The sequence below is a fragment of the Hyperolius riggenbachi genome, chromosome 5 (genome assembly GCF_040937935.1).
Source record: "Hyperolius riggenbachi isolate aHypRig1 chromosome 5, aHypRig1.pri, whole genome shotgun sequence".
Lineage (NCBI taxonomy): Eukaryota > Metazoa > Chordata > Amphibia > Anura > Hyperoliidae > Hyperolius > Hyperolius riggenbachi.
The window spans coordinates 254,263,620-254,407,798 of NC_090650.1; the positions used below are offsets into that span (position 1 = coordinate 254,263,620).

General features: G+C 45.0%; 1 long non-coding RNA gene across 1 annotated transcript; it reads right to left on the minus strand.

The window, feature by feature from the left end:
* Positions 1–7,379: 7,379 nt before the first annotated feature.
* On the minus strand, positions 7,380–111,364 carry LOC137517616 (uncharacterized). Its single transcript, XR_011020597.1, has 3 exons — positions 111,213–111,364; positions 10,016–10,113; positions 7,380–8,619 (listed from the first exon to the last, which is right to left on the minus strand). It is a non-coding gene; the product is annotated as an uncharacterized lncRNA (long non-coding RNA).
* Between the last annotated feature and the right edge of the window lie 32,815 nt (positions 111,365–144,179).

The window sequence follows — 144,179 nt, forward strand, 5'->3', positions numbered from 1 at the left end:
AGGCCCCAAAAGTAGATTGTTTATTACTTTCATTACGTCCGTTTTGGCACTTGTCCATCCATAAAAGAACAACCATTATCTTCCAACATTTGTACATATGCAATACTAGGAATGATAATTGCCAGTTGAGTTGTCAAGACTGATCTCTTGTTTTGGAAGACACTGATCTTTGGTCATAGTTTACTCATCATTGATGCCTTTTTTGATGACAGATGATTGGATGATCCATCGTTCCATGGCTGTTTCCAAAGATTTTTATCCTGTGTGTATGTGTGTGTGTGTGTACACAGCTTTACAGATTGCAGCATTACCATTAATGTTGGAGGGATTTGTTCTGGTTATCACCAAGCAGGGCTACCACAAAATGGAAGAGTTTATTTGCTTAGAAGCTTTAGTATAGCAGTTCAGTATTTCATCCCTGAAGGTAGAAGCTGGAAAATGGAGTAGGCAGGGAGAGGGGTCAGTGATAATCTTGTTGCCTGTCTCTTTTTATTTACCGTTGTAGAGGTCCTGCAAGAAAGGAAAGTTCCAGGGGTTGATCCTTAAGGCTCGTACACAAGTCAGATTTTTCCAAACGACCGGTCGTTTGGACATTTGAAGTTCTGGTCGTTTGGACGTCAAATCGGGCGTGTGTATGGTCGGCCATTCAGCCGATAAGACTGGATTTGAATGATCTGCCAAGCGGATCCCTCAACATCAGTCTTATCAGCTGAACGACTGACCGTACACATGCCCGATTTGACGTCCAGATGACTGGACGTTCAAACGTCCAAACGACCGGTCATTTGGAAAAATACGACGTGTGTACGACCCTTAACTGACAGCATGATGTGCTGCAGTCTCACCCTCTGTGATTCTGTACATGAGCCAAACCAGTTATTGAAAAAGTGATGACTGATTTGATGATGGCAGAATACATTGTACCTCTACTGTGGTATATTCTTTGCTAGGCTTCCTTGATGATATGAGCAGTGTTGCTTTTCCATTTTAGAATTTGAGAGATTAAGAACCCAAGAAATTTGAATGACTATACTTGCATAACAGCAGATACATTTATGACTAACAGGAGTGGCTGAAGGGTGTTCTAAAGTCTAATCCAATCCCTACAATATTGAGAGCATCAAGTTCAAAACTGCTGCTGCTGTACTGATAACAGAGCCGTACCACTTACTGCCTGTAAGCAGACTCATCACCACTCCCTGTATCCAACTGTTGTGTCATCTGCAAATGTCACATGGATCTGTGGATGTGCAGCCACTAGTGTAGTGTGGATAAAGCAGTAGGTAAGCACACAGCCTTGAGGAAATTCAGTGCTGAGTATCTGAGGATATGAGATGTTCTTCCCCAGCTTAACATGTTATCTCCTATTGGTCAGAAAATCCACTTATCCACATGCAGATGGCATAAGGTACAGCCAGCTGGAAGAGGTTGCAGTGTAAGTATGGAGGATGCAATAGAAAACAGTGGCTGCATATGAATGTATTGTAAGCAGAAAAGCACACAACATGTTATGGTGTACATCAAAAAAGGGTACCCGGAAATTTGGACACCCTGAAAAGCCAAAAGTAGAATATAAGTAAATTTACTGATATTCTACTATTAAAGTAATATAAACTATATTATTATTATTATAGATGTACAGTATATAGTGCCAACATCTTCCATGGTGCTGTACAACGGCATACAGTGTATAACAATACAAAATAAACAATACAACAGTTAACAAAATTCAAGACAATGGATGATGCAGTGAACAAATCACTTACATATTTTTCCACAGAGATGGAAAATATGCACACACATTACACAGCATTGTGAGACAAAAGGGAAGAGAGCCCTGCCCAAAAGGCTTATAGTCTAAAGTATATGAGATGTTACAAATGCTGCAAACAAAATGGGCAGTCCCACTGGTCACACTGCAAATTAGCTTTCCCCAGGGAGCCAACCAGTCCACACCAAAGGTGCAAGAACACACAATTGTAGAGCAAAGATGACCGGGTCTCTATCTGGATTTATGCAACAATGGCTAATTTATTAAAGCATCACAGCAAAAATACACGTTTTGGCCAACGGACTTTATCAAGTGCTGATTGACAAAGGCTATGACATTGTGGGAATTACAGAGACATGAATGGATGAAAGCCATGATTGGATAGCGAATTTAGAGGGATACAATGTGTTTAGGAAGGACAAATCAGGTAGAAAAGGTGGAGGGGGTTGTCTCTTTGTTAAGAACTCTTTTACAGCTGCCATGAACGATGAGATGGATGAAGATTGTGAAGATGTGGAGTCCGTTTGGGCAAATATTCATGGTGGAAATAACTGTTGCCATTTGCTTATTGGGGTGTGCTACAGGCTACCACATATTCAAGAAGCTGCAGAACTGCAATTACTACAGCAGATTGGAAAAGATGCAAATAAAAGTGAGGTCATAATTATGGGTGACTTCAACTTTCCAGACATTGACTGGAGTATTAAGGCTACCCATTCTGGTAAAAGCGGCAGATTTCTGGCAACACTACAGGACGGTTACCTGACTCAAATGGTAACTGAACCAACTAGGGGGAATGCGTTACTGGATTTGATCATTTCAAATAGACCAGATAATGTATCAAATGTGGAGGTTCAAGAACATTTGGGAAATATTGATCACAACATGATAACAGTTGATCTGGTGACTGATAAGTCACGGAGCATCGGGACTTCTGTATTTTTTCAATCCAAATAACTATGTAACTATGGTATGTCACCCATACACAATCAAATAATGTGAACTATTTGATGTAATGGATCACATTATTTATTGGACCAAAAATATGTAATACAACACTCACTAGGTGATTTCAAAGACAGACTTGTGATGAAACCCTCAAATGTCCAGTTAGCATAAAACAGGTCATCTTAAAGGGGCACGCTAATCGGCTACCTCTCACATCTGTTGATCATAATCATAGGGTACTTAACATAGTGTTCAATGGTTAATACCTGTATAAAAGATAAAAAGGTTCAAAATTCTCAATCTCATATGTGGAACCATAAATACATTTGAAGTAAAAATTCATAGGGATATAATCATTCATGTCTTTGGATGTTCCTTTCTATGTAGTCAAATTTATTATTCAATCATTTTTCAAATGAAAGCTTTTCTTTTGTGTAGCAAACCTTTTTGTGGCGGATACAGTGGTTGTACTTGTTATATGATAACGGTACTTTTTATGTGGCAGACATAATAGCTGTACTTGTAACAGAGCCGGATTGACGCTATAGAGTGCTCCAGGCAGAGCAATAAATTTTGCCCCTCAGCCTTCTTATTTACTATTGAAAGGGGGCTCAAGGAAGTTGGATGTTCTAAGTCCAACAGGCAATGGGAGACCGCAATTCATTATACAATAGGAGCAGCCCAGCTTCTGTCTGCAGGCCGCACTATTGTTATAGACAGATGTGTGGTTCCCAGATACAAAAAAATTAAGTAGTTGGGTTCCCAAGATACCAAAATTTAATAGCTACCACGCCCCTCAGATACAGAAATTAAGTAGCCATGTCTTCCCTAGAACAATAATTAAAGTGGACCTGAACTCTTGCACAGGACAGAAGGAAAACATAGAAAATGCACCCTGTATGTATTTAGAGAGTTTAGCGTATCTAATTCACCCTCATTTGTGTCTAATCACAAGTTTTAATTTGATCTCTCCCTGTGTCACATGACAGATAAGCCCATTTGAAAGCACTGGATGTTAACAATATCTCTGCTTCCATGAATCAGGAAGTAGAAACAGTGCAAATTTATTTTAGGATTTGTATCAGCTGTAACAAAGAAATGTTTTTTATTTGAAGGTGGTTATGCTGTTGCATATCTTTTGGAGCAGAGAGAACGTTCTGAGTTCAGGTCCGCTTTAAGTAGACAACTAGCCATCTGTCTAATGCTGGGAATACACAGTTCATTTTTTAGCTGATTAGATGGTTCGATAGATAATTTCCGACATGTCCGATCTCCCTTTTCGAATCTTTGGCCGCTCGTTTTCTGATAGAAGTGAATGGAAAAAGATAAGAAAAACGAGCGGAAGATAAGAGAATCGACCGCAGAATTGAGCGGCAAAAACGATCGAGAGCAGAAACGCACGGCAGAAACGAACCGTGTGCTCCTAGCATTAAGATTAAGATTCCCAGCATTAAGATTAAAGAATTAAGTAATTACATGCTTTCAGATAAAATAATCAAGTAGTCACAGGCCTCCAGATAAAATATTCAAGTAATCACATGCCTCCAGATGAAGAAATAAAGTAGTTGCATGCCTCTAGCTAAAATAATCAGGAAATTACACAGCTCCAGATACACTAAACAAGTAGTCACAAGCCTCCAGGTAAAAGAATCAAGTAGTCATATGACCCCAGACCAAATTATTAAGTAGGTACATGTCTCAAGATAAAAACATTGGGTAGGCCCATGCATCCAGATAAAATAATTGCCTCCAGGTAAAATGATAAAGTAACCAGGTGCCTCAAGATAAAATAATTAAGTAGCCAAGTGTCCAATACATACAGGTTTCCTAAGATAAAATAAATTAAACTGAACCTGTGACAATGTAAAAAAAGAAAAAAGAAGTACCTAACCTATGTAGAGGGAAGGCTTTGAATACCGTAAAGCCTTCCCGGTCCTTTCTCAGGTCCTTCATTCCACCTCTGTCCCCAAGCCCCCCCCCCCGTGGAAGTTAAGCCCCCCCCTCCAGTATAGTCAGATCTCCTCCCCCCAGTTTTTTCAGATGAGTCAGTGCAGGCCCGGTTTTGTTAGCCAGATGTTCCCTGCACTGTCATATCTAGTCAAATTCCTCTGCCTATGTATGTAGCCAGATGTCTCTCAGTATAGTCAATTCACCCACACCAGTATTGGTAGCCAGATGTCCCCTTCCTCCAGTATTTGAAGCCAGATTGACCTCCCCAGCCCAGCATAGGTAGCAAGATTATTATTGTTAGTATTTAGTATTTATATAGCGCCAACATCTTCCACAGCACTGTACAGAGTATATTGTCTTGTCACTTAAGTATCCCTCAAAGAGGCTCACAACCTATTCCCTACCATAGTAATGTGTCTATGGAAGTGTCATGTAGTTTATGTAGTCTAGGGCCACCATATTTTTTTAGGGGGAAGCCAATTAACTTATCTGTATGTTTTTGGGATGTGGGAGGAAACCAGAGTGCCCGGAAGAAACTGATGCAGACATGGGAGAATATACAAATGCGGAGGGACTGGCTGGGCGCAGGCACTCCCTGTCTAGCTGCATGGTGTATTCAGAGACCGGCCTTTGGGATGATGTAAATGCATCTGGTTGGGTCAGATGCTACAACTTTTGGAACATCCTTCACAAAAAAAAAAAAAAAAAAAAATCTGGTTTCGCTCTTGACTTTGCATGTAACAATTTTATATACAAATGCCTGATCACGTTCACATCACGCCTGAAACAATCTTGTGTTGTCGCCTAAACTATATTTGTTCTGGTTTGATTATTACATCAAGCCAGACTACATGCTTTATCAGTCTCACGAAGGATTGTCGTGTCCTGAATGTAGCCTTTCATGCTTTATGGTGATACTCATAAAGATAAAACATTTTTTGGTGAAGCATATTATGAAAGAGATCATTTTTGTATTTGAGTCAATGAGTTAATAAAAGTGAATTAAACTTTTTGTTCTCATAACATATTCAGTGTCGATATTGGGTGTAGAGGACTACCATTTGAAGGTCTAAACATGCTCAGCCCTTCCATTTGCAAGGTTCACTCCCAATTTTATATACTTGCATCAGGCACAGAGATTACAAGAGCAGCATGTTTGCAGAGAAGTGAGAGGAGAGCGAGCGAGGTGAAGAGGTCATCATTGGGGAAAAGCAGCTTGTTGTGCTGTGTGAGGAGTCTGACAGTGAGTGAGGCGGTGGGGGAGGCAGGAGAGCAGCAGTGTTTCATATGACTTACACAGCAGAAGGGAGGAGGTGGAACTGTTGTCCTGAATGAGGAGGAATGGAGGACGGCCGACTGGCTGAGGGTGAGCAGTTTGTTTATGACATACTCGCTGCCAGCCAGCCAGTGTGTTATTGTGTTGAGCTGCAGCGTGTCATGTCTCAAGTTGTTGCATATGCTCCCTTGCTGACTGAAGCAGAGTAAATTGTTGGGTGCTTTGCGATCATTTCAATTGAGGGGGGGGGGGGGGTGGCTTCCTCACAAGTTTGCCTCAGCAAAAAGTCTAGCTATATAAACAGTACCAAGAAAAGTATGTGAAATCTTTGGAATTATAATGATTTCTGCACAATTTCGTCATAAAATGTGATCTGATCTTCATTCAAAGTGAAACTAAACTGAAAGTGAGAAGGATATATATTTTTCCTTTTGAATAATACTAGTTGCCTGACTCTCCTGGTGATCCTATGTCTCTAATACTTTTAGCCACAGCCCCTGAAAAAGCATGGAGGACTGAAGTCAGAATGGATTAGCTGCATACTTGTTTTATGTGTGTGATTTAGCCACTACTGCAGTCAAAGAGATCAGTATGACTGCCAGGCAACTGGTAGTGTTTAAAAGGAAACATCCATATCCCTCTCAGTTTAGGTGCACTTTAAGTCACAACAATAAACAATCACAGTCTGCTTAAAGTGGTCTGAAAGCCAGCATTTCTACTTTGCTCTTAAAGATTCCTCACAGCTTTAAAGCTACTGTCCCAGAATTTTTTTAGAAGATCACTGAAATGGTTAAACAAAGCACTTTGTCCTGCTATTCAGCTTCAAATCTGCATCCAAACTGTAGATAACAGTATCTTTGTTTACATTCCAATGTTGTTACACAATGCTGTCCAATGTTGTGTAAACAGTGTAACAGGTGAAAAGAAGCTCTCTGTGAATCTCTCTGTGCTACACACACACACACACACACACACACACACACACACACACACACACACACACACACACACACACACACACACACACACACACACACTTCAGAATAGCTCATTAGAAGATGTTAATATATAATAAAATGCAGTTGGAATAAAATGCAATGACAGCTTTTAGGGCTTGATAATATTATCAGCTGGCCCGATCAAGCCGCTCGACCCCCGCCCGCTCGATCCCCGCCGGCGGACAATGGCAGAGAATCGAGCGCTGATAAGGAAGCGCCTGGCGGGGACGAGCGGTAATTGATTCGAGCGGGGAAGCGGCTGGGGTCGATCCGGCGGCTAATCGGCCGCCGGATCGACCCGTGTATTCCCAGCATTATATTACATAGAAATGGTAACATTGGATGGAAAAGATTGTATTGTTAGTGGCCAGCTTAATACTACACAAATAATTAAAGGTTTCCATGTTTTTATTGAACACGTCATGTAAACATTCACAGTGCAGGTGGAAAAAGTATGTGAACCCTTGGATTTAATAACTGGTTGAACCTCCTTTGGCAGCAATAACTTCAACCAAACGTTTCCTGTAGTTGCAGATCAGACGTGCACAATGGTCAGGAGTAATTTTTGACCATTCCGCTTTACAGAACAATTTCAGTCCCATTCTTAGGATATCTGGTGCAAGTCGCTTTCTTGAGGTCATGCCATAGCATCTCAATCGGGTTGAGGTCAGGACTCTGACTGGGCCACTCCAGAAAGCATATTTTCTTCTGTGTAAGCCATTCTATTGATTTACTTCTATGCTTTGGGTGGTTGTGCTGTTGCAACACCCATCTTCTGCCGAGCTTCAGCTGGTGGACAGATGGCCTTACGTTCCCCTGCAAAATGTCTTGAATCTTGATAAAGATTTTTTTCCACAGCCCCACACCATGATGCCCCCGACATCATACTTCATAGTTGGGATGAGGTTTTGATGTTGGTGTGCTGTGCCTCTTTTTCTCCACACATAGGCCTCAATTCACTAAGATCATGCTGGAGATAATAAGGCAAGAGAAAACTTACCTTCACACAGTGAGAGAGTTATCGTATCTCTTCATTCCTTAAGTTACCTCCTATGTAGTTAATTTACCTCCTCTGTAGTTAATTTACCGCCTCTGTAGTTAATTTACCTCCTCTGTAGTTAATTTACCTCCTCTGTAGTTATTTTCACATGCAGTTAATTAACAGCCTGTCTTTAACTCTGGAGTTATTTTAAGGATTGGAGAGTTAACTTAAAGACAGAAGAGTTAACTTTAGGTTTGCCTGAGGTAAAATGTTTCCTGAATACTACATGCCTTATCACCATGGTAACAACTCTAGAAGAGTTATTAAAGACAGGAGATAAGCTTAGTGAATTGAGGCCATAGTGTTGTGTGTTTCTTCCAAACAACTCAACTTTGGTTTCATCGGTCCATAGAATATTTTGCCAGTACTGCTGTGGAACATCCAGGTGCTCTTTTGCAAACTTTAAACATGCACCAATTTTTTTTAGGACAGCAGGGTCTTCCTCTGTGGTATCCTCCCATGAACGCCCCTCTTGTTTAGTGTTGTACGTATCGTAGAATTGGTAACATGGATAATGGCATATGCCAGAGACTTTTGTAAATCTTTAGCTGACAGTGACACTCTAGGATTCTTCTTCACCTCAGTGAGCATTCTGCACTGTGCTCTTGCAGTCATCTTTACAGGATGAGCACTCCTAGGGAGAGTAAAAGCAGTGCTGAACTTTCTCCATTTATAGACAATTTTCAGACCGCACACATGACAGGTACTTGTTATGTGGCAGACTTGATAGCTGTACTTGTTATGTGACAGACATGATGGCTGTAACTGTCATGTGGCAGACTTGTTGGCTGTATTTTCTATGTGACAGACATGATGGTTGTGCTTATGTGGCAGACATGATGGCTGTACCGGTCATGTGGCAGACATGATGGCTGTACCGGTCATGTGGCAGACATGATGGCTGTACCGGTCATGTGGCAGACATGATGGCTGTACCGGTCATGTGGCAGACATGATGGCTGTACCGGTCATGTGGCAGACATGATGGCTGTACCGGTCATGTGGCAGACATGATGGCTGTACCGGTCATGTGGCAGACATGATGGCTGTACCGGTCATGTGGCAGACATGATGGCTGTACCGGTCATGTGGCAGACATGATGGCTGTACCGGTCATGTGGCAGGCATGATGGCTGTACCGGTCATGTGGCAGACATGATGGCTGTACCGGTCATGTGGCAGACATGATGGCTGTACCTGTCATGTGGCATAGATAATGGCTGTACTTGTTATGTGGGAGACATGATGGTTGTATTTGTTATGTAGCAGACGTGATGGTTGAATTTGTTATGTAGCAGATGTGATAGCTGTACCTTTTATGTGGTGGATGTAATTACTATAGTGGTTGTGTGGCAGACTTGATAATTCTACTTGATATGTGGTAGGCATGATGGTCAACTGGCTGTACTTAGGGTGCAGTGTACAGTATGATTTAACAATAGATATCATGCATATAATGGTTGTTCAGATAAATCTAAAACTCTGAAGAATTTATGACTAGCTTTCCATGTACTGTATACATTGTGTTTCTTACAAACTAGCATGTCGATGGACACTTCTTAAAAAAAAGATAAAGAAACAAAAACAAACAAACAAAAAAAACAGAACAAAAACACACCTAGCAGGAGAGATGCATAATCATCAACTTCAAGAAAGACGAATGACTAATGAGAACTAATGCAACATCCACATATCCCTTTACGGCTTTCATTTTTTTTTTTACTGTGTTATCTGCTAAGTAGACAACATGCTGTGAAATGAAAGGCAGGATCCTCTATCTACTAATTCCTCCAGGAATGCCTTCCCACTGGGCGATGACTAAGAATCTGATAACAACCCTGCAAACATAGTGCAGTATGGCCTAGGCCCTAGAGAATGCATCCCTATAACACTCCACAGATGTATAGAAAGTACACAAATGTGACAGGATGCCCTCTGTTTACACAAATTACGGGGCCAGAACGAGAGTAACTTCTGAAAATGAAAGAATAACCATACCACAAATGATGTGCTATTAAAAGATAAAATACCTTTGTTGGATCAAGTACGATGGTTTTAGAATGTATGCAGCTCTCTTCCTCTGCAGCATTTGGCCTGTGTCAAAAGCGAGTCAACTGCCCTGCACTCCCTGTAGCAGAAAACACATAGCATTGTAAAATCAATTGTAGTTTTTAAAGAGACTCTGTAACAAAATGTTCAGCCTTATTTCTTTTATCCTATAAGTTCCTATACCTGTTCTAATGTGGTCTGTTTACTGCAGCCTTTCCTAGTTGCACAGTGGCTGTATTATCTCTGTTATATAATCTAATCTTTTTTCCTCTGACGGCTTTGTCGGGCTCAGGCACTCAGGCAGGAATGTGCTGCTCTGCTTGTGATAGGATAGAAGCTATACACACCCTCTCCACGCCCCCTGCAGGCTCTGTGTGAGTCACAGACTCAGCTCCTCTCAGCCCATCACAAGCTGGTTAGCAGCCATGTCTTTTGTTTGTAAACATTGCCTAAAACTGGCAATTATAAGCCAGGATCGCAGCAGGGAGTGGCAGAAACAGCACAGAGAGGCCCAGGAGAACATAATGAATAGAATGGTATGCTTTTTAGTGTAAGAATTTTAGAGTACAGATTCTCTTTAAGCTAAAAAAACCTTCTGTAATGTCAGGCAATATTATTAGCTTTAAGTTTATAGCAATGGATAGACTTAAATACGGTAATCTACAATACTAATCAAAGGATGCAAGTATGCACAGTGCACCTGCACGAGCACACCACAACCACCACCTACCCTGCTTGCATAGTGGGCAAGTTTTAGTTTGCATGCACACAGGCTTTGGGTTGGCGGTGGCTCGGCGGTGGTTATGGTGTGCAATGCTTTTGAGAATCGCAGGCTTACTAGTAGTACTAGCTGCTAATTGTCACTTCTAAACCGGTTAACATAATTACCATACTTCCTCAACAGAGGAAGCTCTTTATAATAGGGCAATGTCTAGCATATCTCCGATCTCTACCCCAGGATATTGTGTAAATTGCCCTGATGGTTGCTGTGGTGCTGTTGGAGGGTAAAGCCAGAGCTGGTTCTCCCATGAAGCGAGGTGAAATACGTGCTTCAGGCACAGAGATTACAGGGGCAGCATGTTTGTACTGTGTGTTTACACTTACAGCATGCAGTCAGGAGGAGAAGCGAGAGGAAAACGAGCAAGGTGAAGAGGTCATAATTGGGGGAAAGCAGTTTGCTGTGCTGTGTCGGAGTCTGATAGTGATTGAGGAGGGGGGGGGGAGGCAGGAGAGCAGCAGTGTTTAATTTGACTTGCACAGCAGAAGGGAGGAGGTGGCACTGCTGTCCTGACTGAGGAGGAATGGAGGACAGCCGACTGGCTGAGGGAGAGAAGTTTGTTTGTCACAGACTCGCAGCCAGCCAGCCAGCCAGCCAGTGTGTTATTGTGATGAGCTGCAGCATGTCATGTCTCAGGACACAACTTTCATCGGCCTTATCGACAATAATGGTGAGCACACTTACCGAAGCGAGATTGGGAGGATCAGCAGTTGGTGCAAGGAAAGCAAGCTCGTTCTCAACGCGACAAAAACAGTTGCGCTCACTGCAGACTTGAGGAAGCACCCCACATGCTCTCCCCAGTCCTCATGATTGGAATCGAGGTCTCCAGGGTGTCCAGCATTCAGTTCCTTGGCACGACCATAACTAAGGACCTTAGGTGGGAGCAGAACACCTCCAAAATACAGAAGAAGGCTCAGCAGAGGCTATTCTTCCCGTGTCATCTGAAGAAATTTGGTATGCCACGTGAGTTGCTGACCAGCTTCTACACCGCTACCAAGGAATCCATCCTCTGCTCCTCAGTCATCATCTTGTATGCGGGGGCATCCGTCAAGTACAAGTACAAGCTTCAAAGAATAATTAACATGGCAGAAAAGATCATAGGATTGCCTTTGCCTCCCCTAGACCACCTCGACATGGCAAGACTGGGGTCGAGGGCCTCCAAGATCTCCCATGACTCCTCCCACCCAAGCAGCCACTTCTTCTAGCTCCTGCCAACAGGCCGACGTCACAGGACCATATCCTCCAAAACTACCAGGCGCAGGACCACATTCTTTCCTCAAGCACCTGAACTCCAACTACTCCAACCTTGCTCACCCGTGACATTATGGCCCATAGCCAATGCTCTGAACTCTGATCACTCTTGGTAGCACTGCCCTAGACTCGAGCTGCCAGTGCTCTCAATGGGCGACCCTCACTCCCCCCAAAGTATGCTGCTATTGAAATCTTAATGTATATTTCTTAATGTATAAATGCCTATGCAATGTGTGCCACAACCAATTCCGGGTACGACAACTGTTGTACTTGGCGAATAAATGTAATTCTCATTCTGATTGTTGCATAGGCTTCCTTGCTGACTGAAAACATTAAATGAAGCAGAAGTATCCCATGGCATAATAGCATTACGTAACACAACTCACACCGCAGCTACTGTATAACTTGCCATGCAAATATTCAGGTGCCGTGAGGTCATTCCAAATTAGAAAAGAAGGGGGGGGGGGGTGTTGGGGGTCACAAGTTTGCCTCAGGCAGCAAAAACTCTAGCTAGTGAATAAATTGTTGGTGATCCCCAATTTATGGCAGTTTCCACTTCTGTAGCCAAGTATCATTTCCATTATTACATGTCTGTAACTTTATGCATGAGCAGCTTATTTCTGTAACAACAGAATCTGTAATCCCAATTCCTGCAATCAATTACACATAATATAACATAAGTGTAATTCTGTGTTTTTTAAAGCATGAAAATTCAAAATGTTTTTGTCCTTCCCTCAGAACTTCCTTTCATTTTCCTTGGGTTGTGATCCCATGATTACTCTAAGCCTACAGAAAACTGCCATTTCAAATACATGATAATAGAGAACTTTACCATCTGTTAATACTGGATATGTCTCCTAGAATGTCCAAAAGTCTGTTCCCCTGGGTAACCTCTTCCACAGGTCTAGCTGAGCCCTGGTTGCCGGTGCTCAATTCTCCCGTGGGTCACCACTCCACACACAGCGCAATTTTCATCAATAAGGCGAAGGCACTCAACTGGCTTTCAAAACTTGCGTTTATAGAATCATTTAGCAGTTACACGACATGTTTCGGGGACATCCCCTTCATCAGGTGTACATGCTTATAATGGTTCACAGTGTTTAAATAGATACCCAATAACCACACCCTTCATTGCCCCACCTCGCCAGAAGCGTATGGGAAATTGATTGGAGAACAACAGCGAGTACTGGAAGAAACCCGCAAAGTGATTGTGCAGCGTAAACAGGGGAAGATTGCAAGGGACGCCGAGGATTACAGGCTCCAACAGGTCTACAGCTGGAGGAAGCCGCGTCAGCAACGACGACAGCAGAGCCCGCCTCCCGGAAGTGAGCTGGGGAAACAGAGTGAACAGTGACCCGGAGAGTCAGGGAGAGAGAGGCCACGAGAGTCCCGCAGGAGAAAGCCGCGGCGAGGTAACCCGCGAACCCCGCAGTTGGGGAGCTCAGGAGGATACTCTAGCTCGGGATCCAAGCCCCAACAGTATCAGCAGGGTTTTCGGGAAACTCGTCCACCGCTAGACCCAGGCGGAGGAGCAAGCGGCAAAGGAGAGGCAGGCAGAGGACAAACAAACAGGCGAAATCCGAGGTTTTCAGAGGTTTTCCTGTTTAGCACTTTGTGCAGCTGATTACTTATGCTGTCTGTACTGAAACACAGAGTACAGATTCCAAGCAATAAAATAAAAGCAGTTTGTGCTTAATGTCTGCTTTGAAAATTCATAGCTGGCTGACTATCCATGTCTGTGTTAATAACTACTACTTATTTTATGTGTGGCACTCACCTGTCCATTATGTGATGGGCCTTGATCTATAACATATTTCCCTTACTGAAGATATTGGCACTACTGCAACTGGATTACTGAATCATAACTTGGTGGTACCACCTAGATGATTGGTCTACTCTAATGTGTCTAATATTAGCTTGAAACATTGGGCTTGATTCACAAAGGGGTGATAACTCAGTTATCACGCCTAAAAGACTTTAGGCGTGATAAGCTTTGCACTAGCAAAGTTATCACCGCTTTGTGCTCTAACTCGCGCGAAGCCACCGCGCGTATGCAAAGTCCCATAGGGCTTAATAGGAGCTTCGCGCGAAGCGCTGGGTGCTGCGCTTGCGCGCGCAAAATTTTGCGCGCGGAAAATTCGCGCGAGTTTCTTCTCATCATGCCTAAACTGAGTTTAGGCGTGATAAAGGGGTTTTCACTCGCGTGCAAACACTTTGCACCGCTTTGTGAATCACTCAAGTACGCTCATGCTTCCCAGAGCTTCTGAGGATTCCTGATTGGTCAAATACGTGCAATGGGGGAAAGAGTGCTAGAACGAGGGGACCATGTGAAGACAGAGAAGGCTCTATAGGATCCAGAGCCTTCCTTCTCTATAGGTGAGTATGTGACTTTTTATCTTGGCTTCAGTATCACTTTAAGTTTGTATTGTTTTAACTTATGTATATGTAAAGGTTTACACCAGAGATGTTTTAATAAGTGGCGCACACAGAGATTCTTTATGTCTCTATCAGCAATGCAAGGCCTTGTGTGCAGTTGGTTATTTATGCAAATTGCATGTTTGATAACTCCCAGTCGGCTATGAGCACTGAATATTCCGCAAAGAAAGTATAATCAATGTTTATTTGGGTCTCCTATGCATTATATCATTAATAGTAACCTATCATTTTTGTTATTCAAAGGTGTAACTACTAGTAGTGCAGCTCCTGTGACTTACGTCCAATCCAATTTGAGATGAATTCTAAGAGGTATTTCAAATAATTTATAGGATAGGTACTTTTTAGGCTGCAATGCATTTGTTTGCAAATCTGACTTACAGTTTTGACTGGATTGTATATTTTAAAAGATAAAGGTTCAATTTCCTCTGAGGGTAATGTTTTCACGTTTTCATTATCACTGAGACTTTCTGTGTGTGTTCTGTAGGAGCTGACATTCAGTGACTTGTGTATCCCACAAATAACACATCGGTCTGCTAGTCAGTTTAGGTTGTGCCTGTGCTAGAATAAACAGTATTTATTGTGAGATTCTGGATCCAGATACTGCCCATTTACCTCCCTGCTGCAAACAAGAGGATAGCATGTAGAAATTATCATGTGAACACTAGAGATGGCCTGAACGGTTTACGGCGAACTTCCGTGGTTTGCGATTTCGGTGAACCGAGAACTTTTCCGGAAGTTCGGTTCGCCCCATAGTGCATCATGAGGGTCAACTTTGACCCTCTACATCACAGTCAGCAGGCACATTGTAGCAAATCAGGCTACACTCCCTCCTGGAGCCACTCCCCTCCTTATAAAAGGCAGGCAGCGTCAGGCTTTTCACTCACTCGTGTGCCTGAAGTAATTAGTGAAGGGATCGCTGCAGACTCTCATAGAGAAAGCTTAGTTAGGCTCTTGTAGGCTTGTTAGCTTGCTCCTTGCTGATTTTTATTGCTAGAAAAGCACTCCATAACAGCTCTTTTGAGAGCTAATCTTGTACTTGTAATTTATTTTTTTTTCTGTGTGTCCCACTGACACTTGTGTTGCATAGTCAGCTTTGCTAATTCCTATTGTGTGTGCCACTGCCATGCCCAGCACATTCAGTGACTACTACCGGTGTGTGTGACAGATGCACATTGTAATACCCACTGCATATACCTACCTGTTGTTCACTGTGCACCCACCCACCTACGTGAGTGCACGCAGTGTCACTGTGTCTGTCCAGTACCGGTCTGTGTGTGACTGGTGTACATTGTAATACCCACTGCATATACCTATGTGTTGTTCACTGTGCACCCACCCACCTGTGTGAGCGCACGCAGTGTCACTGTGCCTGCCCGGTACCTGTCTGTGTGTGACAGGTGCACATTGTAATACCCACTGCATATACCTACCTGTTGTTCACTGTGCACCCACCCACCCACCTACGTGACCGCACGCAGTGTCACTGTGCCTGTCCGGTACCTGTCTGTGTGTGACAGGTGCACATTGTAATACCCACTGCATATACCTACCTTTTGTTCACTGTGCACCCACCCACCTACGTGAGTGCATGCAGTGTCACTGTGCCTGTTTGGTACCTGTCTGTGTGTGACAGGTGCACATTGTAATACCCACCACTGCATATACCTACCTGTTGTTCACTTACCTGTTGTAGTTACCTGTTGTTCACTTCAGTGCACCCACCCACCTACATGAGTGCACGCAGTGTGATATACCACTTCGTGCATACCTGTTAACTGCACCTGTGTGACTGCACATTGTATTACCCAAGTCAGTGCATACCTTTCACTTCATCCCCCCCCCCCCCCCGATATGGACAAACCGGATAAAAAAGATAGAGGCAGAGGTAGAGGCAGACCCAGAGGAAGGCCATCCAGGAGGTCTGTGCAAGGTCATGGTGATGTGATGTCGTGCGGCCCTGGACTAAAGTACAGTGCTCAGAAGAAGGCACGTCCCATCAACTCCCAAGATTGTCAGGACGTGGTTGACTATTTAACACAGAACACCTTATCTTCCGCAGCCACCAGCGCTACTCCAAGTACCACATCGCTACATTTGACAGTTCGCAGGAGTTATTTGGTGGGGAAATCACTGATGCACAGCCATTATTGTTACAACCAGATGAAGGCGCTAAGCAAGTTACACCACCTCATATGTCTGAGTCAGGCGACACTATGGACGTAACGTGTGGGGAGGTGGATAATGAAGTACCTGCTGCTGGTGCAGTTTTGGAGGTGTCTGAGGCAAGCGAAGCTGGGCTGGATGATTATGATGATGACGATGATACAGATCCCACGTATGTTCCCAATAGAGGAGATGAACAGGGGGACAGTTCAGAGGGGGAGTCAGAGAGGAGTAGGAGGAGATGAGTTCCTGAAAGAAGCAGGGGGAGCTCGTCATCAGAAACAGCTGGTGGCAGTGTCTGGTGCCATGTATCGCCACCTATGTACAGCCAGCCAACATGCCCTTCAACGTCAGAGGCTGATGCCACCATAGTGCCATCACCCCAGGGGGGCTCAGCGGTTTGGAAATTTTTTAATGTGTCTGCCTCAGATCGGAGCAATGCCATCTGTTCTCTCTGCCTCCAAAAATTGAGCCGTGGAAAGGCCAACACCAACGTAGGGACAAGTGCCTTACGAAGGCACATGGAGAAAAGGCACAAACTGCAATGGGAATAGCACCTGAGCAAAAGCAGCACACAAATGAAAAGCCACCCTCCCTTCTACTCTTCCTCCTTCAGGTGCATCATCTTCAGCCACTTTCTCCCTTGCACCTTCACAGCCACCCTCCTCCACTCCGCCTCTGACCTTGAGCGGTTCCTGCTCCTCTGCCCACAGCAGCCAGGTGTCTGTGAAGGAAATCTTTGAGTGGAAGAAGCCAATTTCTGCCAGCCACCCACTTGCCCGGCGTCTGACAGCTGGCTTGGCGGAACTGTTAGCTTGCCAGCTGTTACCATACCAGCTGGTGGATTCTGAGGCCTTCCGTAAATTTGTGGCCATTGGGACACCGCAGTGGAAGATGCCAGGCCGCAATTATTTCACTAAAAAGGCGATACCCAAACTGTACAGTGAAGTTGAGAGGCAAGTGGTGTCATCTCTGGCACACAGCGTTGGGTCAAGGGTCCACCTGACCACGGATGCCTGGTCTGCCAAGCACGGTCAGGGCAGGTACATTACTTACACAGCTCATTGGGTATACCTTGTGACCGATGGCAAGCAGGGAGTACGTGGTTGTGCAGCGGACCAACTTGTGGCACCTCCATGGCTTGCAGGCAGGCCTCCTGCCACCCCACCTCCTCTCCTCCTGCTACATCCTCTTCGCTGTCGTCATCCTCCTCCTCCTTGGCTGAGTGGCAGTTCAACTCTACTGGTGCTGCGATCTCCTCTCCAGCTACACAGCCCCAGCTCCCCAGGGCCTATGCTGCATGCCAGGTAGAATGGTGTCACGCCATCTTAGGCATGTCTTGCCTGAAAGCGGAGAGTCACACTGGACTAACTCTCCTGGCTGCTCTTAACAAACAGGTGGATCAGTGGCTGACCCCGCACCAGCTGGAGATCGGCAACGTGGTGTGTGACAACGGCAGAAATCTCATTTCCGCTTTGAATTTGGGAAAGCTGACACATGTACCCTGCATGGCACATGTGCTGAATCTAGTCATTCAAAGATTTGTGTCAAAGTACCCAGGCTTAGAGGACGTCCTGAAGCAGGCCAGGAAGTTGTGTGGGCATTTCAGGCGGTCTTACACGGCCATGGCATACTTTGCCGAGATTCAGCGGAGAAACAAGTTGCCAGTGAGACGCCTCATTTGTGATAGCCCGACTCACTGGAATTCGACCCTCCTTATGTTCTCTCGCCTGCTAGAACAGGAGAAAGCCCTCACCCAGTACCTCTACAATTTCAGTAGAAGGACACAATCTGGGGAGATGGGGATGTTCTGGCCCAACAACTGGACACTGATGCGAAATGCATGCAGGCTCATGCGGCCGTTTGAGGAGGTGACCAACCTGGTGAGTCGCAGACTCGCAGTGAAGGCACCATCAGCGACTTGATCCCGTACGCTTACTTCCTGGAGCGTGCCTTGCATAGAGTGGTGGATCAAGCTGTGGAGGAGCGTGAAGAGGAACAGTTACGGGAGGAACAGTTGTGGGAGAAATTTTCAGCAGAACCAGATGTTTCCTCAACACCTGCGGCAGCACAGAGGGGGGGGGGGGGGGAGGAGGAAGAGTCGTGTGGGGAAGAGGAGTTAGACTCGGATGATGAGGAAAGTGTTTCTTTGGAGGAGAAGGAGGTGGTGGCGGCAGAAGAACAACCGCAGCAGGCATCGCAGGGGGCTTGTGTTGCTCAAAGTTCCCGTGGTATTGTTCATGGCTGGGGGGAGGAGTAGGACTTACCTGAGGAAGAGCAAGAGGAGATGGATAGTACGTCTGCATCCAACTTTGTGCAGATGGCGTCTTTCATGCTGTCCAGCCTGTTGAGGGACCCCCGTATAAAAAAACTCAAGGGGAATGAGCTGTACTGGGTGGCCACGCTACTAGACCCTCGGTATAGGCACAAAGTGGCGGACATGTCACCAACTCACCAGAAGGCAGAAAGGATGCAGCACTTGCAGAACAAGCTGGCAACTATGGTTTACAGTGCGTTTAAAGCGGAATATAACCCTGCATTTCAACTTTGCTCTAAAATATTATTTACAGCATATTATACGCAAAAAGCATTTTTTTTTACTAGACCAGCATTGGAAGGGTTAAACACAGAGGTTTAAAGGTCCGTGGAGAGATATGCAGAAGTTCAGATAGATACATTCTATTTAGTTACATGTATCTATTGATAAATGTTACACACTCTTTGGCTGTCCTCCAACCTCCTTCTCAGTCAGAGAGATGAGTCACATTCAACACTTAGATACATTTATGTAAACAAAATGTATCTATTTCAGCTTCGGATGCGTCTGCAAAAATCTCCAGGAACTTTAAAGCCCTGTGTAACCCTTCCAATGCTGGTCTAGTAAAAAAAAAAATGCTGGTTGCATATAATATACTGTAAATAATGTTTTAGAGCAAAGTTGAAATGCGGGGTTATATTCCGCTTTAAGGATGATGTCACAGCACAACGGAATAAAGGTACCACTGCCAGTAGTCCTTCTCCCATGTCCACGCAGGATGCTCCAGCGATCTCATTGTGATTTCGGACATGCGGACATTCTTTAGTCCAACGCCTCGCCTTAGTGCTTCCGGATCCACCCTCCACCAATGCCTAGAGCGGCAGGTAGCCGACTACCTGGCCTTAAGTGTGGATGTAGATACTGTGAGCAGCGATTAACCCTTGGACTACTGGGTGCGCAGGCGTGACCTGTGGCCAGAGCTATCCCAATTTGCCATCCAACTTTTGTCTTGCCCTGCCTCAAGCGTCCTGTCAGAAAGGACCTTCAGCACAGCTGGAGGCATTGTCACTGAGAAGAGAAGTTGTCTAAGTCACAAAAGTGTTCAGTACCTGACCTTTATCAAAATGAATGAGGCATGGATCCCGGAGGCCTACTGCCCGCCCTAAAACTAAGCCATCTGCGCCTGCACGCTGTGTGACAGCTTGCCCCTAGACTAAGTCACTCCCCACACAGCACCTCTGCACCCAGGCCGCTTGACTGCCTTCTCCGCCACCACCAACAGGGTCCAGGACTCCAGGTGGATTCCTGAATTTTTAAGGCCGCTGCTAGCAGCGGCCGCTATACAAATTTTTCTGGTGCGTGTACATGCCTGCCTAATTTTTCTGGCTGCACTGCAGCTGCAGCAACAAAACAAAAGGCATGTCATGTACATGTGCCAATTCCCCTGCATGATCATTACCTTGCCGCAGTGAAGGGGCTTGCGTATCACAATGAAGCAATGACCGCCGGCTATATGAGTGTCTCGGGGGGTGGGAGGCTGCACACCCAAGATAATAAGGTCGTTGCTTCATTGTGGACAGACCAAATTTTATCAGCTGGATGGTCACTGTTCTGTCATTCAGCTACCTCAGCCCGGTGACCATATGGGCTTGAAAACCGCCTTGGCCTGCACTCTCGCCATGGTGCGCACCAGTCCAGCATGGCCGTCACTACACAAACAGCTGTTTGCGGTGCGTTACACAGTGAGTTTTGTGTGTCAGTGTGAAGCAGTACTTTAATAACACTCCCTGAGTGATGTATACACATGCAAGATGTTTTAAAGCACTTTAGGCCTGCAATTTAGCATTCAATGTGATTTCTGCCTTTAAAACGCTGCTTTGCGTCAAATCCAGTTTTTTCCCCGGGACTTTTGGCATCTATGCCACTCTGCCATGTCCCCCTCCAGGTGTTAGACCCCTTGAAACATCTTTTCCATCACTTTTGTGGCCAGCGTAAGTGTTTTTAGTTTTCAAAGTTCGCCTCCTCATTGAAGTCTATTGCGGTTCGTGAAAGTTTGCGCAAACTGAACTTTCGCAGAAGTTCGCAAACCGAAAATCGGAGGTTCGGACCATCTCTAGTGAACACAACGCTGAGGACCATAAGACTGGCCATAGACCTAAAACTGCTTTTAGGTCTATGTGACACAGGTGAAATGTTGCAGTGATTTAGCATTTTAGGTGCTGAAGTGATAAAGTCTATTTTAATGCAATGCATGAAAAACTTGCTATCACCTCTCTGCTAAGCTGTTTACTGTACTGAGGACATGCAGTAATGGCGGGACACAGAGGCTGGTAGTGGTTTCTTATTGTTTTTAAGTAAAAGTTGCTTCCTGAGATTGAATTGTAGTTACGTGGACTTGTACTTTACCTAATTACAGCAAGTGCCAAATTGTAGTTCTGTCACCCATCAGGTAATAAGAGAGTAAGTTTCAGTAACCAATTCCTGTTAGTCTAACTTGGAAAATATGGAAAAAATGATTTTGTCATGAACTTTTGCTAGACTATAAAATAAATAACAGATAAACAAAGGAACAATACTACATCTTGCCCATATACAGTATATTTTACAGTTTGCCCTGAGCGCCTCTAAAGCCTCGTACATGCATCGCAGCTGACAAACTAGAGCATGTGCTGGTGTACCCCAAGGTCTACTAAGGTTGCTTAAGGCCCTGGCGTGATGGATCTTTAAAGGACAACTGAAGCTAAAGGGATATGGAGGCTGCCATACTTATTTTATTTTAAGCAATACTAGTTGTCTGGCTATCGTGCTGATCCTATGCCTCTAATACTTCTAGCCATAGACCCTGAACAAGCATACAGCAGATTTGGTGTTTCTAACACTATTGTCAGATCTAACAAGTTTAACTACATACTTGTTTCTGGTGTTATTCAGATAATACTGCAGTCAGAGCAGCAGTAAGCCAGACAACTATTGTTTAAAAGAAAATAAATATGGCAGCCTCCTCTCCTTATTTCACTTCTCCTTTAACCTCCCTGGCGGTGCATTTCTGTCTGGAATTAGGAGTAAAAAGCTGTACATTTTTTTTCATGAAATTTAGGCCTCCAATTCTTAAAGAGACTCTGTAACATTAAAAAGATCCCCTGGGGGGTTCTCACCTCGGGTGGGGGAAGCCTCCGGATCCTAATGAGGCTTCCCACGCCGTCCTCTGTCCCACAGGGGTCTCGCCGCAGCCCTCCGAACAGCCGGCGACTGTGCCGACTGTCAGTTCAATATTTACCTTTGCTGGCTCCAGCGGGGGCGCTGTGGCGGCTTTCCGTTCCGAACTACACGGAAATACCCGATCTCATTCGGGTCCGCTCTACTGCGCAGGCGCAGGACACTTGCACCTGCGCAGTAGAGCAGATCCGACGGCGATCGGGTATTTCCGTGTAGTTCGGAGCCGACAGCCGTCAGAGCGCCTGCGCAGGAGCCAGGAAGGTAAATATTGACTTCACCGCTGCACGGACTCCACGGAGGGCTGCAGCGAGACCCCTGACGGATGGAGGACGGCGTGGGAAGCCTCATTAGGATCCGGAGGCTTCCCCCACCCGAGGTGAGTACCCCCCAGGGAATCTTTTCATGTTACAGTTCCTCTTTAAAGGAATTATCAGGGAAAAAAACTACAAATGAGCTTTACTCACCTGGGGCTTTCTCCAGCCCCTTGCAGCCGACTGTCCCACGCTGTCACCTCCGCTCCCCACCGCTGTCCCGCTCTCGCCGCTCGGTATTCAGGCCGACCGCGGGGTCAGCCTTTCTGCGGCTGTGCGAAGCGCCGCTGTCAATCATGGCCACGTGGGCCCCGACGAACTGTGCAGGCGCAGAACTACTGCGAATGCGCAGTTCGCCGCAGCCCAAGTGGCCATGATTGACAGTGGCGCTTCACGCAGCCGCAGTAAGGCCGACTCGGTGGTCGGCCTGAATACAGAGTGGCGAGAGCGGGACAGCGGCGGGGAGCGGAGGTGATATCGTGGGACAGTCGGCTGCAAGGGGCTGGAGAAAGCCTCAGGTGAATAAATTTGTAGTTTTTTCCCTGACACCTCCTTTAAGTCTTAACTCACCAAAATATATCAAAATAAAGGCCTGGTAGACATTCTGCATATAAATAAAAAGACTGGAACACAACATTTTTGAAGTAATTAAATCTATCAATAATCTGAAAGCATAGCAAAACTGTACAAATAAGGCAGCAGATTATGCAGTATGTACATATATATACTCCTAATACACCTCCTGTGTGTGGTATATTTTAACCTCCCTGGCATTCTGGGTAATGCGTACATCCTCCCTGTATATGTGCATAGCGGCTAAATTGCACGCGACGCAATGTACGCGTCACTACCGGTATACACGTAACGTCACTTCCGGTATATACGCGATGTCACTTCCGGTATCCTCCGGCATTGGTATGACACGCCGGAGTATTGGCACACATATAACCATATATAGTCGTGATGGCAACGGTGGCTATCTTGAGTTATAAAAGGTAAGCAAGTTAAAAAAGTATATGGCGATACAAATATATGTCAGTCCGCATTCAAGGATCAGATATTAGCATCTACATGCGTAAACATAGGCAAACAATCTGCATAAGCATGCGTTCATTTAGGCGCATTCAAAAGGTATTCTAGCAGGAAAGGGACACCTATAAGGTAGGACAACCTATTATTTAATAGTTGGACACTGCCATATAGAATATTATATTGTATATCCTTGCCCGGGCGCCTCCTACCCGTACCCATTCTAGCAAGATAACACATTCATATTAAATACATAACTCTCCATATATATATGTATATGTCACAGCAGGGGTCTGTTTAGTCGTATCGTAAGCCACATCATTAAAACAGATCCTATTGGCCATTATTCAAATAGCAATCTGTGGCACCAATGATACTGGAATTACATACAAATCATTGAATGATCGTACAGAAAGCATGCCAAATTGAAATCTTCATTCAGACCATTGGGAGCAATAGTGTCTAGACGAAAGATCCACTGCGATTCAATTTGTGTTAATTTTTTATCAAGATTCCCCCCTCTCAGATGTTTTTTCCACTCCTGGATGCCCCAAAAATATATATCAAATCTCGATTGAGGGTGTATCTGATTCATATGCCTAGAGATAGCAGTGTCATTTTTATGCTTAATATCTCCAATGTGTTCCAGGAGACGTTCTTTTAATGGTCTCGTAGTTTTGCCCACATACCACAGATTACACTTGCATGCTTACGATACGACTAAACAGACCCCTGCTGTGATATATACATATATATATGGAGGGTTATGTATTTAATATGAACGTGTTATCTTGCTAGAATACCTTTTGAATGCGCCTAAATGAACACATGCTTAAGCGGATTGTTCGCCTATGATTACGCATGTGGATGCTAATATCTGATCCTTGAATGCGGACTGACATATATTTGTATCGCCATATACTTTTTAACTTGTTTACCTTTTATAAATCAAGATGGCCACCGTTGCCATCATGACTATATATGTTTATATGTGTGCCAATTCGCCAGTGTGTGGTTGTCATACCAATGCCGGAGGATACTGGAAGTGACGTCGCGTATATACCGGAAGTGACGTTACGTGTATACCGGTAGTGACGCGTACATTGCGTCATGTGCAAGTTAGCCGCTATGCGCACATACAGGGAAGATGGCCGGGATCTCCTCCCTTGCGATTTAATGAGGTTTATGCGGACCCTGTAACAAGCATGAGAATATGGAATGCACACGCCCTGATGGGCGTCTTCTCCCTTGACCCTCCAGTATTTAAGCATGCGCCTGATATGGTGATTCAGCTCTGACTTGAGCTTTTGCAGGGGAAATTACTGTTGGTGGGGGTTTGCACTTTGTAAATAATTACTGTATATATGTATAGCACTCTTTGAAAAAGCCGTAGGGTGAAACATGTTAGAGTACCATATTGCAGCACTTTTGTAAATAGCACTTCTCATCTCCTTTGCATTTGTATTTTTTGTGTTACATACTGCGCAGGATGTACTACATATTTAGGTGGCTCCAAACCTAGGCTATTGTAGCCATCGTAGAAGTGTGAGGAAACGCGGAAAAGCCGCCGCAAGGGCTCAGAGTGAGGCGGCTGTTTCCGCGTCTAACATGGCGGCACAACGCGAAGAATCCGCCGCATGCCGCATGGGCAGAGCGTTGGAGTCCGCGTTGGATGCGGCGGATTGTACGCATGGCAAAGCAGCTGGCATTGCGGCTAGACGCGGGGAAACCGCCGCTCGCTTAGAGAGCGGGGCGGCGGTCCCCGCGCCTGAATCAGTGGTCACATTGCAAGACATGTCTGGTGTGGCTGGGACTGCTAGTCCACACAGGTTCAGAAGGATGCGCGCGCTGAGAGGCGGAGCTTATATGACAGCCAGAAAAGGGTCAGCTGACCAAGCGGGTCAGCTGACATTTTCACCACCTGCCATTGGTCCAGCACTTAGGGGAGGCGCTGGAGAGCGCTTTGCTATATATACTGGGTGCTGATCATTCTCTGGTTGTCTGCCGTTGCGATCACTACGTGGTAGCACTCAGACCTTGTCTGTATCTGTGTTCTAGCATAGTTTCCAAAGGTGTTGACGATCAAGGAACTCACACCTTAGCATTAGGAATATTGAACTGTATTATTTGTTATGACCTTCTGCCTGTCTGACCATTCCTCTGAACTCTGATTCTGTACCTCACTATTTCTGTTACCCTGTTGCCAATCTCTGCTCGTTCCTGGACTCTGTATTGGCCAACATATCATACAAAATTACGGGTTATCAGCCACCTTAATGTGCCAAGTATCAAAAATGTATTAATTGGGGAAAGGGAACATGGTGGATCTTCAATGATATACACATATAAAAAGCACACTCATGATTCAATAATTAAAATTGCATATGCAAAAGCTAGTATAGCCATCAAACCAGCAATAGACAATACATATTCCAGTTCAGTATAGCATATATATGGAGAATATCTCACACATGCATACTCCAAGCATCCCGCGCTAGCATACTGGTGCCCTGTGAATATTATATTTGATGGGGGCCCCCCTTAAATATTCCACACTCCAGTGGGAACTCCAGGCATTAGCCACAGTTAATGGAATAGAATAATTGCCCCACTATGTGTCCATATAGTCGGGGCCAACATGGCATATATCCTGGGAGTGATGACAGTTCACATATCCACATAGGGGAAATAAAGGATGGGCCTCACCAATCACAGATACTGGCGTTTCTTTAGCATTGCTTTGGCATTTCCGGTACACAGGATGCGGTTTCTGTCACTGCTCATAAGGCTGCTTGAACAAGTACAGAGCTGTCCTTATCATCTATTCTCCACAGCAATCAAGCTACCCCACTCTGGGTGCGATGCAGTCAGCTGTCTCCCTCCAGCGAGACCATCAGCAGGAGGATCAACCGGACACGAGACGCCAAGCACTCATCAGCGCGGAAGCGTGGCTGGAAGCTCAGGCTGCGTGGCTCCGCCCACCGACGTTTCGCGTCATGTGTGACGCTTCATCAGGGTGTGGCTTCAGCATACGGCTATGTGATTAAGAACAGTCTGAAGGCCCGCCCTATCTCCGCACTCGCAGCATGACCTCATGATCTACGGGCAGCTAAATAGGCTGACAGCCATACAAAAATGTGTCAATCTTGAATCGGCATTTGCACAGGACAGGCGTGCCAGTTCTTAAAGAAGCCAACAGGGGCGTCGCTGATTCATATCACAGAAGAGGGAAGGACACTTAATGCTCTACAAACGACACATAAACGGCAGGCACTTGAACAAATAGGGCTCCACCTCATGCAATAAAATGATGTAGCTATTGACAGATCCACACAGTTCATAAATCCACAATCCATCCATTATAGGGTAAATCACAATGGGGGGAGATCCATGCAGTTCATAAATCCACGATCCATCTACTGTAGACCATATTCTGGGTAAATCACAACGGGAGTACAAAGATGGATACACCCCCCCCCCCACACTGTTCTTTATTATTTTTAATTATTTGTTTTTTAGGGCACCTATTTCACATGGCACCCATCTTTCATTGCGGGTTCATACATATCCCAACTGCTCAATCATACCGTCGCATCCGCAGAAATGGGGTTAAATCCAGTTCTGCATTTAGACCAAGTGGTGCCACAGTCTTTAATTTAAAGATCCAAGATGCTTCCTTGCAGTATAATAGTTCATCAAAATCTCCCCTCCTGGTGGACACCTTTAGCCTATATATGCCCTTAACTAGAGTACCTGTCAATTCATTGCTGTGACATTCTCTGTAATGATCATATATACCTCCTATTGCTTTACCTCCCTTAATTTTGCAGAAATGTTCCAACAACCGTTCTTTCATGGCCCTTTTTGTCTTGCCAATGTATTTGAGCCTGCACGGGCACTGTATCATATAAACGACACGTGTCGTATTGCAATTGATGAACAATCGTATATCGTATTCTACAGTACCCGCACTATTCTCAAACACACCGGTTCGCTCAATAAACGGGCAGAGTTTGCACTTACTACATTTATATGACCCATTGGGTACACCTCTCTGTAGCCACGTGTCGTTATTGACACTTAATTCACTTCGGACTAATTTGTCCTTGAGGTTGGGTGCTCTTTTTACGGTAAGGAGTGGGCGAGGGCCCACCAACCTAGCTATCTCATCCGAAGCTGTCAAAATTGGCCAAAAAGTGGACAATAATTCCCGCAGGCCCTCCCAATGGGTACCATAACCGGTCACGAGCCGCATATGTCCCCCTCCCTCCACACCGGACCTCCCACCACGAGCGGCCAAGAGATCCTTTCTGTCCAGGTTCCATGCCCGTTTTAACGCCTTCCGCAAAACTGAATGTGTGTATCCACGTTCGCGAAATCGCTCATACATGTCCCTGGACTCACATCGGAAGTCATTCTCATTGGTACAGTTTCTCCGTAACCGGAGAAACTGACCATAAGGGATACCTCTTTTTAATGAGGGTGGGTGATGACTGGTGGCATGGAGAAGCGTGTTCCCAGCCGTGGGCTTCCGAAAAGATGTGGAGACCACTTTATTTCCATCAACTCTAAGGCGCAGGTCCAAAAACGATATCTCACTACCATATGAGTATGTGAGTTTAATGTTACGTCTATTAGAGTTGAGGGTAGAAACAAATAATTCTAATTCGCCTACACTGCCACTCCACGCCACCAAGACGTCATCTATGTATCGAATCCATAGGGCGACGTGCGCCCCAAAATCCGGATTAGGGAACACATCTCTCCGTTCCCACAATCCTAGGTGTAAACACGCATATACCGGGGCGCACGCCGCCCCCATCGATGTTCCGCGTACTTGGCGGAAATATTTACCACGGAAGCTAAAGCAATTCTGGGTAAGAATCAATTGCATACAATCGACGAGAAACTCATTGTGGGCCCCCGCGGTAGGATATCTCTCGTGGAGGAAGAAGGACATTGCCCGGAGCCCATCCTCATGCGGGATCGAGGTGTACAACGATTCAACGTCGATCCCCACAAGGATGGACCCCGGGGGCAGCTCGAGACCGGCAAGGACACCCAAAACATCACGGGTGTCTTGAACATATGATGGTAGAGACCGCACCAATGGGCTCAATTTCTTGTCTATAAATTGACCTATTCTCTGGGTAGGACTACCAACAGATGAAACAATAGGTGTTCCTGGGGGATTGGAAGGAGACTTATGCAGCTTGGGCAGGACATATATGGTGGGAACATTATATGTATCAACCTTAAGGTACTCCCATTCTGTTTTGGAGATGTGATTATGAAAAAGGCCATCATCAAGCAGATCATTGATTCTATCTTTTATGTAAGGAAAAGGATTCTCACGTAGAGGTAAGTATGTGTTTTTATCACACATGCGCTATTTTTTGGTCCGGCTCCTCCGGCAGCCGTATCCGGAGCGGAGCCGGACTGCACCATCCGGCCAATACAAACCAATGAGAACCGGAGAGCGCACAACACACTGGCTAAAAATCCGGATGTTCTACCCCACTTCCTATGCGTATTGTAGCGGCGATTTTGGATGGGGACACATGGGCAAGCATTTTGGAGTGGAGCAGCAGTGACTTTAAACGTGCTGGAGATGTTGGCAGTATGTCGGAGGTGGAGGTGAGTGCTAAACAGCGGAGGGCCTGATTCCACAGGTCCACCTTCTGCCACCCTCCCAGACCCCAACATTTTTATTCTATTTCTACTATCTTTTGCCAAACGGATCCGGATCGCATCCTGATGAACACCTGATGCAACCTGACCGGATCCGGATCGGATCGGGATCAGAACCGTACGGTTCCGATCCGGATCCGGATCCGGTCAGGTCATCCGGTCCGTTTGGCAGAGAACCGCAAGTGTGAACCGGGCCTAAGTTGTCTCTCTATTTCATTGATATACATATCTTCATTGAGTACTACAATGTTTCCCCCTTTATCACTCGGTTTTATAACTATCTTAGGTGCTGATGTTAGTTCTTTCAAAGCATCCACCTCATCTTTACTCAGGTTCCAATCTTCAGCAATTGGGGACAAACGTAGTTAACACAACTCTTTTTCTATAGTGTCTAAAAATACTTTAATATACTTATTCTGAGAGAGGGGAGGCATATAACTAGATTTCACATGCAATCCTGAGGGTGGGGGTCTCATCAAACATTGTTCCTCCAAATCTAATGCTGAGGGGGGCACCCCTTCATCTATAACCGACCCCTCCAGCGCATTTTCATCAAATAGGGCCTCTAACGCAGATAAGGTTTCCCTCTCATTCACTGAGAGGCTTACATAATTCTCTGATACCTGATGGTCTAGAGGGTTAGAATTACCATAAGTTACTCTAAGGAGCACTTTTCTCAGGAACAAATAAATGTCCTTGTAAATTTCAAATATGTCCCCTGAGGTTGCTGGTGAGAAGGACAGTCCCTTATTGAGGAGGGAAATATGTTTATCTTGTAACACAAAGGTAGATAAATTGACCACATTTTGACTCCCAGAGGGACTTAAACTGTCCCCTTCTTGGCTGTCTCGCTCCTTGTTAGGCGCCTGTCCATTTCTTTTCCTAATTCTATCTGGACCTGCTCCATTTCCTCCATCTCTCTCTGTCGCTCCCTCCTCATCCTGTAACTTTCTCGGGGTCCGTTAAAAATGGCGCCAATTATCGTAGTTAAAAAATGGCGCCCCATAGAGAACCATTATCACTAGTTATTTTTCGTTTTTGACAGCTAAAAAATGGCGCCGGCTTTAAAAACGATATTTATCGTTTATATTTATATTTGTATTGCTCCCAAACGATATTTATCGTTTTAACCCCTGCTTTGCTGCCGTTTGGAAAATATCTGCCCGCCGGCTTTAATGTTTAATAGCAAAGCCCCCTTAAAAGCTAAAAACACCAAATTTGCAGGGAATGTTAAGAAGAATATTGTGAACAAGAGGAAAAAAAAAATATTTCAAAAAGACCTTATAGTTTTTGAGAAAATCGATTTTGAATATTCTTCTTCTGACCGTGGGAAAATTAAACGCCCGCCGACTTTAGCGGTTAATAGCAAAGCCCCTTTAAATGCCAGAAACACCAAATGTGTAGGGAATGTTAAGAAAAATAGTGGGAACACGAAGAAAAAAAAATTGTTCAAAAAGACCTTATAGTTTTTGAAAAAATCGATTTTAAATCTTCAAAGGAAATGTATCCATTTAAATCGCGTAGTGACATCTCGAGGAAACTTTTTCCGCCGACTTTAGCAGTTAATAGCAAAGTCCCCTTAAATCCTAGCAACACCAAATTTGCAGGATATGTTAAAAAGATACTGGGAAACAATATTTAAAAAAAAAATTAAAAAATGTTATTTATTTTTTTTTCAAATTAAATTTTTTGGGTTATGTTCAGAGTGTGGGAAAAGTTTTGAAAAAAATGACGTGGGGTCCCCCCTCCCGAGCCTCTGTAACCCCTTGTCTCCCATGCAGGCTGGGATAGCCAGAATGCGGAGCCCCGGCCGACTGGGGCTTCGCACCCTGAGCTATACCAGCCCGCATGGTCCATGGTATGGGGGGGCTTCGGGGGGGGAGGGGCGGCCAAGCCTTCCCCTCCCCCCGGAGCCCTTGTCCAATCCATGGACAAGGGGCTCTTCCCCACCTCCGGTGCCCCAGGAGGAGGTGGGGGCGACGACTCCCTGGGGGGGGGGGGGTTCATGGTGGCATCTGGGAGTCCCCTTTAAGATGGGGAACCCAGATGCCTGCCCCCCCTCCCAGGAGAAATGAGTATAGGGGTGCAGGAGTACCCCTTACCCATTTCCATAAAGGGTTAAATGAAATAAAAACACAACCACGAGAAAAGTCCTTTAATGTTCTAAATTAACCAGAAATACTTACCTGTACCTTTAAGAAAAAAATCCCACGTCAATTAGGTCCCACGACAGTATCCTCTATCTTGCGACATTCTGTTACATGTTGATTGAAGATCTCCGCCGCCCCGACGCCACACACGCCGCCTCCGCCACCGCACTGCTCTTAGCTATACTTATTATAGCTAAGAGCAAAAAGCATCTTTAAATTTTAGCTCCAATGGTCCCCATTGGTTCCTTAACAGACCAATGGGGATCAGGAGGATCCCCATTGGTCGATAAGGAACCAATGGGGAGCCTTGGAGCCAAAATTTAAAGATGCTTTTTGTTCTCAGCTATACTTAGTATAGCTGAGAGTTGCGTCTATGCATCTATACAGACGCATTAGCGCTAGCTGCCGCTGCCCTCCCTGCCTCCCCCCACCTGTCACCCTCACCCATGCTGGCACCCATGGGTGCATTGGGTGCCAGCATGGGTGAGGGTGACAGGTGGGGGGAGGCAGGGAGGGCAGCGGCAGCTAGCGCTAATGCGTCTGTATAGACGCATAGACGCAACTCTCAGCTATACTTAGTATAGCTGAGAGCAGTGCGGCGGAGGCGGCGTGTGTGGCGTCGGGGCGGCGGAGATCTTCAATCAACATGTATCAGAAGATCGCAAGATAGAGGATACTGTCGTGGGACCTGATTGGCGTGGGATTTTTTTCTTAAAGGTACAGGTAAGTATTTCTGGTTAATTTAGAACTTTAAAGGACTTTTCTCGTGGTTGTGTTTTTATTTCATTTAACCCTTTATGGAAATGGGTAAGGGGTACTCCTGCACCCCTATACTCATTTCTCCTGGGAGGGGGGGTGGGCATCTGGGGGACCCCTTTTTAAAGGGGACTCCCACATGCCACCATGAACCCCCCCCACAGGAAATCGCGGCCTCCACCTCCACCGCCCATCGGAGGTGGAGAAGAGCCCCTTGTCCATGGATTGGACAAGGGGCTCCGGGGGGGAGGGGGAGGCTTGGCCGCCCCTCCCCCCCGGAGCCCCCCCATACCATGGACCATGCGGGCTGGTATAGCTCAGGGTGCGAAGCCCCAGTCCGCCGGGGCTCCGCATTCTGGCTATCCCAGCCTGCATGGGGGACAAGGGGTTACAGAGGCTCGGGAGGGGGGACCCCACGTCGTTTTTTTTTTGAATTTGCTATCAATTTTTTTTTTAATGTTCAGAGTGGGGGAAATAAATTTAAAAAAAAAAACGACATGGTTCATGGTATGGGGGGGCTCCGGGGGGGAGGGGCGGCCAAGCCTCCCCCTCCCCCCCTTGTCCAATCTATGGACAAGGGGCTCTTCTCCACCTCCGATGGGCGGTGGAGGTGGAGGCCGCGATTTCCTGGGGGGGGGGGGTTTCATGGTGGCATCTGGGAGTCCCCTTTAAAAAGGGGTCCCCCAGATGCCCACCCCCCCTCCCAGGAGAAATGAGTATAGGGGTGCAGGAGTACCCCTTACCCATTTCCATAAAGGGTTAAATGAAATAAAAACACAACCAAGAGAAAAGTCCTTTAATGTTCTAAATTAACCAGAAATACTTACCTGTACCTTTAACAAAAAAATCCCACGCCAATCAGGTCCCACGACAGTATCCTCTATCTTGCGATCTTCTGATACATGTTGATTGAAGATCTCCGCCGCCCCGACGCCACACGCCGCCTCCGCCGCACTGCTCTCAGCTATACTAAGTGTAGCTGAGAGTTGCGTCTATGCGTCTATACAGACGCATTAGCGCTAGCTGCCGCTGCCCTCCCTGCCTCCCCCCACCTGTCACCCTCACCCATGCTGGCACCCAATGCACCCATGGGTGCCAGCATGGGTGAGGGTGACAGGTGGGGAGAGGCAGGGAGGGCAGCGGCAGCTAGCGCTAATGCGTCTATATAGATGCATAGACGCAACTCTCAGCTATACTAAGTATAGCTGAGAACAAAAAGCATCTTTAAATTTTGGCTCCAAGGCTCCCCATTGGTTCCTTATCGACCAATGGGGATCCTCCTGATCCCCATTGGTCTGTTAAGGAACCAACGGGGACCATCGGAGCTAAAATTTAAAGATGCTTTTTGCTCTTAGCTATACTAAGTATAGCTAAGAGCAGTGCGGTGGCGGAGGCGGCGTGTGTGGCGTCGGGGCGGCGGAGATCTTCAATCAACATGTAACAGAAGGTCGCAAGATAGAGGATACTGTCGTGGGACCTAATTGACGTGGGATTTTTTTCTTAAAGGTACAGGTAAGTATTTCTGGTTAATTTAGAACATTAAAGGACTTTTCTCATGGTTGTGTTTTTATTTCATTTAACCCTTTATGGAAATGGGTAAGGGGTACTCCTGCACCCCTATACTCATTTCTCCTGGGAGGGGGGGGGGGCAGGCATCTGGGTTCCCCTTCTTAAAGGGGACTCCCAGATGCCACCATGAACCCCCCCCAGGAAGTCGTCGCCCCCACCTCCTCCTGGGGCACCGGAGGTGGGGAAGAGCCCCTTGTCCATGGATTGGACAAGGGCTCCGGGGGGGAGGGGAAGGCTTGGCCGCCCCTCCCCCCCGAAGCCCCCCCATACCATGGACCATGCAGGCTGGTATAGCTCAGGGTGCGAAGCCCCAGTCGGCCGGGGCTCCGCATTCTGGCTATCCCAGCCTGCATGGGAGACAAGGGGTTACAGAGGCTCCGGAGGGGGGACCCTACGTCATTTTTTTCAAAACTTTTCCCACACTCTGAACATAACCCAAAAAATTTAATTAAAAAAAAATAAATAAATAACATTTTTCAATTTTTTTTTTAAATATTGTTTCCCAGTATCTTTTTAACATATCCTGCAAATTTGGTGTTGCTAGGATTTAAGGGGACTTTGCTATTAACTGCTAAAGTCGGCGGAAAAAGTTTCCACGAAATGTCAGTACGCGATTTAAATGGATACATTTCCTTTGAAGATTTAAAATCGATTTTCTCAAAAACTATAAGGTCTTTTTGAACAATTTTTTTTTCTTCGTGTTCCCACTATTTTTCTTAACATTCCCTACACATTTGGTGTTTCTGGCATTTAAAGGGCTTTGCTATTAACCGCTAAAGTCGGCGGGCGTTTAATTTTCCCACGGTCAGAAGAAGAATATTCAAAATCGATTTTCTCAAAAACTATAAGGTCTTTTTGAAAGATTTTTTTTCCTCTTGTTCACAATTTTCTTCTTAACATTCCCTGCAAATTTGGTGTTTTTAGCTTTTAAGGGGGCTTTGCTATTAAACATTAAAGCCGGCGGGCAGATATTTTCCAAACAGCAGCAAAGCAGGGGTTAAAACGATAAATATCGTTCAGGCAGGAGAAAAAAAAAGTTTTAAAACGATAATTTTCGTTTTTAAAGGTCTGCACTATTTTAACCTTTAAAACGATAAATATCGTTTTAAACATATATCGGGCAGAAGGGGGCGCCATTATTTTGCCGGCGCCATTTTTCACTGGACGCAACTTTCTCTGCTGCTTTCTCCTCTCCCTCCTCCTCTTCCCCCTCGTCTTCCTCTGTTCCTCCGTCTGCCTACTCTGTCCTGATCTAAAAAAGTAACTGATTTTTTACAACTGGCTCCTGATCCTTCTGATGCATCTGTATCAAAACTTGAGGCCTCTGTACTAATCTGTCCCTCCTTCGTCGTCTATTTCTTTTCTTATCTAGTCTTTTAATGGGATTAAGGGCCTCATCTAAGTCCCATCGTGCAAGATCTTTTTGAAATTTTTGCTGTTTTTGTTTTTTAATGACAGCCTGCATATTTTCAATTTGTTTCTTCAAACTGTCATTGAAAGAGGAAAACTGACTGTGTGTGCTCAAACCTTCAAGTGCAGCTGCACTACGCATAACTTCTTCTGTTACTTCCTTCAATTGCTCTCTCTCTTCCTCTGCCATCATTTTTAATATTTCAATTCCTCTCTCTAGCGCACTTTTCTTCCATTTATCAAGAAATCTGGGAGTCAAAAGGTTAGTCGCCGGGATAATACGTTCCAACAGCCCATCTGGGATTACGCCCGCCTTTGCATAGGAGTCCAGAAGAGATGTATTCCATTTACGTTTTAGTTGACGTGTCAACAACAATTTATGATTGAAAAATAATTCTTTTAGTTGTGACACATCTTCTCTCTCCTCTATTGGAAGCGATGCAAAGGTGGCCTCAATCTCACCCTCAATTTCATCAGATATCAGATACGCCATATTGTTATTAATATTAAGTTGACACACTCCAGATTTTATATAAACAGACTTTTACTTAAAAAACCAAGAATCAAAAAATTGTGCCTTTTTTCATGTGTATTGAGATCCTGCCGTACTCAGCATTTGCCACTGGTTTTATAAAAACCTAAATACATAACACAACTATATAGGGAAAAAAAAGGGCAGACCAGATGTCCCTAATTACTTGTCCATCTTACCCACACTGAAGATAGTGGGCGGGGCTAAACCCAAACACAGATAACTACCAACATATCATACAAAATTACGGGTTATCAGCCACCTTAATGTGCCAAGTATCAAAAATGTATTAATTGGGGAAAGAGAACATGGTGAATCTTCAATGATATACACATATAAAAAGAACACTCATGATTCAATAATTAAAATTGCATATGCAAAAGCTAGTATAGCCATCAAACCAGCAATAGACAATACATATTCCAGTTCAGTATAGCATATATATGGAGAATATCTCACACATGCATACTCCAAGCATCCCGCGCTAGCATACTGGTGCCCTGTGAATATTATATTTGATGGGGGCCCCCCTTAAATATTCCACACTCCAGTGGGAACTCCAGGCATTAGCCACAGTTAATGGAATAGAATAATTGCCCCACTATGTGTCCATATAGTCGGGGCCAACATGGCATATATCCTGGGAGTGATGACAGTTCACATATCCACATAGGGGAAATAAAGGATGGGTCTCACCAATCACAGATACTGGCGTTTCTTTAGCATTTCTTTGGCATTTCCGGTACACAGGATGCGGTTTCTGTCACTGCTCATAAGGCTGCTTGAACAAGTACAGAGCTGTCCTTATCCTCTATTCCCCACAGCAATCAAGCTACCCCACTCTGGGTGCGATGCAGTCAGCTGTCTCCCTCCAGCGAGACCATCAGCGGGAGGATCAACCGGACACGAGACGTCAAGCACTCATCAGCGCGGAAGCGTGGCTGGAAGCGTGGCTGGAAGCTCAGGCTGCGTGGCTCCGCCCACCGACGTTTCGCGTCATGTGTGACGCTTCATCAGGGTGTGGCTTCAGCATACGGCTATGTGATTAAGAACAGTCTGAAGGCCCGCCCTATCTCCGCACTCGCAGCATGACCTCATGATCTACGGGCAGCTAGAAAGGCTGACAGCCATACAAAAATGTGTCAATCTTGAATCGGCATTTGCACAGGACAGGCGTGCCAGTTCTTAAAGAAGCCAACAGGGGCGTCGCTGATTCATATCACAGAAGAGGGAAGGACACTTAATGCTCTATAAACGACACATAAACGGCAGGCACTTGAACAAATAGGGCTCCACCTCATGCAATAAAATGATGTAACTATTGACAGATCCACACAGTTCATAAATCCACAATCCATCCATTATAGGGTAAATCACAATGGGGAGAGATCCATGCAGTTCATAAATCCACGATCCATCTACTGTAGACCATATTCTGGGTAAATCACAACGGGAGTACAAAGATGGATACCCCCCCCCCCCCACACTGTTCTTTATTATTTTTAATTATTTACTTGGCACATTAAGGTGGCTGATAACCCGTAATTTTGTATGATATGTTGGTAGTTATCTGTGTTTGGGTTTAGCCCCGCCCACTATCTTCAGTGTGGGTAAGATGGACAAGTAATTAGGGACTCTGTATTGGCCTCCTGATTCTGTACTGTGCTATTCTGATACTCCGTTGCCAAACCCTGTCTGTTTATTGGATTCCGTATCTGCCTCCTGAATTTGTACCTTATCTGTCTGTGTGTTAATGACCTGGCTTGCCGACCCCGAGAACTGGCCTTACTGTTAGAGGCAGTTCCCAGACCTGTTAGTGACACCCTCTCCCTCGGGTGTCACTCTCGCTCTGTCCTTCCTCCCCTCAGCCTAGCTCCTCCCCCCTGGAGAGTCTAGGCCAGAGGAAGGAACATACTTCTGGAGAAGTACTCAAAGTATACTGTGCATCTAAACACTCACTTGTTCTATCAGGTGTCCAGAGGTTAGTAGATATATCTGATTATCGGTGATACTGCAGATCACCAATAATCGGGTATATTCTGTATTCTCGGTGATACTGCAGTTCACCGGTAATCAGACCCTCTCTGTGTTACACCGATCGTTACAAGAAGCCCACCAGTATACACCCTGCTTAGTGTAGCAAGTTTGCATTGACCTCTTTGTGGAATAGCTACACCACATTGGATTGTGGGGGATCAGCAAGGACCTCCACATTATATATAGGTCTTTTATTATTTATTATAGCTAAACTTGCTTAGGAGTGACCTCTTGTATGTACCTCCTATTTTTTTTGAGCATTTATATCCTTTATATACAAGTAACCTGCTTGTCTTTGTCAGTACCTATAGGGCCTGTCCTTTGGACTAAGTGTTTGTTATTATTTCCCGGTACTACCTTTCTCGGTTAGTGTTTGTTCCTCACGGCAGGATAAAAGGTCACCGCTTGGTCAGCTCTGTCCACACCACCCATGGTGTGATTATAGTCCACCACAACCTGCACTTTTGAAATGTATTTTCCTCCTCTCGTTCTGGTGGGGACAGTGGAGATGTCGTGAACTGTAGAGAGGAGACAGATGTCTTTTTTGTCCCGCCACCGGAGCGCTAACATCTTCCCCTTTTGCCAAGCAGTTATGTCCCCAGTCTTCAGCTTCTGCTTGGCAAAGGCCGATGTCCTCTCCCTCCTGTTAGCCCTAACGGTGCCATAGGTGTTAGTCTTAAGCTTTATAAGAAACTCACACAGTTCAGGGGAGGTATAGAAATTGTCTGTGGTGACACTGTAGCCTTTGTCCAGTAAAGTCTCCAGAAGGGACAGTACAGACGATGTCGCCACTCCACACTTGCTAAAACTGGGGCAAAATTTGGTGCCTTTTCCTGTATACACAATAGTGTTCCAGATGTATCCAGTACCTGACTCACATAGCGTGCATGACTTGATCTCAAAGCGGGCCTGCTTGGAAGCTATGTATTGGAGCCAGCTCAGCCTCCCCTTATAGGCCATTAGGCTCTCGTCCACGCTGATGTCCCTCTGTAGCACATAAGTGGTCATAAAATTTTCCACCACCATCTGGTAGACTTCCCAGATCTTTTTTATTTTTGGAACAGGGTGGGTCGACTCCTCAAAGGTGTCATTGTTGGCAAAGTGGAGGATTTGGATTATGAGGGAAAACCGGTACTCTGACATCACTGTTCAAAAGAAGGGGGTCGCAATTATTTTATTCGTGCTCCAGAACCATTTCTGCAGGGGCTTCCCCACCACTCCCTGCAGAATGATCAGGCCCAAGAACAACCAGATATCCGCTGTTGTGACCGGCTTCCATATCCTGTTCCTGGAAAAGCATCCTTGTGGAGCAGTCAGTTGTTGGGTGGCATAACGATTAGTCTCTTCTCAATAACCGGCTCCGAGAAGAAAAGCTGCAGGTACGCCAGGGGGTTGCACTCGCACTCTTTCTTCAGGCAAGGCTCCCCAGTAAAAAGGAAACGTGGGGCCCAACGTCTGAATGAGGTTATCACTTCGCTAGTACATTAGGACCAATCCGGGTTCATACCCGGAGAGGGCTGTGACATCAACCTCCGCCGGCTTTTCACTAACTGTCCACTCAGCATGTCAACGCGGGATCTAGAGTAATAGCCTCCTTTGATGCCGAAAAGGAGTTTGACAGTGTCGAGTGGACATACCTTTGGGAGGTCCTGCGGAGGTTTAACTTTGGACCCAAATTTATAACATATATCCAGGCGTTATACCACTCTCCCAGAGCCAAAATCCGAATGGGGAATCATCTCACTCCCTTCTTCTCCCTTAGCCGAGGCACGCGACAGGGATGCACGCTGTCCCTTTTCACGCTGGCAATGGAGCCCTTGGCTGCGTGGTTGAGGGGCTCTAAAGAAGTAGCTGGATTCCAACTTGCAGAGCTGGAGGAGAAGGTGTCGCTATACGCCGACGATCTTCTCCTATATTTGGCAGACCCCCACCTGTCCCTTTCCTCAGCATTATCTTTAATTGCGGACTTTGGCTCCTACTCCGGTCTTAAGATGAACTGGGACAAATCTCTCTTACTTCCACTAGACCCTGAGCCAGTGTGGACTATCAGTCCCAGCCACACCAGACATGTGTTGTAATGTGTCAGCCTGTTCGAGCGCGGGGGCAGCCGCACCGCCAACCAGAGCAGGGACAAGGTCCTCCAGCACCCAAGGCTGAGACACCAAAATGCGCCCCTCCATCCCTCCCACCCCAGCTGTCACACACTGATTTCTATTAGACTAAGAGGGCCACAGGGCCCACAACCTCCCCAACACCTTAATATCTAGTTATCTGGCTTGCAGTCACTGCTATGTATCCCCTTTTCTTATGTCTTTCTGCTTCATACACAATTAGGAATGACAGCTGAATGAATTGTGCACCCCCTCCTACACTGCGCCCTGAGGCTGGAGCCTCTCCAGCCTATGCCTCGGCCCGGCCCTGCCGCCAACCGAGCATGCAGCAGTTTCCCCGCGCTCAGCCACTGTGTCAGTAGTAGGCCTATGCGTACCGACTGCCGCAGCAGACGCAGACTCCGCCGCCCTGACCGCTGGGCATGCGGCGGTTTCCCCGCGTTCCGTCCCGCTAGTGGATGCGTGCCTAAACACTCCAGATGCCATGCTAGACGCGGAATCAGCCGCCTCACTCTGAGTATTTGCGGCGGCTCTTCCGAGTTTTCTCCACTGAGCCCAAGTATATCTCAGTACTGTACCAATGTGTCGCCTTTAGTAGCATGACTCATAGTTTACCCAACATATACAATCTTGGTATCAGTTTTTAAAGGGCACGGAGGTTTTTTTTTCTGTACCAAACATTAAGGAAAGGACAAAAACCCCACAGAAACGTGAGTGCATGTTACGTTATATTTTTGGCAAGACAAACTTTTGTTAACCAATTGTACCTACACTACAGTATATTTACGTCCTCTGTGCCACCAGTTTTGGACATAGATATAAACAAGCACATGCCTGTGATCATAACAATTTTAGCCAGAAAAGTCAAATTCTCCTCACTGCAGAAATCGGCAGTTGGAAGTGACGTCAAGGCAAGTATGATCTCACCGTGCCCGTTCCATACATGATCGCCACTCTTTACCCATTACTACAGCTGGCTGGAGTGCATGTAGGGGAGCGGTGAGCTAACACTTACCCAGCAAGCATCCTACTGATGATCTCTACCAGACTACCAGAGAAAAGTAGGAGGGAGAGGGCCACTAAACTACCCCACAAGTCCATATAAGAGGAAGGGTTTTACAAAAAGGGAATTTCTTTTTACATTTTTTTTCTTAAAGGACACCTGAAGTGAGAGGGATATGCAGGCTGCCATGTTTATTTCATTTTAAACAATGCAAATTGCCTGGCTTTCCTGCTGATCCTCTGCCTCTAATAATTTAACCATAGATTCTGAACAAGCATGCAGATCAGATGTTTTACTGAAGTTTCACTGGATTTGCTGCATGTTTTTTTCAGGTCTGTGATTCAGACATTACTGATGCATGAAAGATCAGCAGGATGCCAGGCAACTGGTATTGTTTAAAAGGAAATAAATATGGCAGCCTTAATATTCTTCTCACTACAGTTGTCCTTTAAGAGAGTGTCATCACCCCAATCCTACTCTATGGAAGCGAAGTATGGGGCCCCATCTCCTACCCAGATCAATAAAAATTGGAATCTAGCCCCTCAGAAATATTGCACCTGGAATTCTGCAAACACCTCCCCCAGGTCCATCGAAGTACCTCAAACAATGCCAGCCGAGCTGAGCTGGGTAGATTCCCACTACTGCTTGAGATACAGAAGAGAGTGCTGTTATACTACACCTACAGAGCAGTAGGCCCGACTCGCCCCACTACAAAGCCATGCTGCACAATGAAGACCAAGAAAAGCCATGTGCCCTGAAAGAAGTGGTCAACTCTCTGCTCCACCCAAACCCAGATCCAAAGGTCCTATCAAGAGCCCAGATAAAGCAAAGCACAGCCAAGAGCAAAGAGGACTATGTAGAAAAACGGAATAGTGAAATGAATGCTAACCATATACCAGTCCCTACAAAGAGAATATAAAATGCCCCCATACCTGGAAAAATCTCCAAAAAGTCAAGAGAGGAAAATCCTGAGCAGTGCAGTTTCTAGGCTAAAATGCACCCAGGGCGAGGGTGTAAAAATTGCGCCCCCCCCCTGAAGCAAGGTATGGGTGCCCGCAGTGTAGGTTAGCCAGGTCTAGTTGCACTCAGTATAGATTCCCCCAGAATAGGTCCCCCCAGTATAGGTAGCCAGGCATAGGTAGCCAGGCATAGGTGAGCCAGTATAGTTGCCTCCGGTATAGGTTAGCCAGGTAGGTGCCTCCAGCATAGGTAGCCAGTATAGTTGCCCACAGTATAAGTTAGATAGGCAGGCGTCCCCGGTATAAGTTAGATAGGTAGGTGCCCCCAGTACAGGTTAGCTAGGTGGGTGCCTCTAATATAGGTAGCCAGAATAGTTGCCCCCAGCATAGGTTAGATAGGTAGATGCCCCCAGTATAGGTTAGTTAGGTAGGTTCCTCCAATATAGGTAGCCAGTATAGTTGTCACCTGTATAGACTAGCTAGGTAGGTAGGTGCCCCCAATACAGGTTAGATAAGTTAATGCTCCCACTATAGGTTAGATAGGTAGCTTCCCCCCAGTATAGGTTAGGTAGGTGCCCCCAGTATAGGTTAGATAGGTAGATGCCCCCCAGTTTAGGTTAGATAGGTAGGTGCCCCCCAGTATAGGTTAGATAGGTAGCTGCCCCCCAGTATAGGTTAGATAGGTAGGTGCCCCCCAGTATAGGTTAGATTAGGTAGCTGCCCCCTCAGTATAGGTTAGATTAGGTAGCTGCCCCCCAGGTTAGATAGGTAGCTGCCCCCCAGTATAGGTTAGGTAGGTGCCCCCAGTATAGGTTAGATAGGTAGGTGCCCCCCAGTATAGGTTAGATAGGTAGCTGCCCCCCAGTATAGGTTAGATAGGTAGCTGCCCCCCAGTATAGGTTAGATAGGTAGCTGCTCCCCAGTATAAGTTAGATTAGGTAGGTGCCCCCCAGTATAGGTTAGATTAGGTAGCTGCCCCCTCAGTATAGGTTAGATTAAGTAGCTGCCCCCTCAGTATAGGTTAGATTAGGTAGCTGCCCCCCAGGTTAGATAGGTAGGTGACCCCCAGTATAGGTTAGATAGGTAGCTGCCCCAGTATAGATTAGGTAGCTGCCCCCCAGTATAGGTTAGATTAGGTAGGTGCCCCCCAGTATAGGTTAGATTAGGTAGGTGCCCCCCCAGTATAATGACAGACTAAAGTCCGATGTAGCAAAAGAACATGATCGAATTAGAGATATAAAAGATAAGAAATTTGCACGTGATGTGGATGACTTTAAAAAGGGTGACATCTTTAATTTAAATGGACGTAATTATGGGAGCAGACGGGGATCAGGCAGGAGGGTTGGCTGGGGCAGTGGCTCGGACGAGACTGGAACTGATGCCTCTGGAACTGATAGTGAAATGAGACGTAACCCAGGCATTTTGAGAAATAAGAGACGTAATCCTAGACAGAACAGGAGAAGACGTAATGAAAGACAGGACAAAAAACGGGGAGACTCCGATTTTTTAGGAAGCGGACCAGAAGGAGAAGGAGGAGGGGGAGACGTGGAAAAAAGAACAGGTGTCCAGACGAGACAGAATGCGATGAGGAATTCCTCAAGACAGACAGCGACACCATCCAGATCAGTAGTGACTTAGATGTTATTAATTTAACTGAAGAAATTTTGACCACTGAACAGACAGATGTATTAAGACGGGGACTTAGTTTTTGCCTAAAGCAGAGTGGCAATGAATTTGAGACCTATAAGGATGTCCAACTTTTTCTGCGAAGGGTTCTCTTGCGACGGATGCATTCCTCTGATGTCCCCAGCACGTCACCAGTAAGGGACGGTCCAGATTCCCCCATAGACATTGATGATTTTGAGTTAGAACAACTTTTTGAGCAGGTCAATTCCTCACTAGACCCGGCCACCCTGCATCCAAAACTCTTCCCTAGATCCACCTATATGCCCCCCCTTACTTCAAACAGACATGCAGCCATGTTCATGGATCTAGTGGCTGAAAATCTGAGAAAAATTGAATGGGGAAAAAAGGTAGGGACAATTTATCGAAAAGGGAGAGGGAAGCTTTAAAATCCCTCCAATCAAATCCAAACCTGATAATCAAGAACACTGATAAAGGTGGGAATGTAGTTTTGATGACCAAACAATATTATGAAAAGGAGGCTAGGAGACTCCTCAGTGACAGAGATACTTATGAGAGGGTGGGCAGTAGTCCATTCAAGGAACTGGTTGAGAAAATCAACTTAAAAATTCAGTGGGGCTTCTTGGAGGGTGTCCTCATGGAAAGGGAGATGAAATACCTAAACGTGACGGAGTATACTATTCCAACGTTTTACTTTTTGCCAAAAACACACAAAAATTTACTGAATCCTCCGGGTCGCCCGATTGTTTCGGGCAACAATGGACCCTTGGAGAAACTTTCAAAATATGTTGATCTCAAAATAAAGGACATGGTTAGGAGTCTACCCTCATTTGTCATGGATACTGGTGACGTGCTGGCAGGCATTGAGGATGTGTTCGTTGGGGAGGACTGGCTGCTATTTGGCCTCGACGTAGAAGCCTTATTTACTTCGATCCCTAATTTAATTGGTCTGGAAGCATTAGAATATTACTTGTATGAACATTACCAGGGTCATGAAGGCCATGCGGACTTTGTTTTGGACAGCATGAAGCTGATCCTTGAGAACAATTTTTTTGAATTTGGTGGATCAATTTACAGACAAAAAAGGGGCGTGACCATGGGGGCTGCGTGTTCCTCTGCCTACGCCTGTCTCCACCTAGGTTTTTGGGAGCAGGAGGTGGTGAGGGGCAGGCCGGGGTACCGGGAACACGTAGCCCTTTGGTTAAGATTCGTGGATGATGTCTTTGTACTGTGGAATGGTACCAAACAAGAGCTGGACTTGTTTGTTGCAGATTTGAATGCAAACAATAGAAATATCTTTTTGACTTATACCAGTGACCCAAAAGAAATCTCCTTTCTGGATCTTCTTATTAGAAAGGAGGGGAATTCCCTTGTTACTTGCACTTACAGGAAGCCCACTGCTGGCAATACCCTCTTGTCAGCTTCCAGCTCTCATCTCCCGGCTCAGAAGTGGGCAGTTCCCACCGGCCAATTCCTTCGGCTTCGAAGGAATTGCAATACTCTAATGGATTTTAAAAGAGAAGCTGTGGATTTGAGGGGAAGGTTGCTGACAAGGGGGTATCCTAACCGTGTGATTATCACGGCCTATCACAGGGCTTTAGCCCGTGATAGAAAGGAGTTGTTAAATAAGAGGGTAAATAACAGACAGGGGGCATCCACTAGTAACAATGAAATACCTAACTCACAAACAATTTCTCGTATTGTTACAACCTATGGAGCCCACTTTGGTGAGGTTCGGGGAATTTTACAAAAATACTGGCATCTCTTACAAAGAGACCCAATCATGGCAGAAATTGTGGGTGATTACCCACACATGGCGGCCAAGAGATGTACCAATCTTGGAGACCTACTGGTCTCGAGTGAGTTCGGGTGGAATAAGACCCCCAGGAAGAGTTCCAACAGGGGAATGCATAAGTGCTTGGATTGTGATGTATGTAGATATGTTCAACCTGGTAACCGATTTTACAATCATGATCGGTCTAGATCGTTCACTATCAATGACTATATATCTTGTACATCAACCAGGGTCGTTTACCAGATCAGATGCCCGTGTGACTTAATCTACATTGGCAAAACATATAGACCCTTAAACACACGCATTGGCGCACATATCGCTAACATCAAGAGTTCTAACACTGATAAAAAAAGAATTATTCCACTAGCACAGCACTTTAAATCTGTGCATAGTGGGGATGTATCTGGTTTACGATTTATGGGTATATATAAATTTAATATCAGTCCCCGACGGGGAGATTTTGATAAACAACTCTTGAAAAAGGAGTCAAGTCTTATATACGACTGTGGTAGTTTGTCACCTCAAGGATTAAACAAGGACTTGAATTTGAAAGTATTTCTGTGATTGAACACTATCACCTGAATATACCTCTTTATTCATGATTCAATATCAGCTTCTTTTTTTGATAAGGACGCATGGGTGATTTGCTTTTAAATCTTGCTGATTCCTGGAGGTCTAGCAAGGCAAGCGGATTGGTTGCTATGGTCACTATGGATATATAAGGTTGCAACAGTTCCGCTTGCATCACGTCTGAAGAAGTCACGTGTTAGGTGATGAAACGTGTCACGTGAGCAGGCTCTACCCGGAAGCGCACGCCAGCGCCAGCGTCCCCCGTGCCTCCGCCTCTCTTCCTCCTCCTGCCTCGTACATCAACGTATCCAGCACTTCCAACGGACTTAAGCCGGCTTTCTGCATTGTGTGCGCCGCAGGAATAGAGGTGCCTCTCCTGTGCGGGCGCTTGCCGGCTATCTGGGACACGTGAGTTTGGCGGAATCCGTTACCTGGGGAGCCATGAGTGCTGGGAGTTGAGGTTAGACACCGTATTACGGGTCTGTAATGAGGGCGTATGTGCTTTGATGCACAGAGGCGTGCTTATTGATATGCACACGGGTGGTAAAATTGAATAGCATTTCTATTGCTTTGGATGCAGAGGCAGCTTCTGGTTTATGCCTATTACCTGGCTGTACTATCAATTGGGCCCGAAGATACATTTTTATGACATGTCAGTTCTATTTTTGTACCTAGGAGTGCACTCCTGTTGGAACTGTTAGGGTCCTTTACATCTTAGTAGTTCTTTGGCCAGGATTACTTGCTTTTTTTTACGGGGGTTTGTATGAGTGTCATTACATGTTAGACCTTTTCAATAAATTTGTACCATTTTTGTAACTAATCTTGAGCTCCCTGTACCCTCCTTTTTTCTTGAGAAAGCCCCCCCAGTATAGGTTAGATTAGGTAGGTGCCCCCAGTATAGGTTAGATAGGTAGCTGCCACCCAGTATAGGTTAGATAGGTAGGTGCCCCCAGTATAGGTTAGATTAGGTAGGTGCCCCCCAGTATAGGTTAGATTAGGTAGGTGCCCCCCAGTATAGGTTAGATTAGGTAGGTGCCCCCCAGGATAGGTTAGATAGGTAGCTGCCCCAGTATAGGTTAGGTAGGTGCCCCCCATGATGGAGGGGGGAGCCGCAGCCGCGGGGAGGGCAGCCCGACCTCTCCCTCCCTTCCTCTCCCCGGGCCGCCCTCCGTGCGATCCCCCCTCGGAGTGCAGAGTAATGCAGCAGGGAAGCGCTATGCAAAACTACTCACCTCGCTGGCTCCAAGCGCTGCTCTCTCGCCGCCAGTCTCCTCTCTGCCTACACGCTGATACACACACACGCTGCTAAACAGGAAGCAGCGTGTGTGTGTATCAGCGTGTAGGCAGAGAGGAGACTGGCGGCGAGAGAGCAGCGCTTGGAGCCAGCGAGGTGAGTAGTTTTGCATAGCGCTTCCCTGCTGCATTACTCTGCACTCCGAGGGGGGATCGCACGGAGGGCGGCCCGGGGAGAGGAAGGGAGGGAGAAGTCGGGCTGCCCTCCCCGCGGCTGCAGCTCCCCCTCCATCACAGCGCCCCCCTCCCAGCAGCGCCCCGGGCGGCGGCACGCCCCGCACGGCCGTAGAAACAGCCATGATCCTGAGCATCTACAGACTGAGTGCTCACAACCTCCAAATCGAGTCTGGGAGACAAAGGCAGACATACAAACCCAGGGAGGAGAGACTATGCCAACACTGTGAGCAGAAGACCCTTGAGGATGAGAATCACTTCCTGCTGCACTGCCCCAAATATACCACAACCAGGGAAACCGTCTTCAAGAAATTGATGGAACTATTTCCAGACTTTAACACAAAGGATGAGAGAAAACTTTACATTCTACTAGGAGAAGAAGAATCCACAGTGACAATTGCTGCACACTACGTCACAGCATGCCAGACTGAGAGGAGCATAAATCAACTATAAACCTAAAAATGCCCATGAACTGCTAACCCACTGTACCCCTACACTACCCTGTTCCATGTCCCCCATTCCCCCCTGCTTTGGCAATACGGGTATGAATCTTGGTCATGCCAATAAAGCTATATTTGATTTGATTTGATAGGCATGGAAATTGTGGCCAGCAGTCTGCTCTACCCTCATACTACACTGTACTTAGGAGAGAATTTTCTTGTGTTTTTAAGAGAAAGTATGCTTTTAAAAAATGTGTATTTAAAAAAAAAATCTTAACAAAAAATACGTAAATGTCTTGAATTACAGTATTAAATCCTTAAAATACAGATTATTCTATATGGTTTTCTATGCAGCGATGTCCAAACTATGTAGATAACTTATACATTAGGTACACTGCCGGAGCAATAAATAGATGTACAAATTAAGACTTTCAGACAGCAGATGTGACTGATATAATCATATTGATTATGTGATCAGAAAACATTCACCAATGGCCTCTCATTCCTTCCAGAAGATGTCAGAGTGCTCAAGTCTGCTGTACTAAAATCAACTGTGTGTCAGAGACTAGTGTCCATAAACACAATGTAGATTTTTCTTTGAGAATCTCTAAAGGAAACCTAAACCGAAAGGGAAAAGGAAAAAGGAGTTTCACTTACCTGGGGCTTCTAGCAGCCCCCTGCAGTAGTCATGAGCTCGCGCCGTCACTCAACGATCCTCCGGTCCACCACCGCGGCTAAGATTGGTTTTCCCTCGACTGGCCAGTCGATGGCCACTGCTCCTGAGCGCATCCTCCATCAGGCTCCCAAGCAGGCTCAGTACTCGGAAATCTCATACTACGCCTGCGCAGGACGCTCCCGGCATCAGGAGCATGATTAAGGACGCACAAGGCCAGGGCTGCGCAGGCACAGTGGCCATTGACTGGCCAGTTGGGGGAAAAACAAAACTTAGCCACGGTGGGGGTCCGGAGGATCGTTGAATAATGGAGGGTGCACAAGATGGTTGCAGGGGGCTGCTAGAAGCCCCAGGTAAGTGAAACTCTTTTTCCCTTTCGGTTTAGGTTCATTTTAAGTGTTTAGATAAGGTCAAAGGCTAGGTTTAGGGCCCTTTTACATGGGCAGCTGACAAGCGGTAAAGTCACTGGCTATCAGCTTCTCTCCTGCACTGGCCGGGCGCTCGTTAGTGCCCGGGACCGGCGCTACCGGCGCTGCCGCACTCCACATCGCGTTCCTCGGCGTCCCAGTAATGACACTGCATGTCAACGCTTGTTGACTGTTTTATACTAAGGTATATGAGTAATACCACTGTGATGGTTGTGTCGGGCAACAGTCATCTAACGTCTGTGTAGTAGCCCCTTGTGTGAAGAAAGATGAAGTCCTGGAAATCCTCCCCTTGAGATTGTTTTGCAAGCCCCAACATTTGTTTTGATTTCTGTTTCACCAAACCTGATGGTTGTTAAATGACCCACTATTGAGAAAAATGTTTACATTTATATTACATACATACTGTATAAGATGTACTTTTCTTCCTGAGTACAATGCACTGTATATTAATTGTTCCCATATTGCTGTCACTCACAGTAGGTAGTAGGAGATTCTAAGTACTTCATTTTATACTTTATCTTTTACAAAGATGCTCACTGGAAAGGATTTATACAGATGTACTAGCCAGCCTCCCTACTCATTTGTACAATGTTGTCACAGTTAAGGTGGCCACACACGATACAATAAAATGATCAGATTTTACGGCAATTCGAGAAAAACGATCGGATCTCCTGAAAAAAATCAAAAGCTTTTTTTTCATTTGACTGAAAAATCCGATCAGATTTTCCGTTTTTTTCTATTTTTATCTATCTGGTATGCCAGATATTTTTATTCAATTTCTCTAAAGATTGTATGGTGTGTGTTAGATTGTCAATTTATTAATATACACACCCATGCAATTTTCTCAGAGTTTCCAATCATTTTTATCATAATTGGGGAAACATTGAACATAGGTGTGTGGTACATTGGTCATATTTTTGAAATATTAAAATCAGTCAGAAAAATTGATTGCAATTCTTAAATTAAACAGATATTTAAAAAATTGTATGGTGTGTGGCCACCTTTACACTGAGCAACTGCCATTTAGTAAGTGCTTTTGTAGATAAACACCTGAGAATCCCCCACGAGCAGATGAACTAGTACAAAACCTGTTAGATTTTCACTAACTACAGTAAGTGACAGCAACATAGGTAAAAGGTAAATTATAATGCATTTTACAATGGGAATCTACATTTTACATGTATATACAATTTTGCACAATAATTGTCTTTTAAATTAATTTAACCTGAATAAGGGTTTTATACATAATAAACTATTTAATTCACTGTTTTACATTTTCTGTATAGGCTCAGCTATCCAAATTATGCCAGTGTTTCATATGCATTGTTATTTTCTTCGTATAACATTAATTAATAGAAATATTGAAGTTGTTTCAAGACTTATGTACTGTATACTAAGCATGATCTGTTAGAGCAAGCTCTCTAGGATATCCAGATGGTGACCTAGAACCACTAAGAAAGTATAAGGGGCTAAAAGATTCTAAAAAGCTCAGCTTACTAAAAAGCAATGCAGAATATACCGGTAATATATTCAGCAAGCTCTTTGTAATGCTGGGTATTAACCTGATATTGTATATATGAAATGTAACAGAGCAATAGCCCCATCTGTTGGTCATTGGAAGGTTGTTCTACAAATATACCTATGCAGGCATAAGCTATGCAACCATAATGCAATGATATCATAGTACAAATTACTTTTCAAGCAAACCTATCCCATTCTGCACTATAAAAACCAAGCATATTATGACAATATAAATCATTTATAGTTACCTGGGGCTTCCTCCAGCCCCATGTACACCGTGGGCTCCCTCACCATCCACCCGGGCCACTCTGTTCCTCCACTTGCCGACCCAGAAAATTTGCCAGTTGTTCCCAGTCACGCACCCATGGCCGGATTTCAGGCATACCAACCTTGCAATTTATAGCACACTCTTTATTGTGCCAGTATCCACAAAAGATCCAACAATTGTTTCAGGGGGGCTCAGGGTCCTCCTTTATCAAGGTGTGTGGTTTACAACACGCCTCCGAAACAATTGTTGGATCTTGTGTGAACACTGGCACAATAAAAAGTGTGCTATAAATCGCAAAGTTGGTATGCTGATAACACTTGCTGTTGCTGTTCAACCGGTGGGACTGCCTTTTCCACTTTATCAAGCACCCTTGTAAGCTGATGGTGTTGCAACTCCTCCTTTGGACTCTTTAACTGTAACAAGGAGGATATGGAGGCTGCCATATTTATTTCCTTTTAAGCAATACCAGTTGCCTGGCTATCCTGCTGATCCTCTGCCTCTAATACTTTTAGCCATAGACCCTAAACAAGCATGCAGCAGATCAGGTGTTTCTGACATTGTCAGGTCTGACAAGATTAGCTGCATGCTTGTTTCAGGTGTTATTCAGACACCTGCATCCAAATAGATCAGAGGGGCTGCCAAGCAACTGGTATTGTTTACAAGGAAATAAATATGGCAGCCACCATATCCCTCTCGCTACAGTTGTCCTTTAAGCTATAAACCAGCAAAGTAATCATCAAGAGTTACAAGCCTGTCAGATTTTGGCCATTAGGATGAGCAGATGTAACTGCTGAACATGCTTTTGCTGAACAGTTGCTGTAAGTAACAACATAGGACAAAAGCAATTTACAGTGCATTATACTCTGGAACATGTACATTTTATACATACATATTTTATACATATGCATACACATGCATTTTAAATGTAACTATTTTTTTATTTTTTTGTGATAGTGGCCATTTACGGTAAATGAATAAAATAGCTTTTTTTTTGCCAAATGATAGGTTAAATTAAAATTCTTCCTTTTGCTCATTTATACAGAAATTGATGGTGAAGTAGGAATGTATCACCTCCCATTGCAGAGCCAGAAGAGCTGTGTTTGGGCTTCTTGTTTCATAAGTTAGTGTTTACCTCTCCTTGATAAAGGAATCCTCCTGATTATCACTGAACAACTTTTTTCCCCAGAGTGAGGCTGCATTTCCACTTGTGCGGTGCGAATCGCCGCGGTAAAAATTCGCATGCGGATGCGAATTTCGCATACAGGTCTATGCGAATTTTTCATGCGAATTCGCAAGAAAATTTGCATGGATGACGATGTATGCGAATTTAACCATGACAGTGCTGGTGTGCTTTTCCATTGTTTCTATGCGAATTTTCATGCAAATTCGCATGAAAATTCGCATACCCAGACCTCATGCGAATTTCCTATTAAATACATTGTATGCGATTCGTATAGCGGTATGCGATATGCGAATTCTGATGGCTCTGCCATGCAAATTTTTTCTGCACAGAAAAACGCAAAGGAATCCTGACAAGTGGAAATAGTCCCATTCACTTGTATTGCTATGCGAATTTGCATGCGAAAAACGCATGCAAATTCGCGATACTAGAAATGGGCCCTGACACCTGGGTGAATAATTTGCAAATTACTAATTAGCACATTTGCTGTGAGTGTGCAGGAGTCTACCCTCTCTGAACATTCAAAATTCCTTATTGGTCCTTTACTGTGATTTTGGGGTTTCCTCTACTATTGGGTTGGGGAATGTTATGGTTAGGTGTGGGCGGGTTGTAATGCTTTGTACCGTAATACAGGTGGAATTTTTTTTGTACTACATTACAACAGGGGTATTCTAAGATACCTTAGAAAGGGGATAACTAGGATACAGAGAGGATTCATTATTACATTGAGAAGGGGGTTAAATACATTAGAGGTGATATTGCTAGGACCAGGAGTAGAAATAGTATTTTATGTTAGGTGAGATGAAGAGGGAGCATTGCTACCGTAAGTAAGTGTTGAGCATTGATTGCTAACCTTGGCACTCCAGCTGTGACAAAACTACAAATCCCATCATGCCTCTGCCTCCCTGAGTTATGCTTATTGCTGTCAGAGTGTTGCAATGCCTCATGGGACTTGTCAGAGTACAGCTGGAGTGCCAAGGTTAGCCATCACTGGTGTAGAGGAATAGTATTTTACTGTGGTTGTCAGCTACCATATTTTTTTCTTGCAGGGGTGATTGTTATGCACCTGGCGGCATGGGGGAAGCACTTTTTCAATGATCCCATGCTGAAACTTTCAAACATAATGGGGTCCCCTCAGGCACATGGATTCTTCTGCCTTTCTATGCCGACACCACATCTATGGGAACCCTTTCAAGGTACATTAGGGGACAGATGGGGAAGGATAACTACTATTTAACTTGCCTATGATGCTCCCTTCTATTACTGCTGTTCTGACAGTAACCTAAGCTTTGATAGTTATCTGAGAGCAGGAGACCAAAAGAAAGGCATTACTTTTGTTTTTCATTGTATAACTAGCCAGGGATTCAATTATTACCAATAATTTCACTGTGTAAATTATGATCAACTCTTTATTAACTCTGATTAACTCTTTATAAATGCAAATGAGTTAGGAGTGTTTATTGTAGTAGTTCTCCTTTCTTTTTTCTGAGGTTCATCCTGGCTCAGAGAGCAGCTGCAACACTTCATGAAATGCTTTGAAAGTAATATATGTTGATGATAAGAAACATGTCTATTTAGTGAAAGACTTTCACGTAGACAGAACTACAGAGGGAAGAAGGGGGATATATTACAATAATTACACGGAAGATCTGCCAGCACATTGGCCTTACACCCTGTCATTTTTTGTTCAGTCTTCTGGTATATTCTGGGGCTACAAGAGATTCAGATAGCATTTTATAAAGAGTCACACATCTGGATAATCAAAGTGACAATCACCACTAATGATAAATCTCAGGAAACCCTGTATATTTGCCAGTAAATGTCTAAATTAGAAGATTTCTCTGACATACTTGTGATTACTCTGGTGTGTTTCCTCATCCCCTTTGAACTTCTCCATATGCTTCTCAGAGAGTAATGTTGGAAAGCTGCCTGGTATAGCTATCACCTGTTACCGAGGTAGGAGTGATTACTCCAGCCAGATTAGTACACATTCCAGACTCCACACAAATGTGATACTTATCTATCTTGTGGAATTAATGTCTCATTGAAGTAAATCAGCATTGCTATAGGGATGCGAAGGAGTAATAAACCTTAAAAGAATATGGAGAATCAGATTGCTTTATAACAGGATAGATTGGATGCCTTTAATATGAAGTGGGGAAAATGGAGTGAATTTCAGGATATGGTGGAATATGGGAGCATGGTGGAGGTGTAGGGGAGGAGCCTCTTGAGGAAAATAATGGGTAATTTGTGGGATGAGAATTCTAGTATGAGTTGTAATGTGGGTTAACTTGGTGTGCATTCTGTTTGGGGAGTGGGGAGTGGAGGAGGAGGGTTGTTTAAGGGATCATTTGGGTATTGTATTGCATTGTAGTGATTTTGTAAAAATTTAAGAAACGAGGAAGAGAGTATTGTATTGCTGGATTTTGGTGTTTATAGATGGAATTGTTCTCTTTTCTTCAATAATAAATATATATATATATATATATATATATATATATATATATATATATATATATATATATATATATAATAAACTTTATTCCCTGCTTTGTGGAGTCCTTTGCACCAATGACAAACAGACAGTAAGTATACAACTTATTTTTACACCAAGTTGTATACTTATTGGTAACCATTGCCATGGTTTCTAGCAAAGTCCACCCTAAAGAGTTACAGTAACTGCAGATTGAAGTTGAAGGATAATTATCCATCCCTAAAGCTGGCCATACATTATGCAATATTTGTGCCCAATTCGGCCTTAAATTCAACATGAACATCTCATTTGGCAAAAATTGTAGTTAACCAGGTCACTGCAATTGTCCCCCGATCAACCTGTGAATCACATTACATGATCGGGATAGTTTTTTTCCCCATGATTGACCCATTGGCACCACAGTTGGATGGCGCCTGGGTATCTTAACCTCCCTGGCGTTATGATTATTTCCAGATTTAGGGTCCAAAAGCCGTGAAATTTATTCACAATCTTTTAGACCCTAAAAACAAGCAAAAACTGTAACTTCAAATGGCAGCATTTGACAAACAGTGGCATTACCTGGCAGCAAAAAAAGGTGACATGCCTCATTTAGGCATAGCCGTGGTCACACACAGAGGTGACTCAATAGGGGGTCCAACTCTCCACTGCCCATACCGAGCACTAGCAAGGACCCATATTGTGTGCATTAAAGAGGCAATATATTGACCTCCACTAAGGCATGGTTAGTAGTAAAATAGATTGTAAAATGTAGTAAAGGCTCTGAAATTTTTTTTTACACGCGGGAGATTTTTAAAATCGCCCCCCCCCCCCCCCTCCCGCGTGGACAATGAATCTCTATGAGAAGGTTCATATCAGCGCAGGTCGTGCGCTGTCCGTTCAGTGAAGCGGTGCGTGTACCATTTCTGAGGCGATTCTGCCTCAGCGGAAAGTATAGCAGAAACGCAAAACGCTCACAAAATTGCTTTGCGCAGCGATTGCGTTCGCGTTTTTAAGAATAAATACGTACAGTGTATTTATTCTTTTCTGGGTCAAAGAGTTCACTTCCTGACTTGCGGCAGGGAGTGAATTACAATACCACTCAGAAAAAAACAGCTTAGAAAACTGCTAAGCACAATAACGAATCGCCCACCCAAATGCCGGGAATCGGAAAAAAAAGACGCCTCATAAAAAACCCAACGTGGAGGTAAACGCAATTGGAACACAATGTGAACAAGGCCTTAAAACAGAAAATGCATTTATGATTACTGACTGACACTCCAGGTATGACGTTTGGGGGCTCATTCATACTATGAGCCCAATTTGCTAAGACACCTCCAAAGATCTCTAACCATCTACATTAAGGATATCATAGTGAACCAGCAATCTATACTAGATTTGGTACTTATCCGTTAGCCGGGCGCATCCGGCAGGTGGCGCTAATTCCATTCATACTTACTTCACGTAACAAAAGTGTGAATGTAACCGCCGCAGGTGGCGCTAATTGCATTCATAGTTAACGTAACAAAAGTGTGTTAATGTAAACAATGTAATTGTGTTAGAAGTGGCCGTCTTGTTGCGGCCAAATGTATTGTAAAGTGTGAGTTAATGAAATTAAAATGAAGCCGTCGGCAATGTAACAGATGAAGCCGCCGGCTTCACTCTCGCTCTCCTCCCCCTTTCCTCTCTTTGCCTCTCTCCTATAGAACACCGGCAGCCGGGGAGGGGACACTCGTGTCCCCCTAGAGTCGTTCGTCGCAAGCAAACAACCAGGATTTCCTGCCGCGACGAACAACTCTGGGGGACACGCATGTCCCCGCCGGCTGCCAGTATTGTATAGAAGAGAGAGGAAAGGGGAAGGAGAGCGAGAGCGAAGCCGGCGGCTTCATCTGTTACATTGCCGCCGGCTTCATTTTAATTCCATTATCTCACACTTTGCAACACATTTGGCCGCAGCGAAATGGCCACTTCAAACACAATTACATCGTTTACATTAACACACTTTTGTTACATTAACTATGAATGCAATTTGCGCCACCTGCGGCGGTTACATTCACACTTTTGTTATGTGAAGTAAGTATGAATGGAATTAGCGCCACCTGCCGGATGTGCCCGGCTAACGGATAAGTACCCTAGATTTATTTAAAAGTTGCCTAATGGCTTGCATCAGACTGAATTCCCACAATTGTTAAATTAGTAAACTTTCAGCAAACCTCACTATTAGGGCCAATTTCCGCTGGCTGCATTTCCGTTTCAAAAAAATGCATTCTCATTCATTCAAGTGAATGAGAATGCATTTTTTCAATATACAAACGCAACAGCCTTGCTTTTGGTGTATATGCAGAGCTTCTGTTTGGGTTCAAGGTGCGTTTGCAGTTTCTGGGAGGGCTCAGCGCACCTCTGATTGTAGGCCATTCGGAAGCGGCCTGGTGATGCGCTGATCCACATTTTGCGCAACAGAAATGCAGCCAGTGTTCAACCCTTTAGGGCCCTTTCACACCACATCCCTGCTGGGCAATGAAAGTCTATGGAGCAGTGTTGCCAACCTTTTACGTTATTTTTTACTGACAAATACCTTAGAATTTACTGCCAAAAGACTTTTTTTACTGACAAAACCCCCTGCGCCGCGTGTAACGCGGCGCGCCGAAAAATGGGCGTGGCCACGCAACAGAATGTGGGCGCGCTCATGGGTGGGGCCAAATATACATGATTTTAATATTGCTGTGAAAGGTCTGCCAGGGAAGTTTGAGCTCTGCCATAGCGTTTCCCCCCCTTCCCCCAAAATACATGTAATCTTACAGCATTTCACCAAAAATCCACGTAATCTGTCAGAGGTTCTTCCAAAATACAGATAATATGGCAGTGGTTCCTAAAAAATAGATGTAATCTGGCAGCAGCGAAGCGATTCCCCCAACATACACATAATCTGGCAGCAGTTCCCCAAAATACATTTAATCTGACAGCAGTGGTTCCCCAAAAATAGGTAGCCCCAGGTCTATAGGTGTCCCCAGAATAGGTGGCCAGGGATATAGATGTCCCCAGAACAGGTAGCCAGGGGGAGAGATGTCCCCAGAACAGGTAGCCAGGGGTATATGTGCCCAGTATATGTAGGCAGGGGTACAGGGCTGGTTCTAGACTGGCACATATGAGGGGGCAGTCAAATGGGTAGGGTGCAACATGTTCGAGGAAATTTGCGGTGACTAAAGTGGGCATGGCAAGTAAATGCACATAATGAGAGACAGAGTTTCACCAGTAAATGCACATAAGAGACAGCCTTTCACCAGTAAATGCACGTAATGACAGACAGCTTTTCACCAGTAAATGCACATAAGAGACCGCCTTTCACCAGTAAATGCACATAATAAGAGACAGCTTTTCACCAGTAAATGCACATAATAAGAGACAGCTTTGCACCAGTAAATGCACATAATAAGAGACAGCTTTTCACCAGTAAATGCACATAAGAGACAGCTTTTCACCAGTAAATGCACATAATGGCAAACAGCCAGTGTCCTCAGTATATGTAGCCAGCAGATATATGTGCCCAGTATATGTAGCCAGAGGTATATGTCCCCAGTATATGTAGGCAGGGTTATATGTACCCAGTATATGTAGGCAGGGTTATATGTGCCCATTATATGTAGGCAGGGTTATATGTGCCCAGTATATGTAGTCAGGGTTATATGTGCCCAGTAGATGTAGCCAGGGTTATATGTCCCCAGTAGATGTAGCCAGGGTTATATGTGCCCATGGGTAGCCAGGGTTATATGTGCCCAGTAGATGTAGCCAGGGTTATATGTGCCCAGTAGATGTAGCCAGAGGTATATGTGCCCAGTAGATGTAGCCAGAGGTATATGTGCCCAGTAGATGTAGCTAGATGTATATGTGCCCAGTAGATGTAGCCAGGGTTATATGTGCCCAGTAGATGTAGCCAGGGTTATATGTGCCCAGTAGATGTAGCCAGGGTTATATGTGCCCAGTAGATGTAGCCAGAGGTATATATGTGCCCAGTAGATGTAGCCAGAGGTATATGTGCCCAGTAGATGTAGCCAGGGTTATATGTGCCCAGTAGATGTAGCCAGAGGTATATGTGCCCAGTAGATGTAGCCAGAGGTATATGTGCCCAGTAGATGTAGCCAGATGTATATGTGCCCAGTAGATGTAGCCAGGGTTATATGTGCCCAGTAGATGTAGCCAGAGGTATATATGTGCCCAGTAGATGTAGCCAGAGGTATATATGTGCCCAGTAGATGTAGCCAGAGGTATATATGTGCCCAGTAGATGTAGCCAGAGGTATATATGTGCCCAGTAGATGTAGCCAGAGGTATATATGTGCCCAGTAGATGTAGCTAGATGTATATATGTGCCCAGTAGATGTAGCCAGAGGTATATGTGCCCAGTAGATGTAGCCAGATGTATATGTGCCCAGTAGATGTAGCCAGATGTATATATGTGCCCAGTAGATGTAGCCAGATGTATATATGTGCCCAGTAGATGTAGCCAGAGGTATATGTGCCCAGTAGATGTAGCCAGATGTATATGTGCCCAGTAGATGTAGCCAGAGGTATATATGTGCCCAGTAGATGTAGCCAGAGGTATATATGTGCCCAGTAGATGTAGCCAGATGTATATGTGCCCAGTAGATGTAGCCAGATGTATATGTGCCCAGTAGATGTAGCCAGAGGTATATATGTGCCCAGTAGATGTAGCCAGATGTATATGTGCCCAGTAGATGTAGCCAGAGGTATATATGTGCCCAGTAGATGTAGCCAGAATGTATATGTGCCCAGTAGATGTAGCCAGATGTATATGTGCCCAGTAGATGTAGCCAGAGGTATATATGTGCCCAGTAGATGTAGCCAGATGTATATGTGCCCAGTAGATGTAGCCAGATGTATATGTGCCCAGTAGATGTAGCCAGAGGTATATATGTGCCCAGTAGATGTAGCCAGAATGTATATGTGCCCAGTAGATGTAGCCAGAGGTATATATGTGCCCAGTAGATGTAGCCAGATGTATATGTGCCCAGTAGATGTAGCCAGAGGTATATATGTGCCCAGTAGATGTAGCCAGATGTATATGTGCCCAGTAGATGTAGCCAGGGTTATATGTGTGTGATTGAGTGGCAGTGGCTGGCAGTGGCAGGCGGCAGTGAGCAGAACTTACCTGCGTCTTCTCTCGTCGCCAGCGCGGGATAATCTGCCGACCGCTACTCTGGTCTGGTCCAGACCAGAGCAGCAGAACTTCCGGCGCAGGAGCGAGACGGAAGGTAAGTCCCGCCCGCTGCCAAACGCCACTGCCAGACAGATCAGTAGGGGGACAGTCAGCGAGGGAGGGAGAGCACGAAGGTGAGAGAAGGGGGGGGGGAGATTGCCCCCTTTCTACACCGCTGCTCACAGCTCTCCTTCCACTGCGCTGCTGTCCTCCTGCAACAGAGCGGGCGGCCAATAGGCCGCCCTTTTACGGATGCTGCTGAATTCCTTACGGAATTCACGGGCAGCTCAATTTGTATAAAAAATTACGGGCTGCCCGTAAATTTACGGGCGGTTGGCAACACTGCTATGGAGACTTTAATACTGCCGTGTCCCGGACACTAGGACAAAACTATGTTCACGAGTGTACTTGCGTTGCTCTGCGTTGGGCCAGAAGTCATGTTGTTAGTCTATGGCAACGCAGGTTTTTTTAGCTACCTAACGGCCGCATCACGCCAAGGGGCGTGACCGCAGCGGCAGCCCCAGGACCGCCTGACACCAATTGGCGTCAGATCCTGGAGCCCTGTATTGCGGGTGATCGCGCATCACCCAGCATCCTTTGCGGCCCCCCTCCGTCATCCACCCGCCAATTAGCAGCACCGGTGGGTGGTGATCATCAGTTATTCCGCACCTAATTGTATAATACACGAAATGTGTGTTATACGGGCTGCCCACCGATCACCACCGATTGACTGTTGTTTACATTGTTAGGCATCTGACAGCTGCAGTGATGGACATCTGATCGCCTGTAATCAGCTCTGATTGGCATTTGATTGACATCTGATTGTCTGTGCACTGTTGATTGACATCTGATCACCTGTTTTCACTCTGATTGGCATCTGATCGGCCTCTTGATTGCCCTATGATTGTCTCTGATTGACCTCTGTCTGTTTCTAATTGCATTTGATTGCATGCTATTGCATTTGATTGTTTTCCATTGCTATCTGATTTTGATCAGATTGCCTCCGATTGTATCTGATTGCCCTCTGATCACCGTCCCCCCCCCCACCCCCCCATCACTATCCTAGTGATCTAAAAACAGTAATCAGTGAAAATTGTCACTGTTTTAGTATCACTAGTGTTACCAGTTAGGCCAGTGAGTTAGCTAGGCCCCTTTGTTAGGTAGTTAGCGCCCAGCCCACTACACCGCAGTCACTAATTAGTTGCTAATTAGTGTCATCACTGTCGCTAATCAGCATGGGTACTGTATAGTATCTGTAAGTGATCAGTTAAATTCAGGGCCGCGCCTGGGCGGGTGCTGCGGGTGCTTTGCACCCAGGCGCCTGTCTCCGACAGGTGCCGACTGGCCGACGCTCACCCCCTCTGTCTGCGGCTCCCTCCCTCCCTCTACTCTAGCCGCCGCTCCCTCCCTCCCTCTAGCCGCGTCACTCAGACCTTGATCAGGCGGCGACCAATAGTGCGGGTGCTAGGACCTAGCACACCGCACTGATATGTGGAAGTGACATCACTTCCGCATATAGAGCGGGTGCGTCCGGCGCCTGCTCATACTTGTAGGGTCGCCGCTGATCCTGAGGTCTGATACTGCAAGGTGAGGGGGGAGCAGTGGCGGCTAGAGGGGGGGCTCCCTTTCACTCACTACCTAAATGCGGTCCCTGTCACTCACTAGCTAAAGGGCTCCCTGTCACTCACTAGCTAAAGGGGCTCCCTTTCACTCACTGCCTAAAGGGCTCCCTGTCACTCACTGCCTAAACGGGGTCCCTGTCACTCACTAGCTAAAGGGCTCCCTGTCACTCACTACCTAAAGGGGCTCCCTGTCACTCACTGCCTAAAGGGCTCCCTGTCACTCACTTCCTAAAGGGCTCCCTGTCACTCACTGCCTAAAGGGCTCCCTGTCACTCACTGCCTAAAGGGCTCCCTGTCACTCACTGCCTAAAGGGATCCCTGTCACTCACTGCCTAAAGGGGTCCCTGTCACTCACTACCTAAAGGGCTCCCTGTCACTCACTACCTAAAGGGCTCCATGTCACTCACTACCTAAAGGGCTCCCTGTCACTCACTACCTAAAGGGCTCCCTGTCACTCACTGCCTAAAGGGTTCCCTGTCACTCACTACCTAAAGGGCTCCCTGTCACTCACTACCTAAAGGGCTCCCTGTCACTCACTACCTAAAGGGGTCCCTGTCACTCACTGCCTAAAGGGGTCCCTGTCACTACCTAAAGGGCTCCCTGTCACTCACTACCTAAACAGGGCTCCCTGTCACTCACTACCTAAATGGGGCTCCCTGTCACTCACTACCTAAACGGGGCTTCCTGTCACTCACTACCTAAACGGGGCTCCCTGTCACTCACTACCTAAAGGGGGTCCAGGCTGGCTACATATACTGGGGACACTGGCTGTTTGTCATTATGTGCATTTACTGGTGAAAAGCTGTCTCTTATTATGTGCATTTACTGGTGAAAAGCGGTTTCTTATTATGTGCATTTACTGGTGAAAAGCGTTTTCTTATGTGCATTTACTGGTGAAAAGCGGTCTCTTATTATGTGCATTTACTGGTGAAAAGCTGTCTCTTATTATGTGCATTTACTGGGGAAAAGCTGTCTCTCATTATGTGCATTTACTGATGAAAGGCTGTCTGTCGACTTCCGGATCCGGCGCCTGGATGGTGGAAGGCTGACGGAAGAGCTCCGCGGATAGAGGCTCCCTTGGCTGAATCACAGCCCAACTTAAGTGCCCCTGCTTGGCATACGAAGCCGCAGGAGACCACCCCGACCCTCTCCACGCCAAACACCCGCTTAATGGACCGCTATATTACGTGGTCCGCAACAAAGCAGTTCCCGGCCGTGGAAGAAGCTCCTCCCAAGATGGCTGCCGCCACCCTGTCACCGCAGGCCTCGCAGTCGCTCCCCTCACCCCACGCTGCAGAAGCATCGGAGGACTTCAGAGGGGACTCGGAACAGATAGCACAGGCCACAGCAGGTGAAAAACAACATGGGGACATAGACTATCAAAGGCTGGCAGTAGCGGTAGTCGAAAGACTTGCACCAGAGCTTCACATGATGATACAGGCAGCCATAGACCGCTCCCTGAAAGAGACTCAGCTTAAGCTCCAAGCCCATGATACCAGGTTGGATCAGGCTGAGACACGGATCTCAGCAATAGAAGATGATAAGGCAAGGGAGGCCAAAGAGAACAAACAGATGAAACTGGAGCATAAACAGATGAAGGATAAGCTCCAAGATTTAGAAAATCGCTCCAGGCGCAATAATCTCAGAGTAGTGGGGCTCCCGGAAAACATGACGTCTCAAGCCCTGAAAGACTTTTGTGCGTCTGCACTACCTAAATTACTTGGCTTTAAAAAATGCTTTAAAGTAGAAAGAGCCCACAAAGTAGGCCCCCCTCACCCACCTTCAGACAAACGACCCCCGCGTCTCGTGCTAGCAAGATATCTAGACTTTGCGGATAAAAACGAGATGCTGAGAGCCTATAGAGAGCTTGATCGACCTTTGGAATACCAGGGGATGCAACTCAGAATCTTTAATGATTATTCGGCTGAAGTGTCAAAAAACGCCAAGCCTTTAACCCAGCCTGCGCACTTTGTATACAAAAGCAATGGAAGTTTGCATTACAGTACCCTGCTATATTAAGAGTTACAGATGACTCAGATGAAACGCACGTGTTTCACACAGTTTCAGATGCTCTATCCTTTCTGCGTGCGGACAACACTCCTGCAGATTGAAATCTACAGATAGCCAGATGCTGTTCCCAGAATTGTTGGCAGGGGGCGCTGCCTAACAGAAAAATAAAGCAAATGTTCTGACATAGGAATCAGAACTGTTTTTGTTCAACTGAAAGTTCTATTTTTGATCAATTATTTTTCAGTTTGTAAGTCAACTCAGGGACCCACAATCTGTGGGCTCCCGGTTTCAATGGAACATTTTATGCGGTCATCAGCTAAGATTCGTTTAGTTGAGGGAGACCTACTTCTAAGTTATCATGAGGAGGAAGACATCCAGGGAAGAAGTGGAGTCAAGAAACTATAAGTTTTGTTGGTTTGGTTCTTTTTTTTTCTATGTTCTTTTTATATTCTTGATTGCAGCAAAGGTAGGGTGACCATATTTTGATTTCCAAAAAAGAGGACGATCACAACAGCATGTGGGAGTGGTCATGGGTGGGGCCAAATATACAAGACCTTAGCAGTTTGCTGTCCAACTTCGCGGGCATGGAGAGCAGTTTTTTTTTTTCAGACCACATGGGAGGGCCGACCGACCACAAAATGCAATCAGATTCGCAGAAGATTTCCCCACAAAATGCAATGAGATTGGCAACAGATTCCCCCACAAATGGAATCCGATTGGCAGCATATTTCTCTACAAATGCAATGAGATTGGCAGCAGATTTCCCCACAAATGCAATAAGATTGGCAGCAGATTTCCCCACAAATGCTATCAGATTGGCAGCAGATTTCCTGACTAATGCAATGAGAATTGCTCCCACAGGCACCACAGATCTTATCTGGGGTTTCTTCCTGCTCTTGGCAGCCTATGTGTCCCTCACCTCAGCCCTGCTCGAAGGAGTTATCCTGGGGTCTCCTCCATAGCAGCCGGGGACCTGGTGAGGTTGGCCAGTTCTGCAACTGCACACAGCCATGCCGCCTGCGCATAATGCTCCCGGCCACACCAGGTCGCCAAATGCTACGGAGGGGACCCCAGAATAACGTCTGGGAGTAGAGGGACACATAGGCTGCAAGGGGCAGGAGGAAGCCCCAGATAAGATCTGTTTGTTTTTTATAAAAAGCCTTGAGGTTTCCTTTAAATGCAATGTACCAGTGCTGCAACAAGCTGATTCATTCAGCTAATACCAGCAATGAAAGGGTTACAGGAGACAGATGTGGGCTGTGCTAGCAGGGCTTGCCTGTTCATTGCACAGAAGACAAATGGAGAGGAGAGGTGTCGGCTTACCAATTAGAGTGTCTGTGGTGTCTGCACGGCCAGTGTCCCTGTCCCATCTTCGAGAGCCAGGATGCTGGGACTGAGCTGAGGAGACACTTGGCACTCTAGGAGCACGAGGCAGGACTGGACTCTTCTCCTGGCAGTCTCTGCCATTTCAAATGAGGATAGATGCACCACGCTATCTCCACATCTCCTCACTGGCTGGCTGTGTCTGGACCCGACCCGACCTCCTCTGTCCTCCATCCTTCTCCTCCTCTGGGCCAGCGAATTCTCCAGTCCACCCCTGGGCGGAGCAGAGCAGTGCAGCAGGGATTGATTGCCAAAGAGCCGTTTGGGGAGCCGAACATGAGTCAGAAGAGCCGCTTGCAGAAACAGTGTCTCTGCAAGCGGCTCTTCTGACTCGTGTTCGGCTCTCTGTCTCTGCAGTCGTGTTCGGCTCTCTGTCTCTGGAGTCTTCTGACTCCAGTTCGGCTCTCTTTCTCTGCAAGCGGCTCTTCTGCCGCTGGTGTTCAGCTCCTGTTCGGCTCTCTCACCGGACAATTCAAAATCCCGGCAGGACGGCCCGGACAGGTCTGAAAAAGTGGACCTGTCCGGGCAAAAGAGGACGCCTGGTCAGCCTAAGTAAAGGCACAGTCATTGCATCTGTCCAAGTTACCCAAGGGCAGACTAGCCCTGTTTGTGAAACAATTGCCAGTTACAGGGAAGGATGGGAGGGGAAGCGGAATACTTAGGGGAGGGTTCTGTCATCTCGGGGCAAAGGTTAGGTTAATTAATAGGGTATTAAGTAAATTGGAGGCCAGCTTGATCCATAGTCCACCGCTCTCATGTCGATAAAAATAACATCTTGGAATGTTAAAGGCTTGCGTTCGCCAGGAAAGAGATCAATAGTTTTGAGACACTTGAAAAAAATTAAAACTGACATAGCAATGCTACAGGAGTGTCACCTATCACAGGAAAATTTTAATTACATGCGAAAATCATGGGTGGGACAGGTGTTTGGCTCCCCAGCCCAAGGACGCAAGTCTGGGGTACTGATATTGCTCCACAAATCATTACAAGGGCAAGTAATTTCACATAAACAGGACGCTGAGGGACGTTGGATATGGATCAGGCTACAATTAGCAGGAGAAGAGTTAGTACTATTTAATCTGTATGCGCCAAATGTTGAGGACAAACATTTTTATGATGACCTGGGTAGAGAGATTCAGCTGTTGGGAAATGTTAAAGTAATACAAGGGGGTGACTTTAATGCAGTAATCCATACACAGGAAGATAGATCCAAAAGAACACCGGCTACTAGCCTGACAGTAAATAAGTCACAAATCTTTAATGATTATATACAAACTACAATGCTATGTGATAGCTGGAGGCTTCTGCATCCAGATGGCGAGGAATACACACTCTATTCTATCCCCCATGATATATGGTCACGTCTGGATTATCTGTTGGTCACTCCTTCAGTGATGGCACAGGTGGTCCAGACTGAAATCTTGGATCTAGTCATCTCAGACCATGCCCCAATACGGCTGACTTTCTCTCCTCAGGTCCCTCAGGGACAGATATTATTTGGCGCTTCCCCTCACACCTGTACGAAGATGAAGGATTTGCCCAACTGCTACTTCAATGGTGGTGGGAATATAAAGAAGACAATGCTCTGCACACTAAAGATATATTTCTGTTCTGGAAAGCGGCCAAACCCACACTACGGGGCAAAATTATTAGTTATATATCAGGGAAAAGAAAGAAATCCCACGAAACTTACATGGCCTCTTTGAGAAAAGTTAGAGTAGCACATACAGAGTTCCTAAGTAATCTCTCACCCGAAACGAGACTAAGTTGGCTAGCGACAAAAAAACAAGCAGACACTGATATGAGGATCAGGGAGAGGTACCTAAAATTGTATAGAGATTTATATTACTACAAGTTTGGAAATAAAATGGGAAGCCTTTTGTCCAGAATGTCTAGACCACCGCAAACTGCAACGGTTATTACTAGTTTACGCTCTAGTACGAACCAAATATGTAACGACCCTAAATCTATCAGTACTATATTTAGTAAATTCTATGGGAAACTGTACAAACACCCAACTAACGAGGAGGGAGACTTTGTACTCCCACCATGGTTTGAGCATCTGAACCTACCTTCTCTATCTGATGAGGATCTTGCGTTTCTTAACTCACCTATCACGCAAGAAGAGGTTCTAGGGACAATAAAGTCACTATCTAACAAAAAAGCCCGGGGTCCAGACGGCCTCACTTCAGAGTTTTATAAAATGTTAAAACAAGAACTAGCCCCATATCCAGGGCCGGCGCTACCATTAAGGCAAAGGAGGCAGCTGCCCCAGGGCCCCAGAGCTTGTAGGGGCCCCCAGTGGCTACAAGAGGAAAACATTTTTTTGCAAATCGACCTTATAGTTCCTGAGAAAATCGATTTTAAAGTTTCAAAGGAAAAAAAATACACATTTAAAAACCAGCCGACTTTAATGGTTAATAGCAAATCCACCTTAAATTCTAGAAAACCTAAATTTGCAGGATATGTTAAGGAGATCATTGGGAATAAGAGGAAAAAACAATTTTTCAAAAAGAACTTATAGTTTTTGAGAAAATCGATTTTTAAGTTTCAAAGGAAAAAAGTATACTTTTAAATGCGGTAAATGTCACTTTTAGTACCTAACGGTAGTGTAATTTTACATGTATCAAAAGGAAGAGCAATACATTTCCAGACAGGGTTTCCAGGGGGTCCATACGCAGCCGCAGCAGTTTGGCCAGGGATCGCTATACAGCCACAATATGGCTGTATGAAGATCCCTGGCATTTTTTTCCTATTTTTCCCAATTTTTTTTTATGTTTAGAGTGTGGGAATTAGTTTTTTAAAATATTTGGGGTCCCCCCTCCTGAAAATTTTTAACCCCTTGTCCCCCATGCAGGCTGGGGTAGCCAGAACAGAGCCGGATTAAGGCTAAATGGGGCCCTAAGCAAAGTAACTGATTTGGGCCCCCCCCATCATGTCGTAATAGAATCAGAAGATGCAGCTGCACAGCAATATGCCGCACACACCGGGCAGCCGAGCTACTGGTTGCTATGGGCAACAGCACGCTTTCCTCTGTGGGTGCACAATGCAGGGAATAGCAGCGGCAAAATGCAGAGTGAGAGATGAATGGCTGGGACATTTGCACTCAGGGGCTGGGGCACCCCTGTGAAGAGTGCGCCAGATATCACAGCAGCAGCACTTTCCCCTGCATCTCCAGCCTGGCAATAGCAGAAAGCTCTGGACACCGCCAAACCGGAAGCCGTTCCCCAGACAGAATTACATAACCACTCCCACCACCGAACAACCAATTTCCTCCCAAACTAGACAGTCACCATGCAGCCTCCATCCCAGTGAATACGATAGTCCAGCAGAGAAGGCAGCCGCAGTGGGGGAGAATGACAGCACCAGATGAATCACATTCACCTATTGCGATCAAAGCAATAGAGGTCCCGTCATCCGGAGCCCATCTGTCTCCTCTAGAGTGCTGCCGCTCTGTTACTACTACTATTACTACTTCCTACTTCCTGTCTGATCTGAGAATCCCGAAGTTCAGAGCGAGCGGCTGCACTGTAGAAGAGACAGATGGGTTTCAGATGACGGGATCTCTATCGCTTGCATCATGGATAGGTGAGTGAGCGTTTGCCATCTGCTGCTATCATTTTTGCTGCAGCTGTGGTTCTCTGTGGGAAGGGAGGGTGGAGTGGGCAGCGGCAGAGCGCACAGTAGCAGGAGGGGGACCTAGGAGGAGAGCCTGGCTCTGAAGACAATCAGCAGCGCACGGCATCATTTGACAAGACAAGACAAATAACATTTATATAGCGCTTTTCTCCTTGTGGACTCAAAGTGCCAGAGCTGCAGCCACTAGGACGCGCCCTATAGGCAGTAGCAGTGTTAGAGAGACTTGCCTACGGTCTCCTACTGAATAGGTGCTGGCTTACTGAACAGGCAGAGCTGAGATTCGAACCCTGGTCTCCTGTGTCAGCGGCAGAGCCCTTAAAGGGACTCCAAGCAGTGCCTGTGGATATGCCTTTAAGCATACCCACAACTAATTCATTACATCCTCACACCTACCAGCATGATGTTTGTAATTATATCCCCCTGGGTTCCTTATATTTCATTGCATTGTGCTGAATCGAGCTGCCAACTTTGGAGAAAAGTCGTCCTGTGGCCGTGATTTCGATCGCGAAAATATCAAAAACTAAAAGGCATAGAGCAGCCGTTTATATATCATTGGAAAGAGGAGAAAGAGAGCTTTAAAATGATATGCATCTTTCCATAGTTACTGCACTGCTCAGAGTCCCTTTAACCATTATACCTTCCAGCCACCGCTGACTTTGGAGAAAAGTCGTCCTGTGGCCGCGATTTCAATCGCGAGAATATCAAAAACTAAAAGGCATAGAGCAGCCGTTTATATATCATTGGAAAGAGGAGAAAGAGAGCTTTAAAATGATATGCATCTTTCCATAGTTACTGCACTGCTCAGAGTCCCTTTAACCATTATACCATCCAGCCACCGCTGACTTTGGAGAAAAGTCGTCCTGTGGCCGAGATTTTGATCGCGAAAATATCGAAAACTAAAAGGCATAGAGCAGCTGTTTATATATCATTGGAAAGAGGAGAAAGAGAGCTTTAAAATGATATGAATCTTTCCATAGTTACTGCACTGCTCAGAGTCCCTTTAACCATTATACCGTCCAGCCACCGCTGACTTTGGAGAAAAGTCGTCCTGTGGCCGCGATTTCGATCGCGAAAATATCGAAATATACCATCCAGCCACAGCTGACAGGATAGCAAGGGCTGGTTTATGTGCTGATGGGGCCCCTTTGACTCTGAATGGGGCCCCAAGCGACTGCTTTTGTTGCCTGGTCGGTAATCCGGCCCTGAGCCAGAATGTGGAGCTCCGACCGATTGGGGCTTCAAACCCTGACTATACCAGCTGCAAAAAGGTCCCTTAATACCAATTTTTGCTCCGGGGTATCTGTTGGGGGGGCCCCCCAGGTTTATTTTGCCCTGGGGCCCCATTGTTGCTTAAACCGGCCCTGCCCATATCTAGCTACTCTATTTAATAAAATATTAAAAGAGGGTAAGTACCCCTCATCGGCGAACATGGCTTACATCAAATTAATACCCAAACAGGGCAAGGACCCCCTTGACCCAGGGTCATATAGACCCATTTCACTGATAAACCAAGACCTCAAACTTTTATCTAAAATAACAGCGGATAGGCTGGCGGAACTACTTCCAAAATTAGTCAGCCCACACCAGGTAGGCTTTGTGAGACAAAGGTCGGCCATAGCAAATATACGTAAAGTCCTGATTACCCAAGATCACGTTAGAGCATACCCAAAATCGTGTAAGAATTATGCCTTACTATTAATCGATGCTGAAAAGGTGTTCGATAATGTTGATTGGAGATGGATGAATAGGGTCTTAGATAAGATGAACATACAAGGAGAAGTCAGGAATCTGATCAAAGCAATGCATACAAATCCAAAAGCACGTATATATACTCCTGGCTTCCATTCAGAAGAGATTGCACTAGAGAAAGGAACCAGACAGGGCTGCCCCTTGTCTCCTTTGCTGTTTAATCTAGCGCTAGAACCCCTGACCCATATGTTAGAGGAAAAATTGCCAGGCATGGACATTGGAAACGCTATAGTGTCGCAGGCCATGTTCGCCGATGACATTCTTTTATTCCTAAAAAACCCAGAAACTCAGTTGGAAGAAGCACTAAACATAATTCAACAAGTTGGCAGCTATAGTGGCTTTAAGGTAAATGTCTCCAAATGCGAATTGTTATATCTCTCTCCCCTGGCACCTAAACATCAACTAGCCCATCTCCCAGTAAAAGTGAGCACGGTAGTCACTTATTTAGGCATAAAAATTCATAAAGACCCCAATATGCTATATAATTTGAACTACTCCCATCTGATAAAAGATCTTAAGAACCAGCTACTGCGGTGGGAGAGCTTACCAATAAACCTAGCAGGAAGAGCCGCTTTGATTACATCAGTCACAATTGGAAGACTACTGTATCCCTTACAAACCATCCCCCTGCTGATGAAACACTTAGATATATTAGAAATAAATAGAGCAATAACGAGATTTTTATGGAAAAACAAAAAGGCAAGAATTGCTCTTGTTAAGCTAAAATTACCAAGGGAATGGGGGGGACTGGCGATTCCCGATATACGAAGGTATAACCTTGCTTGTGTAGCAAGGCATGTGAGAGATTGGATAAATAAAAACAAAAGTTTGCTTTCCTAAAACAGAAAGAATTTGCGATAATTCAGGTTGGAGTGAGCTTGAAATGTCTCCCAGAGCAACACTGTTGAATATATGCAAATTAACCATTGTACCCTTAGAAGCTAAGCACACCTCCAGAACCGCTGGAATGCAATGATGTGTCAGCTTGTTAATTTGTACAGAGCTATAATAATCCAACATGCATACAGACTGTTTCGGATTGTTTGATCCTCATCAGTGCATGGCATGGATTAATTTGGATAAATAAAACTAATGTTTACTCAAACTATGACCTTGAGGCAGCATTCTCAGAGCCATGGTCATTAGCAGGACTCTTACACACCCCACAAAGCAAAATGCCTCCGAAGCTTAAAAATAGCAGAGTTATCAAGGATACGGTGATTGCTTGGAGAGAGTTAAGAAAAATATTTCGGGTACCCCAACAGATTTCAATATACATGCCATTTTGGGGGCTCCCTGGCTTCCCTGCCAGCATCATACATAGAGGATTTCTAAGTTGGAATGATAAAGGGCTCGAGCACTTGGGGCAGATTTGCGACCTGCGTAGGGGGAGATTCATGACTTTTCAGGAGATAAGAGCTAAATTCGGGATTCCCAGAAGCCATTTTCTTTATTATAGTCAAATAAGATACGGAGCAAAATAAGGGATATATCATCAGTTGTAAACCTAAATTCTTTCGACAAATTTATCTCGCCACATACCCATCAATTATCATTATCGGAAATGCACTCAAGGCTCCAGGGGATAAACCTAGAAACGAAAGCTAGAAATAATTTAACTAAGTGGCAAAAAGAAATCCCAGCTGAAAACCTCGAGGAAAAAATAATAGAGGGTTACAGATTGGTACATAAAATTATCCCAGGGGAAATATGGAGAGAGTCACATCTCAAATTAATACACAGAGCGAAATACGCATTTAACATAAAATACCGCGCTCCCCCTGCGCACTACTCTCCGAGATGCCCTAAGTGCTCATTACAAAATGCTGATCTATTTCATTGTCTTTGGCTATGTCTGGCAATTATTAACTTTTGGCAAGATGTGTTGACATATATAGGGCCTGAATCACAAAGCGGTGATAACTCAGTTATCACGCCTAAAAGACTTTAGGCGTGATAACCTTTGCACTAGCAAAGTTATCACCGCTTTGTGCTCTAACTTGCGTGAAGCTCCCGCGCGCAAAGTTTTGCGCGCGTACAGTCCCATAGGGCTTAATGGGCACTTCGCGCGAAGCATGGTGCGCTACGCGCGCAAAACTTTGCGCGCGGGAGTTCGCGCGAATTGCTTCAGATCACGCCTAAACTAAGTTTAGGCGTGATAAAGGGCTTTTCACAGGCGTGCAAAGTGTTTGCACCGCTTTGTGAATCAGGCCCATAGAATCTGTTTGTAAACTTCGACTAGATTACTGCCCAATAGCGTGTCTTTTCAATTATATCATGCCACCAAACTCAGAAACTGATATACGCAACCATCAAGCCCCAAGTAAATTCACACATCTGATACTGATTGCAGCACGCAAAGCCATATTTAACAAATGGATCTTTCCCAGTAATCCAACACTATGGGATGTGAAAGAAGAACTATTCCATCTTTTCAACCAAGATAGACTAGAAGCTACTGTGCACAAGGACCGAAAGACAGCGAGTTTCTTTAAAAAATGGAAAACTTTCATACTGGCATCATACTCAGACTTGGAAATTAAAGATATCATGGAGCCCTTCACCTATAGAAAAGTGGTATCTGACAAATCATATCCAGGGAACTCTGGGTCGTCTGAACATTTCGGTATCCAATTAGCCTATAGTACATAAGAAATTGCCCTAGAGATGACAGAAGGGGAGGGAGGCTGGGGTGGGATAGGGGGGAAGCAGGAATGTACACAAAAGTTGTTATAACACATTATGAGCAAATGTATGTTTATTATGATGAGGCTTAATGCACTTCAGGTCTTAGCAGTGTACCTGTTTGTTCACTATGTGACTTCTATTCCTGACTTACTGCTATGTGGGATAAAATCAATAAAATGTGTTTAAAAAAAAAACAAAAAAAGAAAGGCTGTCTGTCATTCCGTGCATTTACTGGTGAAACGCTGTCTCTTATGTGCATTTAGTGGGGACATTTTGTCAGTAAAAATAAGCTTTTGTCAGTAAATTTTTAGGTATTTGTCAGTAAAAAATAAAGTGAAAGGTTGGCAACACTGGCAGGCTCCGCGGCGCAACGGGAAAGATACAGGCAGACCACCTCACGCTTGGGCTTGGCGGGGGGGGGGGGGAGGAGACGACGACAGCGAGCGAGAGTAGGGTGGCCGCAGGCAGCCATAAATACGGAGTGTGTGACTGCGTCGCACTCGCAGAGCATCTCAACCTGAGTCAGTCCCGAGACTAGCAGACACGCAGGCAGCCAAAGCCAACCAGGAGCAAGCTCATGGAAGAGGGGTAGGAATGGGGTATCACATGCATGCGTAAAGAGGTGGAAGGTGTGGGTGTCATTAGGCAGGACATGGGTGTGGTTATGTGGTTGGACGCGGTTAATTTAACCACTCCCATAGGCGCCAGAGAAAATCTTGCACCCAGGTGCCAGGCACCCCAGGCTCACCCCTGGTTATAGTCCACAAACAAAGCCGCAATCACGATCCACAGATCCTCTTTGTCCTCTATAGGAAGATGTGGATTCTACCCTGCAAAGATAGCTTTACATAGCGCAATATTGTTTGTATTAAAACACCCCGTGATCACTCCAGAGGTGGTGAAATCCTCTTTTCACCACCTCTGGAGAGATCATGGGGTGTTTTAATACAAACAATATAGTGTTGCTGGTGGAGGTCCTCTCCTCCACCAGGAACACTAGATGCTTGAGGGATATTTCACCCCCTTATTGGGTTACACTCACCGTGTCCCTTCTTGTATCTATAGCATATCAGCCCTCCAAGGCACCTGGGCAGTAGTCCTTAAAAGTAAACCTTAAAAACAGAGAGCGGACCTCGCATAGTATAAAATCTTTTACATTTATTCTAAAAGCTGCATATATGCTGCGTACCAAATAAAAATTGAACATGCGCTTATCGGATTGCGTGAGCACCGCCGCGGCCGGATCCCGCTGCACGCCTCAGTCCCCGCTAGTTCCTCCAACTTCCTGGTGCGTCCACGTGACTCCAAACTCCGCCCTACGCGTTTCGTCCAATGACTCATCAGGGGCTGTGTGCAGCTTCCTCTAGTGCCTGCTTCTAATGACGCGTAATTGATGACGCACCATTAGAAGCCAGCACTAGAGGAAGCAGCACACAGAAGCCAGATGTCTTCAATCACCGCAGGCAAGATGGAGGAGGTGAGCTTCTGCCGCTTCTCACATGGGTGGGACCCAGCGACACAAAGAGGTGGTAGAGACTCAGCTACAGCGGGACACATAGAGTGGAGAAGGCACTTGGAGGGGAGAGAGGAGGACGCATAGGACTGACACAAGGACACTTGGAGGAGACGGGGACACTTTGGGGAGACAGGAGGACACATGGGGGGGACAGGAGGACACATGGGCGTGACAGAAGGACACATGGGGGAGAAAGCAAGACACATAGGAAGAAAGCAAGACACATGGGGGTGACAGCAGGACACATGGGGGTGACAGCAGGACACATGAGGGTGATAGCAGGACACATGGGGGTGACAGCAGGACACCTGGGAGTGACAGGAGGACACCTGGGAGTGACAGGAGGACACCTGGGAGTGACAGGAGGACACCTGGGAGTGACAGGAGGACACCTGGGGGTGAGAAGAATGACACATGGGGTGACATGGAGGACACATGGGGGTGACAGAAAGGACACATGGGGTGACAGAAAGTACACATGGGGGTGACAGGAAGGACACATGGGGGTGACAGGAAGGACACATGAGGGTGACAGGAAGGACACCTGGAGTGACAGGAGAACACTTGGGGGTGACAGGACAACACTTGGGGTGACAGGAGGACATATGGGGGAGACATGGGGACACAGGAGGGCACCATTTGGGGGAGGTCATGTACAAGATGCTCCTGACACACCAGGTTTATTTTATTTTTTTTCCCCTGGTTTTTGCCCTTTAAACCTGGGTGCGTCTTATATTCCAGAGCGTCTTATACGGCGAAAAATACGGTAAGTACATTGATCAGCATTCACCTATCAGTGCAATTACTCCTGAATATTAGCTAAGAATGGCTATGGGAAAATCTCACTGTATACAGTATACGGCAGCCTTATGGTACAATTATTAAGCAAGACAAGTATATTTAGTTTGCAAATTAAACTTTGTACAATTTGTACAAAAAACAAGTAGTTTTAAACAATAACAATCACTGATGAGATATTTAACGCAACGTGGAGCTCTAATCTAAAACAAATTAAAAGGTCTGAGGGCCCATTCACACTAGAAGCGCTTTTCTGAGTGTTTTGCGATTGATTAGCAGCCAAGCAGATTTTAATGAAAGTGAATGGGAGTGATTTTATAAAATGCTAATCAATCGCAAAACGCTCAGAAAAGCGTTTCTAGTGTGAATGGGCCCTGAAGGTCTATTTTAAAGCCCCAACCTGGGCACAAATGTTTGCCTATATCTATCCAGACACTCAGTTGCAGGACTTTGCTTAACTAGAGGTTCCTGGATTAGGTGATGTTCAGTAAATATTTTTGAAGTACTTGGTCAAGAGCCCAAGCAATAGCAATCTCCAGTACAACAGATACTACAGCTGCTCCAGTCTTCACACAAAAAAATCAGTCTATGTCTCCATCCTTGCAGTTTTAATAGGAGGCTAATGGTAGATACACACATGGGTTACAACTGTTGCTGCAACCGCGTGGCACGCGCATGTTGTAGCGACAGATTCCCCGTGTGTATGCCGTGCGCGCCACGAACCGTCGCTAGTCTGAGCTGTCGCCGGGCGATTGACTTGGTCAATCGCCGGCAACAGCTGTCACCGCAACTTCGACGCAACTGTCGCTAGTCCGCCGTGTGTATGCGGACTAGCGACAGCAACTCCATACACAATGTATGGAGCTTCCGGCAGGGGGGAGGAACCTTCGGTGACAGCTGCTTTTGGGCAGAGACGTGTAGACAGCTGTCGCACGGGCGGAGCTGTCGCCGAGCTGTCACGCGCGTCCCCTGTGTGCTAGCGTCTAGCCACAAAGGTCCCCCGTGTGTATTCAGCTTAATACAATTCAAGCAGCAGCCTCACACACATAGCCTGAAACAGACTCTCCCAGCCCAGCAGTGTATGAGCACACTGATTACTTAGCTGTTCGAAGGTATTTTAGACCCGTGCCTGGAAAGTGGCATTAAAGCAAACTTGGAGAGGGAAGCTTCTGGATTACCCAGAGGCTTCTCCAATCTTCCTGCAGCCCACCGCTTCTTACTGGGACCCTCTTCTTCATGGCTGTGCCCTAATCTGTGCATAGCCGCACTGCACAGTAGCACAGAGCTGATCAAAAACGGGGAAAAGCCATGCACGAGTGGCTCTGTGCAGGCACAGGCTGTACAGCCAAGCAAACCTATTAGACAAGCACTTATCAAATAGGTTCAGAGGGTCCTAGCACTGGAATTGCGGGCTTAAAGGGGACGGGACACCCCTGGATTATCCAGTGGCTTCCTTCTACTAAGGTAAGTATCTGTCTCTTTTACTTTTTAAAGTCACAGGTACACTTTAAAGGAAGCCACAATATATGTTACTGTATGGACAAAGAGAGTTTGTATGGGGGTTGAGGCTATGGCCTCTGTCACAGACACACAGAGTCATTCTATAGCCACTCTGCTTTGCCTATTGTCCTAAAGAGCCAAAAAAAAAAACAGAAATTGTTGTAATTATTATATGTAAATAGGGCAGCTGATTTTGCAGAGCTGCATTTATTAAATCATGACTTTAGTTCAGCTTTTCCATTAATCACTGCTTCGGTTCCCTTTTCATTTCCAGCCTGAACAGAAGTAAGACATCAGTACGTCTATGGTTTTTAGATTTGTCCCTGGAACTTTTACATGTAGGGTCTCTCACATAAATATCCCCTCTTTTTACATGTTCTGCTGTCATATGAGATCTCCAGGAATGCTGACTTGCTGTAACGAGAAGACTCGTCAATGCCAGCTAGAAATCCCCTTTTATCCAAGGTTTACTTATGACTTGATTCATCTTGGCATGTCAGGAGTCAACTCCACTGCCTGGCTGTTCACTAGTAAGTTCATTGGATGGCTCTTCTCCAAAGTACAAGTGTCTTTCAAATGCCATGAAAAATACATTAAATCTGCATACAATGCCAAGACTCTCAGCATAGTTTAAACATGTTCATTCGCCCATATTTTGCACGTCTGGATAATCTTTGTGTATAAAAGGCTCAGTGGTATTACGAGGAATTCTTATGCTTGAACACCCCTTATAATGATAGGGGCCTTAAGCAAAAGCATTCTTTTTTTATAGTGCTTAATTTTGGAATTGCAAATGGAGAAATGTAGACAGCAGCTGGACAATCCAGCAGTTACCCAATCTTTGCAGTCCTATCCAGATGTCTCCACTTAAAGGATATGTTAGTTTGAATCATCTCCAGGTTTTGCAAAGGAGAATGCATGGCAACTATTTGTACAAGTCATGAATGAATGGTTTTGTCCAGTACCGGTCTGAAAGTGCAATAATACATGCGATCATAACACACTGACCTGATCAAAACTCACTAGGGAATGTTAAATGATGCAAGCAGATGTAAAATACCTATAAAAATATGTTCATAGATCAAACATATTTTTCCAAATAGTGCATAGATGTTGTTAAACTGAACTCAGAATCACCTTAAATGATATTTTTAAAAATAATACTTTCAGTAAAAGCCATGCCAATTTGCTGTCTACGTAAGTGTGTATGTGTAATTTCACGTGTACCACTAGCCAACTCAATCAGCAATTTAGCTTTACAGTGAATAGGCTGTGATGTGCTAGCTAAGATGGATCCCGTGACTTCAGTGTTCATTGGAGACTACTGCATAATCATGCCACTGCAGCCTCAGCTGGTCCCTACAAACATTTGGTGTTCCATGCAAGAAAGTACAGCCATCCAGTCACAGAGATTCTTCTCCTAACCCTGATCCTGCTCCTACCGGCTCTCTGTCACACCATACACAACCACTTCTCTAGTGCACAGGTCGGCACTAGTCTTATGACTTGGGTAACCTGTAAGGGTCAGCAGATAAAAGAAAAGCTTCCTAGAATGTATCCTCTCTATCACTTTGTATATATTAGTATCACTTATGGACACTTTACGCAATTAACTTTTCTCCTGAGATTTTCTCACAGATGTTTTCACACTTTATCAGTAAAATACATTTAAAGCTCCCAGCAAGCAAGGGGTTATTCCAAACCTTAAATCCTTAAATATTAAATTCCAAACCTTAAACCACCATGCCTAGCCTTAACCCACCCCAAAGCCTAAGCTTAACCATGCTTCCTCAGTCACAAAAAAGCTAAATATTGGCACTGCAAAAAAGGTTAAATATCAGGTGCCAACATAGGCGACCATACAAATATTATTTATAGCAGGAAATGTGGGCACCTAAGTCGCCTGAGCACAGTAACACAGTTGTGTCCACTTCTGTCCACTTTTCAGCATCTGTAACATTGATGTATTGCTGAAAAGTGGACACAACTGCGTTAGTATGCTCAGGCCCTAAGGCTATTTTTACCTGCAGTTTGCATAGCAGGTGCCTTTGGCGACCAAATTCCCTGCTAAAAGCTATATTTGTATGGGCGCCTATGACAGCACCCAAACTTCCACAACTATCCAGTGCTAAAATGTCCTGCTTTCCTGAAAAGTTGTTTGCTAAAAAATGTTTCATCTACTGGGAAAAAATCTCAGGAGAAAAGCTAACTTTAACAGAGACTTTTAATTGAAAGGGATTATGGCAAGTGCCACTGCTGGCTCACTTTTAAAAAGGTGTGGTTAATTTTGTGGGTACCCTTACAGTTCATTGAAAAGGTGTTTAATGCCTCCTGAAAGTGATCAAAGAAAGGCAATTGTCGCAGCATGTTGTTGATGTGAATTATGTAAAGCAAAGCAAGTGTGAAAAGAGACAAAGTTTTACTTATTCTACAAAGAGGTTCTAAAATGGCATTAATAGACACATTTGTTGGCAGCCCTAGAAAAGATAACACAAATAATTGGATTGGAGTGATTTTCCAAATTATACTTTATTTGGTATAACACATGTGACAACTCATGCAGCCAATCATTCAGCCTATTTAAATAGAGACAATTAGATACTTTGCTGTCTGTTATTGTGTTTCCCACACTTAACAGGGGTCACAAAAGCAAAAAAGAGAGATTTGCCTATGGAGATCAGAAAGGAAACCATTGACAAACATATTAAACCTAAAGGTAGCCGCACATCTAGCGATGATGAGCAGATTTGACCAAGAGACAAATCTCTCTCTAATTGAATCGGATTTGAGAGAGATCTGTCAGCTGCCCATACATTGCAGGCCAATTTCTGATCAATTTAATTCAGAATGACGCCACATCCGCCACCTCGCCACTGTTCCCCTAATGTGTAATGCGCCCCCCTGGTGCCCAGTGCACTATACATTATCTGTCCGTGTCCGCCGATTGTCTGCTTCTGTCTCTAAGCACATGCCTTGCTCCATACATGCACCCCATGTGGTTGCCGGTGTATGGGCGCAAGTTTGACGTCACACACGCGCCCCTGTTCCTTCGGGCAACCATGTGGGTAGGGTGCATGGAGCAAGAAGTGCACCCAAAGCCATTGGAGGACAAGCGGAGGATAATTGGAGGCCACAGACAGGTAATATATAGTGCACTGGAGGGGCCAGATTGGACATTAGGGGGGACACTGTTGGGGGTTTTGTCACATTTGTTGCTCATACCGATATCGGTCACCGTTTGAGTATCGGGTAACTTTTGTGCCCTCACACCAGACAAGATAACAGTATTAGGTAGCCTTTATGCCTCTCTTCTACCAGATATCATTATTAGTTATCCTCTGCACCCTTCTCCACTCCCATTCCACTGGCCACTATGCTCCCCTCTCTCCCATCCAGCCAGATAGCAGTATTAGGTAGCCACTGTTCCCCCTCTTCCTCTCACTAGGTAGCACAACTAAGTAGCCTCTGTGCCCCCACTCCACCTTTAGAAAGCAGTATTGGGCAGCCTCTGTGCCCCTCCCCCCAGATAACAGCGTTAGGTAGCGTCTGAGAAGGAGAACAAGGAGCGCACTAACATGCATTACCCATGTTTAGATTCAAAGCATAAAATCATATTGCACTTACTAGAATGTAAAAGTTGAAGGAATATAATGAAATCAAGAATTTCCCTCCAGTGGTGCCTAGTCCCATCCTTATTCCTCAAGCCATGGCCAGTAGTGTGGGTGTACATTGGAATACTCAAATCTACCCAGAGAGAAAACAGTTGAGAGGTGGATCCAGTTTCAGCATGCTATTGTGTCATTTCAGTGATCTCCACCTTTGTCCCTACTCCAATTTACACTAACACTGCTAGCCACAGCTTGAAGAGGAAGAACATGACTAGGTACCACTGGAGGGAAATCCTTAATTTTATTATATGCCTGCAACTTTTACATTCTAGTAAGTGCAATATGTTACATAGTTACATGGTTAGTTTGGTTTAAAAAAAAAAGACATCTGACAATCAAGTTCAACCAGAAATATGGTTTTATGATTTGAAAATAAAAAAGATGAATGCACAATTGAATGCTCCTTGTTTGCCTTCTTCGATCTCCATCACTGACCCACAGTATTAGAGCTGTGCTCATTGCTACCTCAGAAATTCTTCCTTGTGGTCAGTTTGCGTTGAAGCACAGTTATCTTATTGTACTGTCAATTGCTAAGTAGCTTCTGTGCCTTCCTCTCCACCATACTCCAGGTAACAGTACTAGGTGACCTCTGAGCCCCCCCCCCCCCCCCAGGATATAAGTAATGGACAGCTTCTGTGTCCCCTCTCTCCCCCTAGACAGGAGAACCAAGTAACCTCTGTGCCCCTACTCCTATTGTCCTATTGTTAGCAGTAGTGGGCAGCCCCACCCCTCCCGACCAAGGTATTAGATATCCTTTGTGGGAGCTAACTGCCCAGTATCAGTATGCAATGGAGCAAAGTGCAGCACATTTTTTTACTTGCTCCAGCAGCAGTCAGGTCCATTCTCTGCCTCTCTCTACTGCTGCCGGATGCTGAGAAACTTTTTACTTCCATATGGCTCCCAATGCTTGTCACAAAAAACAGTCTGGGTGAGTTGAATAGGAAACGGCAGTGCACAGCCATTTTAAGATCTCTCCAGAGATGTTCAATCAGATTCCAATCTGGGCTTTGGCTGGGCCACTCAAAGACATTCACTGAGTTGTCCTGAAGTCACTCCTTTGATATCTTGGCTATGTGCTTAGGGTTGTTGTCCTGCTGAAAGATGAATAGTTGCCCCAGGATGAATTCAAAAGCGCTCTGGTCTGGGGCAGGTTTTCATCCAGGATGTCTCTCTACATTGCGGCGGTCATCTTTCCCTTTATCCTGGCTCGTCTCCCAGTTCCTGTTGCTGAAAAACATCCCCACAGCATAATGCTGCCACCACCATTCTTCACTGCAGGGATGGTATTGGTCTGGTGATGAGCAGTGCCTGGTTTCCTCCAAACGTGACGCCTGGCATTCACACCAAAGTGTTCAATCTTTGTCTCAACAAATGAGAGAATTGTATTTCTCATAGTCTGTGAGCCCTTCAGGTGACATTTGCCAAGCTCCAGGCGGGCTGCCATGTGCCTTTTACTAAGGAGAGGCTTTCGTCTAGCCACTCTACCTAACAGACCTAATTGGTGGATTGCTGCAGAGATGGTTGTCAGTCTGGAAGGTTCTCCTCTATCCACAGAGGACCTCTGGAGCTATGACAGGTAAACAATTGGGTTCTTGGTCACCTCCCTAACGCCCTTCTCCCCCAATCGTTCAGTTTAGATGACTGGCCAGCTCTACGAAGAGTCCTGGTGCTGTTGAACTTCTTACACTTATGTATGATGGAGGTCACTGTGCCTTGAGACAATGCTGTCTCAGAAATCTACAGACAATTCCTTTGACTTAATGCTTGGTTTGTGCTCTGACAGTGCTCTGATCCGCACAGACACAGAGAAAGCATACAAACTCCATGCAGATAGTGCCTTGGCTTGGATTTGAACTGGGGACCCAGCGCTGCAAGTTGAGAGTGCTAACCCATAGGCCACCATGCTGGCCATAATGCTGTAACATATCAAAATGTGGAAAAAGTAATGCGCTGTGACTACTTTCCGGATGCACCGTACATAACTGCTCTGCATGGGGTAGTTTTTAGGCTAAATAGCTCTCAGGATAGGTTTGTTAAAAAATATATATTAGAGGTACAGGGTATCAACCTATAATAAACATTGACTCACCTTCTATTTTTACCATAGTAACAAGAAAAAAGCTAAGGGAGCACAGAGCAACCTAAATTCACTACTTTTTTGATCATTGGCATAATAGTACCGATCGAATCATAGAATAGCACATCATACAATTTTCACCCATAAAACCAAATGTGGTCTCACAACAGAGCTCAAATTTGTATTGATTTCTGTATGGAGTGCATTCCCTTTCACAGAAATGGTCTGTATTTGTAAACAAACTTCGGGCCCAATTATTGCAGGTTCCACTATACAGACGTCCACCTAGGATTTTGCAAACATTTTCACCACACTCAACCCCACATGTTGTTGTTAATACACCTCTAATAGTAAAAACACCATGCAGCCATTACTGACATGTAGATTCATGTGAAACCTCACCAGCAAATATACCAAGCATGCAGAGGCGTAGCTATGGAGCTATGGTCCCCGGTGCGAGTTTTACATTGGGCCCCCTAAGCACTCTATACGTAACACTTGATACGGCGCAACAAAACCTGCCAAGGACATCCATTGAGTCAGAGGTGCAAAAAGGGGATGGGGAACAGTTTGTTAATGATTACTACTATTCAAAGCATCTATAGAAGTAATTATTACCACCACAGGACCAATAAATAGCTAATACTTTGGTTGAGGAAAGGCCCCATGGGGCCCCTCTGACCTAAGGGCCCCGATGCGGTTACTACCTCTGCAACCCCTATTGCTACGCCACTGCAAGCATGGCATTGTGCCACGCCACCAAGACATCTAGTCTTCCCCCTGTAAGGCACAAGTAGTGCACTGTTGTCAGTAAAGACTTTGGGAGGGCAGAAGACAGATAACTTGTGCCGGACCACCCTTGTTGTGGCTAATTCTGGGAGGAAGGATAAGGAGGCACGGGGCAGCGACACTGGCCACTGGTGGTGTCACATACCCTCGTTACGCATTTCGTCCAATGGGACTTCCTCAGACATGTGACATCAGTTCTAAAGGACATGCCCCTTTATACTCTTTGAGCGTATTTGCATATTTTGCAGGAAATTTGAATTAAAAGTAGATGTAATTTCTAAATTTTGTATAATCTAGGGTTTGCAGGTTAGATCTGTCCCACCGATGGAAGATGAATTACAAGATCACTTTGATATTTAGATCCTTATTCAGTCCTTGCAGCTTAAAGAGAAACTCCAACCAAGAATTGAACTTTATCCCAATCAGTAGCTGATACCCCCTTTTACATGAGAAATAGAATGATTTTCACAAACAGACCATCAGGGGGCGCTGTGTGACTAATTTTGTGCTGAAACCCCTCCCACAAGAGGCTCTGAAGACCAAGGTACTCTGGGCAAACTGCCACAATGTAACAATGTTCACAGACAGGAAATGGCTGTTTATAGCTGTCTGCAAGGCCAGAGCAGCTAGAAACAGCTACATAACTTGCCCACAGTAACAATGTCACCATGTAATACATGTCAGAATGTGAATCTGGGAGAGGAAAGATTTTACAATGAGCAAACACTGACTAAATCATTTATACATAATTATTGTAAAAATGAAGCACTTTTTTTTATTAAATTATTTTTACTGGAGTTCCTCTTTAAGCTGCCACATTCATAAATCAGGGTTGATTCTTTGTTTTTCCAAGTTATTTAACCAAATCCCCACATTTAATCAGTTTATTTAATCAGCAATAACGTTATCCCTACTTATGACACCTAAATGAAATATATAAAAGACTGACTAGGCTTTCATTGTATAGGCATTTTTTCCCCTCTAACAATTTTGTGTTCTATACAGTATAGTTTTACCACTTCACCTCCAAGGGTTTTTCCCCTTAAAAAACCAGAACAATTTACACCTGTCGCTCCTTCCATTCATTTATCTATAACTTTATTACTACTTATCATAACAAAACAATTTATATCTTGTTTTTGTGCCACCAATTAGGCTTTCTTTGGTGGGTACTTTTTGCTAAGAATTATTTTATTCTAAATAAGTTTTAACATGAAAAAAAATGGCAAAAAAATCATTCTTTGCCAGTTTTCAGCCATTATAGTTTTAAAATAATACATTCTACCGTAATTAAAACCCACGCATTTTATTTGCCAATTTGTCCCGGTTATTGCAACGTTAAAAAAAGGTGTATTTTTTTAGTTTTGCGTCCGATCCCTAATTACAAGCCCATAATTTATAAAGTAACAGTAATATGCCCTCTTGACATACTGTACATATTAAAATAAAAAGTTCAGTCCCTAAGGTAACTTTTTATGTATTTTTTATTGTAAATTTATTTATTTTATTTTTTTTTACAAAAAAATTTTGGGGGCAACTATTGGGGAGTTTGGGAGGTAAGATCTTAATTAAAAAAATGTTTTGGGATGTAATTTTACTATTTGGCCACAATATGTCCTCGTGCATAACTTCCCTATGCGTAGTATTACTATGTAATGAGGAAGTAATGCGTGGATGTGTAAATAGTGGCTTTAGTGGATGAAGGCGCAGTCTGCGGTCACTCACACGGGGACTTAGATCAATGAATGGGAACTGTGTTTCCATTAATTGATCTCCCGGCTTAACGATCAGCGGCAGTAACGAGCAGGGAACACACGGGGGGGGGGGGGGGGAGGGGGGCTCAGAGCCAGAGTGCACATCGGGGATGGGGAAATGCAGGGATGTAGTTACTCGTCCTGGGGGAGGGGAGGTAAGAATCAATCTTATTGGCTCAGGGAACAGATATTCGTTTTCACCAATTAGTGCTGCAGCAAATAGTGACGGAGGTTTTTCACAGGAGCAAGCCCAATCATGCACAGCTGTGCTTCAGCTACATGACTTATATATACATCCTAATGGCTTAGATGAAGTCACAGAGGACGTATATACAGTATACTGTAGTGGTGGAAAAAGTGGATAAGCTTGAAAATCTCCATTACTTTCAGTCTATTTAGTTAAAGTGGACTCGAACTCAGAACTCTTCTCTGCGCTAAAAGATACACAACATAATAATAACATTTAAACAAAAAAACATTTCTTTGTTTCAGCTGCTACAAATCCTAAAATAAATCTGCACTGTTTCTACTTCCTGTTTCATGGAAGCCGACATATTGTTTACAGCCTGTACTCTCAAATGGTCTTATCTGCTAGTGATTAGACACAAATGAGGGGGAATTACACAGGCTAAACTCCTTAAAGGAATACTATCGATTCACATATTTTTTTTAATTGACACAGGAATTGTTTGGGAAGTGCTGCTAAGTACTGGTGTATGCATTTTAGTAGCAACTTCCTTGTTTACTGTTAGCAAAATACTTTCAAAGTTTACTTACGCCAAAACTGACAGCTGACTGAGCCATGAGGAGAGGGGAAATTCCCCTCACACTTGATCAGTTAACTCTATGTGTAGCTCTGTGTGTGACAGAGAAGAGAGCTCCCAACAGCTGCAGCTCCTGTGTCCTGTGTTTCTGACTGATGTGTCTGAAAAGAGCAGAGGAAATGTAACTAATTATCACAGCTTTTCATACTGTTTTTGCTTTCAGACTTTGATATGTTTGATATTTGCTTTCTGTAGTCTGATATGCAACTGTGGCTGTGCATTGAAGCAGACACCCCTTCTGCAATTGATTTGTCCCAATATAGCTAAATCCTACCCTCAATAAATTACAGTTTTTGCCTCTGATATTTAACATGTAAAGTAGGAAAATGTTTACACAGCTACTTAGACATTATTTGCACACTGTCATTTTAGAACACTTGGGTATCGATAGTATTCCTTTAAATACATGCAGAGTGCATTACTGTTATGTTTTCCTAGTGTCCTTTGCAAGAGTTCAGGTCCACTTTACGAATTATGTACAGACTTACAAAGGAATAACCATAGAGTTTAATTTCTTCTTATCAACTGTAATATTCCGCTCAGCTGGCTGCACAGGCAGACAGCTGTTTGACCATTCCTTATGTCTGAGAGATGCAGGTCTCTGGAAAAGACCTGGCTTCATCTTGCAACTTTCAGAGTTGTTTTGCTGAGGGATTTGCATACATGCAAATTGCCCAGCTGTCTCCTTTAAGGGCTGGCAGTATAAAAGCCTTCTGCTGACCAGAAGGCTTTGCTGGTCATAACGGTTTGTTTATTACACTCCTGGAGTGTCAGCCTTCCCTGTTGGATTGTTATAGGTATCTTAGAGTAATTCTGGGGTCTGCACTAGGCAGCTCCTCTAGTGCAGTTAGCCTGCTTATCTGTTTTGTCTATGTTACCTCTCTGCTGTGATTGTCCTGTCGCCAACGGTGGTCGATAGGAAATCGTCCTGTCTGTGGGTGCTAACCAGTGCAGCGGTTGCTACTGGTAGTCCCTTCTGTTTCATCTGTCTTCTTGGATCGCACCAGCCTCTAGCGGTAGCGGCTGTGGATCCTTCTGATCTGCTTTCTTGGAGTATAGCTGGGGCAGCGGTTGCTACCGGCTATCTCATCTGCCTGTCTTGCTTGGATCGCACTAGCCCCTAGCGGTAGCGGCTGTGGATCCTTCTGATCTGTTATCCTGTCCCTGAACTTGGATCGCACTAGCTCTGGCGGAAAGAGCAGTGGATCTTTCCTATCCTGTTTCCCGTCCGTCTGTCTGTCTTGTCTGATACGAACGCTTGCTGTAGGCTCGATGAGGTAACCGTTAAGCAAGCGCTCGCGTTCTCTGTTTCGTGTTTGTGTGGTGGGGGTTAGTTAGGCGTGCTTGTCTCTGTTGCGCTTAACATGCGGAGATCGCTGTAAACGCGTTCGCTGTTGCGAATGAGTGCGGTGTTCGCGTTTAGTTAGCGTTTGTTATTTTCCTTATCTTCTCATTGTTTGATTTGCTGTGCCTTTGCTACTATCGTGCCCTGTCTTGCTTAAGCCTTGTGTCACCTCTGGCAATCGCCTCTCTCGCGATTGCGTTCTTACTTTGTTTCTGCAGTTGTGTGTGCACCGTCGCGGGTTGGCAACTAGATTGGTGCACATACATACATTCTGTCCCTGTGCTCATTCTCATTCGCAATCGCTTCTCTTGCAATTGCGTTCTCACTTGGTTTCCTCTGTTGTGTGTCCACCGTCGCAGGTTGGCGGCTAGATTGGTGGACATACATACATTCCTCATCTGTGCTTATTCGGTCTTGTGTCACTGTTAGCAATCGCCATCTCTTGTGATTGCCTTCTCACCTGATCTTCATGGTTGTGTGTTCATCGTCGCAGGGTGGCGACTAGATTGGTGGACACACATACACTCTGTCGCTTTACTCTCTCTCTTTAAGGGCTATCTTGCCCTGCGTTTCTTCCCTTCGTACAATTCCTGTCTGGCGTCTGTGGCAGGGCAGAGGATCTGTTCCGCTGCACTCCACAGCTCCATCTGCCGACAGGAATTTCCCTCTACAGGTGCATTGCACCTTTTGCTGGGTTCTCTCAAATTATACGCTTGTGGAGGATTTCCGCAGTGTCAGTGCGTGTCCTGTGTGCTGACCACGGAGAGAATTCCACAATCGTTACAGTATGACCAGCCAAACCGAAATTCCCAGTGTAGAGGGAATTTCCGATTTGTACGATTTGGTCGATATGGGTCCTGTATCTTTAAGAGGTTTAAGATACTGGACTCTGAAACCAGAGATGAGTTCATATCAGAATGTTCCAGATTCTTGGCAAATCCTGAATTTCAGGCCACCAATATTTCCACTTGGAGTGGTTAGATTGCTTACAATCATTTCCAAGGGGATCTGTTTGTGTGGGCTGATGAGTATGCCAGACACAAGAATCTGAGACATAACCCTTGCAGGTTTCTGGCTCATGTGTTCTCTCGTAAGCTTGGAACTTCCATGCCATGTTATTTCTATTAGTTTTTCCCTGCAGTGCAAGATGCTGATCAGATTGGTTTATGCAACACCTCTCAGTCTTTACCATATGTTAATGAGTTGGTGCTTGCAGGCCAGTCTGCTGATTCGGCTTTTCAGCCAAAAAATTTGTTGCCCATAGCAACTACAAATAAGGAGGTTATTTCTGTCAAGTCTGAAATGTGCAAAACCATTCTGTATGATAATCAGTTCAATGTTTCTGTTGCCACTTCAGGTTCTAAGCAGATGCAAGAGAACTGCCTTGATACCTTTTTTTGCATTTAAACAGCAGACATGCAAAGTTGCTAAAAAGGAAAAAACTAAAAACCGCAAGTATCTGAATAAAAAAACTTCCTATAGATGTTGATAATGATGTTGCTCAGTCTCCGGGTTTTTTACCCCAATCCAAAGCTTTCGTGGATCCTGTAATAGGCAGAATTATTTTCTATATTAAAGGAGTAAGAAAGTCTATGCATGTTCCTGACCCCAACCCTTCTGAGTGCGTCTTAGATACCGGGTTGTTTGAGCCCCCATTTGCTCCCTGGGATATTGTAGCTTTGGTTGAGGAATTCGAGATGGATTGGAAGGCGTTTTGCGATTTCTATATCGCAGAAAGCGCCGAGACGCTAAACACTTGTATAAATTCCGTGTACACTTTGATAGATTCTGCTGAGTGTGACAAATGTTTTGTGGATCCAGTGATGTGTGTGTGGCAGATGATTTTGGATGAGTTGCACACACACCAATCAATTGATTCCAATAAAGAGACATCGTTATCGGATGATTGTTCCTGCCTTTCTGGCGTAAAGCATGTGAGTCCAGACATTGTGCGATCTGAAATGAATGGGTGTACCACTGTGGTTGGTTCCTGTGCGAATCCTGAAAGATTCTCTCCTGACTGTGTGCAGTCTGAATCGGTGCGATGCAATGCCTGTTTCTCAGATGTTCCTGCAGATTGTGATCAACATGAATGTGTCAGTTTTCTCAAAGTTATGTGGGATCCCTTGTCATTTAAAAACAGATCTTTAAAGCGAACCTTAAGTCAACTGAAAAAAATGAGATTTACTCACCTGGGGCTTCCCTCAGCCCCCAGCAGCCGATCGGTGCCCTCGCAGCTCCGCTCCGATGTCCCAGGACCCGCCGGCGAGCACTTCCGGTTTGCCCGTCACCGGCCGACAGGCATGGGAACGCGAGTGATTGTTCGCGTTCCCAGTCTGTATATCGCCCCCTATGCTGCTATTGCGGCCTCCTGGCCTGGTCCTGGGACATCGGAGCGGAGCTGCGAGGGCACCGATCGGCTGCTGGGGGCTGAGGGAAGCCCCAGGTGAGTAAATCTCATTTTTTTCAGTTGACTTAAGGTTCGCTTTAAGATCTTCCATCTATGATCCTGCTATGGGGAAAATTCCTAGATTATGCAGCGTCAAAAGTAAAATTACTATGTCTAATAAAGTTTCTCCTGTTGTTGTCGCTATTTCTTCTGCAAATGAGTCTTTGTCTCACCCTGTTCACACCTGTAAGGGCCCGTTGCCTGGTGACAGTTGCTCCAGTGTTTCTGTCCTTAACGCCTTGCAGTCTGCTCCGCAGATCACGGAGGTTTGCACTATGGAAGCATCAGTTTCACAACCTAAAGCGATCTTGGATTCGCAAGGTTTGCGTTCTGACTCCCCGGATTCGACATTGTTAGCCGAATCTAAGAGTGAGACAGCGCTTTGGTTTTGCGAATCTGACACTGAAGAAAGTATTGACTCTCCACCCTGTACTCTGGATGAGTCAGTTTTGCCTTGTATAAAATCTGCCTGCAGTGAAACGAAACTCAGAAAGTCAGAGTTAGTTTCACTAGATATTCCTGTGCTTCCGTGTCCTGATGATGAAATTCAGTCTCAGCTTATGGTGGAACCATTCCTGAGACATCTGCCCTGCCTGCAGGAGGTATTTAATGTTCAGCCCTGTAACATGGATACTTCAGAATCCTTCTTAGAAAACTTGGAAAATTACACTTCTGAGGTCTTGTTTGATGTTTTGAAGGTTTCCAAGTCCCTCCTGGGGGATGCAGAACTTCTAGGAGATGCCTCCTGCCCCCCAGATCCGTCTGAGGTTTTGCCCACTTCAGTGGGCATTGCTGTTGTGCTGACCACCTTTGCAGCTCTGGTGGAGCTTCACTCATGTGTAGTCAATGATGATATTACAGTCACAGAAATTTCTGAATTTAAGTCCAAGTCTTCTTTTGAAAAACCAGTACCTGTAGCCTCTACTCGTGATGATTTTTTGCCCGGTCCTGGTTTTGCTCTTGTCGTGTCGGACTCTGAGGTTGGCAGTTTCCCGACATGTCCTGAGGTTTCTCCTGTACTCGTGTACCCCAATGTGCTCTGTGACCCAGAAAGCCCAAGTGTGCCTCGGTTACCAGCATGCTCAGATGCTTCCTTGGTGGAGACATGCTCTGATATTGCCTGCCCGTTTGCATGCCCAGAAGTGGTCCCTGAAAGTCCTGATCTTGATGGGTGTCTTGGTAGTTCTGAATCCAGAATATTCATAGGTTCCATAGGGGTTCTTGGTGGTTCTCCATGTGAGCCTGGTGAGCGTTCTGGCCTCTTGGGATCTCTGCGGAGCTTCAAAGGGTTTTGGGAGATTCCAGGAGAGATTTTGCTTGGTACCCTGGATAGGATCAACAGTGGCTTTTGTTTTGAAAGAGACACTTCGCAGGTTTGGTGTTTTCGGACGCTCCCTGGAAGGTGGTGGGTATTGTCTGGAGGGTGTCGATGGCTTTTTCTCTGGCATTCACAGTCCTGATGGGTGTTACACTGAGACTTGTAGTACTGATGGGCATGTTTCGGTGGCTTCTGCTTCCGATGAGGTCGGTTTCGAGGTGGACTGACTCTGGAATTGGGCCTTGTCGGGCTGTCCCGACCTTCATGAGTCTTCAGTTAGAGTTTTGTGGAAATACCAGTTTTGAGGGATGTCTGGAATACGTCCCTAGAGGAGGGGGGGGGGGGTACTGTAATGATCCGCTCAGCTGGCTGCACAGGCAGACAGCTGTTTGACCATTCCTTATGTCTGAGAGATGCAGGTCTCTGGAAAACCAGAAGGCTTTGCTGGTCATAACGGTTTGTTTATTACACTCCTGGAGTGTCAGCCTTCCCTGTTGGATTGTTATAGGTATTTTAAGAGTAATTCTGGGGTCTGCACTAGGCAGCTCCTCTAGTGCAGTTAGCCTGTTTATCTGTTTTGTCTATGTTACCTCTCTGCTGTGATTGTCCTGTCGCCAACGGTGGTCGATAGGAAATCGTCCTGTCTGTGGGTGCTAACCAGTGCAGCGGTTGCTACTGGTAGCCCCTTCTGTTTCATCTGTCTTCTTGGATCACACCAGCCTCTAGCGGTAGCGGCTGTGGATCCTTCTGATCTGCTTTCTTGGAGTATAGCTGGGGCAGCGGTTGCTACCGGCTATCTCATTTGCCTGTCTTGCTTGGATCGCACTAGCCCCTAGCGGTAGCGGCTGTGGATCCTTCTGATTTGTTATCCTGTCCCTGAACTTGGATCGCACTCGCTCTGGCGGAAAGAGCAGTGGATCTTTCCTATCCTGTTTCCCGTCCGTCTGTCTGTCTTGTCTGATACGAACGCTTGCTGTAGGCTCAGTGAGGTAACCGTTAAGCAAGCGCTCGCGTTCTCTGTTTCGTGTTTGTGTGGCGGAGGTTAGATAGGCGTGCTTGTCTCTGTTGCGCTTAACATGCGGAGATCGCTGTAAACGCGTTCGCTGTTGCGAATGAATGCGGTGTTCGCGTTTAGTTAGCGTTTGTTATTTTCCTTATCTTCTCATTGTATGATTTGCTGTGCCTTTGCTACTCTCGTGCCCTGTCTTGCTTAAGCCTTGTGTCACCTCTGGAAATCGCCTCTCTCGCGATTGCGTTCTTACTTTGTTTCTGCTGTTGTGTGTGCACCGTCGCGGGTTGGCGACTAGATTGGTGCACATACATACATTCTGTCCCTGTGCTCATTCTCATTCGCAATCGCTTCTCTTGCGATTGCGTTCTCACTTGGTTTCCTCTGTTGTGTGTCCACCGTCGCAGGTTGGCGGCTAGATTGGTGGACATACATACATTCCTCATCTGTGCTTATTCGGTCTTGTGTCGCTGTTAGCAATCGCGATCTCTTGTGATTGCCTTCTCACCTGATCTTCATGGTTGTGTGTTAATCGTCGCAGAGTGGCGACTAGATTGGTGGACACACATACACTCTGTCGCTTTACTCTCTCTCTTTAAGGGCTATCTTGCCCTGCGTTTCTTCCCTTCGTACAATTCCTGTCTGGCGTCTGTGGCAGGTCAGAGGATCTGTTCCGCTGCACTCCCCAGCTCCATCTGCCGACAGGAATTTCCCTCTACAGGTGCATTGCACCTTTTGCTGGGTTCTCTCAAATTATACGTTTGTGGAGGATTTTCGCAGTGTCAGCGCGCGTCCTGTGCGCTGACCACGGAGAGAATTCCACAATCGTTACATCAACATTCTGATTACTGATATTGGACACATGGGCCCATATGCAATTATTCTTCTTGGAAATAAATTTTCATCCTTTCTTTAAAATAACTATTCAGCACTTTGCAATTGAAAAAGGTATCAAAAAGTAGGTGAAAAAGTACTATCAAAATATGTTTTTGTATTTTCTGGTTTGCTAATGGTTTAACCTTCTTGCCGGTTATCCCGAGCTCAGCTCATGGTAACCTGCATAGGAGGATTTCTCCGGCCCCGCTGCGCCTATTTTCAAAAGAAAAATTTTATTGCACGCAGCTAGCACTTTGCTAGCTGCGTGCATACTACGATCGCCGCCGCTGGCCGCCGATTCGCCACTACCTGCCGCGCCGCCACCCCCCTCCAGACCCCTCAGCGCAGCCTGGCCAGTCAGTGCCAGGCAGCGCTGAGGGGTGGATCGGGATTCCCTCTGACGTCCCGACGTCCATGACGTCGGTGATGTCATCCCGCCCGGTCGCCATGGCGGCCGGGGAAGCCCAGCAAGAAATCCCGTTCTGAACGGGATTTCCTGCTTACTCTGATCGCCGAAGGCGATCGGAGTGGATAGGGGGATGCCGCTTGTCAGCGGCTATCATGTAGCGAGCCCTGGGCTTTTTTTTTTTTTTAAAGTGCTGCGCTGCTCCCTTGCCGCCAGAATTGTAATGGCAAGGTAGTTGAAGGGCATTTTATTGACAAGGGCACATATGCAATTCACTTTTTCTCCTAATTTTTCTCCTGGGTGATATTTTCACATCTTGTCATAACATGCTCTTTAAACCAGCAGCAAGTTAGAAAATACTAAAAACTTTTTTAACCACTTCCGGGTTTCGGGTGGTTTGGATGATCTGTGCTGCGGGGGCTCTTCAGCCCGCAGCACAGATCAGATAGCAGGCAGGGTGATCAGACTTTCCCCCTTTTTTCCCCACTAGGGGGATGTCCTGCTGGGGGGGGTCTGATCGCCGCCGCGCTGCTGTGCCTAGCGGGGGGGGGGGGCGCTATTCCTCCCTCTGCCTCCTTCCCTCCCTCCCATCTTCATTATGGGCTGCACAGGAGGGAAATCCGTCCTGCGCCGCCTCAGATAGGCTTCAGCCTATCAGATGCCGGCGATCCCCGGCCAATCAGAGGCCGGGGATCGCCGATCTCCTTTACGGCGCTGCTGCGCAGCAGCGCCGTATGTATGTAAACAGCGGGGAAGATGTTCCCCGCGTGTTTACATTTACCCTACGAGCCGCGATCGGAGGCTCGCAGGGTGTTCACGGAGACACCCTCCGTGAACTGACATGGAACAATGGAAACCGCTTCAGGATTCAGGGGCGTACTTATGCGTACGCAGAATCCTGAAGTGGTTAATACTAAGTTTTCACCAACTTTTGGGCACTTTTTCAATTATAAAATGCAGAAAAGTTAATTTAAAGAGAAGTTGAAAATTATCTCCTAGGAGAAAAAGTGACTGTAATATATGTTGCCCTTTTGGACATATCTAAAATATCACAGCTACTACATGTGTGCATATCTTTTAGAAGCTGTTCCCTTTCTTTTATATCTGTCTCAGCTGAACTCACTGCTCATGAGGAGGTTACCCAGATTAGTACACATCCTAGCCTCCATATGTAGATAGCTCCCCACTATTTTTAAAGTTATAGGGTTCCTTCTCAGCAGGTGCCATTGTCTATTTAAGACCTCCTTGACCTCACTGAAATTGGCCCCATAAGTAATAATAATACATGATACTATTGGCTTAGTTGCATTCAGATCCATCACAAGTGGAACTTGTACATTCCCTCTTTGAAAGCAAGCTCTGTCTATCCCTGGCCAGGGCCCTGTGGCATGCAGTGATAATAATTCTATTTGGGTACCCCCTTGTCTGCAACCTCGCTCTCAACTCCCCTGCCTCTTTATGAAAAACCTCAATGTTATTACAATTTCTCCATAATCAGAGAAATTGACCTGTTGGCACAGTCCATTTCTGGGAGGGAAGATGGGAGATGTGTGCAGACAAGAGTGTATTCCCAGCCGCATCTTTCATATATGTGCAGGTTGTCATAGCTGCTTCTTCAAACTACTCATGACAGTCAAAAATGTTTTTATTATTAATATTGAGTTCCAGGAGAAATTACTACAATTCCTCCTCGATTACCTTCCCTTCAACACAAAAATGTCATCCACATAGTGGATCCAGATGGGGACATGTTGCACATACCCATGCGTGACCCTCACCTCCTCCTGCTCCCAAAAAAATCAGGGGGAGGTATGGGTATGCAGGAGAATATGGCCATGCCTTTCTTCTGCCTATACAGTAGATGTTGCCACCAAATAAAACAAAAATATTCCAAAGCTTCCAAATCCTTATATTTGGGAATGGATGTAAACAAGGCCTCAACATCAAAACCCAAAAGCAACCAATCCTCTTCAAGGTGCACCCCCCTCAATGCCTTCCAGCACATCCCTGGTGACCACACCAAAGGATAGAAGGGTTTCTTTTTTACAATATTTTTGATTTTAAGTTCCACAAAACTTGACAATCCCTCTAATGGACTATTATTGCCAAACAAAATTGGGCGTACCGGGGGTACATTCGATTTTTAGTAGCCTTGGGTAATATGTAGACGGTAGGGACAGTGTACTCAGTTATAGTCAGGTATTTTAATTCCCTCTCCAACAAGACCCCGTCAAAAACCCCCCATTGGTACGTTAAGGTTTTCTTCTACTAATTCAGGAAATGAATTCTTCCTAATTCTCTGATAAGTGGACTGATCACTCAGAAGTTTTCTGACTTCCTTGTCATAGTTGTCCCTTGTCATTTAAACCACATTTCCACCGTTTGTCACTTTTTATTACAATATTAGGGTTAGTTTGTAGTTTGTTGTTGTTTTAGGGTCTGTCTCTTGCTTGTTGAAAGGTTATCCCTGCCCTTACTTTTCCAATCAATACTTTTCAAATTTTCCGCCACTAAGTCCATAAACATTGAAGTATAATTATTGAAACTCAGTGATGGGATAAAAGTAGACTTAGGAGTAAACTGGTATGTGATGATGTATCTGTGGGCAATGCACAATCCACTTCATTGAACAATTGATCCAGAGCTATGTAGTCGACATCCAAAGAGGAATAGTTACTCATCACAAATGTGCTGTGGGCATCAGGGGAGTACATACGCCTCAGAAGAATATGCCTGAGAAAAAGTTGTACAGCCTTCAAAATTTTGAATTAATTCCCATTTTGTTTAGGACAAAAATTAAATACATGTTTCGGAAGCGAGAGTTGGGTGTCAGTAAGGCTCTCATCTGTCAAATTGATCAAATCTAAAACATTTAGGTCACTTTAGGTCCCTGCATCAAGGATTGTCCCTCCGCTGTCGTCTGCATGCCTCCTCCTCCTTACTTGTCTTCCTCTCGTTTCTTCCTAAACATTTTTCATCCTTATTTATTCAATTCCTATTATATTATTTTTCTTTAGGATACCAGGGCTCTTGGGATTACCTCCATTCCCATCATAGGGTACCCCCTTCTCTGCAACCTCATCACAGAGGTGCTCAGAGTTGATGTTACTGGCATATGCTGTTTACTCCTATCTGTTATTGCCTGATGAAGCTGGTTTGTACCCCACGAAACGCGTTACACTTTATTTGGAGTATCCGATAAAATTGTTTTGACTGAAAATCCACAGTCGTATGCTCTGCTCGGAGGAGGTAAGTCCACCACTACCTCCTCTATTACCAAGATGGGTTTTTAAGTTCTTTTAGTGTTTTTTATCCTGTTGGCACCTCTGTTATCCTATTATCTACATCAAGTCCACCCTTGGTGGAGGGTTGTACCCTTCCTTCTTCTACTACAGAAAGTGACTTTTTAATACTGAGTGGGGTCAGGACAATCTCCCCACCTGCTTTGACAGTGGTTGCCTAATTGGTAACCCTGGTTTGTGAATATTAAATTAATATTATTACTCTTCCAATTATACATTACCAGTACATACTACACTATATTGGGCTCTTGGTGTTCTCTTTTTCTCATTCCCATCATAGGATTCACCACCAGACTCTTCAGATTTGCTACTCCAGAAGATTGTTCTTCCCACACCTTGCCCAGAACCATATTTACCTCCACTTAGGTTAAAAATATCACCTCTTTGTAATCTTCAACATCTCTCCAAAATGTTTTTCTTTTGTTGACCAAATTCTTTCCTGTTCTTTCTCAACTTCCCATTTCAAATTATCATCGAGTTCGTCAAACCCATCCTTGTCCTTATGGTCATTCAATTGCAGTGTGCTTATTTCAAGGTCTATTTCAATATCTTTAAATTGTATTTTTTCCTCCTTAAAGTACAACTGTGATGAGAGGGATATGGAGGCTGCCATATTTATTTCCTATACCGGGTGCCTGACTATCTTACTGATCTTCTGCCTAATACTTTCATCCATAGACCCTGAACAAGCATGCAGCAGGTCAGGAGTTTCTGACATTATTGTCAGATCTGACAAGATTAGCTGCATGCTTGTTTCTGGTGTTATTCAGACACTACTGCAGCCAAATAGACTAGCAGGGCTGCCAGGCAACTATTATTGTTTAAAAGGAAATAAATATGGCAGCCTCCATATCCCTCTTGTTACAGTTCTCCTTTAACAAATATTTTCATAATCCTCAAAAATCACAATTGTGCAAATATAGACAGAGGAATATCAACTATTAAGCTTGTATACATAATATATTGGAGATACGGGAAATCAACCTATAATAAAGCTCATCTCACCTTCTATTGTAATCACAGTGACAAGAAAAAAGCTAAGGAAGCAAAGAGCAAACTAAATTCACAACCTTATTGATCACTGACGAAATAGTACGAATCAAATCATAGAAAAGCACATCATAAAAAACCCACCCATAAAACCAAATGTGGTCAGGTCATACAGCTCAAATTTGTATTGATTTCTGAGTGGAGTGCACGGTCTTTCACAGAAATGTTGTAAAAATGTTCCCCTCTTTCCCTATGACTTCAGCACAGTGTTCCAGTGTGGTAGCTAGATGTACCCCCTGGTATTAGGTAGCCTTCACTATAGATAGCCAGATGTCAAGGTCCTGCTGATCTCAGCACCAGTGATAGGTGCAGGCACCCCCAGGTAGTGGAGTCTAAGGGAGCACGGGTCTTCACCAGCACACCCCACAAGGGATGATGGGCCGTCACCCCTAGCTGGTGACGGACTACTTTGCTGCCTGGGGCCCACCAGGTCACGATCTATAGGGCTGTCCCACCAGTGATGAAAAGAACAGGAGGGGTGAACCTAGCAACAGGGGAAGGAGAATGGACTAGAGGAACAGTCCGGACCAATGTGACAGGACAGGACTGACCGATGATCGCGGCTGATCAGATGGAACAGCACTAAGCAGAGATTGGCCAGGGTTTGCACCAGTGCTGTAGTCCCATCCCATCTACAATTAAGTGGGAGAGGCACGCACACTCCTTAAAATATGTCCATGCGCTCCCGGAACTCTCCTAGAACAGTGTCCTGAGAGGGTGGCGCTGGACCCCGGGACCAGTAAGTATAATAAGTATAACACCAGAAAGGACATGACCAGTAATAAATGGCCAGAATTAAATGCCCCCCCAGTAGCCAGTGAGGGCACCCCAGAATAGAAAGCCAGAAGACCATTCCCAAGTATAGGCATTTTGATTTCCCCCCAGTATAGGTTGCCAGAAGACTCCCACAGTTTAGGTAGCTAGAGAGGGCACCTCCACTATCAGCAGCCAGATCACCTCTCCACCACTATAGGCATCCAGATGACCCCCTGTAAGGCTTGACAGGTTATGTCCACAATCAGTCTCTATACCCCAATCTAGTCCTGTGACTCTGAGCACGGCCCACGGTCTTAACTCTTCACCTATAGACAAGCCCTCGCGTGAATAGGACACTTTATTTGTCTCCTGACTACAGTTACCCCCAGGTCTTAACGTGCAAGGTATACAGACAGGAGTAGAGTGGACAATAACCCCCCAGAGCCCCACTGAGGCAAGTATCAAGAGAGGTCAAGAGTTCACAAGTGTCAAAGTGTAATAGTACCTTAATGATGAGGATGAGGCCCACAATGATGATAGGCAGTGAGCAGATCCAGTGACAGGTAATGGTTGATCCAAGCAATGAACAAGAGTGTCCAGGTAATAAGTAGAGGTCGGTCCAGACAGCAGGCAAGAGTATGCAGGTAACAAGCAGAGGTCGGTCCAGGCAGCAGGCAAGAGTATCCAGGTAACAAGCAGAGGTTGGTCCAGGCAGCAGGCAAGAGTATCCAGGTAACAAGCAGAGGTCGGTCCAGGCAGCAGGCAAGAGTATCCAGGTAACAAGCAGAGGTCGGTCCAGGCAGCAGACAAGAGTATCCAGGTAACATGCATAGGTCGGTCCAGGCAGCAGACAAAAGTATGCAGGTAACAAGCAGAAGTCAGTCCAGGCAGCAGGCACGAGTATCCAGGTAACAAGCAGAGGCCAGTTCAGGCAGCAGATAAGAATGGTCAAGAAACAAGCCAAGGGTCAAATTCCAGATAAAAAATATAAGTGTGCACCCAGCTACTAGCCACAGCTATGCTTATCACGAGCGATGACTGGGAGCACTCAGCATGTTTAAATACAACTCTCATCCAAGCAGTGGCCGGCAACACTCCGCACATCCAATCAGACAGCATCATATCCTGCCTAAGTGTCAGCTGTAACATCAGCTGACACTGCGCTGTCAGCTGACCGCAGTCAGCTGACTGTTTACCCTTGCGGAGAGCGTACTGAGAATGTGCCCTTCACCTATCAATAGGTGCTCCTTAAGCTCCTTATTCCCCGTAGTGTGTGGAGCTAGATGACCCCCAGCATAGGTAGCCAGATGACCCCCATAGTATAGAGAATCAGCTGTCCCCCACAGTAAAGGTAGCCAGATGACCCCCCCCCCCCCCAGTTTACATAGCTAGATGACCCCCCCCCCCCCCAGTATAAGCAGCTAAATGTACCCCCGAGTATGCGTAGCCAGATAACCCCCCCTCCAGTATAGGCAGCCAGATGTCAACTCTGCCTCTGACACAGGAGACCAGGGTTCAATTCTCAGCTCTTCCTGTTTAGTAAGCCAGCACCTATTTCAACCCAAATAACTATGTAACTATGTAAATATGAGACTTCCTAACACTGCTACTGCCTATAGAGCAGGTCCTAGTGGCTGCCGCTCTGATGCTTTGTGTTCGCCAGTAGAAAAGAGCGATATAAATGTTCTGTGTCTTGTGTGTCTGTGTCTATATACTCTAAAGTGCTGCGTAAGATGTCAGCGCTATATAAATACTAAATAAAAAATTTCAGGTTCTGACCATACAATCTGAGTGTGTTGGCAGAAATGAAAAATCAGACTAGGCTACATTTTTTCTGGTTTTTAACTGTGCAAGAAGGTGTACAGGTGATCCTAATAAAGTACTCAGTGAGTGCATATTAATCGTAATTTAATCCTACTCTCTACATTGCTTCACTGTCTAATGAAAAGCAGCTTTGTGCAATCAGTTGTAAAGTCCATCGCTCTCAGTTACATCTTTGGCTTAATTTATACACTTGTGCATTAAAAAAGGAAAAATGTGTGGTGCTCAAGACTGCTGTAATGCTTATACGACATAATTTGATTTGAGGAATGTCACAAAATCTATAGTAAGTCCAACATAATAAAGGGAAGAACTATATAAAATGTAAAGGACTGGGGTTTTAAGACTGCATATATAAAAGTATTTATCAGACTTGGAGGAAAGTATTTTGTATAAGTGGAAAATTGGCATTTATACTACAGCAATAATTTTGGCACAGAACCAGAGTTGGCACTCATAAGTATATCAGTTTTGGGTTTGTAGTTGGTAGTTCTAAGCTTGTCCGTAATCACCCTCCAGCTGCACAAGCAAATTCAGAAATGGGTTCTAATGTTTCCTATAGAAAGTGCAACCAAACATGAATACAATGAAAAACAAATTAAAAGCAGCTGCTGTGCATTCTTATGCTAGGTACACACCATACAATTTTCTGTTAGATTTACCTGCCAGATCGATTTTTTCCAACATGTCCGATCTTAATTTTGATCAATTTTCCGTTCAATTTCCATAGAAGTGAGCAGAAATCAATCGGAAAATTGATCAGACAATCGATCAAAATTAATATCAGACATGATGGAAAAAAATTGATTGAAATTAAGATCGGACATGTTGGAAAAAATCAACCTGGCAGGTAAATCTAACTGAAAATTGTATGGTACTAGCATAACAGAAAATTGTATGGTGTGTACTTCGCTTAACTTGCTAAATCATAGCCAGTAGTATGTACATGTGGCCCCTGGCTAACATTAAGGAATGTTAAAAACATATTTATGCCTAAGTTAACCTGTAAATGACATTTTCTGCTATTGGAGTTTATACATTTAGTTATGTAGAATCTTATCGGATTTGATTTAGTAAGTGTAAAGAAACGCGGAAGAGCCGCCGCCATGAGTCGGCGGGAGGCGGCTCTTTCCGCACATGGCATGGCGGAGCACGGAGAGGCAGCCGCCTCCACTCAGTGTGAGGCGGCTGTCTCCATACAGGGCATGGCGGAGCGCGGAGAAAACGCCGTGTTGGACGAGGCGGTTAGCGCGCATGGCCCCAATGCTGAGGCACCGCAGAGCGGTGCTGGTGTGGCTGGGACACGTAGTCTCTCTAGGCTTAGAGTGACGCGCGCGCAGGGGCGGCGCCAGGGGGGTGCTTGGGGGTGCTCGAGCACCCCCTAGAATTGTCCAAGCACCCCCAAAGCACCCCCTGGAGTGAACTGACTTCAGGCGTCTAAAAGACGCCAAGTCAGTTCACACAGCGGCAGCACGGAGCAGCAGGCAGGGCTACGGTAAGATGGCCGCCCGGAGCCCTGTTCTGCAGACTTCGAGTCTGCAGTGCATGGCTTCGGGCGGCCATTTTCCCGTAGCCCTGCTCTGCATGCAGGCAGGAAGTCTCGTCGTGACGTCGGGAAGGAAGAGGATCGTGGGCGCGCGGGCGCTGCGCGCCACAATGAGGTCGGGACAGGAGGTCGGGAAACAAGGTCTTCTGGCTGTAGGTGAGTAAATGGGTTTTTCTTTTCTTTTTCAGGTGATGCTGATTGTGCATATTGGGGCCATATCTGCTACGGATTGTGCATATTGGGGCCATATCTGCTACGGATTGTGCATATTGGGGTCATTTCTGCTACCGATTGTGCATATTGGGGTCATATCTGTAACGGATTGTGCATATTGGGGTCATATCTGCTACGGATTGTGCATATTGGGGTCATATCTGCTACCGATTGTGCATATTGGGGTCATATCTGCTACCGATTGTGCATATTGGGGTCATATCTGCTACCGATTGTGCATATTGGGGTCATTTCTGCTACCGATTGTGCATATTGGGGTCATTTCTGCTACCGATTGTGCATATTGGGGTCATTTCTGCTACCGATTGTGCATATTGGGGTCATTTCTGCTACCGATTGTGCATATTGGGGCCATATCTGCTACCGATTGTGCATATTGGGGCCATATCTGCTACCGATTGTGCATATTGGGGCAATATCTGCTACCGATTGTGCATATTGGAGCCATATCTGATAACGATTGTGCATATTGGGGTCATTGGACGTGTTTTTTGTTAAAATCTGCTCACATTACGTGTATTTTCTTGAGAAAACCTGCACAATTATGTGAATTTTCTGGGAAAAGGGTCACCAAAACTTGGGCCCTCTGTCTTTGCGTTGCACTTTTAAAGGGAACCCGAGGTGAGAATAATATTGAGGCTGCCATATTTATCTCCTTTTAAGTAATACCAGCTGCCTGGCTGCCGTGTTGGTCCTCTGCCTCTAATTCTTTCAACCATAGACCCTGAACAAGCATGCAGCAGGTCAGGGGTTTCTGACAATATTGTCAGAACTGACAAGATTAGCTGCATGCTTGTTTCTGGTGTAATTCAGTTCACTACTACAGCCAAATAGATCAGCAGGGCTGCCAGGCAACTAAAATTGTTTAAAAGGAAATAAATATTGCAGCCACCATATCACTCTCACCCTGGGTTCACTTTAAATTACAGTTAGCCCCGCCCTCATCCGGTCATGACCACGCCCACTTTTTCGCAGCGGCGCGCTTCAGGTTGTAGCCACACCCATTTTTTGCCGCGGCAGGTCGTCATCTCCCCCGGAAATTGGTCCAGCACCTGCATAGCACCCCCTAAAAAAAATTCCTGGAGCCGCCACTGCGCGCGCGCGCACTGAGGCAGGGATTATATGACAGCCAGAAGTGAGTCAGCTGACCAGGCTGGTCAGCTGACACTGGCTCCACATCTCCTTGGTCCAGCACTTAGGGAGGTGCTGGAGAGATGCCTGTGTATATATACTGCTGGCTGTTCAGTTGCTGGTTGTCTGGCGTTGCGAACACAACGTGGTAGCACTCATACCTTAGGCAGATCCCAAAGTGTGTCGGGACCAGCTGGAGCTGTAATCCTACACTTAGCTAGATTCTGTTGATAGTTTAAAGTACTAGTTTGATTGTGATTATCTGTTATGAGCTGTTTGCCTGTCTGACCATTCTTCTGAATTCTGATCTTGTACCTTGCTATATCTGATACTCTGTTGCCGAACCCCGGCTCGTCTTTAGACTCCGCACCTGCCTCCTGATTCTGTACCCCGATATATCTGATACCCTGTTGCCGACCCTGCCTGTACTTTAGACTCCGCTTCTGCCTTCTGAATCTGTACCTTGTCTGTCCGTGTGTTTACAACCTGGCTTGTCCGACCTCGAGAACCGACCTTACTGTTAGAGGCGGTTTCCAGTCCTGATAGTGACACTTCCTCTTGAGTGTCACTTTTGTTCTGTCGATCCTTCTCTCTGCCTTACTCCTCCCTCCGGGAGAGTCCTGAAGGAATTGTGCAGTACTCTTTATTGCTTTGAGGCCCAGTCCTCTCATTATTACTGTTTGCACCAAACACTCTACTCAAGTGTCCAGAGGTTAGTTTGTATATCGGATTATCGGTGATACTGCAGATCATCTATAATCTGGTATATATCTGTATTCCCAGTGATACTGCAGATCACCGGTAATCAGATCCTCTCTGTGCTACACCGATCGTTACAGTAAGGCTCCCAGTCCCAGATAATAGGAGCACAAAAGTAATCCTGCAAACCTGGAAAGTGGACAACATTTACTTGAAATTGCCTGCTTTTAGGTTTTTTTTCCGTTTTTAAATGCATTTTACACAACATTACAACAAGAAATGTAATTGAACCCTGAGTTTTGTGCCTGTAAAGAGTTTAATAACAGTAGCATAATTGCAAAAAGGTAATTTCGTTACCTAGATGGTAGGGCCTGGAAACATCTGACACTCCATAGTCACAGTTAGTAGACACTGATACTAACATATTGCCCATGGCATAGAAAAACATTTAGCAGATTGCTGTTGTAGTGTAGGAGGCGCTTAAAGAGACTCTGTAACAAATTTTTCAGCCTTAGTTCTTCTATCCTATAAGTTCCTATGCCTGTTCTAATGTGCTCTGGCTTACTGCAGCCTTTCCTAATTGCACTGTCTCTGTAATAAATCTTATCTTCTTTCCTCTGTCGTGTCTGTCGGGCTAAGGCTTGAATGTGTGGAATGTGCAGGGCTGCTTGTGATTGGATAGAAGCGATGCAAACCCTCTGCAGGCCCCCTGCACACTCTGTATGACTCACACACTCTGTTTATGTGAGCCTATCACAAGCTGGTTAGTTTGTTTGTAAACACTGCCTAAAACTGTTAATTACAAGCCAGGATTGCAGCAGAGAGTGGCAGAAACAGCACAGAGGGGCACAGGAGAAAATAAGGAATAGAATGGTATGCTTTTTAGTGTAAGAATATTAGAGTACAGATTCTCTTTAAAATGTGAAAAAAATTGTGTTGTATGATTTGTGAGGGATGTAAAACAATGGTACTTACACCCTAAGTAAATGACAACCCACATTTTATGCGGAAAGCTCTATTGGAAGCACTAATGTGTTTGTCTCTGCTCACTTCTGTGGGTATTAGTGCCACTAAGTAACCACCTACAAGATGCCTGATTCTCTCCAAAAATGACCCAGTGTGGCCACGGGAGCAGTGTATAGGCGAAAGCTGCAAAGCTTCATACCATTTCAAGCAGTATAAAGTTAGGGGTGATGTCATTCATATTAAATCAGGTTTATCAGGACATCAAGGAGATTTCAGTTTGTTCTACTAGTGTATGGCTACTTTTAAACCTCTGCAATAAATAATCAGTCAGGGAGACACCCTTAGTCAGTCTTTTATCGCTATCCTTGCTTAACCACTTCACCTCCAAGGGTTTTTCCCCTTAAAAAAAACAGATTTTCACCTGTCAGCGCTGTTTCCATTCATTCGCTTGTAACTTTATACTTATCACAACCAAATGATCTATACCTTGTTTTTTTCCGTCACCAATTAGGCTTTCTTGGGGGGGGGGGGGGGGTACTTTTTGCTAAGAATGATTTTATTCTAAAAATGTTTTAACATGAAGAATAAGAAAAAAATTCATTATTTCTCAGTTTTTGGCCATTATAGTTTTAAAATAATACATGCTACCATAATTAAAACCCACACATGTTATTTGTTCCGGTTATTGCAATGTTTACATTTTTTTCCCTAGTACAATGTATGGCGCCAATATTTTATTTAGAAATAAAGGTGCATATTTTTCAGTTTTGCATCCATCCCTAATTACAAGTCAGTAATTTATAAAGTAACAGTAATTTACCCTCTTGACATACATATTGAAAAAGTTCAGTCCCTAAGGCAACTTTTATGTATTTTTTTTTATTGTAATCTTTTACAACATTTTTTGGGGGTAACTATTGGAATGTGGAAGGTAAAGGGTTCATTTAAAATGTAAAAATAGGTCTTTTTACTTTAAAAAAATGTTTTAGATGTAATTTTACTTTTTGGCCACAAGATGTCCTCGTGCAAAACTTCCCTATGCGTAGTATTACTACGCAAAGAGGAAGCAATGTGTGGACGTGTAACTATCAGGTTTTGTGAATGACGGCGCTGTCTCATAGACCATGGCATTCATTCACACGGGGACTTAGATCAATGAATGGGATCCTATCCATTGATCTCCCGGCTAACGATTGGCATTGGCAACGCGCAGGGGAGTCGAGCGGGAGTGCACGACGGGGAGGGACATAGTAGCATACATCCCTGCAAGAAGTTATGGGGAAATGCAGGGACATAGTTACTCGTCCTGAGGGAGGGGAAGTGGTAAAAGGACAACTGTAATGAGATGGCTATGTAGGCTGCCATATTTATTTCTTTTTAAGCAATAGTAGTTGCCTGGCTATTTTTCCTGATCCTTTGCCTCCAATACTTATATCCATAGACCTTGAAGAAGCATGCAGCAGATCCGGTGTTTCAGACATTATTGTCAGATTTGACAAGATTGGCAGAATGCTTGTTTCTGGTGTGATTCAGACACCACTGCAGCTAAATAGACCAGCAGGGCTGCTAGGCAACTGGCATTCATTAAAAGGAAATAAATAAGCAGCCTTCATATTCTTCTCACTGAAGTTGTACTTTAAGGTTAGAAACTGAAAAAGTAAGAGGCAAAGTAGGAGTGCAAGAGCCAGACAAAAAAAGCAAACAACTGTCAATCTTAATATTTCTATTACTACAGTTTTGTGTTGAAGAAAACCTGTAACAAAAAAAAACATCCCCTGGGGGTACTCACCTCGGGTGGGGGAAGCCTCCGGATCCTATTGAGGCTTCCCCCATCCTCCTCGGTCCCATGGCGGCGACGATAAAGCTCCCCGAACAGCAGGGATGTAAATATTTACCTTCCAGGCTCCAGCGCAGGCGCAGTATCGGCTCTCCGCTCGGATATAGGCGGAAATAGCCGATCGCTGTCGGCCTGCTCTACTGCGCAGGCGCAAGTCTCCTACGCCTGCGCAGTAGAGCGGACCCGACAGAGATCAGCTATTTTCGCCTGTCTGTGTGGAGAGCCGCTGGAGCCAGGAAAGGTAAATAAATCAGCGCTTATCAGCGCTTGTCAGGCTTGTCTAGGGAGGATTGCTGGATACTTCGGGGGAAGCCAGCACTGGATTGCCCGCAGCTACAGTGGAGGGGGACACCTCATTGGGACCCTGAGGCTTCCCCCTCCTGAGGAGAGTACCCCGCAGGGGAACTTTTTTTTGGTTACAGGTTCTCTTTACTGATAAATTAACACTGTTATATGATTACAAAAAAAGCAACTTCTGATGTTGTATACAATGGCTTGCAAAAGTATTCGGCCCCCTTGAAGTTTTCCACATTTTGTCACATTATTGCCACAAACATGAATCAATTTTATTGGAATTCCACATGACAGACCAATACAAAGTGGTGTACATGTGAGAAGTGGAATGAAAATCATACATGATTCCAAACATTTAAAAAAAAATAAATAACTGCAAAGTGGGGTGTGCATAATTATTCAGCCCCCTGAGTCAATACTTTGTAGAACCTCCTTTGCTGCAATTACAGCAGCCAGTCTTTTAGGGTATGTCTCTACCAGCTTTGCACATCTAGAGACTGAAATCCTTGCCCATTCTTCTTTGCAAAAACAGCTCCAGCTCAGTCAGATTAGATAGACAGCATTTGTGAACAACAGTTTTCAGATCTTGCCACAGATTCTCAATTGGATTTAGATCTGGACTTTGACTGGGCCATTCTAACACATGGATATGTTTTGTTTTAAACCATTCCCTTGTTGCCCTGGCTTTATGTTTAGGGTCATTGTCCTGCTGGAAGGTGAACCTCCTCCCCAGTCTCAAGTGTTTTGCAGACTCCAAGAGGTTTTCTTCCAAGATTGCCCTGTATTTGGCTCCATCCATCTTCCCATCAACTCTGACCAGCTTCCCTGTCCCTGCTGAAGAGAAGCACCCCCAGAGCATAATGCTGCCACCACCAGGGACGGATCTAGACCAAGTTGCGCTTGGGGCAAGGTCAGGTTTTGGCACCTAAACTGCCATTCCCCATCCAGTTTTGGCGCCTAATGGTCAGGTTTTGGTGCCTAAAGATCAGGTTTTGGCACCTAAACTGCCATTCCCCATCCAAATTTTGCCGCCTTTTTAAGAATTCAACAAACTGCGCCTGGGGCAAGAGACCCGTCTGCCCCCCCCCCCCCCCTAGATCCGTCCCTGGCCACCACCATATTTGACAGTGGGGATGGTGTGTTCAGAGTGATGTGCAGTGTTAGTTTTCTGCCACACATAGCGTTTTGCATTTTGGCCAAAAAGTTTCATTTTGGTCTCATCTGACCAGAGCACTTTCTTCCACATGTTTGCTGTGTCCCCCACATGGCTTGTGGCAAACTGCAAACAGGACTACTTATGCTTTCTATTAACTATAGCTTTCTTCTTGCCACTCTTCCATAAAGGCCAACTTTGTGCAGTGCACGATTAATAGTTATCCTATGGACAGATTCCCCCACCTGAGCTGTAGATCTCTGCAGCTCGTCCAGAGTCACCATGGGCCTCTTGACTGCATTTCTGATCAGCGCTCTCCTTGTTCGACCTGTGAGTTTAGGTGGACGGCCTTGTCTTGGTAGGTTTACAGTTGTGCCATACTCCTTCCATTTCTGAATGATCGCTTGAACAGTGTTCCGTGGGATGTTCAAGGCTTTGGAAATCTTTTTGTAGCCTAAGCCGGCTTTAAATTTCTCAATAACTTTATCCCTGACCTGTCTGGTGTGTTCTTTGGACTTCATGGTGTTGTTGCTCCCAATGTTCTCTTATGGCCCATACTCACGGGCTACAAATGTCGCCCGTGAGTATGGGCCGTTGCACGGGCGCGCACCCCGAACCGTTGCTCGTCGCTGCTGTCGCCAGGCGATTGGCGCGGTCAATCGCCCGGCGACAGTTGCCGCCGCATCTCCGCCGCAACTGTCGCTAGTCCGCGTGAGTATGCGGACTAGCGACCGCAACACCCAGGGAATACTATCAACTTCCGGCTGGGGGAGGAACAACAGCGACAGCTTCTGCCGCATTAGTTGCCAGGTCCCTCCGCCGTGTGTATGCGGAGGGACCTGGCGACGAGCTGTCGCCGGCCTGTCGCGCACACGCTCACGTGTGCTGGCGACAGGCCACTTTTGCAGCCCGTGAGTATGGGCCATTAGACAACCTCTGAGGCCATCACAGAGCAGCTGTATTTGTACTGACATTAGATTACACACAGGTGCACTCTATTTAGTCATTAGCACTCATCAGGCAATGTCTATGGGCAACTGACTGCACTCAGACCAAAGGGGGCTGAATAATTACGCACACCCCACTTTGCAGTTATTGATTTGTAAAAAATGTTTGGAATCGTGTATGATTTTCGTTCCACTTCTCACCTGTACACCACTTGGAATTGGTCTTTCACGTTGAATTCCAATAGAATTGATTCAGGTTTGTGGCAGTAATGTGACAAAATGTGGAAAACTTCAAGGGGGCTGGATACTTTTGCAAGCCACTTTATACAGTATACACAGACTGAAGTGTTGCTGACTTTCTCTCCTTTGTTTGCTCTCTCTCTCTCTCTCTCTCTATATATATATATCTACATTTCACTTGAAGATTGATACTTACCTAAGTAGAGGAAAGGCTCTTAATAATAGTCTTTTGGTTCCTCTATGTGGCCCATTGTTCCAGTGCTGTCAGCCGGTGAAATAGTTTGATGGAACAACTCTTCAGATCTACTCCTGTCCCCGAGTAGTTCCAAGGACAAGTGCATCACTACTGTGCATGCATGATTCCAAACTACTGTGCATGCATGAGTCCAAACTTGAACACGCACAGTAGTGACGTACTCGTCCTCCGACCTACAGTGCTCTGGGACACAAGTAGCTCCAAAGAGCTGTTTGACCGAGCAAGTAGAACAGCATTACTGGCAGACAGTGGTGGAACAATGGGCATTGGGCAGAGGAACAATAGGCACTGTATTATCCAGAGCATTCCCTTTACTAAGGTGAGTATTAAACATGAAGTGAATTTCTCACTTTAGGTTTACGTTAAACAAATAAAGCAAAAACTATTATATTTGTCATTATCATTTGTATTTATTGAAAAAAAAACCTGATCTGATAACTGTTTATTACAGGGCTGTGGAGTCGGTACAAAAATCTTCCGACTCCAACTCCAACTCCGACTCCTCAGTTTCTGAAACCACGACTCCGACTCCAACTCAGACTCCGGGTACCCAAAATTGCTGAGACTCCGACTCCTCGACTCCGACTCCTTAGTCTAATACTTAACAGGGCTGTGGATTTTGTACAAAAATCATGCGACTCCCACTCCCGACTCCGACTCCTCAGTTTCTGAACCCACGACTCCGACTCCAACTCCGGGTGCCCAAAATTGTCCCGACTCCGACTCCAACTCTGACTCCACCGCCCTGGTTTATTACAAACAAAATAACTTAAACAATCATCAGTCTTTACCTGAACAGACATGCAAAATGAGCTTGTTTGTCAACCAAGCACACAACACACTCTTTTCCAAGATCAAACTGATTCCAGACTGAGCTACCAGCCTTCTATTTCACACCTGTTCACACCTCTCTTTCCTCACCTGAGCGCCTACCTATTTTAGGGAGAAAACAAAATCCTAGAGCAGATTCAAATGGCATTGCAAATAAGAGAAATCTAGGATGTCCATACACACCATCAATTAACTACTTTGGCCTTTTGGACATATAATATACGTCCAAAAGGCCGCATGTGCGCTTCCGGCTCGCGGTTCGTTAGCCAGGGAATCAGTGAATTGGGACATGGTGCCCGATCACTGATCCCTTTCCCCGGCAGACAAAGTGACCGCTTTTCTCGGAAGCCTCGCTCTTTCTGCCTCCTATGTCCCCCCTACGTCCCTCTAAGTGTACATGTTATGCTTAGAGTTACGTAATGTAAACAAATTCATCATTTCCATCTTGTGGCCAAATAGTAAAACTACATCTACATTTAAAAAAAATAAATAAACACATAATTACATGAAAAAATTACTATTTACATCCCACCCTCCCAAAAATACCCAAATAAATGTTTAATAAAAAACAAACAAACAAACAAAAAAAAACATTACAATAAAAAAACGTAAATATTTACCTAAGGGTCTAAACTTTTTAAATATCCATGTAAAAAAGAAATATTTCTATATTTTTTTTATTATAAGCTTGTAAATAGTGATGGATGCGAAATGGAAAAAATGCACGTTTATTTCCAAATAAAATATTGTCGACATACATTGTGATAGGGACATAATTTAAATAATGTAATACCCAGGACTATTAGGCAAATACAATACGTGGGTTTTAATTATGGAGGCATGTATTATTTTAAAACTATATTGGCCGAAAACTGAGAAATAATGAATTTTTCCAGTTTTTTTTCGTATTCTACCTGTTAAAATGCATTTACAGTAAAGTAGCTCTTAGCAAAATGTACCACCCAAAGAAAGCCTGATTGGTGGCGGAAAAAACAAGATGTAGCTCAGTTCATTGTGATAAATAGTGATAAAGTTATAGGCAAATGAATGGGAGGTGAAAATTGCTTGGATGCATAAAGTGAAACACGACTGAGGGCTGACGTGGTTAAAGAAGGTTTAAGAGGAAATGGTTCCCAAGGCTAGGTAGTACCTTTGGCTTCTCATTATAGTCTTTCTGGTAAACTGAGGTAGGAGAGGGATCAGAAAAGGTTGCATCTGGCCTCATGTGCTTTGACACTCACTAGGCACTAGGAACCTGCCTAGGTGCCATATCGATGATCCTGCTCTGCCATGGATCACTTTCCCTGAGGTCCGTTTATGGAAGATAGCATTACTGATTTAATTTTATAAAATGCTGCTAGCCTACCTGTTACAGCTTCCAATGTCTTCTGAGTCACATATGCAAAGACTGTGTGCAGATCAGGTGTTCTGTCTCCAATGGCTGTATGCTTGCTTGTAGTAGATGTGGGACTCAAATTACTAAAGGCAACAGGTCAACTTGTCAGCAAGGCAACTAACATTTCTGAAAAGGGAATAAAAAGAAAGCAACTTTCAAATTACTCTTATTTCTCTCATTTTAGGTTATCTCGATTGTATTTAGGGTTTTTTTCATCCATATATGTGATTTTTCATTTTTTGGGGAAAAAAGTGGCAGTTTTTCGTTAGTGAATTAACATCTGTGAAGTGTACAAATGAGCATCTATGTTAGTGGTTTGCTGCCATCTTGTGGCTGATTTTCATAATACAATGTGTGATAGTGTAATGAATATTTACTTCATAAAGGTACCTTTAGAAATTGTATACAAAATCTTTAATATAAAGGAAAACAAATCATAAAGTAGAACAGTACAATAAAGATATTGTTAGTCATTAATGGCAAACCTTAACTAAACTCCTCCTCTTCTTTTTCATCCCGATTTCTGCAATGTTCGACATACCTGATAACACAGTGGCAGCCCTTCTGCATTGTATACTATTTAGTTTAAGCAATATCTTATTCAAGTGAATGTAGCAAAATACAGAAGTATGAAAAATAGAATTTCTGCATATATAACAATTCGGAACAGAACCTTTAACATTTACTCAGAAAGGTAAATAGGTTAACAGCTGCAATATAGCTCCAAGACACAACCAGTTTACAATAAGATATATTCACATAATATCGACGCTGTGAGAGGGTAAAACAATACTAGGTTAGGAATCTTATGAGATTTTACAGTCAGAGTGCAACATCTCAGGCATGACAGCGCCAACCTAGGTGGTATCTAACCATGGTTTCCAAACTATTTGGAAATTATGTGTTCCATCATAAACACGATTCTCAGAAGTCATAGTAATACTGTATTTATAGCAGAAAGAAATTGTGAGAATCTATATATCCATACCCCACTGCATTGACAATTTGTTGTGTGAGTTTATGTTGGGCATGTTTAACCATTTCAGCCCGCGAGATGTTTTCACCTTATGTACGAGTGGAATTTTCACATTTCAGCGCTCCTCCCATTCGTTCCCCAATAACTTTATCACTACTTATCACAACAAAACGATCTATACCTTGTTTTTGCCACCACCAGTTATACTCTTTGGGTGGTACATTATGCTAAGAACTATTTTATTCTAAAGCATTTTAACAGGAATAAGAAAAATAATGGAAAAAAATATTATTTCCCATTATAGTTTTAAAATTAAACATTCTTCTGTGGATAAAAGCCACACATTTTATTTGCCCATTTGTCCCGTTTATTGCAACATTTAAATTATATCCCTAGTACAATGTACGGTGAAAATATTTTATTTGGAAATGAATGTGCATTTTTTCAGTTTTACATCCATTCCTATTTACAAGGCCATAATTAAAAAAATGATGTACTTTCTTGTCATGCATATTCAGTCCCTAATGCCTGTAGGTGTAATTTTACTATTAGGCCACAAGATGTCCTCACACAGGACTATGTATAAGCATGCAATAAGTATGTTACATAGGAAGCAATGTGTTACTATGTAATGAAGGAAGTGACACAGGCATCCATTGAAGCCTGCAATCATGGTGGCCTGGAGGGGAGATAAACGAATGGGAACATTTTTCCCTTTCATTAATCTAACGATTGGCACAGTAAGCTGCTGAAATCTGTGAGCAGGAGGAAGTGCGCCGGTTGTATTTAAGAATAATCAGCCAATCCCTGCAGCCAATCCCCCCTGTTGCCGGCAACATCGCGATTACAGGCTTCTGCCCGCACGATAGCACACACAGCCCCCCCAAACTGCAGGGATCTGACTAGCACGTCTCTGTGGCTGTACCGGCTACCGCTACAGACGTGAGGCTCACGTCCCAGCGGCAGAACTGGTTAATGGCAGGGGAATTGTAGACCAGAAAAAAGGTCCAAGGATCTTTCATCTTAGTCCTCTAGAAAACTGAAGATCATTGTACTTTATTTAATCACTTAAGTGTATCTGGATGACTATAGTCATCCAGATAGATGCTCCTCAAGTCTAACTGGATATGTATCCATGTCCAGTGATACTGTGGCGGGTGCATGCATACACGCCCATGCCCACCTCTCGTTCCCAGCGGCATTTACATGGCACAATTGGTAAAGGAGAACAAGTGTTCCCCAAGCCAATTGCAGTGCATGGAATGAATGGACATGACCCTGATCAGGGGCCATATCCATTCATAATAATGAAATTAAAAGAAAGTGATGACTGAGGTTGGTGAAGCGGGTGGTCTGTTGATAGTGAGAGGAGGAGAGTAAACCAAGGCCTCCTTGGCCAATACGGAATCACTGCTATGACTTCTATAATTGATACCATGACTTTCTGGAGAAATTTGAAGATTAGTGGGAAGGGGGAAAGGCGTAGTCCCTCTTGAATGACCAGTGCTGGACTAAGGCATCCACTGCAAGAGCCTTCAGAGAAGGGAACCTGGAGAAGAATATCGGTAACTGGGTGTTCTGCTGGAATGAAAAGAGGTCTATTTAAGGCATGCCCCATCTCCTCACTATTAGTCTGATTATTTCTGGGTACAATGACCACTCGTGATGGCTTAAGATCTTTCTCGACAATGCATCTGCTTGATAGTTGTCTGAACCTGGAAGATAGACTGCATTCAGATCTTTTGGATGAGCTAAGGCCAAAGTCATGATTGGTTGAACCTCTTGTATTAGTTTCTTGCTATGATTTCCTTCCTATTTCTGCACATAAGGCACTGCTGCCTTGTTGTCCATTCAAAGCATCACTGGACAACCTGCAACTATTGCTAGGAAAGAACATAGTGCAAGGAGGGCAGCACTAATTTCTAAGACGTTTGAGACCACATTCTCTGTAGAAAAATTCAATTTGTTAATAGAGCCCTCCTGAAGAAATTATTGCATGCGCCTCCCTTGGTCTCTGAACCCCATGTGGGTCACGTGATCGGAAGCCGGCGCCTACGCCCATGCACAGCCATGTCTTTGCAGGTTGCCCCCCAATCTAATGCACTGTCATCTGATATAAAAGCCCAGTTCAGAGGAATCAAGGAATAACAGTTCTGAAGGTTTGTTGGACTTCACCACCACTCCAGAGTATCCTAAACTGCACAAGGTATCCAGATTAGTTGACTGAGGTCGTTCTTGTGCCACTGAGAGAGGAAATTTATTTGAAATGTCTTTAGGTTCTAATGTGCCCAACAGAATAATTGTAGTAGTAAGCATCGAGTTTGGTCAGACATGATGTATTCTTGCAATTAACAGAAGCACCTTGTCGTTTGGCAGAGCTAGTGTCCCTGGAACTGTGGCGAATAGGGCACCCAGAAAAATCATTATTGGTAAAGGACACATTTGGCTTCTCTTTGCATCTATTAGCCAGCCAAAGGTCATAAGGGTCTGAATTGCCAGATTGCTGTGTTGTTGCAGGCGGTCTTTTAGGTCATCCAATTAGAGTAGTATTCTTATTCTCTGTACTCTTAAGATGGTTATCACGGATAGTAGAACTTTTCATAAGAAGAAAGGATGGGAATGTGGAAAAAGGCATCCTTCAGTTCGAGGGAGCACATCCAATCTCCAGTTCTGACTACCCTTGCTACTGTTTGACGAGACTCCATCTTGAACATTTGAACGTTTGATGTATTTGTTTAGGGCCATTAAATCTATGACAGGTCACCAAATGCCTGTTTTAAAGATCGGGGAGTAGAAGCCTTTGAATTTTGCAGATGTGGAAATGGAATTGCTGCCCCTTAGTTGATCAGTGTATTGACATACTCTAACAGAATTTGAGGATTCTTGGGAATTATTGCTCTGGAGATGTGAGGTAATTGAGGACTTTTTATAAAATGACCACTTGTAACCTTTGCAAACGACCTCCAGGATCCATTGGTCTGATACAGGGGTGTAACTAGACTTAATAGGGCCCCCTGCAAAAATGATAGCATGAGCCCCCTGGTCCTCGAACCCAATTAGGGTCACATGACTGGGAGCCGGCGAATGGCAGTAGAGAGTCTTCTGTTGTGAAGCAGCAGCTAGAAGCAGGAAAAAAATTACAGACGCTCCTGCTACACGCTACTCTGCATGGCAGGAGAAGGTGGCAGGGGTGGTTTTTGTGAGTAAACTGGAGATTTTTTGCTAATTGGCTGCACTTGCGGTTGGGGAGAGGGAGAAAGAGGGCACCCCAAAGCCATTGCCCCCCCCCCCTGCAATGCCAGGGGTCGCTGGGGTTATTGCTACGCCCATGGTCTGATATCTTCTCTGCCTAAACAGATGCGAAGTGGGACAACCTGGCTCCCACTAACTCTGTCTGGGCGGGCCTAATCTCAAAAGGACTTGGTGTAATTTTTTTGAAGGAGCAGAGGATCTGGACTTGTTTGCTCTCAAGAAAGATGGTTGAGATCTTTTCCAGTTTTTATTAAAGCTTTTCCCTGGTCTGTAGGAACGAGAATCTTTGAAAAGGATTGCAAATTTTGTTGTGTATATCTTTGTCTCTGAAACTTTTTGTCTTGATGCAGAAGATCCAATTTGCCCCCGTGACTATTAAGATTGCAGAATCAAGTGTAGAACCAAAGAGATGTCTTCCATTATACTTGTTTAAAAATGGGCTAGGTCTGTCCTTACTTCGCCGCATGACGCGCGCACACACGCCGGCCCCTTCTGGCCCCGTCCTCCCCCGGCTCTCGGCAGTGTCTCTGCGTCTGTCCCTGCACATGCACAGTGCTAAAAAGCACTGACACACGGACGGACACAGCGGCACTTGCCTTTTATTGGGTAGGATTCTTGCCCAGGTAGTCTTGGAAGGAGGGTCCGCGGCCCAAGCCTTCAGACATAGGGCTCTTTTACCCATGACTAAAAACACCATCGAACTGCTAGATGCTTTGACCACATCTAAAGCAGCCTCACCTACAAATTTAGCTGCCAGCTTCATCTGGTCATGGGTTAATGTTATAGAGTATTTGTTAGCATCTCTCATTATGGCAATCTCTGTTTCAGAAATTCAAGTCTTTAGGGCTTTTGCTAAAGATGTTAAAGTTACAGCTGGTTTCGCTGCATCTCCTGATACCATGTAACATTGTTTTAGATCAGGGGTCAGGAACCTTTTTGGCTGAGAGACAGGGACGGATCTAGGGGGGGGGGGGGGCAAGCGGGTCTCTTGCCCCAGGCGCAGTTTGTTGAATTCTTAAAAAGGCGGAAAAATTTGGATGGGGAATGGCAGTTTAGGCGCCAAAACCTGACCTTGCCCCAGGTGCAATTTGGGGCAACTTGGTCTAGATCCGTCCCTGCTGAGAGAGCCATAAACACTACACATTTTAAAATGTAATTCCATGAGAGCCATACAATATGTTTCAAACTGGGACAGTAGGGCTCACGTCCCTGTTGCCATGGTGATGGGTATACAGTTGATCCGCTGGGCAGCGGAAGTGTCAGATACGTCTTCAGCTTCTCTTGGGTTTTAGCAACATCAGCAATTTCCCTGAGAGCCAGACAGGAGAAATACCGACTAACAGCTTTAGTGACAGACAGCCTATAGGGCCAATCAAAGTGCGGGGATCTCGTTCTACACAGTAAATGGACCTGACAGGGTCCAGAGTGGGACAATTGGAGCAGCTGTTAGTTTTGGGGTACCGTGAGTAAGTTAGTAGTGCATGCTACAGCAGTAGCATGCCTACTTTGAAAATTTTACTTGTGCTGCCACGCTAAGCTGTGCTGCTGCAGTGTAGCTTAGTGAATCAACCCCTACTGATTTGTCTGTGAGCCAGATGCAGCCATCAAAAGAGCCACATCTGGCTCCCGAGCCATAGGTTCCCTATCCGTTTTAGATCCTGATTTATTTGACGATCAAGTAAATCCCTGAAGGAAACACAGTAACCCAATGGTAAGGTAGTATTTCTTGCCAGTCTCATCGCTGAGGCATCCCCTTTCGCACCATCCTTCTCTGACAAAGGGTACATTTTTCAAAAGATGGATTTTCATAAAGGCCTTTTTCACTGTTTTACTCCATTCTTCCATAATGATTTCTTTGATCTCCTCCATAAAGGGAAATGAGGCCCATTCTTTATTCAACTGTTTGTATTACCTTTTCTTTTTAGATTTCTATGAATAATCTGGTTCCACACATTCAATTGCATCTTAACTTGAGAGATAAAAGGAGGTAATCTAATGAGTATTTTTAATAGTCTTCAGATACTTCATTTCCACCATAGTGTCTTTACCAACTTGTTTTGTAACGGAAGTAACACTGACTTTCCCCAAAGATGTCTAAATAGTAAATCCTGCAGACCATTTTGTCAGGCAGTCTAGGTCTACCACAAAGCCAGCTTTGGTCTTCTGATGGCCTATTAGATTCAGACGTATCTTGCAAGGGGAGATCGATTGTCTCTGTTCAGGAGAACTCTGTGATAATCTCCTTGCATTATATATTTTGCTTTTATGAGACAGCGGGAATAATCCAATAGTTTGGAAGAGGAGCGATGCTTTGAGTGACCTCTAACACCATCAGAAGTGGAATGATAGGTGGCTTTGTTCTGTCTTCTCAGTGGAGAGCCTTTGTGACTGCAAAAAGATCAATTGAAGCTCATCTTAAAGAGAATCTGTATTGTTAAAATCGCACAAGAGTAAACATACCAGTGCGTTAGGGGACATCTCCTATTACCCTCTGTCACAATTTCGCCGCTCCTCGCCGCATTAAAAGTGGTTAAAAACAGTTTTAAAAAGTTTGTTTATAAACAAACAAAATGGCCACCAAAACAGGAAGTAGGTTGATGTACAGTATGTCCACACATAGAAAATACATCCATACACAAGCAGGCTGTATACAGCTTTCCTTTTTAATCTCAAGAGATCATTTGTGTGTTTCTTTCCCCCTGCAGCTATCTTCCACTGAAGTGTCAGGCTGTTTCTTCCTGCAGAGTGCAGACAGCTCTGCCTGTATGTAATTCCTCAGTATGTGAAAGCCCAGCCAGCTCAGAGGAGGATTTATCCAGCTTGTAAAATATAAGAGAGAAGAGAGAAGCTGCTCTAATCTAAATAATACACAGGCAGTGTGCAGAGAGGGGCCTGGAGGGGGGAGATGCATCACAGAACCACAACACTGAAGAACTTGGCAGCCTTCCAGACACAGGCTGACAAGTCTGACAAGAGAGAGATAAGTTGATTTATTACAGAGATGGTGATAGTAGAACGTGCTGCAGTAAGCCAGAACACATTAGAATAGCTTTTGGAACTTGTAGGATGATAAAAAACAGGATGCAATTTTTGTTACGGAGTCTCTTTAAGACCTGTATAGATAATACCTTGTTAGTACTCACCCCCCTTACCTAGATTATTTTTGGTGTTCTCTTTGAGAGGACTTCCCCATGTTGTGGATAACAGCTGCAAAGGAAATGCAGCTATCAGTGAGCTTACAGATAAGGTAAGGGAAAAATAGTAAGAGAAAAAAAAATGTCCTATCCATTGGTGAGGAGTGGACTAAAAAAGGAATGTTGGGATATGAGTGGAACTCATTTTATATTCAAGGAAGTCCTTTCTGGCAGTCATAGGCAGAGAACTGCCCATCTGTATGCTACCATGTAGATACCAGGGAAAGCCTAAGTTGTGTAAAAAAAAAACCAAGATATAGATTATTCAGGTGCGAGAAACAGTGATAAAGTTATGGCCAAATGAATGGGAGGAGCGTTGACAGACGAAATGGCCCTTGTCAGAAAGTGTAAAATAGCCTGTGGACTGAAGTTGTTAAAGAGAACCCTAGGTGGATTTGTCAGATCATATTAGGACACAGAGGCATGTTCTGTATACAATGACCTTTCTCTGTGCCCTTCCATTGTGCAGAGCCCGCCCCCCCCCCCCCCCCCCCACAAGCTCTGCTGCCCCCAATAAAGAGTGCCAGGCTATTTACCTCAGCCTGTCAGTCACCACCGCTTCCCGCCTTCTTTATTACACGGCTCCCCCGCCTGTGTCCCTTCCCTCCCCGCCTCCGTAAGTAGATTGGAGGAAGCTTACAGACTGACAGCGTGCACCAGCTATGTCTTCCCAGGAGTGCGTGTGGACATACTGTGGCTGCGCTGACCACTGTTTTGGACTGAGAGCTTTTTTTAGAAGAATGGAGAAAGACGCCAGGCCACGGGAGGTGTGGTTAGCCTATGTGCACTTCCCCCCCCCACACACACATGGCATCAATTACAAAATTAATTAAGGGCTAAGGTATGCTTTAAAAGGCACACTTAAGCCAGAAATAAAAAATCAGTTTTACTTGTCTGGGGCTGTCCTGTGCCCTCGCAGTCACTCCTGTAGCCTCCGGTCCCCCGCCACCACCTAGTCTTGTTTTCACTGACGGCGAGTCGGTGGGCTTTCTGCGTCTGCGCAGGCCTGGCCACACGTATCCTTCTTCATGTTCCCATCCTAAATAGCATCCTACACAGGCGCAGTACGCTATTGAGGACGGGAATGCGAAGAAAAATACACGTGGCCAGGCCTATCGGGCCTGTCAGCAAAAACGAAACTATCTGGTAGCGGGGGACTGGGGGCTCTGTGAGTGACTGTGAGGGCACGGGATGGCTGGAGGGGGCTGGTAGAAGCCCCAGGAAAGTAAAACTGATTTTTTATTCCTGGCTTAAGTGTCTCTTTAACAAACTAAATATGGCAGCCACCATACGCCTTTCACTTCACGTTCCCTTTAAGTTATTATTCTGTTCATCCTTACAACTGTGTTTTTTGCTACAAGACAAACCTACCATACTTTGTATTCTGTACCTATGTTTGTAACTTATTATAAATATGACTGTAGCCATCAATCTCCTGTTCTGTCTATTTAAATGGTTGAATTATTGCCTGCAGTGGACCCACACTGGACCTTATTTAATGTACTTTTTCTCCTACTTTTTTTTCCCTAGGTGATATTTTCTAACCTTATTAAACTTTATTAATATAATGGTCCTTATGCAATTCACTTTTTCTCACTCATTTTCCCCTAGGAGATAATTTTTATCTTCTGTTTAAAATAACTTATTAGCACTCTGGAATTGAAATGGACCTTTTTCAACTCACTTTTTCTCCCAACTTTTCTCCCAAGTGATATTTTAACACCTTACCAATAAAATGCCCTTTAACCACTTGCCGACCGCACGCTTATACCGTGCGTCGGCAAAGTGGCAGCTGCAGGACCAGCGACGCAGTACTGCGTCGCCAGCTGCAGGCTGATTAATCAGGAAGCAGCCGCTCGCGCGAGAGGCTGCTTCCTGTCAAATCACGGCGGGGGGCTCCGTGAATAGCCTGCGGGCCGCCGATGGCGGCTCGCAGGCTAAATGTAAACACAAGCGGAAATAATCCGCTTTGTTTACATTTGTACGGCGCTGCTGCGCAGCAGCGCCGTAAGGCAGATCGGCGATCCCCGGCCAATCAGCGGCCGGGGATCGCCGCCATGTGACAGGGGACGTCCTGTCACTGGCTGCACAGGACGGATAGCGTCCTGTGCAGCCCGGATCACCGGGGAGGGGACAGGTAGGAGAGGGAGGGGGGGATTTCGCCGCGGAGGGGGGCTTTGAGGTGCCCCCCCCGCCAGCCACACGATCTCTCTGCCTGCACCCTGATCTGTGCTGGGGGCTGTAGAGCCCACCCAGCACAGATCACTAATAACCACGCTGGTCCTTAAGGGGGGGTAAAGGGTGGGTCATCAAGTGGTTAAGCCACCAATAAGCAAGAAATTACTCTGAATAATTTTGACAGTACTTTATCGCCTATTTTTTGGTACTTCAATTGCAGAGTACTGAAAAGTTATTTTAAACAGAATCTCCCAGGAGAAAACTTAAAGGGGCCAACAGCAGAAACCAAAAATGCCACAATGAACTTACCTGGGGCTTCCTTCAGCCTCCCGTAGTCCGTGAGGTCCCTCTGCATCCTCTGGGATCCCTCCGTTCTACGTCTGGCAGCTTCGTTAGCCGCACGACATTGCCGGGAGTCGTGTGCAACTGAACATGTGTGACCCCTCCACACTTATCTCACTTTTGTGCCCGTCTCCATAAATGTTCTGCGCACACCCGGATAAAAGAGAATTAATCACGTGTGTGCAGGACTCTCAGGCGATGGGCGCATGAGTGAGATGGGCGCGGAGGGGCAGCACATGTCTCCCAGCCATGTTGCATGGCTAACAGAGCCGCTGGCGGAAGAAAGGAGGGAGCCCAGAGGACGTTGAGGAATCTCACAGACTACAGTGGGCTGGAGGAAGCCCCAGGTAAGGGCCTAATTCCATTACACGTGGTGCCCTGTGGCTACATAGACACATCGCACCGTGGCTATACTGTAACCAATGCACGGCAATGGAACTGGAATGGTTTCCATTGCCAGCTGGTTATGCGGAGTGGTGCGAAACAATCAGAGAATCTGCAGCATGCAGCAGATTCTCACACGGCCGCATCTGCCCGCAGTCCCCTCCTATACATTTCCGCATCTCCCGATGCAGAAGTGACGCGAATGGGAACGTAAGTGATGCGTAGCTGCATCGCATCCTTCCGCTCCCAATCGCTAGTGGAAACGGGCCCTAGGTTCATTATGGCATTTTTGTCTTCTGCTCAGGGTCTCTTTAACCTCCCTGGCGGTACGCAGTTTCACAGGATGCGTCCGCAGGAGGATTTTTTAAAATAAAATGTAATTTAAATGCTTAAGCTAGCACTTCGCTAGCTAACTATGCCCCCCAAGCCCCGCCGGACCTAACTAAACCCCCCGATCGCCGCCAGCAATATTTACCCCTCCGCAATCCCGCAAGAGCTGCAGCTTCACCATTTAGCTTCACTCGTCGCTATGGCGATGATCGGACATGATGATGTCATCGACGTCATGCGCAGTTCCGATCCTCCCCATAGCGAAGCCTGGAGCTGATTGGGAGGCTGCACCATCGCGGGACCCCTGGGGGGTAAGTATAACGGCGGCGATCGGGAGGAAGCGGAGGGACTTGGGGGGCATGGTTAGCTAGCCAAGTGCTAGCTTAACTACTTCCCGACCGCCGTATAGACAAATGGCGGCCGGGAAGCAGACGCCGCAAGGACCGCCGTATTGACAAAATGCGGCGGTCCTTGTTTGGGCATGGGCGGAGCGATCGCGTCATCCGTGACGCGATCCTCCGCCTCCGCCTGTCGCCGCTCACTCGCCGCAACATCCCGCCGGCCATACGGAAGCGCCGGCGGGATGTTAACCCGACGATCGCCGCATACAAAGTGTATAATACACTTTGTAATGTTTACAAAGTGTATTATACAGGCTGCCTCCTGCCCTGGTGGTCCCAGTGTCCGAGGGACCACCAGGGCAGGCTGCAGCCACCCTAGTCTGCACCAAGCACACTGATTTTCTCCCCCCCCCCGCCCCAGATCGCCCACAGCACCCATCAGACCCCCCCCTGCCCACCCCCCAGACCCCTGTTTGCACCCAATCACCCCCCTAATCACCCATCAATCACTCCCTGTCACTATCTGTCAACGCTATTTTTTTTTAATACCCCCCCCCTGCCCCCTGCTCCCTCCTGATCACCCCCCAACCCCCCAGATTCTCCCCAGACCCCCCCCAGACCACCCCCCCCCCCCAATGTAGTGTATGCATCTATCCCCCCTGATCACCTGTCAATCACCTGTCAATCACCTGTCAATCACCCGTCAATCACCCGTCAATCACCCATCAATCACCCCCTGTCACTGCCACCCATCAATCAGCCCCTAACCTGCCCCTTGCGGGCAATCTGATCACCCCCCCACACCAATAGATCGCCCGCAGATCCGACATCAGATCACCTCCCAAATCCATTGTTTACATCTATTCTCTCCTCTAAACACACACTAATTACCCATCAATCACCCCCTATCACCACCTGTCACTTTTACCTATCAGATCAGACCCTAATCTGCCCCTTGCGGGCACCCAATCACCCGCCCACACGCTCAGATTGCCCTCAGACCCCCCCTTATCAATTCACCAGTGCATTCATTACATCTGTTCTTCCCTGTAATAACCCACTGATCACCTGTCAATCACCTGCCAATCACCTATCACCCATCAATCACCCCCTGTCACCCCCTGTCACTGCCACCCATCAATCAGCCCCTAACCTGCCCCTTGCGGGCAATCTGATCACCCACCCACACCATTAGATCGCCCGCAAACCCGCCGTCAGATTACCTCCCAAATGTATTGTTTACATCTGTTATCTTCTCTAAACACCCACTAATTACCCATCAATCACCCCCTATCACTGTTACCTATCAGATCAGACCCTAATCTGCCCCTTGCGGGCACCCAATCACCCGCCTACACGCTCAGATTACCCTCAGACCCCCCCTTATCAATTCGCCAGGGCATTATTTACATCTATCCTTCCCTGTAATAACCCACTGATCACCTGTCAATCACCTGCCAATCACCTATCACCCATCAATCACCCCCTGTCACTGCCACCCAACAATCAGCCCCTAACCTGCCCCTTGCGGGCAATCTGATTACCCACTCACACCAATAGATCGCCCGCAGATGCGACATCAGATCACCACCCAAGCGCAGCGTTTACTCTCCTCTAAACACCCACTAATTACCCATCAATCACCCATAAATCACCCCCTATCACCACCTGTCACTGTTACCCATCAGATCAGACCCTAATCTGCCCCTTGCGGGCACCCAATTACCCGCCTACTCGCTCAGATTACCCTCAGACCCCCCCTTATCAATTCGCCAGTGCAATATTTACATCTGTTCTCCCCTGTAATAACCCACTGATTACCTGTCAATCACCTATCAATCACCCATCAATCACCCCCTGTCACTGCCACCCATCAATCACCCCCTGTCACTGCCACCCATCAATCACCCGCTGTCACTGCCACCCATCAATCAGCCCCTAACCTGCCCCTTGCGGGCAATCTGATCACCCACCCACACCAATAGATCGCTCGCAGATCCGACGTCCGATCACCTCCCAAGTGCAGTGTTTACATCTGTTCTCTACCCTAAACACCCACTAATTACCCATCAATCACCCCCTGTCACTGCTACCTATCAGATTAGACCCCTATCTGCCCCTAGGGCACTCAATCACCCGCCCACACCCTCAGAATGCCCTCAGACCCCAGCCCTGATCACCTCGCCAGTGCATTGCTTGCATCTATTCCCCCCTCTAATCACACCTTGAGACACCCATCAATCACCTCCTGTCACCCCCTAGCACACCTACCCATCAGATCAGGCCCTAATTTGCCCCGTGTGGGCTCCTGATCACTCGGCCAAACCCTCAGATCCCCCTCAGACCCCCTTCCGATCACCTCCCCAGTGCATTGATTGCATCTATTTTCCCCTCTAACCACCCCCTGAGACACCCATCAATCACCTCCTGTCACCCCCCTAGCACTCCTATCCATCAGATCAGGCCCAATACAACCTGTCATCTAAAAGGCCACCCTGCTTATGACTGGTTCCACAAAATTCGCCCCCTCATAGACCACCTGTCATCAAAATTTGCAGATGCTTATACCCCTGAACAGTCATTTTGAGACATTTGGTTTCCAGACTACTCACGGTTTTGGGCCCGTAAAATGCCAGGGCGGTATAGGAACCCCACAAGTGTCCCCATTTTAGAAAAAAAGACACCCCAAGGTATTCTGTTAGGTGTATGACGAGTTCATAGAAGATTTTATTTTTTGTCAAAAGTTAGCGGAAATTGATTTTTATTGGTTTTTTTCCACAAAGTGTCACTTTCCGCTAACTTTTGACAAAAAATAAAATCTTCTATGAACTCACCATACTCCTAACAGAATACCTTGGGGTGTCTTCTTTCTAAAATGGGGTCACTTGTGGGGTTCCTATACTGCCCTGGCATTTTAGGGGCCCTAAACCGCGAGGAGTAGTCTAGAAAACAAATGCCTCAAAATGACCTGTGAATAGGACGTTGGGCCCCTTAGCGCACCTAGGCTGCAAAAAAGTGTCACACATGTGGTACCGCCGTACTCAGGAAAAGTAGTATAATGTGTTTTGGGGTGTATTTTTACACATACCCATGCTGGGTGGGAGAAATTTCTATGTAAATGGACAATTGTGTGTAAAAAAATCAAACAATTGTCATTTACAGAGATATTTCTCCCACTTAGCATGGGTATGTGTAAAAATACACCCCAAAACGCATTATACTACTTCTCCTGAGTACGGCGGTACCACATGTGTGGCACTTTTTTACACCCTAAGTACGCTAAGGGGCCCAAAGTGCAATGAGTACCTTTAGGATTTCACAGGTCATTTTGCGACATTTGGTTTCAAGACTACTCCTCACGGTTTAGGGCCCCTAAAATGCCAGGGCAGTATAGGAACCCCACAAATGACCCCATTCTAGAAAGAAGACACCCCAAGGTATTCCGTACGGAGTATGGTGAGTTCATAGAAGATTTTATTTTTTGTCACAAGTTAGCGGAAAAAGACACTTTGTGAAAAAAAACTATTAAAATCAATTTCCGCTAACTTGTGACAAAAAAATAAAAACTTCTATGAACTCACCATACTCCTAACGGAATACCTTGGGGTGTCTTCTTTCTAAAATGGGGTCATTAGTGGGGTTCCTATACTGCCCTGGCATTTTAGGGGCCCTAAACCGCGAGGAGTAGTCTTGAAACAAAAATGACCTGTGAAATCCTAAAGGTACTCATTGGACTTTGGGCCCCTTAGTGCAGTTAGGGTGCAAAAAAGTGCCACACATGTGGTATTGCCGTACTCGGGAGAAGTAGTATAATGTGTTTTGGGGTGTATTTTTACATATACCCATGCTGGGTGGGAGAAATACCTCTGTAAATGACAATCTTTTGATTTTTTTACACACAATTGTCCATTTACAGAGGTATTTCTCCCACCCAGCATGGGTATGTGTAAAAATACACCCCAAAACACATTGTACTACTTCTCCCGAGTATGGCGATACCACATGTGTGGCACTTTTTTGCACCCTAACTGCGCTAAAGGGCCCAAAGTCCAATGAGTACCTTTAGGATTTTACAGGTCATTTTGAGAAATTTCGTTTCAAGACTACTCCTCACGGTTTAGGGCCCCTAAAATGCCAGGGCAGTATAGGAACCCCACAAATGACCCCATTTTAGAAAGAAGACACCCCAAGGTATTCCGTTAGTAGTATGGCGAGTTCATAGAAGATTTTATTTTTTGTCACAAGTTAGCGGAAATTGATTTTAATTGTGTTTTTTCACAAAGTGTCATTTTCCGCTAACTTTTGACAAAAAATAAAATCTTCTATGAACTCACCATACTCCTAACGGAATACCTTGGGGTGTCTTCTTTCTAAAATAGGGTCATTTGTGGGGTTCCTATACTGCCCTGGCATTTTAGGGGCCCTAAACCGTGAGGAGTAGTCTTTAAACGAAATTTCTCAAAATGACCTGTGAAATCCTAAAGGTACTCATTGGACTTTGGACCCTTTAGCGCAGTTAGGGTGCAAAAAAGTGCCACACATGTGGTATCGCCGTACTCAGGAGAAGTAGTATAATGTGTTTTGTGGTGTATTTTTACACATACCCATGCTGAGTGGGAGAAAGATCTCTGTAAATGGACAATTGTGTGTAAAAAAAATTAACAAATTGTCATTTACAGAGATATTTCTCCCACCCAGCATGGGTATGTGTAAAAATACACCCCAAAACACATTATACTACTTCTCCTGAGTACGGCAATACCACATGTGTGGCACTTTTTTGCAGCCTAACTGCGCTAAGGGGTCCAAAGTCCAATGAGCACCTTTAGGCTTTACAGGGGTGCTTACAATTTAGCACCCCCCAAAATGTCAGGACAGTAAACACACCCCACAAATGACCCATTTTGGAAAGTAGAGCCTTCAAGGTATTCAGAGAGGGGCATGGTGAGTCCGTGGCAGATTTCATTTTTTTTTGTCGCAAGTTAGAAGAAATGGAAACTTTTTTTTTTTTTTTTTTGTCACAAAGTGTCATTTTCCGCTTACTTGTGACAAAAAATAATATCTTCTATGAACTCACTATGCCTCTCAGTGAATACTTTGGGATGTCTTCTTTCCAAAATGGGGTCATTTGGGGGGTATTTATACTATCCTGGAATTCTAGCCCCTCATGAAACATGACAGGGGGTCAGAAAAGTCAGAGATGCTTGAAAATGGGAAAATTCACTTTTTGCACCATAGTTTGTAAACGCTATAACTTTTACCCAAACCAATAAATATACACTGAATGGGTTTTTTTTTTATCAAAAACATGTTTGTCCACATTTTTCGCGCTGCATGTATACAGAAATTTTACTTTATTTGAAAAATGTCAGCACAGAAAGTTAAAAAAATCATTTTTTTGCCAAAATTCATGTCTTTTTTGATGAATATAATAAAAAGTAAAAATCGCAGGAGCAATCAAATAGCATCAAAAGAAAGCTTTATTAGTGACAAGAAAAGGAGCCAAAATTCATTTACGTGGTAGGTTGTATGAGCGAGCAATAAACCGTGAAAGCTGCAGTGGTCTGAATGGAAAAAAAGTGGCCGGTCCTTAAGGGGTAGAAAGCCCTAGGTCCTCAAGTGGTTAAAGGGAAGGTTCACGGTCCCTGAAAAAAAAAATGCTTATCCACTTACCTGGGGCTTCCTCCAGCCCGTGATAGGCAGGGCGTGCCCTCGGCACCGCTCCGCAGGCTCCGTGTCTCCTCCGGTGGCACACCCGACCTGGCCAGGCCGGCTGCCAGGTCGGGCTCTTCTGCGCTCCAAAATGCGCCTCACGCGGGCGCGCTGATGTCATCGGACGTCCTCCGGGCTGTACTGCGCAGGCGCAGTAGTTCTGCGCCTGCGCAGTACAGCCCGGAGGACGCCCGATGACGTCAGCGTGTCCGCGTGAGGCGCATTTTGGAGCGCAGAAGAGGAGGAGACCGGGAGCCTGCGGAGCAGCGCCGAGGGCACGTCCTGCCTGCCACAGGCTGGAGGAAGCCCCAGGTAAGTGGATAAGCATTTTTTTTTTCAGGGACCGTGAACCTTCCCTTTAACCATATAATGCACTTTTTATTTAAAAAAATCCTCCGGGGGCCATGTGATCCTCTCCGGCGGCTAGCCCGAGCGTAGGTCAGGCTTACCGCCAGGGAGGTTAAAGAACAAAGCTATTAAGGAAACAGTTTTTCTGTAAAACCCACATTCCTATAGAGCTTTTAGCCAGCAATACCAGAGGTCTCTCAGCTCAGCCTGTGTAAAAAAAATATTGGTTTGTTTATCAGCTGTATGTAACAATTGTGTGGGCATCGGGGGAGGGGAGGTAGAGCTGTAATATGTAGCTAGGTTACACTTCTCCCTGGCTGTAAACTATTTAATTAGACTGAGGAGACAGACTGGCAGAGAGAGACACAAAGACAGGAACACGCAGATCTGCAGGTGATGATTATTTACACACATTTGAGGCTACCATATATACTCGCATACAAGCCGAATTTTTGACCCCCAAAAAGGGGGTCAAAAGTTGGGGGTCGGCTTGTATGCGAGTCTTCCCTGTTGGTCCGTGGTCCCCGCTACCCCCTCCCCGCTCCCCCCGCTGCTATTACTTGTTTAGGCAGCATCTTCCTCGTCCCCGGCGCTTCCTCTTCCCCGCTCTCATGCCTGTATAAAGAGATCACAGCAGCGCGCCCGGCGCTGCTGCTGTGACGGTGCAGGGGGCAGGAAAGAGCGGTTCCCCTGGTAACGGCGATACAGATCGCCGCTACAGGGAGCCGCGCTCTTTCCTGCCCCCTGCATCGTCACAGCAGCAGCGCCGAGCGCGCTGCTGTGATCTCTTCATACAGGCATGAGAGCAGGGAAGAGGAAGCGCTGGGGACGAGGAAGCCGCTGCAGGTAATAGCAGTGGGGGGAGCAGGGCACTATACCGGCCACTACCTATCTACACTGGGTACTATACTAGCTATACTGGGGCACCACCTACCTATACTGGGCACTATACTAGCTAAACTGGGCACTATACTAGCTATACTGGGGCACTATACTAGCTATACTGGGGCACTACCTACCTATACTGGGTACTATACTAGCTAAATTGGGCACTATACTAGCTATACTGGGGCACTTTACTAGCTATACTGGGGCACTATACTAGCTATACTGGGGCACTACCTACCTATACTGGGGCACTACCTACCTATACTGGGCACTATACTAGCTATACTGGGAACTATACTAGCTAAACTGGGCACTTTACTAGCTAAACTGGGCACTATACTAGCTATACTGGGGCACTATACTAGCTATACTGGGGCACTATACTGGCTATACTGGGGCACTATACTGGCTATACTGGGTCACTATGCTAGCTATACTGGGGCACTATACTAGCTATACTGCGCACTATACTAGCTATACTGGGCACTATACTAGCTATATTGGGGCACTACCTACCTATACTGGGCACTATACTGGCTAAACTGGGCACTATACTAGCTAAACTGGGCACTATACTGGGGCACTACCTACCTATACTGGGCACTATACTGGCTAAACTGGGCACTATACTAGCTAAACTGGGCACTATACTAGCTATACTGGGGCACTATCTACCCATACTGGGCACTATACTAGCTATACTGGGACACACTGGGGGGATTACGCGGCCTGCACCAATCCAGCATTTCCTACCCCCGGCTTATATGGGGGTCAATCATTTTTCCCTGTTATTTCATGGAAAAGTTGGGGGGTCGGCTTATATGCGGGTCGGCTTATATGCGAGTATATACGGTATATTTCTCCTTTCTATCATTTTGAACTCATTTTATTCACAGTTTTACTGCTAGTGAGCAGTGGCGTTCCTGCTATTGGGCATGGGGGGGGGGGGGGGGGGGCGTGGCGCACCGGATGATTGATAGCCCCGTGGTAGGCAGAGCAGGAGGTAAAGTAGTGCTATAAGGAGGGGCAGCGGCGGGGAGGGGGGAAATATCCCCCCCCCCTCCCTCACCTGGGTCCCCTCCTTCAGCGCATTCTACCTCCAAAAAGCGGCAAATAGGCAGGCAGGCAGGGCTAGGAGAATAACTCACTTCTGCGTTCCAGCCGTTGGAACGCTGTTTCGCCATCACGTGCCACTTCTGCGTCTTCAATGCCGCCCACTGAGCTTCCTTATGAGCAGAAGCAGTGACCGGCATTGAAGGCGGAGATGTGGCACGTGACGGAGACGCAGCATTCCAACGGCTGGAACGCGGAAGTGAGGGGAGTTATTCTCCTCCTAGCCCGCCCCCCTCGGCCTGCCTGTTTGTCGCATTTTGGAGATAGAGAGCGTTGAAGGAGGGGACCCAGGTGAGGGGGGTGATATTTCCCACCTCCCCGCCGCTGCCCCTCCTTATAGCGCTGCCCAATCCTCCTGGGCCATTATACTGGGGGCCACTATACTACCTATACTGGGGGCCACTATACTGGGGACAGCGATGCTGGGGGCAGCTATGCTGGGGTCTGGGGGGCACTATACTGGGGGCCACTATACTAGCTATACTGGGGGCCACTATATTACCTACACTGGGGGCAGCTATACTGGGGGCCACTATACTAGCTACACTGGGGGCCACTATACTACCTACACTGGGGGCCACTATACTACCTACACTGGGGGCAGCTATACTACTTACACTGGGGGCCACTATACTAGCTATACTGAGGGCCACTATACTAGCTATACTGGGGGCCACTATATTACCTACACTGGGGGCAGCTATACTGGGGGCCACTATACTACCTACACTGGGGGCAGCTATACTACTTACACTGGGGGCCACTATACTAGCTATACTGGGGGCCACTAAACTAGTTATACTGGGGGCCACTATACCACCTACACTGGGGGCAGCAGCTATACCACCTACACTAGGGGCAGCAGCTATACCACCTACACTGGGGGCAGCAGCTATACTACCTATACTGGGGGCAACTTTATTATGTATACTGGGGCAACTATATTACCTATACAGAGGGCACGTATACCTGGCATTACCTGCCGTGGCGCGCTTAATATGCCACACTTGCTCCTTTCCTTTTTGGGGGGGGGAGGGGGGTGTCTTATAATACCCAGCAGCGGGTGTCAGATGCCCTAGGTACGCCACTGCTAGTGAGAACTGTCTGTATGCTGGATGTCCTGGGCACAGTCCTCCATTATAATGCTCACAGTGACTCTTCTCTTCTTCACACAAATGAGAAGATGAAAAAAGCCTTCGTATTGCTATTTGCTAGTAATGACATAAATATATGTGGTATTTACAATTTTAGCTAACTTTGATAGTTGTCCTATCAAAAGGTGTATTGAATAAAGCCCACTGGCTAGAACAGAGTTTCTCCACTTTATTAAAGGATTTGTTGCCAGCCGTTTAGTCATTTTAGTCTGTGTTTTGAGCTATTTTGATGGGACGGCAAATTTACACTGTGCTACAAGCTGTACACTGACTACTTTACACTGTATCAAAGTTTCATATCTTCAGGCAGGGAACACATTGTCTTTCAGTTTTCTGCGTGCATTTTTCTGCATACATTTTCTGCACACCATGTGTGTTTCTATACAGGAAAATGTGCAAGTTTTTTCACAGCAGCTAATGTAATTGATAGACCAAATGCTGCATTAGATAATCTGAAACTCTATCAATGGTGGATTGATAAGAGACTGACGAGAATCCTTGACCTCTTGTCAGCCTCGGGTCCCCTCTCTCTCACCAACCTCCAAGATGCTAAACAACTTCCCCTTATAGAATCATTTCGCTTCATGCAAATTAGCCATTTTGTTAAACATCATCTCTCGTACACTACATCCCCCTTGGAAAAAACAGCTTTTGAATCTGTTTGCGATACAGACCCTTTTTCTTCAGGTATCATTTCATTGATTTATAGAGAACTCACATTTGGCCATACTACATCAAAACCATCATACATACTGAACTGGGAAACGGAGCTAAATATTGCCATTGACCAAACAGATCTCTCCGCTATTTGGGATGATATTCCCACTACCTCAATTAATGCAGATCTGCTTGAAATCAATTATAAGGTGCTATATCGTTGGTACCTTGTACCATCTTAACTGGCAAAATGTAATACAACTAAGGCAGCAACTTGCTTTAGAGGTTGCTCTGCCTCAGGCACACATGGTCATATATGGTGGTCCTGTAGAATAGTTCGCAGATTATGGATGAGGGTATGTACCTGGATCTCATCACTATTGCATGTTCCTAGGACCCCCGCCCACACCCTACTAAGTCTTCCCTACTCTGAACTATCATATACTCAAAATACCCTTATCAATTATATTTTTATTGCAACAAAACAAACTATTGCAGCTGCCTGGTATTCTAGAATCCTGACATTTGACTACGTCAAAAATAAATTAGGGCGTATCCTATTTTTTGAAAAATTAGGAGCCAGACTAGAGGACAGAATGACTAGATTTAATAAGATATGGTCGCCTCTTCTTGATTAATTGTACGGGCCAGACTATAGTGAGAAAATCAAGGCTACATAATGGCCGTCTATTTTATACCTTTAGGCATCAATGGAGGTCTTTCTTATAAAGGAGCGCTCCTCGTCCATCCTTTCTCTCTCTACCTTTCTTGTCTTACCTCTATATCTTTTCCCATTTCTTACCATGGTTTAGTTCTCTACTTAACCCACATAGCTCCAATGCATTACCGCAATCGGAAGCTAGAATATACTACCATTAACGCAATGCACCACTAACATACTCCCGTATATCCCCTCCCCATGTAATTATGTCATTAAAGTACTCTCTCGCTGGTGGTCGGACTACTTAGGCTCTCACACAAATCGAATAATGAAGTCGGCTTTGCCCAGCCTTTTAAGGTCCTATGAATGGGTGAAGTCTGCTTTATCCCAATACTATACTACCTCAAGCTATACCCCCATCCCACCCTTTCCCTGAGTTGATTCTACAACATCTATAATGAGCTTCATGTTGTTGTTAATGTTAAAGGGAACCTAAACTGAGAGGGATATACATTTTCTCTTTTAAACAATACCAGTTGCCTGGCAGCCCTGCTGATTTCTTTGGTTGCAGTAGTGGCTGAATCACACACCTGAAACAAGCATGCAGCTAATCCAGCCTGACTTCCGTCAGAGCACCTGATCTGCATGCTTGTTGAGGGGCTGTGGCTAAAAGTATTGGAGACACAGGATCAGCAGGAAAGTCAGGCAACTGGTTTTGTTATAAAAGAAAAAATGCATATCCTCAGTTTAGGTTCCCTTTAACTATACTATGAACATGCCTTTATGATTGTATCAACTGCATACTCTTTTATTGTGAATCTACTACCTGTTTTATGTAAGAGTATATTCTTTTCCTGTAAATCTGTTTCGGGTTTTATTGCAAGAGCATATGCTGCTGTTTTGTTATACTCACTGTTATAAATCAATAAAAATTTCTTGTAAACAAAAAGAAAAAAAAAACAACAACTGACAGAATGTCATTTTTTTCTGCGCGTGAAAAACGCATTAAGTGTGGAATAGCCCATTGATTAACATGAGTTCTCAGTTTTTCTGTGCAGAAAACACGCACGGAAATAGTCTAGTGTGTTCCCTGCATGAGTGTTGTCCCATGAAAAGATATAAAATATTAACAAAAATGTGATAGGTCTACTCACTTTTGTGCGATACAGTGTCACAATTACCTTATCTATGGTGCAAAAATAGTAAATCACTAAAAATATTCAACAGCAACATTTCTCCAAACCTGATCATACTATGGTCATGCCACTGTATTCTGCACATACTGTATTTACTTTAGTTCTTAGGACCAAAATTGAGTATTAGATCGTTTACCGCACAAATTCCTTTCTTTAGGAATTCAGGCTAGTTCCACAGGTTTCGCATAAATAAAGACTTATGTGTATCCTTCATTTTGGCTGTAATCAAGTATGTGGTCAATTTAGATGTTGTTCTGTAATAATAACGGCCTGTGTGGGAACATTTGGTGCAAATGTTTTAGGTGCAATTATAGCCTCTACCATTAGAGATGTAAGTTTGTGTACAGTCAGGCAAATTGTTGGAGTTATAATTACTAATAGCTCTTTTCCTGACATTTTCTGGAACGTGTATGTACTCGTCATCCTGGCAGTGTAACCACGTTACTTAATTGCCTGTCTGTTTTCACTTGGACCTCACAGCTGGAGGTGAAATATATACACATGTATTTATTAGCAACACTGCTTGTTATGTGAAATTTCTGCTGTTGAGGTGGCATTTTGTATAACACGTTGAATTATTGTACTTGCAGAGGTGTCTAAAAAGATAAGAGTCCATGTTGCCTTTACAGCCTGAATGAAATGCTGTTCTGAGACAATAATCAGTCCAATAGCTGCCACCAGTAATATGCAGAGTATGGCAGCAGAGAAGCAGGAAGTGTCAGGCTGGGTGCACATATAACATAACATGAAACGCTGCGTTTTATGTCAATGTTGTGTGCGGTTTTTCTGCGTTTTAATGCGTTTGCGGTTCACATACACAAAACACATATGCATGTTGCAAGGCTGTGGAGTTGGTACAAAAATCCATCGACTGACTCCGACTCCTCAGTTTAGGATTCCACCGACTCTGACCCGTCGGCTCCGACTCCTCTACTTTCCATATTACAATCTTGTTGATTGAAAATATGTAACATGAAATGCATCTCTTAACTACCAACGCTTAGGAATTTTAAAAGACAACTGAAGTGAGAGGGATATGGAGGCTGCCATATTTATTCCCTTTTAACCAGTTCAGCCTTCAGTCGTTTTCACTTTATGCATCCGAGCAATGTTCACCTCCCATTCATTAGCCTATAACTTTATCACTACTTATCACAATGAACTGATCTATATCTTGTTTTTTCCGCCACCAATTAGGCTTTCTTTTGGGGGTACATTTTGCTAAGAGCTACCTTACTGTAAATGCATTTTAACAGTAAGAATAAGAAAAAAAAAGAAAAAATTCATTATTTGTCAGTTTTCGGCCATTATAGTTTTAAAATAAAACATACCTCCATAATTAAAACCCACGTATTGTATTTGCCCATATGTCACGGTTATTTCACTGTTTAAATTATGTCCCTATCACAATGTATCGCGACAATATTTTATTTGGAAATAAAAGAGCATTTTTTCTGTTTTGCATCCATCACTATTTACAAGCTTATAAAAAAAAAAAATAGAGAGAAATATTTCATCTTTACATAGATATTTAAAAAGTTTAGACCCTTAGGTAAATATTTATGTGTTTGTTTTTTTATAGTAATTTTTTTTTTTTTTTTTAATTAAACATATTATGTGGGTATTTTTGGGAGGGTGGGATATAAATAGTTTTATTTGGGGAAATATTTGTGTATTGTAATGTTTTTTTCCATTTACTTGTAGTTTTACTTTTTGGCCACAAGATGGCAATCTCGATTTTGTTTACATGACGTCACTCTAAGCGTACAATGTACGCTTAGAGGGACATAGCTTCAGAAAAAGCGTAGCTTCCGAGAGAAGCTGTTGCTTTTTCAGCGGGGGAGAGGAATCAGTGATCGGGCACCATAGCCCGATACATTGATTCCTGGGCTACCGAATCCGCGGCCGGGAGTGCGCATGCACGCGCGCAATCGGACGCGCACGTGGCCTCCTGGACGTAGATACTACGTCCTGGAGGCATAAATGGTTAAACAATATCAGTTACCTGGATATCCGGCGGATCTTCTGCCTCTAATACTTTTAGCATGAGGTTGGGGTAATGGAATTCACCCCCAGGTGCGATCAGGCCACACTATGGCCGCTCGGCTGCTCCCAGTAGAAAGCCACTAAAAAGTAGAGTACAAGAAAAGAGGGGCGCTGTGAGACTTAAAGTAATCACTTGAATCCACTCCTGGAGTGGATTCAAGTGATTACTTTAAGTCTCAGAGCGCCCCTCTTTTCTTGTACTCTAATACTTTTAGTCATACACTAAAACTAGTCCTTGGTAAGAGTACTTGTAGAAGGTACAGACAGGAACAAAGAACATCTATTAGACCCTAGGCAATGTAACTGTGGGTACATGTAAGAGTGATGTGCAGGTACTCTGCAGGAGAATGAGGCGATTCTTCCTCTATTTCACAGTCTTCAGGTACAATCTGAACCAGGTTTATGGGCGATAGACTACACCTCTGTGTTCAATGTGCACAAAATTCTTAGTGGATTTCTGCAGCTCTGTGGAGAGTGCATATGTATAGTACTACTGTGTAACAAAGTAAACCTGAGACAGATGAAATTAAAGTTTTATACATACCCTCCAGCCCCCTTCAGGCTAACCAGTCCCTCGCTGTCCTCCTCTGCCACCTGACTCTTCTGCTATGGGTCCCGGTACTTTCATACGTCTCAGGTACACTTTAATTCGTAGCCATCAAACCAAATTTTAACAACAAATCAAGTTATTTGATTTCATGAGCAAAGGGAGAGCATACATTTGCATAAACCAGCATCAGTGCAGAATTATTTCTATCTCATTGACCATCTCTATTACTACACATCAGGCTTTATTCTTACAGCATAGATGTTATTTAGTATATATGAGATTCCTGTGTACACATCATATATACAGTCACAATCAGATATGTATATCTGACTTTAAAAAAAAAAAAAATTCAAATTGGACTTGTAGTTTTTGAGAAAATCGATTTTAAAAAATTCAAAGAAAAAATGGCTTTTACACTTGTATAAGCAGGTACAAAGGGCAGAGGTGACACAGAGGTACAGGGGACAGAGATGGTACAGTGTTACGACTCAAGAACTGATTCAGGTTAAGAATGAACCTACAGTCCCTATCTCGTTAATTAACCGGGGACTACCTGTATATAAATTATTTATGATGACTATTATCATTATTATATGACTATTATCATCATTATATGAGAAATAGAACATTTTATTATATTTTCTGTTTTATTTACAGTTTAAATTCATTAGGAGTTGGAGTTGTTGCATTTTTTCCCGACTCTGACTGCAGGTACCCAAAAATTGCTCCGACTCCGACTCCACAGCCCTGGAATTTTGTATGTGTTTTCCATGTGTTTTTATATTTCCATTTATACAAATCACTAGGAAGACAAAAGGAATCGGAAATACAGCAAAAAATATTTTTGGGGAAAAAAACGCGTATAAAAATGGATGTAAAAACACATGAAAAATGCATACCATTGCGTGCCCATTGACTTTCATTACGTCCGTTTTAGATGTGTTCATAAATATTATGCAAGAAAACGCAAAGAAAACGCATATGCATCTTTATATGCGTTCTTTCCTGCGGCCCATAGACTTCCATTAGCTGCAAAAAATGCTGCGTTAGCCGCAACACTAGCGTTTCTACTATGTGTGCACCCAGCCTATGTGTGCACCCACCCAGAGCGCCAAAGGTGGCAAGGTCAGACACTGAATTTTTGCAACCAATGTTTGGGTTATTCCCAGGGTGAAGCCTGCTATTTGATCCTGAGATCAAATGAGCCCTATAGGTCCAAAAGCATAACTTTTAATAAATACAAGTTAAAATATAAATGTGTGGTGGAACAACATAGTATTTACACAGTAGCGCAGCACAGCATTCTCATAATTGGCCACCACTTATTGGATATGTAATATAGTTTAATTCTTTCACTAAGGTTTTATTGCAAAAGATATTATACAGAAAAACAGTACAACCATTTTAGAAAAAGTGATAATGGTAGTCATAGATTTAAAGATAAAAGTTCTTCAAATACGGTTGGCAATTTAACAATAAATTAGATAATAACGTCAAATATATATAATGAGGTTACAGCACCTCCCCCTCAAAAGTATATCATCACAAACTTAGTCAAAGGACAAAAGTCCAGTGGTATGTAAGTAGTATGCAGCTATAAATTAAAGCCCATTATAATTCTACTTCCCTCCTCCCAATCCATCTGGAACTTAATTTTGGTGTCATTTACCACATTATATAAGTAATCCATCAACCTTATTTCCTCAATCCTTGACATAACTAAACTACAGGTCCTTCTCAAAAAATTAGCATATTGTGATAAAGTTCATTATTTTCTGTAATGTATTGATAAACATTAGACTTTCATATATTTTAGATTCATTACACACAACTGAAGTAGTTCAAGCCCTTTATTGTTTTAATATTGATGATTTTGGCATACAGCTCATGAAAAACCAAAATTCCTATCTAAAAAAATTTGCATATTTCATCCGACCAATAAAAGAAAAGTGTTTTTAAACAAAAAAAGTCAACCTTCAAATAATTATGTTCAGATATGCACTCAATACTTGGTCAGGAAACCTTTTGCAGAAATGACTGCTTCAATGCAGCGTGGCATGGAGGCAATCAGCCTGTGGCACTGCTCAGGTGTTATGGAGGCCCAGGATGCTTCGATAGTGGCCTTAAGCTCATCCAGAGTGTTGGGTCTTGCGTCTCTCAACTATCTCTTCACAATATCCCACAGATTTTCTATGGGGTTCAGGTCAGGAGAGTTGTCAGGCCAATTGAGCACAGTAATACCATGGTCAGTAAACCATTTACCAGTGGTTTTGGAACTGTGAGCAGGTGCCAGGTCGTGCTGAAAAATGAAATCATCTCCATAAAGCTTTTCAGCAGATGGAAGCATGAAGTGCTCCAAAATCTCCCGATAGCTAGCTGCATTGACCATGCACTTGATAAAACACATTGGACCAACACCAGCAGCTGACATGGCTAGGGTAGGGAGACAAGAGAGCGCTCCGTAGTGCATTAAATGGGGTTTGCTATTTAGGCAAAAATTAAAATCATAACACTCACATTTGGTGATAATATCTGTGCCTCTAGCCTGTCCGGTGGGTCGCCTTGTACCATGTACAGCCTGGCCAGGGCTAACGGTGTAGCTGGAGTAAAGGAGGACGTCCGTCCAGGGCGAACAGTGCACAGACATTGCCGTCTGACGTCACTACCGGTTTCGGCGTAAGTCCACGCCTTCCTCAGGTGACGAGCTGTGTAGACGGCTGGGAATACATAGCGTAATACGCTTGGCAACAAGGTTGCCAAGGGGCGGCAATTTAAAATTGAAAAACTTTATTGAAACAGTTTAAAAACACGCATTCTGCTGATTCTTTACAGCGCTGCATGAATGTAACAATACAAAAGACCAAATTCATAAAGAAAGAAAGATATTTCTGGCGTAAAACCAACTGATACATAAAGTTAAAAAAGATACTAAAAATTATTAGTGCCTCAGATTTGGGCTATTGCACTTAAATGTCGCGGACATATAAACTATTGCACATAATCTGTGCAGCCAATGCTGCAGACATACGATATAATTTATATCAAGACATCAATAAATAATGATAATAATCTCACATTGTTCAATAAGGATGAGGGAGTCTTATAAAAAGCTATCTATTAAACAAATTTTAAACGAATTTTAAACCGTACTGTAACAATGTATAATCCAGCGCCACCTTGTGGACAACCGGCTGGCTAACCATAAAAAACTGGTAGACTCAAAATTTCAGACCCTAAGGCCCGGTTCACATTAGCGGGCGCCGTCCGGAATCGCCGTGCCGGAGCCGGACCACATGCGGGACGGACGGAATGGATGCACGGCATAGCAATGAAAGCCTATGCGTGCGTTCACATGCGTCCGTTTCGTCCGGACCGGATCCGGACTCCGGCATAAGACCCAACATGCGCTATTTTTTGGTCCGGCTCCTCCGGCAGCCGTATCCGGGGCGGAGCCGGACTGCACCATCCGGCCAATACAAAGCAATGAGAACCGGAGAGCGCACAACACACTGGCTAATCCGGATGTTCTACCCCACTTCCTATGCGGATTGTTGCGGCGATTTTGGATGGGGACACATGGGCAAGCATTTTGGAGTGGATCAGCAGTGACTTTAAACGAGCTGGAGATGTTGGCAGCATGTCGGAGGTGGAGGTGACTGCTAAACAGCGGAGGGCCTGATTCCACAGGTCCCCCTTCTGCTGACCTCCCAGACACCAACATTTTATTTGGTTTGTACTAACTTTTGCCAAACGGATCCGGATCGCATCCTGATGAACACCTGATGCAACCTGACCGGATCCGGATCGGAACCGTACGGTTCCGATCCGGATCCGGTCAGGTCATCCGGACCGTTTGGCAGAGAACCGCAAGTGTGAACCGGGCCTAATGCAGCCAACAGGCAATGTAATACCGATCTAAAACCATATAAAATTAATAATGCACAAAATTATAGCTACAACCTACTAATGGATGCGTCAATGAACGTACAATAATTAATCAAAAACTCTGGTGAGACGGATGCAAAATTGACTCAAAGGATGTGTGGGATAAATAATAATATATCATTACGGTACAAGCAACAAAACGTTGTCTGATCATGGGAGGGACAAGCATGTATGTATAGACAGGTAATCAAAATTATATATATATGTATATGGGCCTGCCTGATATCTATTCTTCACATACATCAAATATATGTAGACAAAAAATATATCCATGTAAATTAATCAAAATTAAGTAATTAATCAAAAACTCTGGTGAGACGGATGCAAAATTGACTCAAAGGATGTGTGGGATAAATAATAATATATCGTTACGGTACAAGCAACAAAACGTTGTCTGATCATGGGAGGGACAAGCATGTATGTATAGACAGGTAACCAAAATTATATATATGTATATGGACCTGCCTGATATCTATTCTTTACATACATCAAATACATGTAGACAAAAAATATATCCATGTAAATTTCTGCCTTCACAATAAGAGGGACGGTTCCATCAGCAGGCCTTAGATGAAGGCAAGGGTGTGGCCTGTTATAAACTGTTCTTATCACCTTGCTTCGACACCATCGTCTCACAGACTGTGAGATCACTTGACTCTCCACACAGCAAACAGGAAATAGACTTTCTCAGGCTTCTCCAATGTTTCCGTTATTTATTCAAGTCACAGAAAGACAGATAGATACAGTCATCATATCCTAGCTATGCAAATCTTCATGTTGCATTATAAGCTCATGATTAGACTCCCTGCGGAAGTCTATCAGGTACCTTCTTCCTACCTACGTTCCACTAAACTACCTATGTACAGCAAACATTATATCAGATTACATAAAGGAAGAACATGCTTAGAGAAATAATTGGGTTCCAGTCAGTATTGCGAGCTAGTGCGGAAGGAAGAAGCAGAAGTGAGTTCCCCATCGCTCGCTCCAGATTTAATACCGACTAGGAAAGAGTTAAATATGACATCATCTTCGCCACCCCCTATATCAGTCTATTGGTGGACCCACTCGTGGTGTCATCATACCCGCCTACTCGATTAATAATCAATGAGGCACTTGACCCAGATGCAGGCATGTGGATGTTTAGTAAACATGGCCAATGTTTTCTGTTCCTGTGGTTGAGGTCAGAATAGTCCGATGGCCTTCTCTTAGGAACATGTTCTCAGTATCTGCGTGTATCCTCTGCTACACGCAGACCCTGAGATGCCTCTGCCTGCATCACAAAACCTCTATTGATTTTAAAGGCATACACTGCGGACAAGCCTTTTACATAAAACTCAGGCCAAGTAACTGAGGCCTACTTAAATTATAACAATCCCCCCTAAAACGGCTTGACCCGCAGATCCCAGCGTCTGAACCTCCCAGTACCTGGTTTCTTTTCTTTTATGTTTCACTTCTCGATGTTCGTGCTCACACAACTTCTCTGCTCTAGGCGATTACCCCTGGAAGAGAGAGAGCAAGACCTCTTGGTCTTCCTGTAACCAGGCTCTCTGGGGAGGCCCTACTTCTAAGTCCCTCAATACCACATGCTCAGCATTTGCGTCACTTGCGTATCACTCACAAACTTGCATGACCACAGAAAAGTGAAACTCGTTTTGTTTGTTACTCAATGGAGCAGTGCCCGGTGCCTTCTAAAAGAGCGCCTTTATACAATCAGCTCCATCACAGGTACTACTAAACCTATACCCGTAACCCTGTAGATCCCTTAATTTAAACTATTGGTTCAGTAGATTGTTTATGAGGCACCAATCTCTGGACCAGGTTAATTTATTTTACGTAATTTTAACCCGCAACCTCACCTGGACAATGATGCCTAAAGTTGTCATCCCCATCCAGACGACCAGTGGGTGTAGAAAGAACTTTGGAACTGCAGATGCCCCATCCGAGTGTCCCTGGAACATCACCGGAACCTTTGTCCACCAGGGCAGACTGGAACTCACCTGCTCATTTTTGTGTTCTACCTCGTTAAGATCACCTGTATCATGGTGAAATCTCACCTTTAACTTAGTGTACTGTTTGTTTAACCTTTGTAACAAAATGTGGTCGTCTTGGATCAAACCCTGTTCATCTTTGTCCCATGTCAGGTTCTCTTTCAGGACGGGAACTACCCGTGAAACTTTGACCTTTAGAGTTCTCTTAACAATTTGAGAAACAACGTCATCAAACCTGGATGACAGGATCCATATGGGATCTCCACTCACACAATATGTTCCCCTTGGAAACTCCCCCTTATCGGAACAATTATGAGAATATACCTTGAATGTATCATTAGACCTTATGTTAAAAAACCAAACCTTTCCTTCAGCCACCGGAACTATCGGTTGGGCTTCAGGGTGGATCTTTTGAATGGTAGCCTCGCATTCTGCGTTATTGAGCCTGCAGGCTTCTTCACTAAATTTGACTTGCCCCGGCCAACGCAGGTACTTCTGCAAGAATTGCCCGCATGAGGACAACTCTACTTGCTTCACCTCCCCGTCTAGCACCAAAAAAGGTTGACCTCTCAGGTCCTGGTGTAAGACCCGGGTTGAGGTGGGAACTAAGGAAGTGGCGGTGCCTAAAGGAATGTTGCACCGTTTCCATTTGTTCACCCAAACATCTCGAAGCTGCCATGCAAAAGATCCTTCTCCAGAAAAATTAATATACCTCCCCTTGTCCAATCTCTCGCTGACAAAATATGTCCCCAGCTGTCCTGATTGGACCTCTTCCCCCCTTATCTCCTGAGGCACAATATGTACCTGAGGTCGGGAAGACTGTACTCTCTGCAATCTTTCGATTAAGAGTACCTCTTCACTTACCCAATTATCATGAGGATAAGCTGCTGCATATGGACTGTGTAATAGCGTCCCCTGTTGTGACCCGTGTGGTGTGAATGGGGTTCCCTGTGTGGGCTTTCCCTCCCCCGGGACCGCTCTCCCCACCCTCTTTGTCACCTGGAAATGTGGCTTGATCTCGATTTTTACTTCTTGTTTCGAGAACCACCCACCCTTGGCTTTCCAGCCTTTACGTGTGTATAGTTGTTTCAGAGGCACTCTCTGTTGGTAGCTCCAGAGTGTGATGTGGTCCCCTGCGTCTCTCTGGTAAGAGAATTGACACCTCCTGCTCGTTCCTCTCCAATCTGGACCCATCTCACTCTGCATAACCAAGACAAGGTACCCCTGAATCACACACTCCACCTTTTGCATGTACCCATTGTACTGCAATGTACCTTTTAACAAACCTTTGGATCGGTGCATCGATTCTGGGAGTGTGGCATTCAATAGCAGATTTACACTGCCATTAAATTCCCACTGCCCGCACACTTGACCCTTCAGACCTTTCACCCACCTTGTGCCATGAAATTTGCTTTCTCCTGGCACAAGTGCTCTTTTCCTCCGTCCCTGCATGGTCCGTCTGTGCCAAGCGGAGGGAGGTGTGAAAGGATTAGTACCTTTGTCACCAAACATTAACATGCTTGGGCCTTGCATTCTCATTAACCCCTTATTATACATGAGAATGTCCTCTCTTCGTTCTCCTAGGACGAAATGGCAACCTAGGATCACCATCAGCACGGTACTCCTTATTATAAAAGCACCACCTTGGGAAAGAAAAACATTAGCAATTTGCACTATGCTTT